At 35.4% G+C, this 126,276-nt stretch overlaps 3 protein-coding genes across 5 annotated transcripts; 1 reads left to right on the top strand and 2 right to left on the bottom strand.

The window, feature by feature from the left end:
• Positions 1–8,137: 8,137 nt before the first annotated feature.
• Positions 8,138–72,763, bottom strand: LOC149550218 (Leucine-rich repeat (LRR) family protein). 3 transcript variants are annotated; one of them, XM_089793316.1, is made up of 7 exons: positions 72,488–72,763; positions 66,234–66,449; positions 65,816–65,970; positions 52,685–52,902; positions 9,423–10,035; positions 8,763–9,305; positions 8,138–8,643 (listed from the first exon to the last, which is right to left on the bottom strand). In XM_089793316.1, exons 1-7 carry the CDS (start codon positions 72,574–72,576, stop codon positions 8,528–8,530), a joined length of 1,950 nt encoding a protein of 649 aa, XP_089649442.1. In that variant the 5' UTR covers positions 72,577–72,763; the 3' UTR covers positions 8,138–8,527. The 3 variants fall into 3 exon arrangements, with proteins under 3 accessions (XP_089649442.1, XP_089649443.1, XP_089649444.1); XM_089793317.1 differs by having other exon boundaries at positions 66,234–66,446; positions 72,488–72,718; XM_089793318.1 differs by lacking the exon at positions 66,234–66,449 and having other exon boundaries at positions 72,488–72,718.
• LOC149550219 (uncharacterized) lies at positions 24,940–50,012 on the top strand. The gene is made up of 5 exons (XM_089793683.1): positions 24,940–25,072; positions 25,188–25,340; positions 41,709–41,788; positions 42,134–42,184; positions 49,959–50,012. Exons 1-5 carry the CDS (start codon positions 24,940–24,942, stop codon positions 50,010–50,012), a joined length of 471 nt encoding a protein of 156 aa, XP_089649809.1.
• An 8,295-nt stretch (positions 72,764–81,058) lies between the features above and the next one.
• LOC149550217 (auxin-responsive protein SAUR15-like) lies at positions 81,059–81,553 on the bottom strand. The gene is made up of 2 exons (XM_089794447.1): positions 81,450–81,553; positions 81,059–81,362 (listed from the first exon to the last, which is right to left on the bottom strand). The coding sequence occupies exons 1-2, from the start codon at positions 81,551–81,553 to the stop codon at positions 81,059–81,061; spliced, it is 408 nt and encodes a 135-aa protein (XP_089650573.1).
• Between the last annotated feature and the right edge of the window lie 44,723 nt (positions 81,554–126,276).

Here is a 126,276-nt window from a genome sequence, read left to right as displayed (position 1 = left end):
ATAAAGTATAATGCTTGCAATTGTAAACCTTGGCCAAAGTGGCACTTTGCAATGGCATAGCAAGCATCACGTGAAGTTGGAGCACACGTTTAGTTACGAGAGGTCACTCTCATAGGTGTGGATGTCTATAGGTTGTGACTAACAAAGGTGGTTTTAGGTATTAAATTCCAAAGGCTCGTATAGCAATGATAAGACCCATAATCTATTTTTGCACCTCTAGTGTAAGATCACACCACTTTTGACAAGTTGTGCAAGAGACCAAATTGTCAACAAATGAGACATAAAGCCTTGAATGATGCTCTCCCTCTCACTAGATGACATCAAGATCAATATCAAAAAAGGAACAAAGATCAGAGATTGTCATCTTATGGGTTAATGTGATTTCATGCACTTGGTTAGTTAATCCAATTATAAAGTTACTTTCCTTTTTAGATTAAACAACATTTAAATTTGATAGTTAGTCGAACATAATGTTAATGTAGTTATTTTAATATTGTATTTTCCTTGATATTGAAGTTGGTGAAATTAGTCCTTAGAAGTATTATATTCATGTGAATAAGAGGTTGTTACTTCATGTTAATTGAAAAATTCATTTCATGATAATTGTTTGGTCTTGTTCCTTAATTAATTAATTGATCCTTTGATTCTTAACCTGATGAATATTTATTCTAATTCAAAATTCCCACCAAGTTCTCATGTTTACAAACACGTGACATGTGACATTCACTTTCTCACTTCCAAGTCGCCATCAAATATTGCATTTAGTGTTCCCATCTATGAGATGACCATTCCCCATGTGCCACCCATACTTTCCTCTTTCTAACATTTGTCATGTTTCCATTCTCACATATCTTCCATTTTGCTACTTGTGTTTCCACTTTCATCTCCCATTCTTCCCAATAGGTACTCACACATGTATGAGCACACCTTACTCTTTTCCCCTAACAAGTATCTCTTTCCTATGTCCTTGTGACAATTGTTTATTTCCTATGCCCCACCTTGTTCTCTTCCCATGACAAGTGTCCCTTTCCTAACAATTAATCCAACTCATCTCCTCTCATGAAGTCAATCCTAAACTTGATGTCACTTTAAATACTAGCCCTCCATTCCTCCATTACAAACTCTACAAAACTGAGCCTTCTCCCTTTATCCCTAACAACTTGTAATCATACTTTCATTATGCTAAAATCTCTTTGAGTTCCTTATTATTATGTTGCTTGAAAAGTAATCCACATATCTACCATCAAAGGAGTAGAAATCAAGTGAGAAAGATGCATCACACTAGCTCAATCAAGGAGGAGAAGAGAATTAAGGTTTTATGTTTCAAATTTATGTGTTTTCATCTTTTCAAACTTGTATTCGTCTCATCCATAAGAAGGTAAGAAAGTTTTAGGTAAGGTGCAAAAGGTTTCCCAATACATCTTTGAATGCTTTGTCGATGCCAAGACTATTGATGCAAATGCCCAAATGTACATTAAAACGGCATTCAAATGCATAAGCACTAGTGGCAAATGTGATTATGTAAACCAACAGATCCATTTGAGGTCTGTAAGCAAACTCAAACGTGAACATGAAATTTTCGACAGGTGATTTTCGGTCTTCCACTAGCTGAAATTTCCAAGGTTCTCTCTTTTGATTATCTTATGCTTATTTGTGGACGCACAAAAAATTACAGTATGGAGGCAAAGCAGGCATTAAGAAGCGACAAGGAATCAGAATTTTTTGTTCCAATATACCTATTTGGTGATGTAAAACTTGTAAAATCTTTATATTGTATCATGAGACAAGAGATTGTATTCTTCCCAGAGTTATTATTTCGTTTCAAGGGATCTCCATGGCTAAACTTGACGCCATGTCTAATTTTCTTGGATGTTCTCCATAGCTCTATCAATTCTATTTCGTTTTCAATAGCATGGTAATTATTTTTAGTGGATAGAACTAGTTTGAATTAAAAGTATGAATTACAATTGAATGTTTGCAACTTTAATAGCTAGATATCAGTATGAATTACAATTGAATGTTTGCAACGTTAATAGCTAGATATCAGTGATTGGGTATTGGACTCCACACGTAGCTTCAAAACTTCAAATCTTTATGGATTAAGTCCTCTTGGATCCCTACCTCTTCAACGTAAATTTACCTAACAGCAAAATGATTTAAAATCGATACCAATGACTGCTTGTTGGCACTGAATAGTAAAATTTATTGGCAACAAAAATAATTATACAAAAGTTTCTATGTTGAATTCTGTAAGCAACTTTGGGTACCAGAATCTTTCTTTTTGAAGCATTTCTCTGGCTAAATTCGATGTCTCTATATTTTCCTGTATGCACACCATGGCTCTATTAATTCTGTATCATATTTTATGGCTATGGTAATAACTATTAGTGAACAGAACTCGTTTAATAAATAGTTTGAATTGCTAATGAATGTTCAAATTGGGAAGAGCTAGATCTCTGTACTTGTAATGTCCCCACTTTAGCAGTTGTCCAGTTGTGTGATCGTTAGTCTTTTCTTTTTTTTCTTTTTTTTTATTTATCCCACATTGCTTGTGAAAAGTGGTCGACCCTATGAAGTAGGAAACAAATGAGAGCTTGTGGCTATTGTTGGGAAGGTTGGATATGAGAAGAGAATAGATGTGTGAGTTACAGATCTGTTTTAGACATTACAGGACGTCTATCCTCTCTTGTGACATTCTAGACATCATATGCTTAGGGTTTGGCCTTTCATTGCTATCAATTTCATTAACAGACACCATGAGCACATTTTCAGCTACAGGGAGATTGGGTGTTCGCTCATATCATTCACTCCTTGTCTGATACTTATGCCATTGTGGAGGGATGATTTTATGAGGGTATTGGACTGATTGAAGGCAATTTTTACTGTAGCAGCACTGTGGCACAGCACTATTCATATTACTATAGCAGCAAGATGGGAAGTCATTACTGGAATATCATGTTATAATGTTCGAATAATTAGTGAGTTTGCTATGGATTTAATTTTATTAGTTGGAAAACTAATATTATTTCAGCAGTAGTTCAATCTTCAGTTTGCATAAATTTCTTCTTGTTCATGTTATGTGATTTCAACTCTATGCAAAAACATTAAAATCTTTATTAGCAGTTGGTTCAGTTCTTGGGCATTTCAAGGGTTCTCATTACAATGGTATCAGAGTCATAAGTCCTACTATCCTCTGGAGGTCTTATAGGGAATTTGGAACAACCGGATAGAGTAAAAAGTGTTTGACAAAATGTCAAAACACTAAAATTAGAAATTAAAGGACTAAGCATTTATGTTTGAGCATGTCATAGGGGCTTTATAATTTTCGCAATACCAGAGCAAGACAAAGTAGGAGTTCAGACTTGCGAAGCGAACAATCTAGTTCATCTGTGTAGAGAGACATACAATCCAATCATACAAACATAGAGGAGATATTATTTGAACAAGATAGCAATATGGGTGACCGAGATGGCAGGAATACTAGTGCAAATCAGGAGGTAATGTTCAGACAGTTACTAGGTACGTTAGAGGAGGGGTAGCATATGCAACAAGAGCAGAATAGGCGAATGGATATGATGTTGCAGCTTATGGCTAGACAAATGGGAGTCAATATTAATTTAGGTAATGCCAACAATAACAATGGGGGAAATGATAACAATAGGGGCAATGATAATAATGGAGGCTGAGGCAACAACGATGGTCCTGAGAATAACATTAATGGTAATAATAGACATGGCAACAATGGGAATGAGGTTGATAACTTTAGACATGTTGCACGCCTAGCTTGAACAGTGAGCTTGAGACCTCTTCTACCCACCTTCCCACCCAGAGATCCGGTTCAACTAGTAAATGAACTGTAAATTACCGAGTTACAGGATCAATTCAAGAGGGACTGGGAGGTTAGTGGACTGGAATTTTAGGTGGACATTTCCCTTAGAGATTATATAGACTTAAGGATGAGACACATGCCTAAAGCAAGAGGGAGAAATCAAAACTTTGAGTTGAGGAAGAAAGTTGGAAAACTTTCTTTACCTTATTATGACGCTTCAGGGAAGATGACTACACGAGCTTGGGTGCAGAAGGTTACTTGCAGTTGAATCATATGCCTAAAGAGGAGGCTATAAAGTATGGGGCTATTCATTTGGATGGACAAGCACATGAGTGGTGGAATCATGGCATGGTGACCTTGGGACATAATCATATCACATCTTATAAGGAGTTCACTGAGAAGCTCATAAAGAGATTTGATACTAGGGATCTCGAGTTATAGTTTAAGGAGTTGGCACAACTCAAGCAGTGGGGATCAGTTGAGACATATATTAGTGAATTTTAGAGGCTAGCTGTGTTGGTCACAGATATTTCAGAGAGGAGGTTAGTAATGTTGTTTATGGACAGACTCTTAGATCCCTTGAGGGGTTGGGTCAAGGGGCATGACTTAGCTACATTATAGGAGGCCACTAAAAAAGCTCATGACTTAACACCTTCTTTTAGGAGCAAATTTCAGCACAAGGATTCATAAATGAAAAAGGACAAGGAGAAGGACAAAAAATCTTTTCACAAGGATGCTCAGCCAAAAAGGGATAATAAGTTGGATAATGACACCCTGAATGAGTTGAGGAAGAAGAAGCTATGTTTTCATTGCAAAGAGCCTTGAGACTTATCTCATAAGTGTCATCTCAAAGCTAAGGCAAATCAAATGGAGTATTTCTCAGCAAAGGAGTCACAGTCAAAGAGGGAGGATCAGTACTCTGATTCAAACGAGGATAGCACTACAAAGGAGAGCAACATTCCTGAGGATGAGAAGTCATTGGCACGATTAACAAAGGCTCAGAAGGCAATCACATTTAAGGTTAAGGATACTATCCAGAAGTAAAAAGTGATCACTTATTAACATTGGCATTACACATATTTTCATAGACGCACAATTGGTAGCCAAGAGAGGTTTACAGACCAAGGAGAATGTTGGGTTTAGAGTCATGGTAGCTAATGGTGACAAATTATTATGCACTCGGAAGATATCTAATCTTCACATCAGGTTTGGAGATGGCTATGAGTTGGAGGATGAGTTCTATATAATAGACATGGGAGACTATGATGTCATCCTAGGCATGACATGGATGGCCTCGCTAGTCGAGTTCACACTCAACCTAGCAAAATTGGAGATGAGGTTTCAACATGAAGACAAAACTATTGTACTTGGAGGAATTTCAAATGGGAGCTGTAGAGTAATCTCCTTGAGGAGAATGTAGAGACTGTTTCGGCATGATGATGTAGAGTGGGCGACAAAATGTTTCACTATACCAGCCTCACAAGAACCATAGGAGATACTTGATAGGCATGCTAAAGTTTTTGGCGAGATTATGCATGGAGTTCCCCCGACAAAGGGATGGAGGATGTTATTGAACTCAGGGAGGGAGCCAAACCAATTATAATTACTCCCTATCATCACCCTAAGAAACACAAGGATGAGATAGAAAAGGCGATTAAGGATTTATTGGAGATGGGGCATATCAGGCCTACTAAGAGCCCCTTTGCTTCAACAGTAGTGTTGGTAAAGAAGAAGGATGGGACGATACGCATGTGCATCGATTATAGGGCATAAAATAATAAAACCATTAAGAATAGATATCACATCCCACGGATAGATGAGTTTATTGATGAGTTGCATGGTGCATGTTTTTTTATGAAGATTAATTTATGGTCAGGGTATCATCAAATCAGAATGAGGGAGGACGTTGAGAAGACAGCTTTTCGATGTCACTATGGTCACTTCAAGCTTTTAGTTATGCCATTTGGGCTAACCAATGCCCCTACTACGTTCCAAAGTTGCATAAATCAGGTATTCAGGGGGCAACTTAAGAGATTTGTCCTAATTTTCTTTGATGACATTTTGGTCTTCAGTAAGACTTGGGAGGAGCATTGACAACATCTTGAGATGGTGTTGTCCATTTTGGAGAAAAATTCACTATATGCCAAGGAATCTAAGTGCGAGTTTGGGTTGACTGAGTTACTATACCTTGGGCATATCATCAACGCAGATGGAGTTCAGGTAGATCCTGAAAAGATTAAGGCTATTGTTGATTGGCCTAATCCTATGAACCTTACACAACTTAAGGGGTTCTTTGGTCTCTGCGAGTTTTATAGGAGATTTGTGAAGGGATTTTCACAGACCGTTGCACCCTTGACAGACCTTACCAAGAAAGGGGCCTTCGCATGGACAGGGGCAGCTCAGAGATGCTTTGATCATTTCAAGAAGGTGATGTCATCATGTCCAATATTAGCTCTACCGAACTTCACGAAGCCATTTAAGCTCCATTGTGATGCATCAAGTGATGGGATTGGGGCAGTCTTGATGCAAGAGAAGCATCCCATTGCTTTTGAGAGTAGAAAGCTCAGTGGAGTGGAGAGAAGCTATTCCATCTATGATTGGGAGATGTTGGCTATTATGCATGCATTGTTCAAGTTTCGGTCCTACCTAGTTGGGGGGAAGTTTGTTATCAAAACTGATCACAACAACATCAAATACTTCATGAGCCAACGTTATTTGAATGATAGACAACTGAAGTGGATCAAAGCTACAAGCCTATGACTTTGACATTGAGTTTGTCATAGGAAAGAAGAATTTGGTGGCAGATGCTTTATCCCAGAGACCTCATATTTGTGCTCTGGTTGAGATTGCTAGAGATTGGAGAAATAGGATTACTGCAGAGTATGCAAGGGACACCTGGGATTCTAAAGTGATTGTAGGCACCATACAGGATGATCATTATGTTGTGGTGGATGGATTGATCAAGTTCCAAGGTAGGATATATTTGATTCCTTCATCACAATTTAGTGGGTAATGCTGAAGGCATTTCGCAATGCACCTTCAGCTGGACATCCAAGGGTATTTGGGCAAGAGAATTCAGAAATAGCTTCAGCTCTTTATGGACCAAGTTCACTTAGATCCCTATCTCCTTAGTTAATGAATTGTCGCTTCGATCTCCTCTGTTAATGAATCGTCGCTTCGATCTCCTTTGTTAATGAATTGTAGCTTCAATTGTATTATTCCTATTGATGAAATCAAACGCATGACCTATCAGCCTTGAGCATTTGATTACTATCCTTAATCTGTATACTGTTATGATTATGATTATCAATCATGTGTGTATTATTAAATATACATATATACTTGATTGAGTGCGATAAAACAATTATTATTCATGTTGATAACAATTAATAATCTATTAGTTAGTGATCAGTCATGAGCCACGTCCCTTTGAGAGACATGTCTCCACGCTATTATGTATATAATGATCAATCTAATCTTTTATGTACAGAAATTAATAATTGCAAAGCAAGATATAACAGCAAAATATCATATAGAATCTGCATATACATCTGAAGAACAGTGATTAAACTTTTAAATTCCTGCAACCTATAATCTGATCAAAAATAACATCCTTAACAGAAAAGAAGATTCCAAACTGATACCCAAGTCTACTTGTTGGCATTGCATAGTAAAAATGATCAGCAATTTCAATCTGATGTCAAAGACTGCTCTATTAATTATATATCATATTCCAGAGCATGGTAATTACTATTGATGAAATGAACTTGTATAGTAAATTGTTTAAATTGCTAATGAATGTTAGAAATGAGAAGACCTAGATATCCATGCTTGGCTCGGAGACTTCAGAAATAGCTTCAGCTCTTTATGAATTAGACCCCCTTAGATCCTCCCCTCTCCTACATAGATTTGGCTAACAGCAAAAGAGATTCCAAACTGATACCCAAGACCACTTCTTGGCATTGCATTGTAAAATTCATCAGCAATAGAAATAATTATACAACTTTGGAGGCCACAACCAACTGATGGCATGAAAAGACTTGCATCCATATCTCCAGAGTTCCGTAGGTCTATGATTGTCCCCAGGCAGTAATGGGAGCTGCCATTGGTTAACTTATTCCAGTGGCTTTTGCATGTTTGTTAACTGAGATCGTGTGCTTATGCTTTTAAATGAATCTAAGTCTAGACCAATTTACTCAAACAACTTCTACAATGAAATCATTCAATAAAACAGATACTTTTTGACACATGCAACACACAGAGGCCCAACATACACAGGCCAAACGTCACAAAAAACTGAGATCTAAGTTCTAAACAAAAATGCCCATTAAGGCCTTTAATTATTTACTGCAAATATATGACTCGGGTGTAATTGGTTTAATCCCACATTGATAAAAATTGAGTCAATTGTGACTTGTAAGGCATCAGATGTTCCAAAGGCTTTGCCAATGGATGAAGAAACTAGGTGATTAGCACAAACCAGGAGATCGTATTCACCATTCCTCACCCTATTAACAAATGTTTTAATGCCTTTAAGATGTGTGTGGCTAAGTAGATCCCTTTGCCTTGTGATGTTTAGCAACATGCATAAAGAAAATAAATTATATTAGGGTAATGATTACTCCTAGAGGTCAAATGCCACAAAATTAAAAAATGTTGTGGAAACTTTCAATTATAAACTAAGTTTCCATTTGCTGATCATTTCTTCTTTAAAGTCTCTGGTAGAGAAATATTCAATTTGGACAGGGACAAAAAAAAATGGGGGGATGCTTGAAGCTGCAACAATTCCGATTTGCTATACTTGATTCGTTCATCTGTAAAACAAATGACAGAAACACAGTCACAAAAAAATAAGCTGCAACAAACGGAAGATGAAATGCAGGCATCCAACACTAATGATAAATAAGATTAACAGGCCAGACAAAAGACTGACCTACAAATCTCCTTTGGGTCTGATTAGCATGTGCTGAAGGCGAGGAAATTCTGCTGGCATGTTTTCTTCCCCATTTCACTTTAGCTGCATCCAAAGACTCACTTGAAAACAACTTGCCATGACCATGGAAGGTTTTCTCCTCAGAAATTGTAACAAGTGATTCATGTCTTAATTCCAGTTGAGGATAACTTCTAGAAAACTTTAAAATTCCTTCTTTTGTTAAAAGCCAGCAGTCTCTCAGATCCAGTACTCGAAGAAATGGAGGTGGAACAAATGTACAGAGACCTGGATTTGTGACAACAGCCCCTTGAAGACTAAGATAATTAAGCTGAGGAAGAGAAGACACTGTGAGAAGAGAAATGTCCGAGAGAAAGTCACTCCGAAGAGATAGACATCGCAACTCCTTCAAGAAAGTAAGGGGCTGACAGGCCAAGTCAGAAACGTGAGTATTTTCTAAGTCCAGAGTTTCTAAATGATCAAGCTGTTGCAGGAAAGCAAGTGAAAATATTGGACTAGACCCATTCTCTCCACCATGAATAAAACCTGACGGCAAGAAGAAAATATTAATAGCATTAAATATTATTCTTAATTATGCTTACAACACATTCCAGAGTTAATCCCTTGCAAACCAATATAGTCTAAACAGAGTTGGATTAATACCTTTGATATTTGTGTGGCTCAAGCTTATCCTACACAGGGCAGACATGAGGCCCAAATATGCAAAAGCATCATCATCCACAGCGGTAGAAGATAATGAAATAAATTCAAGCTTTGGAACATTTCCAGCTAAAATGGATAAAGCTTCAGAACTAACTTTTGTAGAGCTTAGATTAAGTTGTTTTAAATTTGATCCTATATCTGCCACAAAAGTCATAGATGAAGTCATTACTGCAGTGCCACTGAGATCCAGGCACTCAAGCTTATCCATACCAGCAAGAAAAAAAGCATCATCCACAGAAGATGAAGACAGATCTAGCAAAGACACATTTTTAGTTCCAAGAGAAGAAAAAACTTGGGAGACGTCAAAAAAAATCGTCCCAGAGAAACGTAATGACAATAGCGACATTTGAGGTTCTTCTATTCCATCAAGAATGGAATCTAAGCTACAGTTGCTCATGTTCAAGGACTTCAGAGAAAACAACGCTGGAATTTGAGTGGCATTTGTCCAAGCCAAATTCAGGAAATTCAAGTTGGGAAAAGCTTTGAGAAGAGCAACTCCTCTGTTAGAAATCTGGCTACCCCACATATCCAGTTGTTGCAACTGAGTTAATACCTGCATACACAGGAACATCAAAATCCTTGAGAGCTTGTACACTCTTCTTGCAGAAAAATATTTAAATTGACAGTAGCAATGTACACTTAACACGTTTTAACTCAATAACCTGTGAGCAAACATAAAACAACCATGCTATTATCTTCAAACAAATGTATTACATATTTGCAGTTTAAAGTACTGAAAAACTCTTCTGAATTTAATACAAGATGTATAAAAAAGGGAAGCACGCTTACACTAATACTGATAGATGGAAGAAACTATTCATGGGGTCTAGGATCCACCTACACTAATTTTAGGAAAAACAATAGATGGCTTTGGCAGTTGGCTGTGTTTATGTTTCCTGATTTGCAATGATACACAGATACATCAATGCATATATAATTAGATGTGAAATAGTATTCTGGTTTCAATGGACAAGTAGGAGATTTAGTTTTGTTTTTTATTTATAAATGCCCTCTTTTTACACCAAATATTTGTTTTTATATTATATATTCGTCTGTTGTTGAATCAATTCTTTGTAAGCCCACACCTCTCTTTGTAATCAAGGATACTTCATGCCACTAGAGTACCCTTTCCACTCATTAGTGAATCTTATGATCACTTCACTCTTATTCTTTTGCTTTCTCCTTTGACATTCTTTCAACTTATTTACTGATTAGCCACACAAGAGACAAATAAATCACTCTAATTAGATGAGCAAAAATAGAAACATTTTTGGTAATCTTTTTGAAAAAGAAATGCCTCTTTCTTTGACAGGTAATTTGTCAGGTTGGTGCCTTTCATCTTTTTTAACTCAATCTTCATGCTTTTTGGCAAATTTAGAGTAGTCAGTTATTCTAATTGGTCAAAGAAGCGGCTAGAATTTGTTGGAAATATCTTACACTAATTGTTTACAATAGGATGCTTACTTTTCCATTAAAACAGAGATATTTGTTCATAAAACATAAAAATTACAAGCAGCTACAATTGCCACAAGATCCAATGCTAACTAATAATGTTTGAATTATGTCCCTGTTTAATTCTTTTACAAGTCTTTTTATCATTATGGTTAAGATTTCAGTACATGATAAACAGAAACTGCAGTGTAGGGTTTCATAAAACTAACTGTTAATCAAACCTGCAATTCTGAGAGTACTGACCTGCATAAATAACTTCTAAAATACAAAACAGTTATGAATAAAAACTGAAATCAGAATATGAAAATTGCTCTCTATATTTTTATTATTGTGAGTTTTTGGTTCTGCAGTTCTCTGTTACAAAATAGCGAGCACCCAAGGTCATAAAAAGGACTTCAGCAATCAAATAAAGAAAAAACTAATTTTAGATGCTTCATGTTAAGGTCATTTTAATCTAAAACCCTAGCTCGTTTTTTCATCCAAAGGATGGATCATAAAGTGCCATCCAAAGTGTTGATCCAAAATCTTCCCTATCACCCCATTGCAAATGGAGACCCCCTCTTTTGCCTCATAGTTGTAAGGTTTTCGTAGTTGAGATGGCAATTCAGAGCTTGGAAGTAAAGGAGTGGTTAAGTGATTAAATTGTCAGGATTGTAAGTGCAGATGTAAGTGTCAAGGGTAAGTTATCACTGGATTATGTTGCAATGGTTTGAGGTAAAATTTCTATGTGCATGAATATTTTGGCTAGTCAAATAGTCTGAAATACACTATATGGCATATTTTATACACAAGGGTTTTTTATCCGTATAAAAATTGATTTTCCATATACAAAATTGAAAACCCTTATGAAAATCAAAATTTCCTTATAAAATGCTCAAAATTCCAAAGGAAATAGAATTTTCACTTGAAAAATCATGAAAATCCCTATAGTGGTTGTTTTTCTGCTCATGAGGAGATATTTGTGACAAGTGTCGGACCAATTAGTCCTTGTAGGGGTCAATTTTCCCCTCCTATAAGGAACAAGGACAATTAGTGAAGAGTCCCTAAGCATGTCAATTTTACACTAGTCCCATTCTTCGGAGATTTTTTAACATGAAGTGGGAGAAGTCCTTGTTGTTAATGAATCCCCATTTTGTCTCTATGCATATAGAATTTCCATTAGTTCCTGAGAGGGTCATTTTTCCCCATTAGGACCTTTCGTGAGTGAATGTAAGCATGAGTCTTGGATTGTATTTGTCCCTGTGAGGAATGATTTTACCTTTGAGATACAAGAAAACAAGTGAGATATGAGTCCTTGTGGGGATTGAATTTCCCTTGGGAATGAATCAAGGGAACAATACAAATTTTAAGGATTTCAATTATCCCCATGATGATTGATTTTCCCTTTATAGGGTTAATATGGATTAAAATGACAAGTGAATGGTAAATGGTGACAAACCCCAAGATGAGATACAATAAAATTATATGGGGAAATTAGATAAATTACCACTAAACAGGTTTCGAGGTAATATTTTTGTCATCCCACGTTGGCTGCATGGGTGTGATCTCAACCAAAATCCACTTGAAAAGAGTTTCCAACAGCCATTGAAAAATACGAAGCAAGTGGTGAATTGTCTTCAAAGGTCAAAGGTGGTTAATGAGTGAATCAATAACAAATCATCCAAGGATAGAAGAGGCTGATTTTCGAACCATCCAAGGAGGAAAATATCAAAGATGCTCAAAAAAATAGAGGTTTGATAATTCCTTTGTTGTAATTCATGCAAATTGAATATAAGTGAATTGATGCAAAGTTGCAATTGATGCAAGGAAGGTCAGAGTAGAACTGAAAGTAGATCACATGCTTTGATAGAGGTATGAGTGAAATCTATGATTATTCCTTATGTACTTCAATGGAACTATAAAAGCTTTTTAAGTTGTCATCAGTCAGTTCATGTTCTAGTTAGTAAGTCCATGAAGGTGTCTTTAACATTCTCCTTTTGGACAGTGAGTCCTTAAAGATGGCTTTAACCTTTTCCTTTGAGCAATGTGCTTAGGCACTGAACCTTTTGTTCTCATCAAATCCTAGCAAGGTTGAAGGACCACTTAACAAGGTTTATGTCCTTTAACACAGACTTATGTGCTAGATGTATTGTGTCAACTCCTAATAGGGTCAGGTCTCCTAAAAGGGACATTTTTATACTAGTACATATGATCTTTTGGGTATCACCCCCGCCGAGATTTTTCCCTTAACAAAGTTTTCCTCGAGAACAAAAATCTTGTGTGTTACGGTGTCGATTTATGCCTTGTTCATCTTGTTTTGCACTGCTATATCCTTAATTGGTGATTTGGTGAAAAGTATAAAGTTTATTGCTATAAGACACAACTAATCGACCCCCTCCTCTTAGTTGTGTTGTGAGAATTTGTTGTCCTCAATTTTGGCTTCACAAAATTGGGGCAACCCTACACAATTTTCTTATGGATTTGTAGGCACGTCCTCTTTTTTTTAATCAGTGTTACACAGGGACTCACACTCCTCTCCCAAACCTCGGAGTACTCGTCCCCCAAATGTCTCTGCACCAGGTACTCGCCTACCCAAGTACCCCCACCTCTGCTAGTCTGCAACCATGTTGCCGCTTGAATGTGGACTTGGATTTCTATTTGAGTTTTGATTTTTTAATGTTACTATTGGGTATGTAATATGTTACTATGTTAAATATTCAACGGTTCTAGTTTAGATTGCAATTTTGCTATGTTCAAGAATTTTAAGTTGGTATGTTCTACTGAAACATCATTCTAACAAGCATTTCAAGTTCTATATGTATACTATACAACACCCCTCCCTGCCTCCTCCTCCCTTTGCCGCTGTCCCTTGGCCGTCCCCCCGCCGTCCCAAAAATTAGGCCAATTCCCACCTCCCAAAAACTCGTCCCGATGTACCCCAATATTGGGGTTACATTGGTTTTAATGTGTCGATAAGGTGTCATGGAACAATTCGTTATCCCTGAATTGTACTCTATGTGATCATATCTCTGCATTTTTTTTGAAGGTTTTTGTCGAGTTAAATCCCAAATTGTTTGTTAGTAAGAGTTTTTCTTCTCTGATCGCAAACACTCAATTTTTGGCAAACTTTTGCATCTTTTCTTTGTTTTATTCTGTGTTGTAAATAGTTTTAAGTCTTCTTTTATCCTTAGGTGAATAGCCATTGGAATTTCGCTCGTTCCAAACTAACTTAGGTCGAAATCGGAGTAGTCTAGCTCAAATTATGAGAAAAAAAAGGGGGTTTTTCAAGTCAACTGCATATTTTTATTTAAAAACCTCGTAAAATTTGGCTTTTTATTGGCAATTGCATGATATAAAATTATATTGAATATCTAAAGTGGATTTTAATGTCCATTTTAAATTTGACCATAGTTTTTTATGATTTATAAAAATAGTTTATTTCAAGCCTATTTTTCATGTTACTTTATTAAAAACTATAGTTGAATATAAAATATAAATACATGAGATAACTTAAATACATAAAGTGGGATTTTTATAACCCGTTGCATACATCCCATGCAAAATACTTCATGAAAATCCACTCCTAATAAATCCCAGCATCATTAGAAGTGTGCTTTTTAAATGCGAGTACATATGTTACTGTATTAGTTCATTTTTAATAATTAATACATATGTATTTTTAAATGACCATTTAAGTGGGCTTTTGAAATACATTTGCATGTCATTATAACATGTAAATGTAAATCTAAAATGAGTTATTTGCCAACATCAAGCTATAGTTGCAATTTTGGACTCGAATGCATATGTAGTTGAGTAAAGAATAACTTGTTCCCACTAACTTAATGCAAAGTGCCAATTTTGGGCCTTATTACTGTTGTGAGGTTTTCACACCATCGCCCCAAAATTTTGGGGACCCCCCTTTTTTTTGATCGCCTTGGCAAATTTTTGGATTGTCCAACAATTTTGAAAATTTTGAGCTTTGGACACTTTCGGGCCAATGGGAGAAGGTTAGATTTATTTTCACCCAGTTTCAACTTGATTTTCCAGAGCCACCAATTCTATCCTTAGGCCGAACAAATTTCAAAGTTGATTCCAAGTTGGCAGGATAAAATTGTACATTTTGCACTTAGGCATTTTCTTTTGAAAATTTGGATAATTTTCAAAAAATGAAATTTTTGTTAAATTTGGTCTTTTGGAAAATTTTAGTTTTTTTTTTTGGTGAAGAAAATTAATTTTTGCGATGGTGAAATAAAATTGCAAAATCGATTTTTGGCTCTAGAAGAAATTTTATTTTATTTTTGTCAAAAAAAAAATTTATTGGCATAGCTAAATCAATTTGGATAAAAATTGCAAAAAAATGGCTTTAATAGATTAAAGTTGCCTTGAAAACTTTTTGCCTTTAATGAAATTGGTAATTTAATATTGAAAAAATGGCTTTTGGTTAGCCAAAATCCAAATTTAATGACGTATTAATTACTAAACCCCCATTAAATAGAAATATTTAACACCCTCAAGGCATTATTTAATTTCTTTTTGCAATTTAGAACTAATTGGCAATTTAGAAAGTTAATTTTCATCATGGCAAAATTAATTTTGGTTAAGTATTTAATTTTGGGCCATAATTTTGCATTAATTATTTGTTTTTCTTTCTCCCAGGGTCCAAGAAGAAAGTTGTGTATAAAAGAAGGCCTCTCTCCCATTTCTTTCTCACTTCTCACTTCTCCTTCTCAAGGTGTTGGTGATTTTGCAAAAGTAGATCTGCACTCTTCTTGCTTGGCAAATTTTGTGGAGGGCGAAATTTGTGGGAGCCGAAATTTGTGGGGGCCGAATTTTGTGGAAGGCGAATTTTGTGGGGGCCGAAATTTGTGGGAGCTGAATTTTGTGGGAGCCAAAATTTGTGGAAGATAAAGTTCTGATTTTTTCAAGAGGCTGCGATTTTTGCCCTAGGTTGGGTAATTTTATTTGGAGGTGAATTGCATGATAAATTTCTTATTTGCAAGGGATTTGAAGTTCTTAAGGTCTTGTCCTAGGTTCCGAAAAGTCGCTGTAAGATTATTGGTTAAGGTGAATTTTCATCATCTAGAGTTGCAAGGGGTCCTTAAGCTGACATCCTTCTTCCGTTCTAGTCTAAGGATTGCTCCTCTTGGTTCTTCTTGCCTTCTAGTCCACCACTATACCATCCCATAATAGGGCAACAAGCATGGAGGATGTTAGTGCAAGTAAGAATCTCAAGCGAGCAAACACTAAAAAAGACAAAGAGGATATGATGTCCAAAACTCCCTTCTTCTCGAAAATGAAGAGAATAACCGACACCAATATCGCTACAGTGGACATGATATGGATGAAGGACAGACTAAAGGAAGGACAATCCCCCTTGGCTATAGGTAGAGGTAATTTCAAATCATCTAGAGTTGCAAGGGGTCCTTAAGCTGACATCCTTCTTTCATTCTAGTCTAAGGATTGCTCCTCTTGGTTCTTCTTGCCTTTTGGTCCACCACTCTACCATCCCATAATAGGGCGACGAGCATGGAGGATGTTAGTGCAAGTAAGAATCCCAAGCAGGCAAACACTAAGAAAGACAAAGAGGATATGATGTCCAAAACTCCCTTCTTCTCAAAAAATGAGGCAAATAACCAATACCAATGGCGGTACCATAAAAGGATATACAAAAGGCAGTTGCACATCACAACCCAAGCATCGACACTTCCATTTCAACCATAATGAACAACGTTGAGGTGGCAATTGATTTTGAGGATATCAGAGAAGAGGATGTCAATGAAACAGATTTTGGATCGATGTTGGATGAGTTGGGGAAGGTTGTTATCAAGAAGAAGCATTTGGGCACCCTTTTCTCTCTCAATGCTTTTATTGGATTTGAGAAAGAATATGAGATGGATCACGAAAGGATACTACAAGTAGCAAGTGGCGTAGCGAAGTCAGCAGAACTCAGGGCGAAGCACACACCTTGTCCTCCTATGGAAGAAGTTAACAAAAGGCTAGCTAAGTTCATTGCCTTAGCTAAGAAGATGAAAGAAAAGGGAAGATTTATATTAAAAGATCATTTGATGTAAGCCCAAGTGGCAATTTCCCTTTCTTCTAGAATAGGACAAGTGTCTATTTCTGATTGGCCACCATTTTGGTGCCTTCTCATTGGTTGCCACTTTTTGCACTTTTTTCATTGGTCCATTGATGAGATGGCGGCTTCTCATTGGCCGATGGGGTGGCAACCCTAATTAGGGTTTTGAGGATCCAATCTGGATCGTTGATCTTGTTTTGATCTCTGTCGTCCTTTGTATTTTTGGCCCCTATAAAAGGCCATTTGCTCTCATTTGTAAAAGAGTTGGAAAAATTGTTGCGAAGATAATACCAAAATCGCTCTCTTTTTCATTGTTGCGATTTGCATGTTGATTAAGAACATTGGGTATTATTCCATGTTTTCTACTCCCACTTAGTTAGATTTCCTTTCAAGTTGTTAAAGTTGGTTTCATTTCAAGTTGCTAAGTAGGAGTGAAGTAGATGGATAGTTGTATGGTAGCATTGGTAAATGTTTGATAGGGATCAATGCTAGACCACTAGCATCCTAGCGGCTGGTTGGGAAGCTTTGTGTGGTAAGCTAGTTTATTATTCCTTTGAATCATTGCCCCTGTGGAAGTGAGGCCGTTGGTCAGCTCTCATTAGGTTCGATCCCCGTCCATTTGCTAACCTTCCATTCATAGGAGTAGGAGTAAATTAGTAAGTAGCTGGGTAGTCGAAGCTTAGAGAAGCAAATTAGAGGAGTAAGTTAAGCATTAGAGCACATCCATTCACCTCCCATAACCATCGCTTTCCCATCAACATCATCCCCGGCAGACACATCCTTCATCACCACCACCACCAACATTATCTGCCACTCGCATATTTCACAAACCCATCATCATCTCCATCATTCCACCAAGTCCAAGTCATCCTCGAATGAATAGCATAAGGCCGCCTACGTGATTACAAGCAAATCACATTGATAAAACTGAGCGAGTATCCAACGGTGTAAGGAACATTGGAGCTATTGCTTATGTCTTCATGAGTAATAACTTTTCAAGAGAGGAGTTGCATATTTGATATCCCATATTGAATATTCAAATCCTAATATGTTATGTAAGTGATACAAAACTCGCATCAACAATTACATGTTTAAATAAACTTGTTTTAAAAGTCCAAATGTTGGTTCATTAAAAGTGGAGATTTTTGTAGCTATTGCATGTATTTCAAAAACATGGAAAGGGTTTCAAATTCCCCATTTTTAATAACTTAGCTTCTTTATTTAAGTTGGTGGTGATTTTCCAAAAGATTGCATATATCAAAGACATGAGAAAAAATAAGTTATGAACTTGAGCAAGTTTATGGTGGTGATTTTTGGTGATATTACATGTTAAGAATACATGGGTTTGACCATTAAAAATGTGTTCTTCTTTATCAAGAGCAATAGTGGCAATTTTCCAAGGAAATGCATACATTTCCAAACATGTTTTGGCTTAAAATGCCCTATTCAATCTAGGCAGCGATTTTTACCAAGAATGCATGTGTTTTGTAACATGTTGATGCTCTTCCAAAGGGCGTTTGAAGGCTACGAATTTCCACTAAGTCAAGGGTGGCCATTTTTGGAGGTTTTGCATATGTTTCCAAAATGTGTTTTGACGAAAACAGCCCGTTTAGAGCATGATCTTCATCAAAAACGTTTCATTCCAAGGCGTTTTTGGCCTTGAATCCCTTCAAGAAGTATCCTAGGGTAAGTATTTCGATTTTTAACTCATCTTTCATCATTTTGCAAGTAAATTTCTTGCCCTACATGTCGCTTTTACATGATCTTGCATATGGATTTTCTAGGTCAAAGCTTGTTCCACTTTTTGGGCATTGTATCTCTCTAACTATCTCCACATGTCCAAATTCGAACCATGATGTTTGGATTTTGAAATCTATTAAGTCTTTGGCTTTGGACAAATCTAAAATACTAAATCTCTTGGATTTATTTCAGATTTGCTCAAGATTTGGATAAAGACTTATTTTCTCATTTTTGGTGGAGTTGAAGTAAAATTCTTTTTGTTAATGTTTGGTAGCTTCTGTCGGATAACTCTATGGTTATTCATATAATTATATATGAGATATAATATTATGTGAGATATAAGCTTATTATTTGATATATACATATAACATAATTAAGTTTGTATTATTAATTATTTGATTATTGAATAGACATGTCTATTCAATAACCTATGCTCAATATAAATGAGAGGATGTTGCATATGGAAAACATATACCAATACAGGCAATGCAAGTACATTTGCAGTGATCCAAGAAACATCAACATGGTATCAGAGCCAGGTTGCAAATGTAGAAGTGCAAATAATATGGAAAGGGCAATTAATATAAGAGTTTATAATGTCATCAGATTCAATACATATCACAAAACATATGGCTGTATAATAATTATAATATGATGTCAATTGATCCCCTCAATGTTATGATGCTATGATATATCGGTTGAGTGGCCACGCCAATATTACAGACAAACCCGCCACACGATAAGGAAGATGGAAATATATTTCATAGATTATAATATGGTTATAATGTTTCTAGTTGTATTGAGAAGTTATGATAGCATGAGTTATGTCAACTAATTTGGAAACCATATTATCGATTTACTTATTTAGAAAACTTTACCGCCAATGCAAGATGGAAGAAACCGTTCGACCAATATAGAAACTTTACATGGTAAACCAGAGATGCATGAAGCCAAAGGAGATGATGTGGATGCCAAGACAATTCAAAAAGGATGCTTTGATTCTTTCCCACTGGATATGTGTGGGCGGTGGTCTGCAGTATGTACAAATAGATCCACGTGCATTGTGCAACAAGGATTTGACTGCACTGGAACAAGATGAGAACCTGCACATTCTTTTCCTCTCACCACATGGTAACTGATGGCTTCATTCTTTTTTGTTGTTGGGATGATAGTAGGTTGGATTTATGAGCTCATGACATCAAGATGTCATATAGTGACTGCATAGTGATATTGGGGCAGTCTTAGAGGAAGTCATATCCATGGTTACAAGGGTTCAAGACTACAGCATTGACTGGATAAAGAAAACTGATGATGGGAGCAAATTAACTTGGGAGCACAGCGACCGACCCCAATGATACACAAGCTCAAGCCAGTTTATACAAAGAAATAGAGATCCCTTAATGAGGGCAATGACACTAGGAAACAAAACCAAAGGAGGCACTTAAAATTAAGATTCGATATCATAATTAGCAACTATATTCTAGAAAGATTATTGATTTGAAGTTCCAATATGTGTTAGGAATGTAGAACCGCCATTTTAGATGTGCACACAATTCCATATCTCTAAATCACATGAGATTCCGGTACGCCCCAGGAAATGACATGAAATATCGCAAGTAATGAAGGACTTGCCAAGTTATCTACAGGTATCAATCTGTAAGTATGTTTTATTTAGTTGAATGATTATCAATTCACAAGGTTATGCTAATATTTATTATAATATTATTATGAGAGAAATTCCTAATATTATTATTAGGATTATAAAAAGGAATAAAATTCATAATAATATTGATTATAAATAAGAATGTTATTTTAAATAATAAGAAAAGGATAATAATATTATTTTGAGAATAGAGATGATATAATTTGTTAATATCATTCATAGAAAAGCTAAATATTATTATTATCCTAGAGTATTATAGTAGGCTCTCTCTTATTTTTATTATCAATACATTCTAGATCTATTTTCCTTGATCTCTTCCTCCGAGATTGTTATTGCAAGAAGAGGAAGATTGAAAAAGAGGGAGCAAATAGAGGATGTAACTCAGTCAATCTTTGGTGATCTCAAACATATTGATTCAGAGGGAGTAAACCATGCTGAGATGGTTTCTATAATGATCTATAAAGTTGTCACAGTCAAGAGGACTGTAACCATGTGACTTTTATATGGGCCTATCCCTGTGTATATCAATGAGGAAGTGACGACTTCCAAAAGATCATCACTTGTATTTGGGAGAAGTTGTAAGGTGACATTCTTACAATCAACTTCTATTATGAGATTAAATAAATTGAGTAAATGGTGAATGTCTTGTATCTCAACATTATGGGAGGCCATTACTCTTAGAGTACTTGGTGAATATCTTTGATATTCTGGGAGGCCAATACTCTTGATATCAAATGTGATATCTAAATCTTTTGAGTAAGTGGTGAATATCATTGATATTCTGGGAGACCAATACTCTTGATATCAAATGTGATATCTAAATGTTTTGAGTGAGTGGTGAATATCATTGACATTCTAGGAGGCCAATACTCTTGATATCAAATGTGATATGAAATCTTGTTTTCAAGTACTTGATGAATATCGGATATCGATATTCTGGGAGATCAAGACTCTTGATATCAAATGTGATATCTTACCGTAAGTTTGAGTTATTGATGAATATCATATGTCGATATTTTGGAAATCAATACTCTTGATATCATATGCGATATTAATGATGGAAAACTTCTGAGATATTACCAATGGTGTAATATTTGTCTTGTGTTTATCCTCCTTTGCTAAGAGGGAGTGTTAATGTTTGGTAGCTTCTGTCGGATAACTCTATGGTTATTCATATAATTATATATGAGATATAATATTATGTGAGATATAAGCTTATTATTTGATATATATATAAAAAATAATTAAGTTTGTATTATTAATTATTTGATTATTGAATAGACATGTCTATTCAATAACCTATGCTCAATATAAATGAGAGGATGTTGCATATGGAAAACATATACCAATACAGGCAATGCAAGTATATTTGCAGCGATCCAAGAAACATCAACACCTTTGTTATTCTTCTCAAGGCATTTGTGTATATATTTGCTTTGCTTGTTCTTGCAAATCTTTGTTATTTCCATTTTCAGATTTGCATCTCTTTTTAGGTACATGAAGTTATTCCTTCCATCTTTCGTCTTCTTCTCCAAGTTGCATGTGCAAGGTCCCATTTATTGGCATATGCAGTCGGGATAAAATCTCGTTCTAATATGATCGCAAATCCCTTTTAGTTTTTTTCCCTCGTGAGAATGCAAGTGTAATTCCCACCAATATGCATTCCATGAACCTCCATATGGCTGCCCTATAGTTGAAAAAAAAAAATTCACATGCTTGTCAGATACATAGCATGACTTATGTCTATTAAAGTATGTTATGTCTCCATTTCATTACACTTTACTCCTCATCTGCACATTTTAAAGCTCGCTATCAGCATATGCCACCCACTCCAAAAAACCCATTTTTGGCTATTCTAGCCATATTTTAGCTATTTTGAGCTTGACCCATTTGCTCCTTCGCTCTCTGCAATCATCTCATACACTTTCCCTATTCATACTTTGCCCAAATCTATGTTTTTACACAGAAAAAGATTGCTATGGACTCTTCATATGATGATGTTCTTATACTATGAAACTTTCATATAACAGTTGCACAGGTACATCACTCTGCAATGTCAAAAGAGCTTGCATCAACAAAAGGCAAAGATAAGAAAAAGATGAAGTACCAATATGACCAATACTACTACTCTATCCCACCATCACAAGTAACTTCCGACAGTGATGAGGTTCAAGATAGGGATGTAGCGCACATGAATATAGAAGATTTTCTGTGATGATCTCAATAAGATCATTCTAATAAATAATAAAAATATCTTATCAGATTTTATGTATATCTTGTATATTCTTCTTCTATATCTCTAGAAATACTTTTGATATTCTTTATTTACTTGTTATGTTCGAATGGATGTGTCTCTATAATGTTCTAATTTTAATTATGATTTAGTATCATTCCAATTAATCATTTTTTATAATTATTTAATTATTTTATATTATAATATAATATCATGTTGATATTTGGATTGTACTATATTATATAATATTAGATCATACTTAATTAAATAATATTATATATTCATTTATCATTATATTAATAATTACTAGTAATGTTCAATTTATTATTAATTTAATAATAATAGTTTATATTTGATTTTCTTATTATAGGTTATTTAATATTTATAGATTAAAATTAATGTTTAATACTGTATTTATTAATTAACGATTATAATAAGCTCTTTAAATAGAGCATATGTATTTAAAGTATACTTTAATTGTACACACTTTTTTTAGGCTCATGACATTTTCTCATAAGAGTCAATGATAAAACCACTAAGAATATGACTTGGATCAAACAAAGTCATATTCATTTGCTATCTACCTTAACCTGTGGTGACTCATGAACCCGATTTCATCCTTGCATGCACCAAACATTTTGATGCAACTTCTAGAACTATCAGGGACTAAGACAGCAATACCCTCATCGATCTTGATCCAGAAACTATTGATCGTATTTTCATGTTCCACAAACTCCATTTGTTACAAGAATCACTAGACAAAAAGGCTTGGATTCATAGTTCCAAAAATCGCCTTGAAATCGCCAAAATTGCCGATTTGGCGATAAGATTCATGACTCCCGATTTTTTTGGGATCGGAAATCGCTGAAGGCGATTTTTTCTTGTGAATCGCCTGAATCGCCCAAATCGGCGATTCATGGCAAAAATCGCCAAAATCGCCATCGGGTATCTCCAAAAATCGGCCATGCTAGCAAGCATAAAAAGTTGGATTTAAAAAAAAAACACATGTTTTAGTTGCTTTTTAATTTGTCTTTCCTCTTTATTATAACCCTAAAGAGCCTTCTATTTGCTTAGCATGAGTAGAAGAGAGGAAGAGTGAGAGAGAAGAAGAGAAAAGAAAATCCATAGGTTTCCAACCGGCAATAAGGAAGAGCACCAAAGAGATCAGAAGTCCATCTGGGGAGGCCATAAATTGCATTGGGAGCATTAAGGAGTCAATATCAACACTCCTCAACTCATTTGCAAGAGGTAAGTGCTGGTTTTTTTTTTGCATGTTAATGTATTATGCATTTTTTGTTAAATTTTTTAGTGTTCATTTGCAAATCTTTAATTTTTTTTATTTCTACTAAATTGCAAACTAGGGTTTTTTGTTTTGTAGTTTTTGTTTATTAGTTGCAAACTTTGATATTTTACATGAATTTTTTTATTGCAGCAGCCCTTTGCTTTCATTTTCCAATTTCCACAATGGGTAAAAAAGATGAATGCTGGAAATATAACGAAGAGTTTCCCGAGACAACCAAATATCAAACAAAATGTATATTTTGCAAAGAAAAAATAAATTTGGGAGGTATCTATAGATTGAAATACCACATTGCTGGCATACCTGGCCATGATGTCACAGTTTGCACTCATCAAACTGCTGAGGCAAAATGCACTTGTTTAGTGGCATTAGAAAAAATTGAACAAGACAAGTTGAATAGGAAAATGCAACTTGAAGGGTTAAGAGGTATTGGCTCCCGTGCTCGCACATCCGCAACTGCATCTACATCTGCATCTGCATCAGCTTCCGCATCCATAGGTTGTGTTGGAGAGGGTTCTTCCAAGCCTCCTTTTGATCCTAGTGCTAGTGCTCATGCGAGTGTTAGTGCTAGTGGTAGTCAGTCTTATAATGAGACAGAGTCCAACACCAACCTATTGCTGCCTAGAGTGCGGAAAAATAGAATGGATAGTTACTTTGTGCCCCGCACTACTCCTGGCTCCCAACCCACCCTTGAGGGCATGGGTTTGAACAAGGAGATTCATGATGCTGCTAGAAAAGAGATTTGCAAATTCTGGTACTTTTGCAACATTCCATTTATTGCAGCCAGGTAATTGATTCTTTTTTCTTTGTTATCTTTAAAGTAAAAGTAAAACTTTAATTATATCTACTTGTTTTATGATTTAAGTTTTTGACATCTAAATTTCTAATCAATATCATTATCTATTTGTGACAGGGCTCTTTATTGGCAAGAACATGATAGATGCAGTTGCCATTTGTGGTCCGGGGTTTAAAGCCCCAATTGAGGCTGAATTGAGTGGATACCTCCTGGATGAAATGGTTGAGGATATGAGGCATGAGCTTGAGGACAACCGAAAGGAGTGGATCGAAAAGGGTTGCACCATCATGACTGATGGTTGGACAGATAAGAGGGGAAGAACACTCCTCAATTTTCTTGTATCCTGTGGAGGTGATTGATCATTCTACTTTCCTACATACATAATTTTGAATCGTGATTGACTATTTCAAATTTTGATTTGTTGATTGCTAATAGTAATTATAATTCGTTGTTTTGTTACTTGTAGGATATACCATGTTCCTCAAATCCATTGATGCTTCTGCTCATGTAAAAAACGCCACATACTTATGTGAGGTTATTGAGGAAGTTATAGCAGAGGTGGGGGAACAACATGTGGTGCAAGTGGTGACAGATAATGCAGCAAGTTATGTTGCTGCAGGTAAACTTTAAACTTTTCAAGTTTTGAAAATAAATTTATTTGAATTTTGAACTTTTTCTAATTCTAACTTAGAATTTCTAAGTTTCCCAAGTTCTAAAATGTTTGAAATTTGAATTTCTAATTAACTTAAAATTGTTGTAAGTAAACTTTTGATGGAGAGGCACCCCACCATATTTTGGTCCCCTTGTGCGGCACACTGCATTGACCTCATGTTGGCGGAAATTGGCAAACTTGAGTGGATCAAGTCATGTGTGGAAAGGGCAAAAAACATATGCAAGTTTATTTATAATCATTCATTTGTCCTTAGCACAATGAGGAAGTACACAAGAGACAAAGAGTTAGCTCGTTCAGGGATCACGAGGTTTGCCTCGAATTTCATCACCTTGCAGTCCTTGTTGACATCAAGGGATGATTTGAAGAACATGTTTGTTGGGCGGGAGTGGATTTCATCTTCTTATGCTACTACCACTGCAGGGATAGATGTGGTGGATTGCATATTTGATGATGATGGTTTTTGGAAACCTGCTAGAGAAATCCTTAAGGTAAATTTATTGCAATTTAACATTTAATATTTTACAGTTTACTATGCTAATTGTTTAATGATTTAGTTTTACCTTAAGTTATATTATTGAATTATTCTATATTTAAGTTTTGACTCAAATTTTTGTTTTACTTTATATGTAGGCCACTGAGCCCCTTGTATCTCTCCTACGAACTGCTGATGGGGAGAAGACCTCTATGGGCTACATATATGAGGGCATGGATAGGGCCAAGGAGGCCATTAGAGCTTAGTATGCAGGAGTGCAGGAGAAGTATGCCTTTATTTGGGACATCATTGATAGGAAATGGCAGAATCAGCTCCACGGACCCATCCATGTAGCAGCTTACTTTTTGAATCCGGCATTTTGTTTCCGTCCTAACTTCAAGGCGGATGAGGAGGTTCTCATCGGATTATATACAGTGGTCCAGAGGTTGAGTACTAATGAGGATAGCAGTGCTGCAATTATTGAGCTTGATAAGTTCAATAATAAAGAAGGGCCACTTTTCTCTAGCAGGATGGCCATAGATGCTTGGGAAACAATACAACTAGGTAAAAATTAAATAATATATTCAATATTCATGAATCTAGATTCTAAACTTAAAGTTGATTATGTAATTTTAGAGTTAACTTGTAATTTGTAATTTGTAAATGAGACTAATTGTTTTTATTTTCCCTTATTTCAGATAGATGGTGGCAAATGTTTGGGGCTACAACCTCAAAACTTCAAAAAATTGCCATCCGTATTCTGAGTCAGCCAAGCAGTGCCTCTGGATGTGAGCGCAGTTGGTCCATGTTCGAGCACATCCACTCGAAGAGGAGAAACAGGTTGACAATGCAAAGGTTGAATGATCTTGTCTTTGTTCATTACAACCTCCGTCTTAGGATCAGACAGATTTTGGGCACTAACTCCTCTCCGATCATTCTGGAGGAAATTGATCCAGAATCAGAGTGGCTCACAGAGGTTGTGGATCCAGTCTTCACTGAGGAGGACCGTGTGTGGATTGACCAGGTGGATATAGAGGCTGAGGCATCTAGAGCACGTTCTTCAGGCATTGGTAGACGCACACGTGCACACACAGACACAGGCCCTAGCGACATTCGTGAGCCCATCTTACATGCGGGAGATATGGCTCGGCAGTCCGCTAGGACCTACATTAGACGCCTTGCTACTAGGCAGACTGGATACTCAGAGGTTGAGGCTGAGGCTGCAGCCGAGCTTGAGGATGGTGTTGAGGATGATGATGACTATGAGCCTGAGGCTTGAGCTGGAGCCTTGCTTTTATATTTTGTTTACAGATATTGATACTGAATCATTGATAGACATGTTTCAAACTTTCATGGATCTTCATCTTAGATTCTTACACACATTTATGATTTGATGTCTTATGGATCATCTTACATACATTCTATGATTTAAATCATTATGATCATTTGATTTCTATTTACTTCAGCTAGCCTAAAATTTACATTTTAGATAACATAGTTACGTATGTGATGGATTTTATGTTCCATGTTTATGTATGTTAAGTTTTAACTTCTATTTGATGATGTTATAGTGTGTTTAAGTTATATTCAATAAAGGGTGCATGAAATAAGTTTTAAATTGTTAAAATCTTTAAATTTAAAGGGTTTTTTCAAATTTGCCGATTCACGATTCAATTCGGCTTTGCCGATTCCGATCTGATTCCGATTCACGTTACTTTGCTTGGAGTAGTGGAGCGAAGATAGTTCTTATGACATCAAGTTCATTAATGACAACTAGCTGATTCAAAGGAGGCCCAATCTTTCCCTAAAGGCATGCAGAGGTCAAAATTTGAGATCAATGATCTTATCACATTGTTTAGCCACCTAATTGGGCTCAAGGATTCAAATTTTCCATATCCTTAAAGCAAATAGCAGTAGGAAGATTACATATAAAGAGCGATTATGTTGTAAGCACAGGATGACATGCCCCTGTACAATCAGCTCATGTAGTCAAGTTTCAATCACATTAGGCATGCAACTTTGAATAAGTCAAATAAGTTAGTTAGAAGTTTGTTAGAGAATAAGTCAAGGTGGTTGAGGACTTCCCCTTTATCCTTCACCTTTCTCTCTCCTATTTTCCTATATAAAGAAGGGAGCTCATTGTAAATAATAATCTTATGGAAGGCAAGAATTTTGTCAATTTATATGTGCAAGACTTTGTGCTTGGATGTAAATTGCTATCAATAAAAGAGGCAACTTGCTTTCAAACTTTGTGTTGATTCAAAGTGTTATGTGGCAACATTTTATGGATATGGATTGTGAGTTTTGGAGCTTTGATCAAGCGGGATTTGAATTTAATCGTTCAGACTTTAAATTGTCTATTGCATTCTGAGCCAATTTGAACAATTGAAGACTTTGTGTTGCAAACGGACAAATTATAATAGATAGTAATGGTTGTAATCACTTAGAGTTGACGCCTTTGGGCTTCAATTGTAAGTGTTTTTTATTGAATTTGAGAGTATCCAGTAAGAGACTTTGTGCCTTACTGGTTATTTTTCTTAAGTCTTCATTCGAGACAAATGCAGGAGACTTTGGGTTTCTATTTTTATTTCACAAAATATGAAAAGTAAACTGATGCCCTTGGTGTTGTTCTTACATCAATTCCCGGGTCACTAGTATTATCGTAGCAATAAGGCACTTTTTGTTAAGTTGAAAAGTTATAGTTGTATGCAAATCATTCCTGAAATAAGAGGAATTGATTAAGAGAACTATCTTTTTTATAATTTCAGTTAAGTTCCTATTGAAGCCACCTACGGTAAGAAGGAAGGCTCCCCTATTGCTGAGAGGAGAGAGAGATCTCATGAAATGTTGCCTAAAGTCACAATTTTGTAAGTTGTAGTCAGTGACGAACAAAAATTTTAACCAACTGAATTGTTATTCCTAATAGACTGATCAAATCAATAATTCTCATGCAAAGTGTTAAGGAACCAATGGCAACTAATGATCAGTACATCAGAGAAGGAGAAGTGAATTCAAAACCAAAATGTGGTCACTCTTTGGGACCTTTGAGTATCCCACAAACTTGCACGAAAGGAATAACCCAAATTGAAGCAATTTCCTTCGAAGAAGTATAAGTTAGCATAGTGATGGGAAATCGGTATTCTGCACCTGGTTATTTTGTCAAGCTCCTCTAAAGCATTTGCCACATATAGATAAAAGTTATCATTTATAGACAACTAAGGCTTGTATTCCTATTTTAAAAAATTCTTTCATAAACTTTGGAGATCAACAATGTACCCCTAGATGTCCTAGCATCTATATTTTGATATTAATAATATATATGCTTCAATTGGAGCAGCAAGAGGAAAATGGGCTAGAAAGTTGACAATTTCAATTTATCCTGTGGTAATGGCCATGGGAGGATAAAATACATGCCATGACTATTTCAAGAAACTACATGAACTTGTAGAGACTTTATTATATAGGGAATTGTAACATATAATGGTAGAAAGTAAGAGACATCTAAACTCCCTCAACCCATATCACTTGATGATTACTTTTTAAGGTAAACACAGGAAATGGGCTTGAACCCGTTAAAACATAGTTAGAGCAAATATTAGAATTATTTTAGTATCTTAGGTTCTTGCTATACTGAGCTCATTCTTCTATAACCTTAGTTTAATGGTCATTTAGGCTTTATTTTTTGTTTTCTTTGTTTAATCTATTTTAGACAATGCTAGAGTTTACTTCTAAAATCAGAGCGGTTAATTTTGGACAAATTTTTTGAGTGCTGAAAATTCGGAATTTATATTTCTCCATATCTTGCAGTCAGCCCTCAAATCCATATGGGGTTTTATTGCTAATCAGTGGGCACCGTTTTTTTCTTCAAATTTTGTCCACATAAAAAACATGGGCCTCTAAAGGTCCATGCATGTCAAAAATCATGGGTCAGCAACAGAAATTGCACGGGAGTTCTGTTACTTTAGGGTGTTTTTTTTGGCAGTAACTGCAAACAAATTAGTCATTGTTTTAACATGACCTGATATTTTTGGCCCTCAATTGTGATTTTTCAGAACTGTGAGTTATGCACTTTTTTTGGCCTCTTAAACCCACGACCTGCATCACATCTTTCACCTTTTATACACAATTTCATCCATTCACATGGCTTGATCCTATAGACTGCAATTATTTGGCAACTGCGATTACTTGCAGTCTGATTTTTATATTTTTGTCTCTCCAGCGTGTTCTGTCTGCCTCAATTTCCATGTCTTCACTAGGTGACCAGAAACCTCCATTTCAGTGATGGCATCTCTGACCAACATTATGTTGGAAGGGAATCAGTGGTTTAATGGCCACAACTACAACACTTGGAAGCAGCGCATGATGACAGTTTTTTAATACTATCGTCTTAATAAGCTTGTTTTGGGTATGAAACCACGTCTTACTCAAGATCAAACAGATCAAGATGAATTGGGAGAACGTAATCGGGAAGTTGTAATGCTGCTCAAATTTTTCAGATACAGATGATCAGCTCTTGCTAGTGCCTTTTGAAAAAATGGCTGAGGAAATCCGGGACATCTTAGAGGATATTTATGAGACATTTATTAAAAAACAGCACTTCCTTTCTAAACAATATGTTGTTTTTTATCATGATGAATGAGAAGACATCTCTCCAAGCATATCTTACAAAAATTTAAGCACCTATGTGGCTAGTTAGAAGCCGTTGGTCACAAGATCGAGGAAGAAGATATGGTAGTGATCATCCTAAAACATCTTCCCCTATTCTATGAAAATTTCATAGAGACGCTCAATATCACTTCTACTAGTGTTTACCTTACATTCACCGATCTTTGTAACATGATAGATGGAAGCAACAGTTTGAAAGTTATCCCATTTCCTCTTTTGCATAGAAGGCCTTCCCAGCGCAAGTCTTAGACAAGAAAAAGGTACCTCTCAATTCTGTCAGCAAAAAGGATCATGTGTACCTTTGCTATCTTCAACGAATAAGAGTGTTTAGTGCAATTATTGTCACAAGCATAGTTGGCATAATCGCCAAGCAATCTAAGAGTTCCTACTAGTCACCAAGTTTTTGCAAATGGCGAGTTTTTGCCGGAAAAATTGCAACTCAGCTGCCTAAAAAATCGCCAAGTTTTTGGTGATTAATAGCTGAGTTTTTTGCAAAAACTCCACGAGTTTTTCAGAAGAACTCTTTTTTTTTTTTTACTTTTTAAATTTCTTTTTGTTAAAAACAAAAGGCAAAAAGCCTCTATATATTATATAAATAGAGAATTACAGTATGCTAGTAGAGCTGGGAAGAGGAAGATGTAATTGAAATGATGTATTTACTTCTAGTTTGATACAAACTATTTACTATTTTGCTTCCTCCCATCAACATTCCGCATGAGAATGTGATTTTGTACCCACTATGCACTTATATAGATCTAAACTCTGTTTATTTCTTTTGTGTTCTCTTTAATTAACTCATTAGATACATCTTCTCTTTGAATTTTACAAAAAACATGTTATTTCTATGTAACTTCAATAACATATTAATCTGAACAGCAAATTGTACATGATCAGATAAAACATGGACATCCTCATGTACGATTTGCCTATTTATAATCCTTTATGAATTACCTTATCGGTGTCTCATTTAGGAGCATTAAATAATCTTTATTTTGCATAGTTGTTAAACTTTGTTTGCTATCTAATTTGATCTTCTAATAGACACCAATCTTGGAGGATAGTTATGTGTTTATTATAAGGGCCGACCTAGAAGAGTCATGTCCTTTGTAAGGACATGCCTCTTGGGTTCAATATAAATATAGGGTAAGTATGAGGATAGAGAACACACAATACAAAATAAAGTCTGCTCCTCTACATTACTGCCTTATTCTTATTCGAATTATTGCAAAGTAATAACATTTCGAGAATAGTATTTATACTATTGATAAACACTTCAAGTCTAAACTAAAGAAGATCATCTTCAGCAAAGCAAAATAAAGAAAGTATTATCTCAGTCTGATTTACAGCAGAATTTGCAGAAACTTTACATGGTATTAGAGCTCTGGTATTCGAACCTAGGCTCTGCAAATTAAACGATCAGCTTTATATATCTAGCAACATCCTTCTATCTTTAATGGCAAGCACAATCAGACCCAATGACAGGTTTGATGGGAAAGAACACTTCGTTGCTTGGAAATTCAGAATTATGATGATTCTTGAAGACAATGATGTGAAGCAGTTTGTTGATTCAGCATCCAAGCAACCTGCTGTTGGACCTAATAAAACTATCTGGAGTAAAGGAAATAGGAAAGCCATGCAGATCATATTAGATGGAGCGAAAAATGAAATAGTACCTATGCTAATGAAACGTCAAATAGCATTTCATATGATGAATGCATTATTAAATGCATATGAAGTTAACAATGTGACTAGAACCCTTGCACTAGAAAGGCAACTAAATCATATATAGATAAAGAAGGAAGAATCTATGAACTCTTACTTCCTAAGGGTGGCTAGTCTAAGAGACGAACTTGCAAGGATAGGGACCATAATTGAAGACAAGGAACTAACACTTATGGCTATAGATGGGTTACCAAATTCATGGGAAACATTCTCACAATGAGTAAGTGCTAGAGACAATCTTCCAGACTTTAATAGACTTAAAAGAGATTGCCTGCAAGAAGAATCTAGGAAACTTAAGAAAGGAGGAAGATTGAAAATTGAAGATGAAGAACTTCATATTCTCAGTACAAATTCCTGTAAAAGTAAGAAGAAGCACTTCAAGAAGAAGGGTAATCAAAGAAATGACAAACCTAAGAAAGATCTATCCAAAATAAAATGCTTCAAATGTGAAAAATTTGGACTCTATAGATCTAATTGCCCTGAGAGTACAAAGCAACAAATAAACTATACAAACATTACTAGGAAAGAAAATAACTATGATACTGAGAATCGTGTATTATATTCTGCACTATCAAATGAAGTATCAAGCAAAGTATGGGTAATTGATAGCGGATCATCTCAACACATTACAGGATACAAAGAAGCACTGGACTCTATATCTGAAGAAGTTGATGGTAAAGTTACCATCAGTGATAATTCCGCTCATTTAGTCAAAGGAATTGGGAATTGCACCTTGAAACTAAAGTCGAGTAGTTCTCTACATCTCAAAGGAGTACTCTATGTACCAAGAATAAAAAGGAATCTAATCTCGGTTACAACACTTGAAGATGATGGACATAATGTTGCATTCATGGATGGTAAATTAATTACCTAGTCTAAGAACTCTCCATTTAAGAAATCAAAGTTGATTGGTCAAAGAAAGGGATATTTGTATGAATTAAATACAGAACCTTGTCAACCTATTCAAGCCTTAATTCATGAAGTTGATGATATAAACGAAATATGGCACCTAAGGTTAGGACATCTAAATTTCAAAACCTTATCAACTATGGAGAAGATGGTAACTGGTTTACCTAAGTTGAATAATGATCACTCAAGCATATGCAAAGGATGCACTCCGAGTAAGAACACCAAAAGTCCATTTCATGATAGCACTAGAAAAACTAACAATGTTTTGGAGTTAATCCACTCAGATTTATGTGGACCTATGTCTATTCCTTCTCTTGGAGGATTTTGGTACTATATACTTTTTAAAGATGACTTCTCTAGGAAAACTTGGATTTACTTCTTAAAGTGTAAAGAATCAGAAGAAATCCTTAAGAGATTTAAAGAATTCAAAATCTTAATTGAAAACTTATCAAGAGACAAAATTAAAAATCTTAGGACTGGTAATGGAGGGGAATATACTTCAGATTTGTTTAAAGAGTTTTGTAAAGAAACAAGAATTAAGAGGGAATATACCGTTCCTTATAACCCACAAAAAAACGAAATAGTAGAAAGGAAGAATAGAACAATTATTGAAGCAGCAAGAGCTATGATATTTGATGAAAATTTAGAATATTATCTTTGGGCAGAAGCCTCTTGTACTACTTTCTATATTCAAAATAGGAGTCCTCACTCCTACCTTAAAGATAAAACTCTTGAAGAAGTCTTTACTACGGATAAACCTAATATAAGCCATCTTAGAATTTTTGGGTACCTAGTATATATACATGTTCCAAAAGAAAAGAGAACTAAGAACCCTCTAGGAGGAAAGGTATTTTTGTCGGGTATAGTGAAACATCTAAAGCATATAGGATATTCATACCTGGTCAAAAAAACATTGAACTTAGTAGGGATGTAATATTTGAAGAAGATTTAGCATTCAAAAGAGCCCTAAGTTCTGGAGAACCCTCTCTCTTACCTAGTTTTAAGAAAATACTGAATCTAAGTTTCAAAAGGAGAACATTGAAGAAATTGAAGATGAAATTCAAAATCTTAATCTTAAGGAAACTCAAAATCCAAAGAAAAGACCATTTTGGGCCATTAAGATAGTAGAGGAAGCACAAAACATCGTTGCACCATCTGGAACCTTCAGAGAAAGCAAAAGACCCAAAAGATTTTCTAGTTATGCAGCAAACATGAGTGATTTATCTAAATCAGAACCAACCAATGTTTCAGATGCTATTAAACATACACCTTGGAAGGATGCTATGACGGGAGAATACCAATCCATTATTCATAATGATGTTTGGGAAATTGTTCCAAGACATGAAGGAAAATCTGTTGTTTCTTTTAAGTGGATATTTAAAATCAAGCATGCTGCTGACGGTAGCATTGAAAAATATAAAGGCAGATTTGTGGCTAGGGGATTCTCTCAGAAAGAGAGAATTGATTATGAAGAAACCTTTGCTCCTGTTGCCAAATACACCTCTCTAAGAGTAGTCCTAGCTATTGCAACATCAAAAGGATGGAAAGTACATCAGATGGATGTAAAAATAGCATTTCTAAATAGAAAGATTACAGAAGAGGTATACTTGGAGCAACCTGAAGGGTTTAAAACTCATAACCCTAAAGTTTTAGTTTGCAGGCTCAAAAAAGCTCTCTATTGGCTTAAACAAGCTCCAAGGGCATAGTATGAAAGAATTGATAAGTATCTCACCAGCTTAAGATTCTCCAAGAATGAAGTTGATCTAAATCTATATTATAAAAGGGATAAAGATGATATGGTAATTTTGATACTGTATGTTGATGATTTACTAATAATAGGTGATGATCATCTTATAGATTAATGCAAGAAATATTTAATCAGAGAATTTGAGATGAAAGATTTAGGACTCCTTCATTACTTCCTAGGACCGGAAGTATGGAAAAATTCTGACAGTATCATACCTAATCAAGGAAAGTATACATTAGACATCTTGAAAAGATTTGGAATGTGAAAATGCAGGCCTATGTCTTCTCCAATGGAGACTAATCTACATAAACTTAAGGAAGCAGCAACAGAATCACCTTACATAGATTCTACTCTTTATAGACAGATGATTGGATCTCTTATGTACTTGGTAAATACAAGACCTGATATTTTCTATGTTGTTAATGCCTTAAGTCAGTTTATGTGTGAGCCAAAGGAGATTCACCTAGTTGCAATCAAACACATCTTGAGATACTTACAAGGCACTCTTAATCTTGGGCTCAAGTATGAGAAAGTTGACTTGGATTTACATGGGTACACAGACTCAGATTAGGCTAGAAGTGTTACTGATAGGAAAAACACTTCAGGATGTTGTTTCAATTTAGGCTCAGCAGTGATATCTTGGATATGCAGAAAGCAAGCATCAGTAGCACAGAGTTCCACAGAAGCTGAATACATTGCCGCAACAATGGCCTCTCGGGAAGCAGTTTGGCTCAGAAAATTACTCGTGGGATTATTTGGTCAACCCATGAATCCTACTACTATTCATTGTGATAATCAAAGTTCCATCAAGCTTTCCGTGAATCCAATTTTTCATGACAGGTCCAAGCATATTGAAATTCCTTACCATTATGTAAGAGATATGGTAGATAGAAATACTGTAAAATTAGAATACATTTGCACTGTAGATTAGACAGCAGATATTCTTACCAAACCTCTCTCTCAAGTGAAGATAGATCACTTCAGGAAAAGACTTGGTATGGTTGAATTGTAATATATTTGTATTCTTTAATTATTAATAATTTTTAATTAAAATTATTATTGTCAGGCTATTGACTGTTATGGGCTTCACCATCTGAGATAATGAACACTTGTGTAAAAGACATTATAAGCATAGTTACACTGCCCTGGGAGACGGGGGGACAGGGGGACGGGGGGACAAGTTTCCGAGACGGGGGGACAGAGGGGCCTTGATTTGGGGACGGCAGGGGGACGGCGGGGGGACGGCGGCGGGGGATGGGGGGGTGGCAGAAGGAGTAGTGGTGTATATACTATACATATGGTATAGCATATACCATATCAACTAGAATATCATGCTTCATGATCAAATGACAAACAAACAATGAACATTAAACATTGAACATCAGCAAATAACAAATATTAGTCTAAACTCTATATATCAGCCTTCAAATCAATAGTATGAGTATCTAAATTCTACTATCTAATAGTAATCAATGATCATATGAGTCATGACATAAAGATGATTACAATAAGTATCATGTGCCATGAATCATGATATCAAAATAAGTATATAATGCAAACAAAACCTACAAGTCTCCAAGAGTCCAAATCAAAATATCAAATCAATGGAGACTCCTTGGCATCCCACCACAATGAAGGAGACTTCTTGGCGTCCCCCTTCAATGAAGGAGACTCCTTGGCGTCCCCCCGCACCCACACACTCGGAGACCTCTAGCCGTCTAGGAGACGTCTCCCCCGTCTCGGAGACCTCTAGCCGTCTCGGAGACGTCTCGCCGTCTCCAGCAGCGGTGGCACCACCCGAAACGCCGAGACGTCGTCCCCCCTTCCCGAAACGGCCTAGTTTGGGGGGGGGGGACGCATCCCCATGTTACACTGATTATAAGAGATGACAATCTCTTAGACAATGCGTTGAATAGTAGAGAACTACTGTCAGATCTAGATGAGTTCAAGATCATTTTGTGATGTAGACATTTCTATGCCTATGAGTCACAACTTGGATAAAGGAAGAATTTAATCATTCTCCGGATTTTATCCTGTGTTTTGGTGGATCTTAACTCAGATCATGTTGTGATATAGGATTGCCAATACCTATGAGTCACAACTTGGATAAATGAAGAATTTAATCATTCTTCGGATTTTATCCTATATGTTGCATTCCATGCAATACTGTTATCACTAGTATGAGTGATAAGTCATATCACAAGATGGTAATATGACATAGTATCATGTGTTCTATGATACCACATGCTTAGAAGATTCAGATAAATATAGAGTATCAATCTATGCTTATTCATCTTGATTGATGTTGCTAGATATGTTATCTCTTAGTCTGATTATCAAGTTAAGAGGGAGTGTTAATTCTATGTAACTTCAATAACATACTAATCTAAACAACAGATCGTACATGATCAGATAAAGCATGGGCATCCTCATGTAGGATTTGCCTATTTATAACCCTTTATGAATTACCTTATCGACGTCTCATTTAGGAGCATTAAATAATGTTTAGTTTGCATAGTTGTTAAACTTTGTTTGCTATCTAATTTGATCTTCTAATAGATGCTGATATTGGAGGATAATTATGTGTTTATTATAAGGGCCAACCTAGAAGAGTCATGTCCTTTGTAAGGACATGCCTCTTGGGTCCAATATAAATATAGGGTAAATATGAGGATAGAGAGCACACAATACAAAATAAAGCATACTCCTCTACATTACTGCCTTATTTGAATTATTGCAGAGTAAGAACATTTCCAGAATAGTATTTATACTATTGATAAACACTTCAAGTCTGAACTAAAGAAGATCATCTTCAGCAAAGCAAAATAAAGAAGGTATTATCTCAGTCTGATTTATAGCAGAATTTGCAGAAACTTTACAAAACATGTATTTTTAATTAAATTTAAGCGGTTTTTTAGGTTCCCAAGTTTTTTGAAATATTGGTCGAGTTTTTCCTAAATAAACTTGTTGGGCCTTGGCGAGTTGTTGCCGAGTGAAAGCTTTCCAACTATGGTCACAAGTTTGGTCCCATAAATAAAGATTGCAAGAAATGGTTGGCAGCAATGCAGTGTTCACAAGAAGGGTCTCGACACTCAATAGAAGGCCCCACTTGTTCTGCATTTCAGATGAGTAGTTTGCCTCTTGTGCCTTCTAATCAAGTCCCTTTATGGAAGGGTTTTAATAATTTTTTCCTCAAAAAATATCTAGAGTATTTTCATAATTTTTTCCCTTAAAAAATCAGTTGGGTTTTACCATTTTCCTCAAAAACGGAGTTTTGTATCCTCTAATCCATTTCTCTATTTTTGTTTGATTTTGATTGATTTTTTGCCTCAAAAATCATGTTTGGTTTTGGTCTTTTTTTGCCTCAAAAGATGTTTTAGTTTTTTTTTAATATGCAAAGTTCACATGGGATGCTATTTCAAGATTTTTATTATTTGTTTCCAAAAAAAGCAACAATGCTTTGTGCTCTTCAAATCATGTATTTTGCAATCAGTTTTGGAGCATCTTGCTCATCTGCAAAGTTTGGAGGGTTTGGCAGTTAGTGTGTCTACAAAAGAAGGGCAGCTCAGTTATCCAACATCAAGTTGGATGTTTTTGTGATGATTTATAGTCTATGGTTTTGCAGATGCTGGGAAGGTCAATGGAAGATTTTGAGGCAGGCTCTACTTTCTTATTGTGAGCCGTTTTGAAGAAGGGAACACCTTCTTTGTTATCTGGCTACTCTTGGTCATTAACATTTTTCAGATCCGGGGAGGGTATCAGCAGCAGTGGATTGTTCTGAAGTATTTGTAACCATACATGTATTGTCTTCTGCAAGGTAGTTGATAGAATGACCATTAAGGGAGGGTATTACAATTATTTTAATATCTTAGATTCTTGAGATATTTAGCTTCTTCTAGAACCTTAATTTAATGGTTTAGGCTTTATTTTTAGTTTTCTTAATTTAGTTTATTTTTAGACTACACTTTTATTAGAGCTTGCAAAAAGTCTATTTAAGAGTCAATTGTTAATACAATAATCATTTTGGTTTTTAACAATTTCAAAAAAGATACAATGAATGTCACCAGAAGTGAGACAAGAAAAAACAACAAAGCAAGTTTTGAGAAGACAGATAGGAGCCAACTACAACGAAGGGGACAACCAAGAACAGCAATGTTTTTGACCAGAGCATGGAACCAGAAAATTACTTTATCATTGTTATAGAGCAACAATTCCTATTTGCTTCATATACTCCACAATTTCTGGGCAGAAATCAAGGAATTGTACTAGAGTTAATGTGTTCATAAATAATGGAAATTGAATAACCACATGCAGAATACCCCATAGAGAAGGCATACTTTTTGTGATAAATCATAAAAGATATTAAAAACCATGTTGATCATAAAGTAAGGGCCAGTTAAACTGAACAGTGGCACATATAGCATCAAGGAAATATAAGGCCATGTAAAAGTCACTCCCTTGTTGAGCTTCCCCGAACTGGCAATATGAAGTTTGCGGTAATTAGCTCCTCATAGTTTGTGATTTGTTCCCTTTTCAATGATGGTGAATGGAAGAGGGAACCAATCTGATCAATGTATTCAATGACCATCGCTCCATATCTAATAAAAGAAATACACTGATTATTACCTACCCCTTTGAAGGAATCAACAATAATAGGTCTGATGGTGCCATTGACCCATCGGCCAAAATATAAACTTACAACCTTCAATGGGTTGTTAATATAGTGGTTTTACACTGATTCTTGCACCCAAGACAATGTCGAATTTATTTTAGAGGCCAAGAATCTTTAGACTAAGTAGAACACTCCTCTAATGGAGCTGATGATTGTTATTTACACTCAGTGTTATCACCTTCCCTTCTCTATTGTGATGTCCCATCTTTGGCAGGGTTTGGAAGCATGGTTACGTTAGCTCATTATTGCAACCCTAATGAGCTAACAATTTGGTTTGAGGGTCTCTGGTGGTCAGGGCTAGTTTCCATTTTTAGTAGTGCACATGGGCGATGCTTTTGGTTGGGCTATTTCTAAATTAGGATTCCTGAGCTAAGAGTATAATGAAATTTATTGATTAACTTATAAGCCTAAGTCAAGCTATCATTCAAAGTACTTGGTCCAATTAATTATTAAAAAATACTTCATTTATACAGCCAAATACAAAGTTGGTTTTAAAAGAAAAGTGTGTGGGTGAAGCTACTAGCCATTCATGTGATGAGGAAGATTTTGATTTAAAATGTTATAAAAACAAGACCCAAGACATGATCGATCATTCCAATTGCATTTTGATTATTGATGAGCTGTGTTGATGAGGGTTTGAGGCTGTGTCTGATAGAATTCTAAATTCTAATCAGAAATGTGCACTTTGAGTTGGTGAATTACTGGCCAATGAACTGTGCCAATTTATCTGCTGCAAGTTGAGGAGTTGGTATGTAATTTTACTCGGATCAATTGTGCAAGGGCTGGCATTTGATTGTGTTTCTGAATCGCTGCTATACCTAGAGGCAGCGTTGGGTACTTATTCACACATTTGAAGGTCTGAAAGTTACGTTGGGAGTGTTAAGCACAAGCTGCGATGAACATAGAGGCCCAGCATTTGAAACTCGTAGAGCTGCAATCACAATTAACAGGCAGTGTTTGAGTTTTATAAGGAAGCAATCACTTAATAGAGCCATCTAGACTGCTGGGAAGCCACGATTTGGATTGGCGTTGATTGGCGAAGCTGCAAGCTTCTGTAGACATCTGTGCTGGAAACCAACAATTGCCAGCTTCTGATTCTTACTGAAGAAATTAAATGTATGTTGCAATCCGCTAATGTAATGTGAACATTGCATAGCTGAAAATAAAGTTAGTACTTTGTGCATTTGAAATTTCATTGCATTGTTGTTTCATAAATTCTGAAAATTGCTAAAAAAAAAAAAAACGAAAGAAACTTTAAAAAACAAAAAAACATATCGGAATCTCTTCAGCATAAGAGCAAGGTTCTCTACAATATACAATACGATGTCTCAAGATGTATCATTATCTTAATTAATTAAAGATACGGGAATTCATTGGATTTTTCCATGAAATTATACAATTGTAACTGCCTTACGTATGTCAGTTGATCTATTATGAGAAGTCCTAATCTTTGTTTCATTTTATCTTGTCAAGTTTATCAAAATACTGATACAGTTTATTGATGTTCTAGGGAAAATCACAAGGGTTTTAGAGAGAACCACAGTGTTAAGGTTGTAGCTTCAGTCAGATTAAATTGACCTGAAGATAAATCTTTTATGGTTATTGGTAAATCATCATTTAGAAAAATACTCTTATATCTACTTATAATATATATAATACTCTCTCTCTCTCTCTCTCTCTCTATATATATATATATTTGTTATTGTTAATATAATATTTAATGATGATTAACCATAAAGATGTCTCTTCATGAGACATGTCTCCTCATATTTATGTCATTCAGATCTGTATTTGGAACATATTAATACAGTGGCAATTTTATTACTTTTGCAGAAGCAATCCTTGTTTCTCAAGATGGTATCAGAGCCAAGTCACAAATGTAATAAAGCAAGAGACTTGGATTTTTGCGAGCATCACCATTGCCTTTCTATTTTTGAGATCCATTGTTCCTTTCTTTGCGACTGATGCTTAATTCACACTCATGGAATGAAATCTCTCTAATTAGGAAAGATTATTTCCAATTCATATAGCTTATGAAGACTATCAATAATTTTAGAATAAGATGCGAAATATACTACAAAGAAACCAATGTTTCTTAAAACTGGGCACAGATAGGAATATGAACAGAGGAACAGGGAGTCGACTATAAGAAAATACAGTCCAAGGAAGATAAAGAGGATTTGAATAATATAAAGAACACAGAACAGGTAACCAATTCGCAGGAAAGGAAAACAAAGTCATCAAAAATACCAAGCAGAATTGAATGTAAGGAGATCAGAGAAATTGACAAGAACATAACCAAACATAAATTGGTGGCTTAAGAAAAAGCATACCCGATCATAGAAGAGTAGCGACAAGACGCTGCAGAAACAATGATAAGGGGAATGATATAACCATCGCATGTTAGCATTCAATTACAAGAGAATCAGCGTAAGAGTAAAAGAAGTTCATTGAGACAATGATAAGATATTAAAAACATGCATGCTTAATGAGGGCGTATGTCTAGATCCAAACTATATTCAGAATTTTCCATTTTGTTGAATACAATCCAGGTCATTGGTAGGAAAAGAGATAAGGCATCAGACATATTTCATCGATCTGAGGTAAGTTTTATAGCAGATCAAGTGCAGAAAGAGGTTAATTATCATCAATGAAGAAATTCAGATATACTCAACAATATCACTGAATAGTCTATATTATAAAATTATGAACCATATTCGATCTCCATCAACTGTTTAACTAGTTTTGTCAAGATTCCCGTAATTGTCTGAGAATCAGATCAATTGCCAGTGGTAGGGTCAACACAATACATACAAAGAACAAAGAAAAACTCTGGGTGGAGTGGTACAAATATAGTCACCTGTAAACAAGTTACACTTGATTCACAACAATAGCTTCCTTGGGTTCAAACATTACTTTGGATTAAAGAATCATTAACAGCTCATCAAATGAAGACTACATTCAAGGGCACATGCTGGCTCTAGAGCATATCTGACACTACATCAAAATACAAGAAGCATGATCAATGAATTATGATGAGTAACCGCATTCAATGATCTACAATAGTGAAAAGTGTTTCTGCACATCCCAAAGCAATCACATCTCCTAAGAAGATCCATTGCTGCTTAGTATCTCTAAAGTTTGTACTAATATTCTATGTTCTCTCCATTCCTTAATTCTTAATGTTTTGAGTAAAGAGAGTGATTCATACCCCATACTTATCAAGTTTAACTTTCTACAGGAATGTTCCTCTTATCATCAGACATAATCCTTAAGAACAAAATCCAATTTGAACATTGAAAGTATTCTTATAAATGTTTTCATTTGCGCTTTTGTTCACTTTGTGACATCAGATTGTGGTGTTCCATTGGGTATTGATGGATTGGAATTGAAGGAAAACACAGATAAATGTGAGATATTTAGGCTTCAAATGACACAAGGTGACAGAGGGTGGCAATATCTGAATCAAGTGGTAACTCTTTGGTTAACAACAGTCTTCATCTTCAATGAGGAGTGGTCCGCTAATAATAATCGGAAAACAACATTATTGTTTAACCAAACACTGAGCAGTCTGAGTGCAACCAGCACAAGAATTGGGTATCATCATCGCTGAAAATTAGAAAGAAACAAGCCACCATAAGCAAGGGAGTACTGTTGACCTGATTCAGCCATGTGAATTTGCAGATCCTCTGTGAGTATGGGTGTTGTTGGCCGGCTAGGAGATACAGAGTACTGAATATATTTATCGACTGCTCAGAGTTAGAGCACTCGAGTTTCATACATGCATGGCAGAAGGATTTTGGAGTCTTTGGTGTATAAAAGTTATTTTTAGTATTGAAACTTTTGGAGAAACAAGATTATCATGTCCTGAGTAAGGAGTACCAGAGTAAATAAAATCCAGAGAGAGTTTTGTTGGACACTTTTCACAGAATCTTTAGTTGTAATTTTGCAAATTGTTTCTGTTGCGAATTCCATACTCATGCAGTGAGAAAGACTACACATGATCACTATTCATATCAGTTGGTAAGAGAACTTGGGCCGTGTTGTTGACAAATTGTTGCAGAAGGAATTCTAATGCTGCTATCTATCGTGGTTGAATCTCCATATTCCTATGATGAGGGGGTAATCAATTGTAAGCTTATGAACAAGTGGAAAGTGTAATCCTGAGCAATGATGAGACACAAGACTGAAGTGGATCTTATAGGTGAACCATATAAGAATGGGAATTTTACATTTTGGGGGGGAATAATAATCAATGTTTCATTCTTACTTGAACCATATTTAGAGGGGAGATGTTCCATTCTCAAATAATCTAAGAAGGAAATTTCTGATTTAATGTCTATGGACCCTAATGTGAAGATAAGTATTCTCCTCTTTTACATTTATCTACTCGTTGTAGTTTCTCTCTTATTTGTAATTCTATACATAAGAGTTATTTGCCTTGATCTTTTCCTTTATGTTTGAGGATGTTCTTGCAGGAAAAGAAGGTTGGTACTTTACCAATATTGTGCAGACTCAATCGTATGGCAGCAGCTCTAAAGAAGTTGTGATTTAGAATTCATTAGTCATCTAGGAGTGAATATTCTTGATGATTGAGATTATGAGTATTCTTCCATTAAGAGGGAGTCTGACACTTCTTCAAAAGAAATGTAGTATTTCAAAAGATTGATATTCAGAGGGCATCTAAAAATACAAATGTGTGACTACATGATTTTGATGGGCCTGCCCCTATATACATCATGAGGAAGTAATGACTTGTCACCTGAAAGTTGAAAGATTAATATCAGATTCAGAGGGAGTCCAACAGGCATGATTTGGCGAAGAGAGCCTCTAAGGGAGTAACTAGAGGACCTGACTTCCTAGGATCTTTTGTTCAAAGGGAGAATTACAAGATACAATTCCTTGTTATTGAGTTCTCTACAAAAAGAAAGTTTGAAGTGAAATTCCTTGAGAGAGAAGTTTGAGGTGAAAACCCTTGTTCCACCCTCTAGGAGCAGCTATGGTGGGTCTACCCTCCAACTTGGTTCATGGTGGATATCATGCGAGTTACTACATGATGTTGCTGTGATTTATGTCATGAAAGGTGATGATCTTTCATTTGATATATGTGTGAGGTCGCTATTGTAATGTGATGATCTTAACAATAGTTTGATCATGTTATCATGATAGACTTCATTAAGTTGTTGTCCTAGAATGTGTCCTTAATCATGTTTAAAAAATGGATCATGATTGACTACATTAAATCGTTGTCCCGGAATGAGCCAAAAATCATGATACTGTGGTTGTTGTGATGTATTCTTGATCCATTGTCATGATAGACTACATTAACTTGATGTCTCGGAGTGTCCGAAAGTCATGACAATAAGTAAATCATGATAGTCTTGGATTGAGCCGGAAATCATGTGATCAAGACTAACTATCTAATCGACTATGTTTGTGTCTCGGGATGTGCCAGAATACAAATTGTATATACATTCTTAAAGGGATATAGTTGTGTATAAGCATTTTTTGATGCAAATATGAGATTATCGAGATTAAGAAATTGATCATATCCTCCCTCGCCAAGGAGTGTTAAAGTAATAACTTCGATTGGATCTGATATCAGTATATGGAACATACATATACGTATGTATATGTATATACATGCATATGTAAATACATATACATACATATATGTATATGTTCGATTTACTTCACATACTGATATCTCATGCTATTCAATACTTTATGATCATGCTTTGATCGGGTTGCATATATTAATATATATGCTGCGATAGTTCCTTTGTTCGATTCATGGCATTAACAATAATAAACATATCATGATAGACTACATTAAGTTGATGTCCTAGAGTGTGTCAGAGATCGCGATACTTGTCATGATGGACTACATTAAGTGATTGTCTTTGAGATCATGACTATTATCTGATAGACTACATTCAGTTGTTGTCCCGTAGTGCCGAAGATCAAATAACACATTTTTCCAAGATATAACATATTCTTTTGATAGGCATCTAGGATTTGATGCCAGTGCACATACCAAAAGAATATAAGTAATATGAATAGTATATGATTGATATTTCTTGTTGAATCATACTTCGGATTATATTAAAAGATAACATCTGAGTTGATGGATATATGTTGATATCCTTATTTATGCCATTCCAGGAATATCATACTGAGATGATATCTCTTCATATACTTGATAGCATAATGTGTTCTATAACAATCCTCCCTGGCTAAGAGGGAGTGTTAAGGTTGTAGCTTCAGTCGGATTGAATTGACCTGAAGATAAATCTTTTATGATTATTGGTAAATCATCATTTAGAAAATACTCTTATGTCTACTTTTATATATATATATATATATATATATATATATATATATATATATATATATATATATATATATATATATATATATATATATATATATATATATATCTGTGTGTGTTTTATTGTTAAATAATTATTTAATGATGATTAACCATGAGGCATGTCTCCTCTCATATATATAAGTCATTCAGATCTGCATTTGGAACATATCAATACGATGGCAATGGTATTACATTTGCAGAAGTGATCCTTGTTTCTCAACACACAGAAGCTTGGCACTCTAGAAGAGGACCCTTCACTTGGGTGCCATAAAACCACATTTCTGAAAAATCAGATATCTGAATGAAAGCACTGTTCTAAAACATAATCATGCTGAAGTTGTGTATTTCTTCATGAATATGCATAACCTTTGAACAGCATAAGAAAACAATCTAGGTATAAGGGTTTCCAAATGTGAAGGAACACAGTTTTTAACAAGTATTTAAATGGCAGAAATGGGTAGTTTAGCTTTATTCCCTTCCACCCTCGTCAGCAATTATTCACACAACTAACTTCACGCATCTATCTAATGAACTTACATGCACCTGTCGTGTTCTAACTACATAGTTTCTAAATACAATGTACAACGCCATGACAAGTACAACAACAATTTCAAGACTATAATTTCCATGGCCTCTCATAGTTGTTATTGGAATCAAGTTTATAGATGTCTTTGCAAGTAATAAAATGGCAAGGATTACAAACTGGCTATTGTTAAAAAAATTGAAAAACGTGACTTGTAAAAAAATATATATTGTTTTGTATCTTTTGAACATAAGCAAATGATTAGTACAGCCTATTGGCTAAAAAATCCTGTTAGAAATCATAACCTTAGATTACTAATCATTATAATTAAATATTAAACTATAATATAAATAAAATGAGAATTACATAAAACACAAATTAAACACATTAAGCAATTTATATATAAGAAAAACTGTTCTAGGCTAAAAACTCTATAAAGAATCATTCCATGAATCTATTATAGAGCACTTAAAAAATTGTTGGAAAATATAGACAAAACCTAAGTGTATCACTTCTCATTTCTTCATGGTCAATAATACCTCTTGGGCATAGTGACAGAGTTCACTATAGCTCTCCAAATCTGCTTACCTCTCAAAGAGAGAGAAGCTCCTTCAGTATAGGAGTCATAAAATACTTGAAGAGGCATTAGTGACACCTATTCGTGAATCACAACCATTTATTAAAAATTAATAATCTAATAATTAATTGGATTGTTTATTATTTAACACATTGTTTATTAACAATTAGAAGAACTAAAAGTCAAGAATGGGAGATTGAGGGATAAACTCAAGTATTGACACAGTTAAAAGGTTAGCTAAGTTCACATGTAGTTTTGATTGCTTCCTAACTTCTAAAGGAAGAGTTTCCAATTCTCCACTAGCTAGTAGAAATGCTGTACCCCTTCACTTTCACTTCCAAACAAAGGGCTTTTAAGTACATGGGGTCATTTATGCCCTCATATATTAGAAGTGTTCCATAATTCAAGCCAATGTAATTAGAGCCAAGACAATGAAAGAAGATATTTTCAAGGCGTATAGAGGGAACGCTTAAGGCTGAATGTAAGCGAATAATTTGTGCAGAGGTAGAGTGGCAGAAGAGATTGTTTTGGGTTTTATTTTCCAACAAGTTTATGTCGACAAGTTGAAATGGGGGAAATTTCTATCAAACAAGATGTAAAATAGATAGATTGCAGGCATGTGAAAGGCATTGTCCATTGAGTATTTGAGAAACAGCTAAGAATTGAGTCCCTTCCAACACATTTTTCCTGCACACATACAAAACCTAAATATAATGCAAATGTACAATCTCAACTCTCCCTGCCTATATTCCCGATTGGTCTCATTTATTATTGACATAAGCGTATCCTTACATCCTAGCAATGTCTGAGCTTTTCCCTTGCCTTAAGTATCATTCTTCACCAGAATAAACCCAACACTAAATCACACTTGCTAGGTGACAATGCCCTTAACTGACTTGCAGCTCTCATAACTAGTGACAATCATTATGTGAGTTTCTCCTACATTCTCTAATTATATCTGAATTTAGGACTGTTTGGAATCATTCTATTTACAATATCCCATAGGCTGTTGCTCGCTAGGTGGCAACACCCTTGTTAATGATTGTAGCATCAATCAGATAATTCCAATCAATGAAATCAAATGTTTGAATGACCTATTGGTTTCAAACATTTGATATCTATCCTTAACGATTATTATCATAGAGCATTAGTATTATTGATACTAAAGTGTATATATGTGTGTGTGTGTGTGTGTGTGTGTGTGTGTGTGTGTGTGTGTGTGTGTGTACTTTAGTATCAATAATACTAATGCTCTATGATAATAATCGTGAAGGATAGATATCAAATGTTTGAAACCAATAGGTCATTCAAACATTTGATTTCATTGATTGGATTATCCGATTGATGCTACAATCATTAACAAAGGTGTTGCCACCTAGCGAGCAACAGCCTATGGGATATTGTAAATAGAATGATTCCAAACAGTCCTAAATTCAGATATAATTAGAGAATGTAGGAGAAACTCACATAATGATTGTCTATTGCTTTGTCATTGCTTTATCTTGTACTAACACTTCTAGGATTTTTACATGTCCTTCAAGTTACCTTCTCAATGCATACGTATATGATACTAAGAGGCATGTCTCCTTAGACATGTCTATTTAATTCTCATTAATTATCAATAACATTTGATATTTCATACTTAAACATGTGATAATAACTTTATATATATACATACATATATATATGTATGTATATATATATATATGTGTGTGTGTGTGTGTGTGTATTTATATATAGATATGTATATATGTATGTATGTATATATAGATATTTATATATGTATATATATATATATATGTATGTATGTATATATATATATATATGTGTGTGTGTATGTATGTATGTATATATATACATACATACACACACACATATATATATACATATATATACACATATATATATACATACATATATATACATATATATATAAAGTTATTATCACATGTTTAAGTATGAAATATCAAATGTTATTGATAACTAATGAGAATTAAAGAGACATGTCTAAGGAGACATGCCTCTTAGTATCATATACGTATGCATTGAGAAGGTAACTTGAAGGACACGTAAAAATCCTAGAAGTGTTAGTACAAGATAAAGCAATGACAAAGCCATAGACAATTCAACATGGTATCAAAGCAGGCCCTCCTCCCTAACCTGTGAGACTGCAGAAATAAAGTAGAATTCATTCATGAAGTTTCATATTGACCAGTAGTTGGAATATCACAGCGAAGTCTTATTTGAAGCAATAATATAATCAAACAACACTGAGAAGCCCCTGAAATTGAGACGAAATGTCTATGGTCTGAGAGCGACTAATGCAGGAGAGGAGTTGTGGGTCGAGTTGCAACCAATACACCAGCTGTTATTAAACATGGAGATGAAGGTTGTTCTTGAAAGCTTGTGAGACTTTGAAGCAATTCAAAATAAAAAAGAGTATGCAGGCCACGGAAGACTCCGGAGGTCGTGCTAGCTCTCAAACTGGGCTAATGGTTGTGTAGAGCTTTTGCTATCCCTCATTGCTCATTGCATGAGACATTGGAGTCATTTTGTGAGCATAAAGGTGTAGCTTCATATTTAAGTGAAACTCTTGTTGGAATCTTCTAGTAGAGGGATGAGTTCCTTCCCTGCCTCAGTTGCTGCAAATCATGGCATGACTATTTTATAAATGTGTGGTTTGACTTTTCTTATTTTGGTGTTAAATTTCAAAGCTTTATTTCTAGTTTGATAGATTGCCTGGAGATTAGCACGTAGTGGTAGAAGATTGGCTTATTGGCCTTGAAGTGCTGGCAATCCCTCATTATGCTTGGTGCAAGATATTTTCGCTGGTGTAGACTTCATTCCTTAGCAGGCATTTCTCTTTCAAGGACATTTTGGTGAGTTCTTTTCAATGAATCACAGGTGACTTGTGCTGGGCACCAGAAAATTAACACAGATATTCTTGGTAAAAATTGAGACCTTGGACGTGTAGACTTTAGAAGGGGCACGAGAATTCAATCTTCATTCTAGAGGGTTCTTTCCTACCTATGTGGAACTTGAACTTTGGGCATAGGCTTTAATCTACCTCTATCACCATAGGAGTCGCTTGCAGCAAGGAGCCTTCTCCTGCGAATGCATAGATTATTTCTCAGCTTCATGACTCATGTTTTGGCATCATCTTATGAGGGACATGGCGAACTATTGTATTGTGCCTGCGGTTTGAGGATCAGAGTCCAATATTAACATTATGATTAAAGTACTAAAGTTTGCAACAAGAATACGGTAATCAACTTTATTTATTATTAAATTCAGGGATCAAAGGCAACGCTTATATGCAGTGATGGAAACCTGAATATATGTAGCACTATTATGAAGAACAAGTGCTCGAACATTTGGAGAGCAGTGAATTGCAACTATATGGGATGTTAATCAATACTTGGTAAAAGTTGATGTGGCAGCTACATCAGATTTAGTTTATGCAAAAAGAATCATGCAATGTGCTTGAAGTTATAAAAGCAGTGAACAAACATCGATGAACATTGCAAATGGAATTGCAATGAGTACAAATATACATCACATACAATGTACTTATTTAAAATAAGAGAGTTAGAGGAAGCCCATGTGTATCATGATATTGTCTATGATTGGGAGGGAAAATCATAGCCATTGACTAAATGAACACTAAAATCAACATGGAAATAATAACCAATGTTCCATTCCCATTATTTGACAAATGCCTATATGAGACATTTTCAAATATGATGCATATAGACCTTCAATGGATCAACTTGTATCAAGGATACACAGATAAGTATTCATTATCTTTAAGTATTACATTTATCTACTCACTATAGTCTCTCTCTTATTTGTAATTCTATACATACTATAAGAGTTATTTGCCTTGATCTTTTATTCCTTTGTCTCTGGAGATGTTCTTGCATAAAAAGAAGGTTGGTACTTTATCTTATGATAGTAGGTCCAAAAAAGTTTTCATCTAGAATTCATTAGTCATCTAACGTTCATGTTGGATATAGTGACGCTCTTGAAGCAAATATCCTTGATGATTGAGATTATGAGCATCCTTCTATATCATGAGGGAGCATGACAGTTCATTAGAGGCAACCTTGGACAAAGAGACGAAGCAGATAGAGGATATGTTTCAGTTAACCTAAGGGATTTTAACATCTGAAACTTTATCACAGGTAACTTTGAATGAGGAGCTCAAAGATTGATATCAGATTCAGAGGGAGTTTGACACCTCATTAGAAGTAACCTAGATGAGGATGTCAAAAGATTGGTGTTTCTTCGTGAAGGAGAAGTTCCAAGTGAAATCCCTCGTAATACATTCCTCTATGAGAGACAAGTTTGAGTGAAAACCTTATTCTTTGATATGGTTCATGGTGGATGTCATGACAGATGCCACATGACTATATCTATGGTGACTTCATGTAAACTTTTGATGTCATGTGTGTGACTGCATGATTTTAATGGGCCTGCCCCTTGTGTACATTATAAGAAAGTGACAACTTTCGAATGATCAGCACTTGTATTTGCAGGAGTTATTAGAAGGTAGCAATCTTACAATAACTTAAGTCATGATATATATTTTATATTGAAACAAATCATGATGGATTATATCTTGTAAATCAACAACTAAGTGTTAGATGTCACTAAATTGACAATCTATGAGTTGTTTGTATAGATATATCATAGGTATTTGGTGAATGTCATGTAGCGTGATATTCAGGACGCCATTACCTCATTGAGTACTTGGTGAATATTATATGTTGATATTTTGTAGGCCATTACTCAGAGTATTTGGTGAATATCATGTGCTGATATTCAAGAGGCATTCATGATATCAAAATTGATGTCAAAAAATGGTGGAGATCTTCTAATCAAATATGTCCTTAAAAATTGTCATTCTTAATATTACCATTGGTGTAGTATCCAATCATGTGTTTATCTTCCCTAGCTAAGAAGGAGTGGTAATGATTGTAGCATCGATCAGATAATTCCAATCAATGAAATCAAATGTATATCGGTTTCAAACATTTGATATCTATCCTACACGATTATTATCATAGAGCATTAGTATTATTGATAATAAAGTAGAAATATATAGTATATAATAAATATGTATAAAAGTTATTATCACATGTTTAAATATGATAATAAGCACATGTTATTGATAACTAATGAGAATTAAAGAGACGTGTCTCCATGGAGACATGCCTCTTAGTATCATATACATATGCATTGAGAAAGTCACTTGAAGGACACATAAAAATCTTCAAGCGTTAGTACAAGTTACAACAATGACAAAGCAATAGAAAATTCAACAGCCCTTACCAATCTATTTCCTCTCCTCTTGCTTTCAGTTACTGCTTGAAATAATTATATAACTTGCCCCAAGACAAACAATGGATAAAAAATTCTTACTCCTTAAAATGTGTGAATAAGCTTTACGTGAAGCAGTTGGAACAATTTAGAAATATTAAGAGTAGAGATCAAACTACAATTTACTCCAACAAATTCCTTTAAATGTGATGATCAAGTGCATTCATCTAATCTCAAAGAATACCACTTTTTGCTAGGAATCAAAGTGGTTAACACAACTTGCTGTTAGGTGAATTTTCAGAACATACTTGCAATGATGAAATTACTGAGTCTGTGACAGGTAAACCCCCCATGTCTAATGAGGTGAGAGATGTCAGAATAGAGAGTCGAGCAGCTCCCCTTGCTTTTATTCCAGTCTCTGAAATACTTAATTTCTTCAAGCTCAAAAGGGAAAGAAGATGCTCTACACCTGCATCAGTAATCTTTGGGCACCTTGACACATCCAGTTCCTCCAAGGTTGTCATTCCTGAGATCAATAGCAAATTCATTTGTAAGTAGAAGATGACATTGACCACCCAATGTATACTACTAAACAGAATAGGTAATCCTCATGAACCTTTTGAGAGGGTAATTACTCATTCAAAGTTAATTTCATTGTTCATGACCTAATGTTGAGTTTTCTGTTAAAAGTGTTATGTTCTAGTTCAACAGCCACACATCTCATAAGCTGGTATTTGGTAGGTAAAAAATCAGCATAGTAGCTTCACTTAGGTTGTTAATAATACTCTATGAACAGTGGCGCATCTTTCCAAAATAAAAGCAAGCAATTTTCACATAAGATTCAGTGCATGGGGACATGCAGAGAACTTCTAAAGAAAAACAAGACACACACTGAGATTTTCAGAGACAAACAATGGATTTGTCAAAATATTCAACATATTACTTGCATATACAAATTCTAGTTTTACTTGCTATTATCAGTAATGGATTCCTGATTAGATAAAAAATAAAGTATGCGTTTACTTTATGCAAAAGTCATGAAATTTTCTTCTTTAAATTATTTGTGCAGACCAGCTTTTCTGTTACAACCCTCTTTTTCTATGTTATCTTGCTATCCTATTTAACTTTGCAGCTACACAACAGTTTTGAGTTGCAATGATGAACAAGAGGTTCTTTAGGATATACTGCATTAATGTGGAAATGACGACTTTAACATTGGTCAGATGAACAAGACTCAAGACTTATATATGTCTTAATAAGAATGTGTGCACTTTATAATTTTGAACATGTTTATTTATATGCTCCAAATTTATAAGATGACAGATGACTAAATTTTTTTGTATGCAAGTGGATGCTGGAGCCTATTGTCCTCCAAATAGGGAGGGGGAGTATCATCAGGTAGAAGGTGTGACATCTGAATAAAGGATCGAACTGCCATTCAAATCACTAGGTAAGTGCCACATCTAGGACTTTTAACCAGATTTTCTAGAACCCCTAATGAGTTCCACGTATAGGATTTAAACCTAGTTTTCCAGCCAAGAACTAGGTCATTATTTGTGTCACCTAGAGGGTTAGGTGGACCATTAGGGTTATTCTCTTTCCTTCTACAAATTATTTAGATCAGGATAACTTATTTTTAATTAAGTTTTAATAAGGGAACTGAATAATTACAAAATGTACTTGCATCATTTAAAACTGAGCTGATTTTCTATTTAAAATAATTTGACGATGTGATGCATACATAATTATGTATATAAGCGAATTAAGAAATTTTTGTGTGTACCCATGCAAAATAAGACGGAAGTAAATGGGTACATATAAGCATACAGAAGTATATAAACATATATATATATATAAGGGAATTTGAATAATGCAAATTTATAAATGTATTCACTTTACTAATCCAAAGTAAATGTAATGTCATTTATTTCACAAATTAATACTTCCTGAGATAGCCAAACCCTTATTATTATAACATATAAACATAATTTTTTATCGGTTTAGACATTTATAAATAACCACAATGGTTTGAATGAAGTGAAGATAATTATTTTTCGTCAGGCACAACGGCAGGAGAAAATTCAGAAAATGATACATATAATTGAAATACGAAATGGGAATATTAACGCCACTTCATTTGCATAACTACTTAATGAAATCATTTAAAACACAAGGGAATTAAAAAATAGAAATGAAACGGTTTAAAGGAGCTCATCCGCGTGTTTCTACAGGATTATTATAGAAGGAAAGCAATATGAAGGGGGAAAATGGTAGAGTCAAAGGTTTTCACTTGTCAGCACTGGTAACCAGCTTCAGAAGTCAGAGCTAGAGAATTTACAGGCGTGAATGGATCTTTTTAACTCCATTTCTGTTTGCATTAATTTTTTATCGGTTTAGACATTTATAAATAACCACAATGGTTTGAATGAAGTGAAGATAATTATTTTTCATCAGGCACAACGGCAGGAGAAAATTCAAAAAATGATACATATAATTGAAATACGAAATGTGCATAACTGCTTAATGAAATCATTTAAAACACAAGGGAATTAAAAAATAGAAATGAAACGGTTTAAAGGAGCTCATCCGCGTGTTTCTACAGGATTATTATAGAAGGAAAGCAATATGAAGGGGGGAAATGGTAGAGTCAAAGGTTTTCACTTGTCAGCACTGGTAACCAGCTTCAGAAGTCAGAGCTAGAGAATTTACAGGCGTGAATGGATCTTTTTAACTCCATTTCTGTTTGCATTATTTGCTCTTCCTGTGAACAGCAAGTTTGTGATTCCTTTGTTATGAAAGCATCAAAGTGTGTGTATTAACGTTGGATATTTGTTCATATCATTTTTCAAAGACTAATTCCTGGAACCTAAACGATGGCTGGCATACACTGTACCAGTTATAAATATTGAGGATTATCATTATGGAACTGTTAAATTGTATAACATATCTGTATCCAAAAACAGCTTTAATTTGGCTGGTATGTGAAGGCCTTGTGTAAAACTCTCTTGCTAAGCTCGAAAGCTAAAGTGAACAGATATTATTCACATAGAGATCTGTATGTGGTATTGCCATAAAGCGTATGAACTCATCCCCTTGAACAAGCAATTGAATATGTATACTTTCACAGATGACGATAAGAAAGGTGTTATGCCAAAGGTTTAAATCAAAATTAACTATTGTAACCATAAATAACACAGGGAACCATTTAAATGTGACTCTCCATGGCTAGACCTTCTGTACAACCAAAGCTTACTTCTGGTTATAATTAATATATTCAACATTGTTCACTTATCAGAACTACATAACCTGGGGTTACTGTGGAAAACTCAATTCCTATTGTTGAGATTTATTACCTCACTCGGATTAAAATAAAGATGAAGAACATATATTCATTTGTATTAATTATGAATTTTATGAATATATATATAACTTCCTGTACACCGATGGCATATATTTAAACGTAGCATTTAAATAATGTTAAATATTACTAAACTGTGCTTAGTGAGTGGTATTATTAAAGCTGCGGTGAAGTGGCATATCATTGTTATAAAGCGGTGTATTTGTGGTGTGGGGCACGCACCATGGGTGACTTGCCTACCACATGGAGGGTCACATCCACTCATGGTTCATGCCCCCACCCTTTTATCCTATATATATATATATATCCGCCTATTTTTTGGATCATCGAACACTTTGAGTTACCAGTCTTCTACGTCTTGGTTACTAATCGACAGCCTTCATTCATAATATAAAATTGCAAATATATTTTATATTATGCAGCCTCCCTTCACTGGCAAAGACAGAATTTGAAGCAGTCCTTGGTCAGTATTTAAATTGACAGTATAAGACATATATTATATGTGGAATAAATCTACTGTCATATTGATGTTAGAGCGCACATCATATTCAAGCCTTTGAGTTGTTAACTCAGGTCATTGATACATCTTCTGCTGTCAAGTACAGTACATTGTTTATATTAGAAATTATATTATAAATCAGAGATGAGTCACAAGTTGGCTTAGGGTAAGAAATTGATTATATTATCATATATATTGGTAGCAAGAATATATATAAAATCAAAGGGCTTAAGAATCCTAGTTTGAAATTTAGTGAAGTTAATTGAATTAATCTGATCATCAAATTTAACAGCTATTAACAGCCGAACTACCAGTAGGAACTGGGAACCTAATTTAAACAAAATCAAAATCAGAGAACATAATCACTTGGCTTGGATAAGCCTAAACTGCTTTCAGTTTGTCGAGGGTTAGAAAACAAAATGTTGTAAACAGGACATCGTGAAAGCAATGATAGCTCCAAAGAATGAATGCAAAAATATACAGAGCTAGCTTTAAACAATATTAAAAATTGAAATAACTAAATGACCATATGGATTAACAACTTATATAGGATGATAAATTCCCAATTAGATGTGTAAATCCTACTTTGGCAAAACTCAAAACTGCATTTAGAACCTTTGTCTATATCATAGATGCTATGGGTACTAAATATAATGACAGTTGCCATAACTCAGTAAAGCTTGTATCTAGACCAGCAGAGTCAAAAGAAATTCAAATTTGAGTGGAGTGGTGAACTAGAACTGCACATGTGATATACCTATTTAAAGAATCCTGGCCAAAGTGGCATGTCACTTACCGAGCGTATGTCCATTCATAAGACCCAGCTACGCCTCTTAGTCAGTGAAGTCATAGGAGATAGAAGTTAACCTAGTGCATTACCAACTAGATTAGTGTAAAACCTAAACACTATAGAAGTTGTGAAAACCAACTTCACAGATCGCTAAGACCACCTGCATGCAAATAACCTGCTGAAAAGAAACCAAAGAAGGAAAGGTAGGGCTTAGAGAATCTCAACAAAGTGAGAGAAAATATATTCCAACAATGAAAAATGAAATTGCTGTACAAAAATACACTAGGAGAGTTTGTTTATAAAGGCCTCTAGGAAGCTTCTAGAATGGACTAGAAAGCACTAGGAGATAAGCATGACAACTAAGCATATATCCACAAAAGGTGGATTATCCTCCACGTAGGCGAGAGGATAAGTATGACAAGGTAGGTGCAAACTCCCGTGTTGTCAACAAGTCAACACGTAAAAGTATGCTAACTCCTAAGTATGAAACTAATAAATAATGCATTTATCTAAGTAAACTTAAGTAAATTGTAAATAATAATAATTTACACTAACACCCCCCTTAATTGCAACTTAGGGGAATGCTCTTAAGCTCACAAAACCTAAGATGAAATGCAGAATGGGCCCCGGCAACTAGGCCAAGAAAGGTACCCATGTACAAATGCAAAGAAAATGCAACCTCTGAAAATGGGGAAAGAGGGAAAACCTCATGGGAAAAACCCTCCCCCAAAAAAAGGTAAGTACAAACATGCTGAAAAAACATGAAGGAAGGAAGACCTCAACAAGACCCCCCAAGGACAACTTCCGTAACCCCAAGCATAGACCACAACTGAAGATAGCGTGGCGATGCAAAAGGTTTGGTGAAGATGTCAACAACCTACACGTCAGTGGGAATGTACTCCAAAGAGATAACACCATCCTAGATCAGCTGACGAATAAAGTGCATATGTAGCTCAATGTGTTTAGTGCGTTGATGCTCCACCGGATTGCAGGTAATGTGAATAGCACTTTGATTATCACACCACATAACAGTAAGACGATCAGGAGGAAAACCAAACTCAGTCATCAATTGCCAAAGCCATAAAATCTCCTAACTAGCAAGCACTGCTGCTAGATACTCAGCCTCTATAGATGAAAGTGCGCAAGCATGCTGCTTCTTGCACGACCATGTGATAGGACCAGAGCCAAGACAAAAAACAAAGCCAGAAGTAGACTTCCGATCATCGACATCACCGGCCCAATCTGAGTCAGTGTAGCCAACAATGTGAGGAGTCCCTAACGTGTAATGAATGTCATACATAAGTGTGCCCTAGATGTATCTCAAAATGCGCTTGGCAGCTTCCCAATGACTCTCATGAGGCTCCTGGGAAAACCAAGAGACAAGACCAACTACAAAGGAGAGATCAGGATGAGTGTGCATCAAGTACAACAAGTTGCCAACCAACTGCCGGTACAAAGTCGCATCCACTGAAAGCGAAGAGCAGGAGGTAGACAAGGTGAAACCCAATTGAAAAGGTGTTGGAGCCGGCTTGCAACCAAGCATGTCAAAGCGGCAAAGCATGTCAAGAGCATACTTCTGCTGATAAACAAAAATCCCAGTAGAGGATTGAACAATCTGGAGACCAAGAAAATAATGTAACAGGCCAAGATCAGTCATCTCAAACTGGTCCATCAATGCACGCTGAACATCTTGAAGCATAGAGGATGAGCTACCCGTGAGGATAAGATCATCAACATATAGGACAAGGATCAAAACCTCAGCTCCAAGACGCTGCATTACATTGTAGGATCGGAATGGCAATAGGTGAAGCCTGTTGAAAGCAAAAAGGAGTTCATCTTCTCATACCAAGCCCAAGGGGCCTGTTTGAGACCATACAATGAGTGTCAAAGTTTGCAAACCAAGGAGGAATCTTGCACAAATCTCGAAGGCTGCTCCATGTAAATTTCCTCTGTGAGATCACTGTGCAGGAAGGCACTCTTCACATCCATCTGAAAAATAGGTCATCCCTGTGAAGCTGCGAGAGATAAGACAAGGCAAATAGAGTTCATCTTGGCGACAGGGGCAAATGTCTTGGTGTAGTCAATACCCTCGACCTGCAAAAAACCCTTCGCAACAAGACGAGCCTTGTGCTTCTCAATCAAACCATCAGCAACAAACTTAGTACGATATATCCATTTGCATCGCACTAGCTTTCTTCCCTTAGGAAGAGTACAAAAATCCCGAGTATGATTCTTCATCAAAGAAAAATACTCCTCCATGGCACGATCCCACTCTAAATGTCCTATTGCTGCTGCAAATGTCTGAGGATCATCACAAATAGCATGACTGAGAAGACTAGAACCCATAGTGTGAGATCGAGTGTGACAAGAAGTGGAAGGGTCACCAACTAGAGATCCTGCAACCTCAACTGTAGCCCAAGCCCATTTAGGCATCTGCGGAGGATCCTATGGCGGAGGTGAATGGGGATCACCAAGATCATCATCCTCATCATCTGAAAAAGAGACTGGAAGAGATGAGGGAGTAGTGGTAAGTGAAGGAGGCAGGGTATGGACTGCAGGAAGGCTCTCATCAAACTGGACATCCCATCGAAATAAGACCTCTCTAGAATCAAGATCAAACAACCTATAAGCCTTAACATCCCCATAGTAGCCAAAAAAAATGAGGGGTGGGCTCTTCTACTCCATTGCTTTCCTCTGAGCATCAGGTACAAATGCCCACACTGCACTATCAAAAACTCAGAATGAAGATACATTAGGCTTGACATGAGACCAAGCCTCCTCAGGAGTCATATGTCGAACTGCCTTGTGAGGCATCCAATTCTGAATATAGTTGGCACAATTGACTACCTCTACCCAAAAACACGAATCCATGGACCTAGACTGAATCATACAATTAGCCATCTCCCGAAGTGTTCTGTTCTTTCACTCGGCCACACCATTCTGCTGAGGGGTGTAGGGCATTGAAAACTGATGTTGAAGACCATGTTCAGAGCAAAAATCCCTGAAAGCTTGGTTCACGTACTCCCCCTCATTATCTATGTGAATCCGCCAAATAGAAAGACCAGACTGCTTCTCCACAAATGTCTTGAAGACTCGAAATGAATCAAAGACATCGAACTTGTACTTCAAAAAGTACACCCATGTGCATCTGGAGAAGTCATCAATGAATGTAAGCACATATCTGGCACCCGAAAAAGGAGTGGGAAATGACATGAGGTCACTATTAATCAACTCCAAAGGCGCCAAAGCACGAGTGGATCGTCCATATGGAAAAAAAATCCTTATGTTGCTTGCTAAGTGCACAACCCTAAAAAACACCATCTATATAGGAAATCTGAGGAAGCCCAAGAACAAGTGCCTGTGTGCTCATCTGCTGAAGATATCTATAATTGACATGGCCCAAACGCTCATGCCAAAGTCTACTTACTGAATCTACATGTGCAACAAGACATGAACCTGTGTCATCAAAAGACTCAAATCCATCAAATCTATAGAGGTGAGATGCAGAGTCAACACTCCCAGTAGCCACAATCATCTCAGAATCATGTAAGTCCCAGATAACCACATCATGTGGTGAGAACTCAACTGTCTTACCAAAGCCAGAGTGGCAAATCTAATAAATGGACAATAGGTTCGTCGAAATGTCAAGGACAAAAAGAACATCCTATAGAGAACCCCCAGCTAATGCAACGGAACCAGAACCCATAACGGAAAGATGTGATGAGTTCCCAACTGCAATCTGTGGACTAGCACAAGGAGCAAGTGAGGTGACCAGCTTCAAAGTGTTTGTCATATGGCGAGTGGCGCTGGAATCAAGAATCCAGGTAGGCCCAGAAGTTATAGCTCGAGCACTAAGAGCGTGAACTTTCCCTACAGGGGGGAATGTTGACTTAGGAGCTGAAATGTGATGCTCCTACATGGCTTCCTCTAAAGCCTCCAAACGCTTCCAACACCTACAAATGGGATGTCCATCCTTGCCACAAAAACTGGAGGTCTCACTTGATTCTTCTTGGTCTTGGAGGTAGACTCAGTAGACTTCGAAGAATCTTTACCCTTGGAAGGGTTAGTTGGAATTGTAGAATCAGTTTTCGGTGTATCTTTCTTCGATTTGGCTTTCTTTTTTTATTTCCCCTTAGAAGACTGAGCAACCAATGCTTGGCTGGAAGAGCCATAGGCATCCACCTGTTGGATCTTTGCCTATTCCCGTGTCAACCAATCACAAAATGTCTCAAAAGAAGGCATCTGATGTCTGTTACCTAAGGCATCTATAGTGGAGTAGAAAGTAGACGAGAAGATCTGATACTATCCTCGCAACTTTGAGAGTATCAAAAAGATACACTCATCATCTGTTTTGTTTTTCCCACATCCTTGCAAAACTGTACGCAGAGATTTAAACTTCATCAAGAAGTCCTCAATGGTGGGAAAGCTGGTAGGTGTCAAAGAAGTCAACTCTGCATCAAGTTGGAGTGCCTGGAATTCATTCACTGTGCCAAACAAGTTGCGAAAATTGGTACAGATAGCCCAAGGAGTGGTCAAACCATCCAGGTAAAACAAGAGACTATCTGAGATGTTCAGTGCAATCAATCCCATGGCTTCATCCATTTTGTTTTTGTGCTGAAGAACCTCAAAAGGGCACTACAGAATAGGTTGGTACTCATCTAGACATGACCATAAGCCTCGTGACATGAGAAGCCTAGTCATTTGTGCTTTCCAGGTGTGATAGTTGTGTAGCGCTAGCTGGGTCACAGAAGGATCTAACATTGAGAGAAGAAGACAGAAGCAGAAGGGTCTATTCTGAAGTAAATTACAGAAAAGAAAATACTCCCCCTACAATGTCTAAAGATATCCCTCAAATACCAAAGAAACAACTATAGAAAGTACAAAAATTGAAAAAAGAACTTGGATTCCAAATGCAGAGAGGGAGGAAACAGAAGCCTCTACTTCAACGCCAAAAATGGGAGCTCAAATAGACTTGAAACGAAATGAAACTAGCATCATCATCTCTGTCTCAGAACCAACTTTCTGGCGCTTCTTTCGGATCGAAAAAAGAACTCCGTCTGCTCAAGTTATGGCCAAAAAACCAATTGCTACTCCAAAATCAAGCTCTCTAGAAAATTAGTCACTGGAAAAAATTTGATGCTCGTACGACCGTCAATTGACTGTCGCCTAAAAAAAATCCGACTACCAGAATGCTGACATCAATAGCCGGAAAGTCGAAAGATGACATCAACAGGGGGCCGGGAAGATGACGTAAGTAGGACTGAAAATGGCGTCACTACACGGAAAAGTGACATCAGCACCGGTTTGATGACATAAGCAGTGCAGTTTGTGATGTCAGCACAGGCAAGTGTGGTGGGGTGGCTGGTTGCAGTGGCGGTGGCAGATCTAGGTGGCGCCACTGCTGTCAGCGGCGGCCGGGCCAGGCGGACGTGGCCGGAGGGCGGTGGTAGGGAGCGGGTTGCGCCATGGCTGCATGGCCAGTGTTGGTTGAGCACGGGCTGTGCTCCAACGGCGTTGGGGTGGTTGGTGGGTGACCGCCAGGCGGAGCAGCCTGTGCAGCCGGTTTTTTGAATTTTTTGAATTTTTTTGTAAAATCTCGTTCATACAGCCCTCCGAGAGGCCCAAAAAAATTTCTCTGAAGCTACAGTGTCCAAAATTTGAAAATTTTATATGAATTCTGACTGTACCAGGTCTTCTGAGTGCAATGGCAACATTCGTTTTGAAAATTTTATAGGAATTCTAACTGTATCAGATCTTTTGAGTGCAATGGCAATGTCCGTTTTAGCCCAAAGTGCCCCCAAAAATGCACTTCCTCCCGATTGAAGAAAAAACCTTGAACAAGCTAGGGTTTGTATCTCTGAATCGCGGCTTCAAAAATCTTCAAATCAGGAAGCAGCAAGGATGCTTTGATACCATGTAGAAGTTGTGAAAACCAACTTCACAGATCGCCAAGACCACCTGCATGCAAATAACCTGCTGAAGAGAAACCAAAGAAGGAGAGGTAGGGCTTGGAGAATCTCAACGAAGTGAGAGAAAATATATTCCAACAATGAAAAATGAAATTGCTATACAAAAATACACTAGGAGAGCCTGTTTATAAAGGCCTCTAAGAAGCTTTTAGAAAGCGCTAGGAGATAAGCATGACAACCAAGCATACATCCACAAAAGGTGGATTATCCTCCACGTAGACGAGAGGATATGTATGACAAGGTAGGTGCAAACTCCTGTGTTGTCAACAAGTCAACACATAAAAGTATGCTAACTCCTAGGTATGAAACTAATAAATAATGCATTTATTTATGTAAACTTAAGTAAAGTGTAAATAATAATAATTTACACTAACAAACACCAGAGCTTAGATTGCAATAGATCCATCAGGAGTTACACCCTAGAGCAGGGCAAGGCCATTCTCCAATTGGAGATGTACAAGGAATCATTTGGTTCGTGTTTAGAGGTAAAGTGCCTCAATGATGCTCCTCCTCTCTTGCAGATGGTCAGACAGATTTGGAAACATATCAACATGTTTCAAAACTGTAACAGGTTTCTTATCCTTCCTTCGGTACTTGTTTTGCTTTTAGCTATCAAAAGTGTTAAGTTAAAAGTAGGTTTCAATTTTTAATTTCTTATAAGTTACTTGCTACAATATGAAATGTTGTACATTAGAAGTCGATCAGTTCTTGTACTTACTCTCTTTTCTAAAAAACAAATTGCTATCTATGTAGATTTGATCTACATCATGTGCTGTTGGGTGTTCCTACTCTTCCCTCATAGAAATCCACAATCATGATTGGTGAAGGGAGCTATAAACATTGGAGTCCATTTGAATACTAGTGAAGAAGATATAAAAAAATTATTTCCAACTCCACCAACCATATCTAGTGAACCTGAGATTGTTCATTACTATGCTGAAACTGATGACTTCAATGCACGAATCAAAAAACAAATTAAAGAAATTGTTGACGATGTAAACAAAATAGATGACTCTCATTTGATCTTTGACAGGAGACTCACAATTAGTGCCTACCATTTTGAAATTGCTGAAGATGCCTGCGTAAGTAGTTAATCAAAAATGAATAATCATGTTATAACAACATTTTTTGAGTAGACAATCTCAATTCCTCAAGGCACAGGAGGTTAGGAAGAAAGAACTAGATGACTTAAAAGCCACAAAGAAACAATATATGGTAGATAAAATGGTAGTACATATTGTGGCACAAGAACTGGAGCAAGAAAAAAATAAAAAGGAGATAGTGTGCATAAAAAAGAGAAGGTGAAGGTTGCAAAGTAGAGGTAAAGATTTTTTTTCAAACAGAGTAAGAAGATGTACAAAAGAAAAAGGAGAGGAAGGAGAAAGAAGTGAAGAGGGCCTAACAAGCTCTACAATGAGAAAGACACTTTAGCTCTCCACTCAACGCATTAATTGATAATCATGCATTATTACAGGAAATGCTCAATATAAATATTCCCAGATTCTCTACTGTATTGAATTCTTCTCCAGTCAACCAGTCCCAAGTTACATGCACTTAAGTTTTCTAGTTCCATCTCTATATCTAACCCCAACAGCTCCACTACCAGAGAATGTCCCACTCATTGCTGCCCCTTCTAGCACTACAACATCAGCTATGGCTCATTGACACAATCCTTTCCAGTTTGGCATGATTGACAGAGATGATCACTTTCCAATATATTTTTTTGATAGTTGCAACTCCTATACAATTCGGTAATACATAAGAGAGGTAGGTTGTTTTTTGGTTTGGTAGATTCTATGGAATTTAAAGGCAATAAAGAGTATGTAATTAATATAGAGAAGTTATATATCTCTGATCAAAGAGTATCTATTAAACAAAACACTCCTGATTCTTTACAAATTAAGAATTAATTAATAATTCTATTGGTATGTTGTACGTTAAATAATAAAAGTTGATCAGTTATTGTACATACTCTCTTTTCAAAACAAAAAGTATTGTAAAAGATTATTGTTGCTATCTATGTAGATTTGGTTTACATCAAGTAATGTTGGGTATTTGTTCTCGCAGAGTGGGTGCATTTTACATTTTCGTTGTCTAAGAAAGAGTTTTTTCACTTTTTTTCTTAATGGGGTGAATGCTTTTGACCCGGAGCTGTGACATTTTTACTTGGGACTACTACAGAGATATTTGACCTAGCTTTTGTTCAACCATAAGTACTCCATTCCACAACCAACAAGGTTTCTTTTGTACTCTACAGACAACTTTTTAAACTGGTTTTTGGCAGCATATCTGAGCCTGAACGTAGACTATATTATAAGTTCTCATATAATATTACATATATTTTTGTTTCAGCAATCTCTTCTATTGACAAGCAAATTTTGGATTGTATTATGTATCGGATGTCTCATAAGTGGCTCTTAATCTCCTCTAATGAGAACATTTAATGTTTATAATTTATTCTTAAAAGGTATACACAGCTAATGTTTTGTATAGGCAGATTGTAATTACCAAATTATTTTACAATTTCAAACCTTTATGATCTGGTTTCTATGTCGGATGATTAAATAAAAATTAGCTTTTACATATTTGTGCTCTGCTGGACATCTCTTGAGGGCTTGAAGACAAGTTGGTAGCATGCCCCAAGTTGGAAACTATATTCCTAGCATGTCTCTTGTTTGAGGTAGTCCAGGAGCATTCAGGGCCCATCATAAATTCTGAAGATGGACATAGAAAAAACATACCAGATTCCAGGAATAAACTCCCTATCAAACTCACAAAGAAAACCAAAAAATAAGAATGAAAATGGCTGCTTTGGAAGCTTACCAGAAAGATGCCAGAGAGCAGAATCATTCATAGCCTTGCAATCTGCTAAGTTTGCAACACGCAAATGACGATAAGCTCCCAAATATGCCATCCATTCTGCGTCAACAAAGGTTTCTCCCTTCAAGTTTACCTCCTCTATGCTCTGTTGAAAAGCCCTGCAAAGAAAGACAATGAAGCATAAAAACATTAAGTCAATTTTTAAAAAATAATCAGAAAATTGCATTGACTCTAAACTTCAATAAAATCAGTGTATTGAAATAATTGTACTGAAATGATCACTTGCATATATTATAGACAATAATAAAAGCAACATATTAAATCTATTTTACATAAATGAAAACCTACTGGTCACTAACTTAATGTCGCCTTTCAAAAATACTGAAAAGAAAAAATACAGAAAGCCATAAAAAATGCCTACTCAAGAAGAGATGGCGTAAGCAAGCGCTTCTTTAATAGACAGTGGAAAAGGGGGCCTGCTAGATGATGTGACATTCTTTCCAAAGTCCGCCTCTGTCGCCGCCATACCTCCACCGTTCCCTTACTCTTAGAGGCTTCAGCAATACACATCTGCACTAATCGGCCATGGCCTCTATTTTCATCATATTCGATCCCTTCAGTTATTTCCATTTTCCTGCTAATGTTCACAATATCACAAAACCAAATTAGCAACAAGCACACAATTTATCACTCATTAAATACTGTAGACTCCATTAACTGATCTAATCGATCACTCAATCTAAAACCCTGAATATTTAATATTTGTACAATTCAGCGGTGCTAATGAGTGATAATTCAGCGGTGCTAATGAGTGATAAATCAGCTGCTTAAGTTGCTTCCAATTATTGTTCTCTAACTAAACCCAAAAAACCAACTTAGACAACACACTCCAAATAAATGTCACATTAAATATTGAACATAATTGACGAATATCATTACATCTGCATCCTCATTATTGAATCCTTGACCAGGAATTGAAATTTCAAAATCGTCTATCAAAAAACCTGCACATGTTTTACGCCTTTTACTGTTATTTTTTCAGGCAGGCAAATAACAAATACTCAAACCACACATATACCTGCAGACCTAGTACTTATCCGTATTAAATAAATAGATCTCAGTACTAGCCTTGTTAAGGTGCCTTTTTGTAAATTAACTAAGAATGCAAAAAAAAATACAGAACAGCAAGACGCATAAACACAGTAGTTTATCGTGGTTCACCACAAATCGTGGCTACATCCACACTGAGAGCAGAGGAATTATATTGATGAGAAACAAATAAGTTTACAATACATGCCATCAGCATTTATAGATCACAAATGATCAGCTGAAGAGACAAAATAAAAAGGAGGGAAAAACACACGTGTCTGTTGGCCTTCACTATTCAACAATCTCCCACCTGAAGACAACAGATACACTAGCTGATCATCCATTCCCCTGCTCTACATGCTGACCTACTTCTTTTTAACAAGGCCAAGAGAAGTCTTGGCACATTCGACCTTCTCCTTGGCAACAACCTTCGTCAACATGTCCGCCGGATTGATCTTGGTATCAATTTTGGCAACCTTTAGTTTTCCTTCTTCTACCACATAGCGAACATAGTGAGCATGCTTGTCAATATGTTTGAAGCATCACTGAGAGGAATGATTGTGAGCCATAAAAATTGCACTCTGACTATCTGAAAATAAAACATAATCATCTTGTTGCCAATGTAGATCACTGAATAAGCGTTGCAACCAAATCATCTCTCTAGCCCCTTCGAAAAGAGCCAAGTATTCGGCTTCAGCAAAAGAAAGTGCAACACAATGTTGCAGTCTTGAGGCCCAACTAATGGCAGCCCCGGCAAATATGAAAGCATAACCAGTAGTTGACCTGCATTTTTCTCGATCTCCGGCAAGATCCGAATCACTAAATCCTTGCAGTTGAACATGATTTCTACCAAAACACAACACAATATCCACTTCACTGAGGCTTCCCGAGATTGCTCATGAATCTGCTAACTACTCCCATTGCATGAGCAATGTCAGGACGTGTAGAAACCATAGTGTACATTAAGCTACCTTCCACTGATTTGTAAAGAACATTATGCATAAAATCCTTCTCATCTTGTATTTTGGGACACAAATCAGAACTTAGGCGGAAATGAGGAGCAAGAGGAATAGGAACGTGTTTAGCTTCAGCTATGCCAAACCGCTCTACAACTTTGTCAATGTATGATTTTTGTGACAAAGTCAGCACCTTTTTCTATCTATCTCTAGTGATAGTCATCCCAAGAATCTTTTTGGCCGCCCCTAAATCTTTCATGGCAAACCGAGAAGTTAACTATTTCTTTAGCTTGTTGATTATTTGAGGAGAAGTACCAGCAACTAAAATGTCATCAACATAAAGTAAAAGAATAAAAAACTCACCACTAGGAAGTCTTTTATAGTAGACGCACGGATCTGATTCACATTGGGTGGAGTTGTGTTTAGCCATGAACCGATCAAACTTAATGTACCACTGTCTTGGAGCTTGCTTGAGCCCATACAAACTCCGCTTCAACCGACAATAGAGATGTTCTTTCCCCTTTTGAACAAAGCCTTCAGGTTGTTCCATGTACAATTACTCATTGATGTCGCCATGTAGAAAAGCCGTCTTGACATCAAGTTGTTCAAGCTCAAGATCCCAAATGGCTACCAATCCCAAAACTGCCGGATTGTGGTCATTTGTACAACAGGTGAGAAAATCTCTTCAAAATCTAGGTCCTTTTTTTGGGCATACCCTTGACAACTAGCCGAGCACGGTACCTCTTTCTGCCACCATCTTCTTCTTTCACCTTATATACCCAACAGTTTTTCAGAGCTTTCCGGTTGGGTGGAAGCGGAACTAAGTCCCATGTTTTATTGGTTTTAAGAGAGTTTATCTCTTCTTCCATCACAGTCATCCACTGATTTTTATCAGTACTTCTGCAAGCATCTTGAAAATTAGTCGGCTCTACTTGATCAGAGATTAAAATCTCAGGCTTTGCCTCCTCGGAATAAAGTAGCTCGTAATCTGAATACTTCGCAAGCATCCGTCTCTACCTTGTTGATCGCCTTAAGTCTGGATTGTGTTGCTCATTCTGAGAATTACTTCTTAGCAATTCATAATCACTGCCCTTTGAAGATGTTCCCATCCTCTGTTGAATTCGATGACCAGACTTATCCATCGAATTACCAGGGTAAGATGGAGTTGGGTTTGATTCTTCAACTCCAAAATCATGATTTTCCATTGGTTTGTCATTGTTTTTCCTGTGTTCTGCTTGATGACATTGATCAAAAAACAAATCATTTTCACTACCAATCCTAGGCGTGAGTGCAGCAGATACATGTTGGAGCCCACGGGTTTGTCTTTGTCCCTGCTAGTCATTATAACCAAAGCTAGGAGCATCGACCCTTTGAGCGGCACTCTGCTTATCCCTGGCTGATTGACATATGCCGTGAGCTAAAGCTTTGAAACCACCGTTGACTGTTTGGGGATACCTAAACATCCTGCACATTGGAATCTTGAAACCAATGTAGTTCATGCTCTGTAGGAACTACTTTATCTCTGGTTTGTGAGGTATGTTCAAATAGTTCTTCATTAGGCTGCCCATGATTAACATGATAAAAATCCATGCTCGAAATAGAGGATGAGGACAAAGCAGGATTTGGTGCTAGAACAAAGGTAGAAGTGGAAATGATGGGTTGAGACTGTGACTGTGAGTTTAATGAAGAATTATTCTCATTAAATAAAGGCATAGGAATGAAATTTTCAACAACTCTTTCTTGTGGCGCTGATTGAAGAGCTGAAAACTTCATCTCATTAAAGACCACATCTCTACTTTGTACAATCTTCTTTGCAACAGGATCCCATAATCGAAATTCATACTGATCTTCACCATAGGCCATGAAGATACACTCCTGTGATTTTGAATCCAGCTTGCTCCTTTTTTCTTTAGGAACATGAACAAATGCTTGACACTCGTACACTCGAAGATGTGAGTAGGAAATCCTTCTACCCAGCCATTCCTCTTCCAGAATTCCAAAGTCCAAACGAGATGAAGGACTTCGATTAATCAAGTATAATGTTGTATTGCAGGCCTCCACCCAAAATTCTTTGCCTAAACCGGCATTAGATTGCACGCATCGAACTTTCTCAAGTATAGTTCGATTTAGTCTTTCCACTGCCCCGTTTTCTTGAGTGAAGGGCACAACTTTCACCCGTCGAATACCATGATCTGCACAAAAGTTATCAAACTCCAATGAATAGAATTCACCTCCATTATCTAATTTTAAACATTTGATTTTGTGCCCGCTCTGATTTTCAACAAAAGCTTTAAAAAATTTAAATTTTGAGAAAACTTCAGACTTTCTAGACATCATATAAACCCAAACCTTTCTAGTACAATCATCAAAAACGAAACAAAGAAATTTGCACCTCCATGAGAGGTTACCTCTGTTGGACCGAAGACATCCGAGTGTCCTAACTCCAATGGTGTTGTCTTCTTGTCATGACCATGCATCAAAAAGCTGACACGTTTTTGTTTCACATGAAGAAAATGCTCGCAAAATTCTAAATCTGCTGATTGGAGACCCGGAAGTTGCTCTCGATTAAGCATAACCTCTAACCCCTTCTTGCTTATTTGGCCTAATCTTTGATGCCAAAGTGCGGCATCGCTGTCCGCAACAGTCATCGCAGCTCCCACCTCATTATTAGTTTCTACAACATATAGATTGCCAACTTTATCCCCTGTGGCAATAATCATGGAACCCTAGGTAATTTTCCATGTGTCTGTGAGGAGTGTAAGAAAACCTTGAGCATATAACTAACTGACGGAAATCAAATTTCTTTTTAATTTGGGAACATGCCTAACATCTTGAAGCAATAATTGAGTGCCTCCTTCTATTGATAACAAAATATCACCCTTTTCTACGATTTCACAAGCCTTGTTATCACCCAAATAAACATTCCCAAATTTACCTTGTAGTTTGTGAAGGCTTCGCTGCAAGAAGATGCATGAAATGAAGCCCCAGAGTCAATTACCCCTGAATTCGAAGTTGTGTCACTTGTCGCAAGAACCAAAACACCATCACCGGGATCGTGAATGATGTTTGCTCCGCTGTCCAAAACTTTTTCTTGAGTTCTTTTATATTTTCTGCAGTCCTTTTTAACGTGACCAACCTTTCCACAAAACCAACAACCGTTTTGTCTACCTCGGGACTGCGATCTTCTAGCTGATTGTGACCTTCGGTGGTTGTTATTTCTGCCTCTATGTTGAATTCTTCCTCTATTTTCTGTACTAACCATCCTTAGCGCATCGCCGGATGAAGATTCTTTATTCGTTCTCCTCATGTCTTCATTAAGCAACGTAGAAGCCACCTCATCGTAGACCAGCTTGTTTTTGCCGATTACGGAAGTGCTAATTGCTGTTACCACACCATCCCAGCTGTCCGGTAAGGAACATAATAAGATGACCACCTTATTTTTGTCATCTTGAGGCATACCAATGGAGTGAGCTTGACATAAAAGAGTATTCAACTCATTTATGTGATTCGACATCGTTGTTCCGTCCTTCATCTTCAACTTGTAAAGCTTCTTCATGATAAAAAAAAATTTTGCAGCAGATGCCGTTTGATACATACTATGAAGTTTGTCCCATACATCCTTTGTTGATGTTTCATTGTTCACATTGAACAACACATTCGGAGATAGTGAAAGAAAAATCTCTGTCATTGCCTTCTCATCAGTTTTAGTCCAATCTTCATCTGACATGGCGGTAGGCTTCTTTGCTTTACCTTCAATTGCTATTGCAAGATCGTGCTTGACCAAAAGTGATCGCATCTGTACCTTCCACAAACTGAAATTCTTCCCCGAGAATTTCTGCACTCTTGTTTCCTCCATGACATCAGAATTTGATCACCGAAAATTGATCGCAAGCTCTGATACCAATTATAAATTAACTAAGAATACAAAAAAAAAAAATAAAGAACAACAAGATGCATAAACACAGTAGTTTATCGTGGTTCACCACAAATCGTGGCTACGTCCACACTGAGAGTAGAGGAATTATATTGATAAAAAAAGAACAAGTTTACAATACATGCCATCAACATTTATAGAGCACAAACGATCAGCTGAAGAGACAAAATAAAAAGGAGGAAAAAACAGACGTGGCCGTTGGCCTAAACCATACGAAATTGGGCAGATGATAGAGCAAACCACATTGACTAACATTACCACTAACTTCATTGAATCTCAAATATCACTACGATGATGCAGAGTTTGGCCGAGAACTACAAATCATTTCCTTAAGGACCTGCATGTTTTTATTTTTATTTGATTTCCTTCTATATTAAGTGAGGTAATCTTCCTTTACACACACCTGCAGCCCAAGCATGTAGATGTCACGCAAGGCTACAAGCCTTGTTTATGTTTGTCTCATTATCCAAATCCTAATTAATAAAATGAGAACCCTAATCAAGTTTCCCAGTATTCAGTGTTTTCAGAGAGAAGAAAAAGCTTTCATCCATGCCTCTCTGATTGTAACATGGCTACAGATCTTTCATGAAATGAAATACCTTCTGAAAATAAAACAGAGTATGATGCTCTTGAAAACCCAAAACCGATCAAATTCAGTAAAATGAACGTGTGGGCAATGAGCATTGGTGTACTTACTTTGCTTGCTTCTGGTTATGTTTCACGAAGGCCTCTGATCTCATTTCCCTGAGAAGTTGCATCTGTATCTGGGCTTTCAATGAAGCCATCGCGCTGACAAGTGAATTACCGCAAATTACGAAACTATAAATAGTATAATCTCATAAAACTGTTCAAACCAGTAAAGGGTTCCTTCTCTACTTGGTCCCCAAGTATTCCCCTTGAGATCGTCAACAAGTTCTTCTATCTGAATTTTTTTTATTTTTCTGTTTCGATCCCAGCATTATAAATTAGATTAAAGTGTTATTGTTAATATTATTATTTACTTGTAATCGGAAATTGTCTCGCACCGTTAAACCGCTGCTAATTCCGATTATCTCACGCCGTTAAACCGCTGCTAATTCCGATTATCGCACACCGTTAAACCGTTATCAGAAAATGGTTTTCATATACTGATGAATGATTTGATTTCATTTTGGATTTCCCGGTCAGACGACCCATTGTAATTCATTGGCTGTGTAGTACTACTGCCCCTCACTATAATCTGGAGAATGTGAATTAAGTGGGTGGAAAACTTAGGATGGGTATAGGCCAAGTGGTGGTGTTTGCAAAATTTTCCTTATTGTTACCATATTACTTTTGTGCATATTAGAGATACGGAGGCTGTCAATTTTCAGAATAATTTCTTGAATTGGTTTGCACAATTGTTCTTGTATACTTTTTATTTTTATCTATCAATTGATATATAGAGATTGGCAATGTTCAGAATATTATCTTGAATTGGTTTGCACAATTATTCTATGTCATTTATATAAGAGGAAAAATAAGAAAGCACTAATGACTTTCATATGTTAATTATTTTAGTTTTTTAAATTAAATATATGTAAAACAAGTGCCACGTAGTGGCTAGTATTTGCCGTAAGTTAAATAGTTTAACTAAGTAGAATAAAAAGATCAAAATAATTATTGTATAATAGATAAAATTAGTAAATAAATGTGAAAGCTTTAGAAATACTAAATTAATAAAAAAATGGTTACTAATATTTTATTCAAATTATTATTTTTATTAAGCCGATAGGCTTTATGTGGGAGCTTTGCTCCTCAAAAAATTACATTTCAACGGAAAAGTTGTCAGCCCAATCGGTTTTCTATTTCACGGTAGCTTTTTGATAAACATCATTTTTTTAAAAATTTCTATAACCAATAGTTTTTTTTTTTTCTTTCAAATAAATATCCTTTTTATATAAACTTTCTATTTTTTTGTTATGTTGCTAATTCTCTACTTTCTACTTTTATTTTAAGTTGTTTATTCTTTGATGTCTTTTGTGAATTGCTATAAATGTTTATCACCGTCTAATCTTGGCAGCCATTTGTATAAACTGGTCACCTTTAGTTTTTGTCCTGACAACTAGATTCTTTGTAGGGGCTACGCCCCAACTAGATGATATTTTATTAAAGTGACAGAAGAGGTAGGTACATTAAAAAAACTGTCATTTTGCAATTATTTGACTGTAAATTAAGGTTATAATTAGGTTCAACGATCATGAATTTTTTTACGAATTATATGTTGAAGATACAAATTGGAAAAGTATGTGCATCTGATTTAGATTTGAGTTATCCCTATTTATTCTTTGAAATTTACTTATTATTATTATTGATTGGTAATGCCAGATGAATCAAAAGATACACTGAAATGTTAGAATTGTCGCATGTAACGCTATTGGTATCCGAACTACAGGGTATTGAATCCTCTAGCTACGTCGAGAGAAATGCCCTGTAGTTGATAAGTGTACCTTAAAAGTATGCAATTACATATGGCAGACTTTTTTTTCCTATTGAAAGCTATCTACAGACATTATGTCTAATGCTAAAATGAGTAGCTTCTTCTAAAACTCATGGATAAGAAATGTAAATGTTATTTCTTTCAAGATTATAGATTTCCATTACACAAAATAATTTTCTTAGATTAAATACTAAAAATTTATGCCTTACTTTGATGCCTGGTAAGGGCTTTTACAAATTGGTTTTTTCCCTTTTCACTGATAATTTTTAGGTTTTACAAGACTATATTCATAGCTCATTGATTCAAAGATGATGTTTTCCTAAACAGACTTGAATTTTCTCTACAGATTTAATTGGCCTTTCACATGTCATGCCTTTGCTAATAATTCATTGCTAGATTTGGTGACTAATTAACCAATCATACATCAGTTTGGCAATGTATGATTGGTCATTCAGATCACCTAAATCAAACGTGGGCATCTCTACACCATGGAAATAATGTTTGTATTATCACGGAGAAGATTTATGCTCTACATACATGCATACCATGTAAACATTTTTACTATGCATTTGTAATTCTTTTTCTATGGATTTGGAACTTGTTTTATTGTTTTTTTCTATTTGTAGATTGCATTATGAATTGTAAAAATGTAGATAAGTTCTTTGAGTTTTATATCCATAATAATAACCTTTCTAAGTGCGATTTTTTCTTTCTACAAAAAGTTTATTGAATATGGTGTTTAAATGTTATATATTTTCCCTTATTTATAAACATGTGAGTTGCACAAAAGAATGTGACTATTGGTTTATATTTAAGTGGTTCAATTTATATGATTGATTATAGAACTAGCTTATATATACCTCTATATATATTACGCCGAGAGTAATCGTTCTCGAGGCGCCTATTTTCATTTTCATAAATTCCAACTGTGATTAAAATAACCTTGGGATTAAATGAAAATAGGCGCCTCGAGAACGATTACTCTCGGCGTAATATATATAAAGGTATATATAAGCTAGTGGCAGTCGCGGCGCAATAAGAAAAATATTTACTTTTTATTTTTTATTTTGATAAGGTTACTATAAAATTGTTAATTAATTTTTAATTAGAGTTGTATGAAGTTACTATAAAATTATGCTTCAAAATATTTTTTAAAATTTAATATGAGGAGTTTAATATAGATTAAAAATATATTTTTTATTTTTGGGATATTGCAATGTAAAATGTTATAGACATACATAGATATATGGTTAGGGACAAAGTTACCATTATAGTTAATGTTAACCTCAGGGATAGAATTAGGGTTAGGGTTAGCATTAGGGTTAGGGTTGGAGTTAGGGTTAGGGTTTGAGCTATGGTTAAGGTTAGGGATAGAGTTATGGTTATGGTTATTGTTAGAGTTATGGTTAAGGTTTAGATTAGAGTTATGTTTATGGTTAAGGTTAGGGTTAGAGTTATGGTTATGGTTATGATTAGGGCTAGTGTTAGGGTTATAGTAAGGCTAAGGTTAGGGTTAGGGTTAAGGTTTGAGTCAAGGTTAAGGTTAGAGTTTAAAGGGTCGGGGTTTGAGTTAGGATCAAAATTAAGGTTAGGGTTAAGGTTAGAGTCCAATTATGGTAGAGTCAAATCCAAAGTTAGAGTTATGCTCATGGTTAAGGCTAGGGTTAGACTTATGCTTATAGTTAGGGTTAGGGATAGGGTTAGAATCCAATTATGGTAGAGTTAGAATTAGGGTTAGAGTTAGGGGTAGAGTTATGCTTATGGTTAATGTTAGGTTTAGAGTAATGCTCATGTTTAAGGTTAGGGTTAGAGTCATCATTATGGTTATGGTTAGGGTTATAGTGGGGATAGGGTTAGGGTTAGGGTTTGAGTCAAATATATCTTTTAATTTAATATAAGGAATTTAATTTAGATAATTTTTTTTTTTTTTGGGATATTGTAATGTAAAATGTTATAGTCATACGTAGATATATGGTTAGGGACAAAGTTAGGGTAAGGGTTTGAGCTAGGGTTAAGGTTAGGGTTAGGGTTCGATTCTAATTATGGTAGAGTTAGATTTATGGTTAGAGTTAGGGGTAGGGTTAAGGTTAAGGTTAGTGTTAGGATTAGAATTAGGGTTAAGATGAGGATTAGAGTTAAGTTTAGGGTTAGAGTTATAGATAGGGTTAGGGTAAGGTTTTGGGTTAGGGTTAGGGCTAGGGTCAGGTTTAGGGTTAGAGTATGAGTTAGGGTTAGAGTTTGAGTTAGGGTTAGGGTTATAGTTTGAGTTAGGGGTAGACAGAGCATTATAATTTGGGTTAGGATTAGGGTTAGGTTTAGGGTTTGAGTTTGAGTTATGGTTAGAGTTAGGGTTAGAGCTAGAGCTAGAGTTAGAGTTAGGATTAGAATTAGGGTTAGGTTTAGGGTTTGAGTTACCAATAGAGTTAATTTTACAGTTGGGTTAATGTTAGAGTTAGGGTTAGGGTTAGAGTTTTGAGTTAGGGTTAAGGTTAGAGTTAGGGTTAGGGTTAAAATTAAAATCCAATTATGGTAGAGTTAGATTTACAGTTAGAGTTATGGGTAGGGGTAGGGTTACGGCTTGAGTTAGATTTAGGGTTAGGGTTAGGGTTAGGGTTAGGTTTATATTTAGAGTTAGGGTTATATATAGAGAGAGAGTTATATTAATGTTAAGGTTAGGGTAAGGGGATTGAGTCAAGGTTAAGGTTAGAGTTAGGGTTAGGGTTAGGGTTTTAGTCAGGATTAAAGTTAGGGTTAGGGTTAGAGTCTAATTATGGTAGAGTTAGATTTACAACAAGAGTTAGATTTAGGGTTAGAGTTAGGGGTAGGGTTAGGGTTAGGGTTAGGGTTAGAGATAGGGGTAGACAAAGGGTTAGGCTTAGGCTTAGGGTTAGGGTTAGAGTCAAGGTTAGGGTTAGGTTTAGGGTTAGAATATGAGTTAGGGTTAGAGTTTGAGTTATAGTTAGGGCTATAGTTTGAGTTAGGGGTAGACAGAGTATTAGAATTCTAGCTAGGATTAGGGTTAGGTTTCGAGTTATGGTTATGGTTACAGTTAAGGTTAGAGTTAGGTTTAGGGTTACAGTTATAGTTAGGGTTAAAGTCCAATTATGGTACAGTTAGATTCAGGGTTACAGTTAGTGGTAGGGATAGGGTTACGATTATAGTTAGGGTTAGGATTAGGGTTAGAGTTAGAGGAAGGGTTATATTTAGGAGTTTTCTTATGGTCACAGTTATAGTTAGGAGGGGAGTAAGGGTTGGGATTTTAGATTATATTTATTATTATATAAGATGCCCTATATAATAATATGTATATTCTCACGCTCATGGATAAGGTTAGGGAAAGAAGTAGGACCATGGTTATTAGTGTTACATTTAGAATTTCATTTAGGAGGGCATTGTTGGCTATTTTTTCCCCCTATTCAACCCATCACTGATGTCTGATCTGAGAGACCTTAAATGGGATAGGTTCTTTGCAGAGGTTTAACATTACTAAAGTTGGCGGCTAACATTTTGTGTTGGCTCGATTTCTTCATTGACCAAGTTGGATCATTTTTTCTTGGTCAGGTTGATTCATGCTGCGAGATTCGACAACTCTTGTTTCTTTGCGAGCTATCTTCCCATCTTCCCAAAAGTGCAAGATGTTGCCATACATTCCCATTCTAACGTTTCTTTATACGCTAGTTTCTTCGAAACACTCTAAAGCTTAGAATTGCACAAGATGTTGCCATGCATCTCCATTATGATGCATCGTCATGCTACCTTGTTTCTTCAATTCTCTGAAGCCCAGAATTGCATCATGCTACCACGCATTGCCTTTCCAACATTTCCTCACTCCACAATGCTTTCATGAGTCTCTAAGACCCAAAATTGTGCCACATGGAGGGAGTTCGCACCTTTTGTGCTATCTGCTTCGTTCATTGGGAGGAATCTTTTCAGTACATCTTAGTCATCCATTGCAAATAAAGCCAATCTTGATCGACGAATGTGACTTAATCCTTCATTGGGAGGAGTTTCCTCGTTGCATCTCAGTCATCCTTTTTGAGGGGAGAATCTACATCGACAGTTGTGACTTAATCCTTCATTGGTGAGGATTCACGATGCATCTATGCCGTCTATTTCGAGAGGAAGACCTTCATCGATGACCATCATCCATTTTTGGGGAAACCAAATTCTCCCCTATGGTCAACCTTGCATTTTTTGTGGGAGGTTAACGCATCATGTTATCCCTTTTCGCAGTTTTTTGCCAGCGACATGAAAGTCTTTCCTCTTCTTTCCACGCGTCTCCATTCTAGCGCCTCCTTACGCTGCATTGTTTCTTCAATGCTCTAAAGCCCAGAATTGTGTCATGCTACCACATGTCACCTTTCTGACATTTCCTCACTCTGTAGTGCTTTCGCGAGGCTCCAAGACCTAGAATTGTGCCACGTAGCGGGGGTCCCCACCTTTCGTGCTATGGTTACAATTTAGATTTTAGGGTTATGGTTAGAATCAAGGTCAATTCTAGAGTTTATAGAATATTTAGAGTTAAGATTAGGGATTAAATATACATGAGGGTTAGCATTGGGTTGTATGATAGTTACAGTTAGGATTATAGTTAGATATATCATTTAGATTAGGTTTTAGTCAGGGTTTAATTAGACTTAAGATTAGGGTGAGGATCAAGGTGAAGTCTATATTAGGGTTCATATCATGGTAGGATTGAAACTAATGTTAGGGTTAACATTGAAATTATAATTAGGGGTAAGGTGAAGATTTATATTTGGTCATGATTGTGGTTTGTGCTAGGATTAGGGTTTAAGCTATGATTAATTTTATGATTGTACCTTTAGGGTTAGGGTTTTGTTTAAGTTTATGATTATGGTTACAACTATGGTTTATGGTTCAAGTTTAAAGTTAGGAATGTGATTAGGATAAGGGATTAGTAAATTTTTTAAGAGTTTGGTTATAGGTTTACACCATGGTTAGGACCTTGGGACTGGATTTAGAGTTTAATATCATGGTTATCCCTATAGTTAGGTTTAGGATTTTGATCAATATTTTGGAGTTTGTTTTTACATTATGGTTAAGGGTTAGATTTTAGGGTTAGGACTATAACCAATATTAGTGTGTAGGTTTTTGGTTTGGATTATGGTTTGGGCTGAGATTTTCATTATGATTAGAGTTTAGAATATCAATAGGGATATGTTTTAGTGTTATAATTATAGTTTAACGTTGGATTATAGTTAGATTGTACATCATTGTTGGGGCTAGGGCTAAGGTAGGGGTTGTTGTTAGGGTTAACTAAGGATGACAATTAGGATGGTTTATGTTTTCAAGTAGAAAAAAAAACTCATATTGATTGAAAAACAAAGAAATTATACTTTGAAAATATTTTTCTATGTCATAATAGATTCATTTATTTTAATTATTCTATTAGTTAATTAGTTGTTTGATGTTTCAAAGTAAACATGGCTTATTTTATTTAAATTTAAATAATATTATTGTTTTGAACTGAATTTAACTTAATTATTAATGATCATATTTATATTTCTAATATTAACTCCAATTTGATCAAAGACCAAATATATTTTTGGTATTTTTGTAAACGAACTTGCATAAGACTTCCCTATTTCAAAGTTAATAAAATATCATTTCTATTGTCTTAGATTTGAGAGTAAGTATATTAAATAAGTAATAATAAATGAACATTATGATTAATATATTCCTAAAATAAAAATATATTACTTAAAAACTTGTTTACTTTAAATGAATAAAGTACTCATTTACTTGTAAATTTAAAAAATAGAAATTAATCTACATATATATAAAATATTTATTCTTTTTCCTATTTGTATACAAATTAATTAAAATCTAAACTTTAAACTACATAAATATTTTTAAAATATATATCCATCAATAATTAGTTTAGAATAAAGTAAAATCTAAAAATTAGACACATATAGAATCTTTTTAATTTCTAGATACATGTTTTTCTAATTTATTTCTACAAACATGCAACTGATATTTCTATTATCCATCTTTTTCCATTCTAAAAAAATCTAGATGTAAATAGAATTTTTTTAGATGCATGCAATCTTTCTAATTTTTTCTACATACATATATTAACATTTTTATTTTATATTTTGTTTTTACATTATGGTTATTTCAATCAAAATAGCTAGATGTAAATAGAATTCTTTTCAAAAAATCTAGATGTATATAGAATTCTTTTAATTTTTTACATACATAAAATCTTTCTAATTTTTTTCTACATACATAAAAGAATATTTTCTATTTTCTATTTTTTATTTTCTATTTTAAAAAAAAAGCTATCTTAAAGATTGATAAAAAAATTCATTGCATATGCATTCTTTATTTTGTGCACTAAATGCATTAATTTTTTTCATTTATCTAATGGTTTTGAACGAACTTTGTCTCATCTTGGCATTGCATCTTCCAAAGATGAGCAAGCAATATCAAGATATAAAATATCAAAGTTGAAAATATTAAAATGAATGACTAAAATATCAAATGCTCAAGATGCAAGGCAAAAATAAACTGTGTTGAAGTGTATTTCATTGATTAAATGATGACTTTTATATTGAATTACTAAATTACCAAATCTACCCAACCCATTGTAAAACTTAATTGCTCTGTTTCAAACGTGATTAAATTAAAAATAGAAAATCTACACAACATAGATCTGTTTTGCATAATGTAGATTTTAAAACTATGTAAAAGATTTGTTGTTCTGCATAATACTATAATACATGATCAGGAGGACAAGATCATCCTCATCGCAACATCAGATTGTTATTGCTGAAATAAGACTTTCAATTGAAAGCACATCCATACGATGAAGATTTCACAAGAATGCCGCTTGAAAATTTGAATCTATTAATAATCTCCTCAAAATATTTCGGATCGCAGGGAATTGTGAGAATTCTGGTAACATAATCAAAGCCGAACTCTTCCTTTGCCATGCGCAGTAGATCTTTAAACACAGGCTGCTTCAAATAATCCACCGGAATAACAAACTGCCTCCCCTCACAATCCTCCTTTGTAGCATAAATCGCCAGGTGACCTCGCGGAACAGAATTTTTCGACCGCCGTTTCCACTGGAGATCCTCTTTCACGGTGTAATCCGCCATGAGAGCTCGCGGAACAGAACTTTTAGATCTGTGCCTTTCAATCTGCTTCTCCTCCTCCTCCTCGTGGTCGAATGAGCAGCGGTGCAGCTTAAATGAAAGCGCATTCTTGAGGCTTCCAAGCTTCTGTAACTTCTTTGTGATTTGCTTGATCTTCTCAAGGCTTTGGCTTCTCTCCATCGCTGATCTACAAAGCTCTCAGAATATTTGTGATCTACGAGGGTTTCTGTGATGGAGGAAAGGAGGAGTTAAAAAGGGGTATGAGGAGCCTTGTTTTATAACTTCTGAGAGGCTCCTCATATCCCCCCACAGACGTCTCTTCACATTCCACAAATTTGTTTCAAATTCTCCCACTCCCCACAAAAAATAAGTATGAATGTGCATGCAAAATTATATATAACCAAAAAAAAAATCATATTGAAATTTTTTCGCCCCTACTTTTTCGGGCCCTATTATTTCGGGCCTATTATTTCAGCCTCCATTTGGCTTCTTATTATTTCGGCCAGCTATTATTTCGAGAATTCTTTTTTAATATTTAATTTGGAAGTTTGTAACCGCTCCCAATTCTTTTTTATTGACGGAGAATCTTTTTTTGGCATATTCTCGTGCTGTGATTGTATAGAACGCCTCTCAACGTAATGACGTCACATGATGAAATAGATAAGACATACAAATCTTTAACACATATATGGACAAAAAGAAGATAGTGAAAATGTCAAACATTAATATTTATACCTTCCATTTCAAAATATCAAATTATCATATCCTTCGTACAATTTGACTCTTTATTAAAGTAATATATTACATTTTTATTTAAAACTAATTTAATTTTCGTAGCTAAATATATTAGATATCATTTTCCTGATACATGTACTTTTTAAAGTGGGACTACTCTATTTCTATTGTTTGTCATTAGGCCAAAATATTTGAATATTTGTAGCAAACTTTATAATAGACAAAAACACATTTTTAAGCAGCTTTGTACTTTTTCAATAAAAAATAGGGTAATTTTAGTCTATAAATGAAAAATATAAAGAATGGTAGGATGCAAAATGCCGTAAAAACTTGGCCCTCTTGATTTTTGGATTGATTTTCTGACATGAGTTTAAAACTCATTTTAAAATATTTCTAAAAATAAATTATTCTTTTATGATACTTTCCTTTTAACATTGTAATTTATCTCATTTTAAAAACTTTCTTAAATTTCAAATAGAATAGATATTGTTGTAGATTTTTCTAAAAACATTATAAGAGAGGAACTCTATTAAAAAATAATTTTTGAAGAGACATAACACAAAATATATATGAGATATAAAATATGTAAATTTTTTCTTTATCTTATTAATATTATTTTTTGAAAAAAATTAAATATAAAAATTAGATTTAACATATAACATGATAGAGTTATTTAAATGTAATAAGGAATAAATCATATAATTCAAATTTTTATGTTATGCAACTTTATTTATTTTTATAATAATTATATATTTAAAAAAATTATGCTTTTCAATGAATTTAGTTCTAATTTTTTTTTTCTTAGAATGAATTTGATTACTTTTTGAGAAACTTTGAATATAAAAGTTTAATATTAAAATTAGATTTAACATATAATATGATAGAGTTATTTAAATATAATAAGGACTAAATCATATAATTCAAATATTGATGTATATGCGATTTTATTTATTTAAAAAAAAAATTATGTTAATTTTCAATGAATTTAGTTCTAATTTTTTATTTTTCTTAAAATAAATGTGTTACATATGTAAATATATATGAGATATAAAAAATGTAACAATCTTATTAATTTTATTAATATTATATTTTGAGAAATTTTAAATATAAACTTTTAATATTAAAAATTTGATTTGACATTAAACATGATAGAGTTATTTAAATGTAATATGGAACAAATAATATAATTAAAATTTTGTAAATGTTAATTTATTTGTTTTCATAATAATTATATATATAAAAAAATTATGCTCATTTTCAATTAGTTTAATTATGAAATTTGATTTTCCTTAAAATGAATTTGTTACACACTTCAATTTTAAGTAATTTTGATTGCTTTATAGAATGACATATTTTTAATAACCAATTTTTTTATATAAATTTATTAAAGACAATAATCTTTAAGAGTTCTATGATATTTTTTCTAAAATATTTTTCATAATTTATTTTACATGCCACAACCTATCGGCTCATCATTGCACGTACATAAACGTGCAACTGCTAGTTTATTTTCTATTTTATTTTTTTCTAAATTAAGCATATAATAATCATTTGTAATTAAATCTAAACATATAACTTTAATTCAATTAAATTGTTGTATTATTAATAAAAAAATTTATACAATCAAATTCCAAAACATTTCAAACTGTACAACTATTTTATAAAAGGATACTAGAGAGGGACAGAGATGAGAGAACAATAGCATAAAAATGAAATTAAATAAGAATCCATTATAGGAATGAAACTGTGAAAATAGTACATTCTATACACACTCACCTGGATGTGGCCACGGTGTTGATCTTGTAGCAAATGCTCATATTTGGTCTCCAGTGGTGGATAGGATGCCTCCTTGCACCTCTGCATCCGCTCAGCCTCTTTCAATCTCATGAAAAAGAGAAAAAAAAAATCAACAAAATGAAACCCTAAGGGTTTGAGAACTAGATTTTTTATGGGTTGCAGTAGGGTATCCTTCTTCTGCAAAAAATTGTCAGTGGTGGTGGTCGAACAACATTTTTGTCCAAAAATAAAACTGCATAACAGACTGCTATAGGTTTTTTCATTGTCGAACTACCACTAATGTTGTTGTTGTTACTGCTGCCCCGCTGATGGGTTGTTTCAAGTGAGACATTAATGCAATATTAGAATTGTAAAATGTCAATTCTAAAGGTTTTTTTTTATTCAAGGTTGTTCTTCAGATTTTGCAAGTGGAAGAAGAGTCATTTCCTTGCAATTATAACCGCTTGCAGAGAGACAAAGCCCTTCTTATATTATTTTCACGTTTGTTATTATTATAATTATAATATAATAATAACTTTTTGGTGTTAAATTTAATATTAAATTAATTTTTATTAATTTTGGTTGATTTAAATTGAGTTTGCGTTCAAAACTACTTCATTCCCCATAGCTATTTTATTTTCTATATGTTAAACAAAAGTTATTGATGAAGAATTATGAAATTAACTATAGTTTTATGGGATAGGTGTAGGTTTATGTTTACTTTATGTTAATTAAATAGTTGGAGGAAATGATTAATAAATATTGTATAAGATTAAAAGTAATTAACTTACGAAAATTTAGCCGAAAAAAATGTAATGTGGAGGAGCATCCGAGAAAAGGGCTCCTATAACACAAATTGAATTGAACCAATTATATTTGAGATAAATACATTGTTTAATAGATTTAATTAATAAGTAAATATGAAAACTTTAGAAATATTAAATTAATCAAAAAATTATTATGAATGATTGGTCTACAACAATACAATTATTGCATTCGTTGTAAGAATTGAATGCAATAGTATATTGCCTATGACAAATACAATAAAGGAAACTTTCTTTATATTCTTATTGTAACAAATTCATGTTCTCCACACAAAATTAGTATGTTTATTAATTTAATTGTTTCATAAGACAATTTAAAAAGATTCAAATTAAAAAAATAAAAAATAAAAAAATTTCCTATTTTCTAGTGAAGGAAAATCACATTGTAATTTATAGATGATTTTATTATCACTATTAAACTATTTTCTAATATCACATGTGTGTATCTTTTTAAATTGCCTTATCAAATAATTAAATTAATAAACATACTAATTTTTTTTGAAGAATATAAATTTGTTATAGTAAAAATATAAAGAAAGTTTTCTCTATTTTACTTTTACTTAGTTTGGAAAACTAAAATAATTAACATAAGAAAGTCATTATCGCTTTCTTATTTTCCCTCCTATATAAATGGAGGTTGAAGTTTATTCTTTCTTTCCTATTTTAGCTCCTATTAAAATGGAGATGATAAGCATTGAAAAAATATAGAAGTGAAGGTATGTTTATTTTAATGTATTGAAATGTACAAAATAATATTTATTTAAGATTTTAAAAATAGAAATTTTCAACCTCCAATCATGTAATCTAAATTTAAGGAGATTTGTGTTGTATGTTTTTTTTGAAATGGACAATTCAAGAAGTAAATGTTCTCATCAATTTAATTTTTGTGGGTCCACTTTCATTAAGAAATACTAGCTAAAATAATTTACAATTACAAGAAAAATAACTACCATTTAAGAATATCAATTTTGTTACTGGTTGTCTTCTTTGAATTTAACATTTTATTTTATTTTTTTGGTGTTGATTGATCACCAACAACTTATCTAGATAATAAATATCTAAAGTAGTACATAGTCTATCAAATGAAAGGGGTATCCTAAAACTGAAATCCAAAATCCTGCAAATTGTACTTCTTTGAGTTTTAAACTTTTTGAACAATTGAAAGTGACAAGTGTTTGTGCATGTGATGTTAAAGATTTTGAGATCATCAAAGAGGAAGAAACTTTGGATAAACTTGATACATCTCAACTATTTTAGCTATTGCAGTTACCTAAGGGAGATTCATGTTGGCAAGTATTATAAAGAAGGAAATGCACCAACAATTTGTCATACATTTCAAGACTATCTTAATCATTAATAAAACGTGATTCACTTGTGTGGCATCAAATATTGTTTATCAGTCTACCTTGTTTGAGAACTCTTGAAAAATAGAGGTTTTTGAAACTTTTCCTACTCTTCTAATGAGCAAATCAGTCTTATGTTTTGAAAAAATCAAACCTATCTATGCATCACACAAAAATGCAAAAATACTATGGCATGATTTTAATATAGTTGTAAAATTGCAAACAATATTTATATAAGAAGGTGATGATGGACAATTCAAGTACAATTCTTCCAAGCACTACAAAACACGCATAATGTAGAACCAATGCTACATGATTGAGAATTGTTAATGACTCGCACAAAGAACAACCTCACACCAAATGAATAGATTGATTTTGACAAACCATGACAAAGCAACACATTTCTTTGCTAGAAATGTAAAAGTATCACCACAACAACAAAATGTTAAAAGAACTAAATGTCCCAATTGCACTTTGTATTGTGATAAATTCACATCATAGGGTTGAGTAATTTGTTGATGATGACCAACTACCCAGAGAGGTTTTATTATGTAAACTTCAATGTGTTATGCTTACAACAAACCTTTGGATCACAACTAGTCTTGTTAATGTATCTCTTGGGGAGGTCAAAGATATAGTGTATCCAATAGGCTATAAACCTCCTTTGTTGCCTTCATATGTTAAAGTAGAGTTCAATAGCTACACTGGTCCACCATGGGATCTTAAAAACCCAAAAACCATTCGAATCCAACCCATATCTTGAGGAAATCATGCACAATTGTTGCTCACCATAGACTAGTCAATCATTGTACACAAATCACAAGGCCTTACCCTAGATAGAGCTACAATTTATATATGCAAAATTGAAAGACAAGGCCTCTCCTTCACAAGAATCTCCAAAGTCAAATCCAACTAAGGACTTCATATAGAGTCTTCCTTCTATTTTGAACACTTTTGCCAAATGCAAAAAAACCCATACAATATTATTAGAAAGAAAGAAGAAGCGGATTTGCACTAGATCTTGCATGCCACCCACATTTATGAAGCTACTTCTACAAAAAAGATAATGTTTGACATTCTAATACTATTCATATTTCATTGATTACTTTCTTTTTTTGCTTTCTAAGTAATCCATTACTCTTTTTTGTAGATTGATATTTGTTGAATTCAAAAAAGTGTTCACAAAAAAACAAAAAAGTAGATAAACTAAATAGATTGATTTTGACAAAGCATGACAAAGCAACACATTTCTTTGTTAGAAATGTAAAAGTATCACCACAACAACAAAATGTTAAAAGAACTAAATGTACCAATTGCACTTTGTATTGCGATAAATTCACATCATAGGCTTGAGTAATTCGTTGATGATGACCAACTACCCAGAGAGGTTTTATTATGTAAACTTCAATGTGTTATGCTTACAATAAACCTTTGGATCACAACTAGTCTTGTTAATGTATCTCTTGGGGAGTTAAAAGATATAATGTTTCCAATATGCTCTAAACCTCCTTTGTTGCCTTCATATGTTAAAGTAGAGCTCAATAGCTACACTGGTCCACCTTGGGATCTTAGAAACCCAAAAACCATTCGAATCCAACCCATATCTTGAGGAAATCATGCACAACTGTTGCTCACCACAGACTAGTCTATCACCATACACAAATCACAAGGCCTTACCCTAGACAAAGCTACAATTTATATATGCAAAATTGAAAGACAAGGCCTCTCCTTCACAAGAATCTTCAAAGTCAAATCCAACTAAGGACTTCATATAGAGTCTTCCTTCTATTTTGAACACTTTTGTAAGATGCAAAAAAACCCATACAATATTATTAGAAAGAAAAAGAAGTGGATTCGCACTAGATCTCACATACCAACCACATTTATGAAGCTACTTCTACAAAAAAGATAATGTTTGACATTCTAATACTATTCATATTTCATTTATTACTTTCTTTTTTTGCTTTCTAAGTAATCCATTACTCTTTTCTATAGATTGACATTTGTTGAATTCAAAAAAGTGTTCACACAAAAAAAATAAACCAGATAAACTCAAGTATGTCCAGTGACCTTTTTGATGCTTTTAAAATTGACACCTAGTTCTAAACTTTACACCATTTACTCATATGCACTTCCTCTTATCAATTAATATCATTTCCTTTTACTTGCAAATTTTTCTTGTTGACCATGAATAGGACTTAAATTATGTTTTTATTTATACACAATAGAATATATTTCAAAAATTGTACTATTCAAACCAACTCTTCAATTGGGATGTTGTACATTAAGTAAAGTTTTAAGTTGTACAAATCTTTGAATCTCCATAGAGGGTATTAGTGTGTCTATGACTCAATTCTATGTAACAACTAAATTATATGCTATCAATTTTAAATCTTTCCTTTAATTTTACATCTCTTTTATTTTGATTTTAGAGAAAAACCTATCGGCATACCCCTTGCACCTCTTTTTGGTGCAAGTGCTAGTTTATCATAGATATCAATCATGATGTCATTTGTGTATTAAATTAAAATATCATAGGCGCTATCAATATTATTTTTGCGAGCATGGAAGAGATGTGCCCAGTGGAGCCGAAGAAGTAAGGGTCAGTGCATTTGTGTTTTGGATGTACGTCTATGATAGTGAGAGTGGCAAATATGAATGTAGTGAATATATCATTTTTAAAGATTCAATTTTTACAATACAAGTGACTTGATCTTGAAAATGAAATTTAAAAAAAAAAAATTAAAATGGATGTATACAATTTAATTTTGATTGAAAGGTATGTGTTAATTCAAAAAAAAAAAAGTTTCCACTTGGTAATAGCCTTTTGAGAGTTAATTCTCATCTCAATTATTTTATTGTCTTGGTTTATGTTTGAACATAGATGGACCAATATCAACTCGACAGGGCCTCCAAAGGGAACATGGGCCCCTCAAGCATTAGAGCAATGGCTAGATCACATGAAGGTAGCATTCTAGCTTTTAGTGTAAAAAGAGTAACAGATGGAATGAACAACCAAGCTAAATGTCTAGCAGCCATTAAAGCAGTGTTGATGGGGTGAAACTCGATGTTTGAAAGTTATATCTTAAGGGATACTCTCAGATTGTTGTGAACAAAATTGTGAAAGGAAGTATGGAGACTTGGTAAATACATCAAACAAATTAGAACGATGTTGGAGTAATTGATGAATTTAAAATCTCCCTTGTCATCAGAAAGGCTAATTCCCTAGTAGACAAACTTTAAAATGTTCGAGTGAAAAACCCTTTACATTTTGAATTGTGTGAAGACTTTAGCCTAATACTTTCCATGAACTTGGAGTAAGGTGGTATTCACAAATGACCATGTCTGATTAGCGGAAGTGATTACTCAGCTTGTGCAATACAGATCAAGCAAGTGACCATGATGGTGAGTTCACTTATGCATCCTCTCAATGGTATTGCATCATAAATTCCCCTACTTTGAAATGATGGTGGTAAGTTTGGTGGAATCATTTCCTCCCATACTGAAAAGATTGGAAGGTGATGTAGTGAAAGATATTTGGGTTGCTCACTCATGAACATGACAACCATCACATCCTTCCTTATGTAGTACTCATCCTTTATTTGGATGGAGACTAAAGTGATGACAATAATCTCAGATTCTGAGCTAATTGCATGTTTTTGAGAGATTAATTCCATGCAATAATGGTAATATTCTTAGGTTCTCAATCCTTCTCGAGACTTTTATATATATATTTTAGAAGGCTTGATCGCTACCACCATTACTTCATCGATGTATAGAGAAATCGACACCTTGTAGTATTGAGAAATGGAAGCTAATTTCTCCTTATCAACGAATAGGAAAATCTCATAATTCAAGGGTTTTATCTCAATCACGAGGCTAAGAAACATGTTCAAGCTTGATGACGAGTTATTTTGGGAAGCACCAAGGTTGATCTTTAGGGAGAACTACTTGGAGACAAATAGGAGCCAAGGTCCAACTTGGAAATCTCCTCATTATTTTGGGTGTTGGCATTGATGGTGGAAAACTCAAACCGAAAGCGTTGTTTGTGGCAAGAGAATGTGTGAAATTGAAGTAGCAAGTGGTATTGATGGCATTGCTCATAAGGTCATGCTCGGTGTTGGCATCCACATGGAATAATGTCTATGGAGCACGATTGGGGATGGGCATGGCAAGTTGCAACCATTGTTAGTATGGTCGACTGATGCTCCTCTGAAGGTGCATCTCCATGTTGTTAGATTGGTTGGCACAAACTGATGATTTTTCTCCGCATGTTGGACTTGGAATAGGAATTGGCATGTGTGTGTGGTTAGAAAGTGTAAAGTCATCCCAATGAAATCCATTGTGCTTGGGTGTGAAGATGGTAGCCTAATGATTCATAGGTAGATTCTTGAGCGGTAGGGTAAACGAGCTCCCAAGGTGTTTGTAGCTTGTGTTGTGGGTGGTGTGGGTAAGGATGTAGATGGAATTTATTCTAGTGGGCTAGGGTTGGGACATGGTAGTGGTATGGTGGCAAGCCCTTCATCTTGGTTTTCCCTTATGTCTTAGAATGAACAAAGTGTCTTGCGTGTCTTAAGATTGTGTTGTTTAGCACATCTTTGAGTTATGTTTTATTTCTTGCAAAAATAGAACCATTTAAATACATGGCACATATACCAAAAATTGTTTGCAAGATCACCCACAACAACCTAAGAGTGCTTCTAGCGAGTTCATCATCCTCTGGGAAGTGTGTTCCCTTTGGATAGAAGCTCAAACTAGTAAAATCCTTTGGCCGATATATAAATGAGAAGAAAGGTAAACTTTTTTTCTATCAGGAAAGTTCAAGCGGTGCATTTTTAGGGTTAGCCCGAGGTGGGAAAACTTTCCCATGATTTTAGCATGTCCGAAATAGATTCCTAAGTGAATCACATATGTAACAGCTGTTTGGCTAACTCCACATACCTAATTATGAACCAACTTAGTAGCTACCCTTTTATGCTTGGTATTTTATTTGTGGTGCAAGGGAAACAACATCCCTCAAGATTACTCACCATCGTGCTCTCTTGGTAGAGGCATAAGGCTACTTGGGTTTCATCTCCAAGAGTTGTTGTCCCCACAGAATGGGACTTCTATTTGCCATGCCTTGAAGATTCTTTGATGTGTATCATTTGTCAATTGACTCTTGTATCGACTCACCTCTTCGATTAGAGGGACATATTGCACTAGAATTAGGAGATATCAAGTTATGGGCCATACAATAATTTATTGAAGCCAAATTGACCTTAGGGGTAAAAGTGTACTTGGATTGTCTTATTTGTGAAAAGACCTTGTGAGAAACATTTGTAAAATATACACATTGGTTACTATCAAAGCCTTTTGCTAAAAGAGATCACTAGTTTATTTCTCTCAAAGTTGCTTTGTCCTTTGAGAGATTGTTTTCTCACAATACACCATGTCCATTTTCAAAAGAGTCTTATCCTTGTTATTTCAAAATGGTTGTTAGCAATTCTATTTGCAAAAAACTTAAGTCTAGTTTTTTTCACTTCACCTCTTACTAAAGCCATTATATCATCCTTTGATAAACACCATTTCTTACGTACTTAGACCCATTTACTATATGCAAGACTCATGTTGTCCAACCTAAGTCAAAGGTATACTTAGCATAGTCATTGCCTTAACCCACAATTGAGATGAACCTAGTGGAACATTATGTTAGACCAACCAAAACCTAAGTTTTAAAAAGTCAAACTTCAATAGCCAAGAGTCTATAGAGAGATAGAAGTAGAATACAAGAAAAACACACCTAATCCAAGACTTGTTGAACTAGATCAAATTGAGAAAGAAGGTATTGAGGTTGCCCTACAAATTGAGTGGGACCAAAAGATTAAAAAAAAAACCTTAAGACATGGAGTCAATCAAAGCCTCATCAACTATAATAGCTACACCCACTTTGATTAGGTTCCTCTTCTTTCACACACATTTTGCACTTATCACATCATAAATTTGTCATTTAGGGTTATCACATAGCTTCTTATTCTCCTTAAGCATTTTGTAGATTCATTATCCTTAGATCATGCTTTAGATATCCATCCCCATCTAAATCTAAATCATAGATCAAATCCCTCTATCATCTCCATCATACTTGAGCATTTGGTGTCACTTTTTTTAGAGTTGTCTATCCTACATCCTACATCCATCACACTATCATGGTTATCCCTTTAAAATTAAACTTTGTCTAGGGTATTCTATCTTTATCATTTGTGTCCCTAATCACCTTGAGCTAAAGGTTGGACTCCACACTTGATCATCATTTGTCTTCCAAAGGGTCATTAGTCTATCCTAGAGTTGACATCACCATCACATCTTGAGCTTGCATATAGGGAAAGCATCTCCTTTTTTTACTTTGACATCACATCACTCATCATTTGGGCCTCCTAGGTATCATATCATTAGAAGTAAGATCCTCCCTGCACATCCATCATACATCTTTACACCTTAGAAAATCCCTGTGTCGTAGTTGTCATATCCTTGGAAAGTTTAACAAAACCATCCACCCACATATACTTGCATCCATTATCATACCAACTTACATCTCATCATTATGAAGCATTATCATTTTGTGTCACCTACCACATGTTTAGGAAAAAACAAAAGGAAGAAGAAGGACATGGATCCTAGTATTAGTAGTGGCTCGACTAGCACGTAGCTAGAACTAGCAATCTTTATGACCACATATGACCCACCACAAAAAAAATCCAGATGATTTGGCTCCCTCACTTGACATAGAAGCCTTTATGAATCAACCAAGGCATGCAACCATTGTCAATGCTATCATAGATAGAAATAGAGAAACAATCATGGAAAACTTTCTAAGAGACAATGTTGGTGCCTTTACCTTTGGATGACCACCACCTTTGGATATATCAGATCTCACCCATCCCTTATTTGGAAGACTACCACCACCCATTGGTCAATTTGATCCTAATAACCCATTTTTCATACTGGAAAGAGGACATCAACTGGTACAACTAGAACTCATGGATCCAAAAATACCATCAACCCCACTCGGTGCTCCCATCCCACAAAGTAATCAACCAACCATGGCACAATCATTCTTCCACACAACATCCCAATATACCAGTACTACACTGTCTAAGTCTAGAAACACCACTACCATCACTACTCCAATTTCACAATCTACTTCTTTCCCACTTAGTAGTGTTATACCCTCCCTCCCTCAATTTTCCACTTCCACCTCATATGCATCCACTAGCACTACAATCAATCCCTTTTAGCAGCATGTCCAATCAACATTTCATTATACCATAGGTATGCCATCATTAGGGTCTAGCAATCCACCTTTTATCTCACCCAATATCAATATCAACCCATTTGCTACCAATAAAAACACCACCACCTCATTTCCACTAGGTCCTTGGAATTTTCCATAGTCACAAGGGCCAATTGTAAATATTTTCACCAACAATCCATTCATGTCCAATTTCTAACCACCACCACCATCCCCCATCAACCCCATACCTACCATCATGAATTATTTTTCCATGCCACCTCTAGGAAGCAACCAAACAATACCACACCAATCAATGTCAACAATAGGCACATTTCCTTACACTAACTATTTGGATCCATACAATTCCTTGTTGCCACCTTAGCCAAGCACACAATCCCAAAATGTAGCACAACTATATCCACCACCACCACCACCCTTCCAACAAATCCCACTACTCGTCACATGTACAAACCTCTATACAAAATCATTTGACTAAACAACAGTCTCACATCTACCCTCCACCGCAACAACCATCTTATCAAAACTACATCTAGCAAGCACAACAATATGTCCAACTGCCATTCCAACAACCCATAAATCGCATCCTAGTAGTAGCATAATCTGCAATCCATCCACCATAGTATACAAACCAAAGCCATCCATATTTACCTGCGACATCCGATACATACCCCTCATCGAGGGCACTGAGATTGGGGGCACCATAAATAACACTTGTCAACCCTGAGTGGGAAGACATGAACAATGCCCTAAAAGCACTCAAAGTTGAAATTGAATCCAAGACCTTCAAGTTTGAAAATGATTGTCCATATCCATTTGACAAGACTATAAAATGACACCCTTTCCTAAATACCTTGAAATCCCATCCAATCATGCATATCAAAGAGTTTCATATGCACTGCCAAGAAGTGGCTTATAATGACATATTCCTCATGTGTCTTTTCCCTAAAAGTCTGGGAGGCTTCACTCTTGAATGGTTCTGTCGCATAACCCAGGGCACAGTTAGTACCTTTGTTGATCTTTTAGAAGCCTTTATGGCCCAATATACTCACCTAGTTGAAACTGAGTTATCTATAGTAGATCTAGTCTACACCAAACAAAAGGGAGGGTAAAGGCTCGTTGATTACTTACGATGATGGAATATTCTCACAACTTGGATCCCATGCACTATACCTAAACGCCACCTTGTCAAGATGTTCATTAACAATGCACATCCTAGTCTTGTACACCACAGGCTTATGAATTTCTTACAAACATATAAAGACACCAAGGAAAAGGGAATGGGCCTCAAGCAAGGACTCATTAAAGATGGAGTCATCAAAATTTAAAAGGAAAACACCCGAGAGCAAGGAAAATACAATGAAAAACCATGACACTATAACAAAAATAAGAATACCATCATAGATGGGGCCACCGACATGTCCAAGTGGTCGGCACAACACCTAGCACATCAAACACTCTTATCAATTAACACATCAACAACAACAATCATCATACCCATAGAACACCTACTATCAAGAACTTTCACCACAACAATATCAACCCACCACTCAAACACCTGGTCACCAAACACTTGCAAATAAAACCAATGCTATTACTATTGCAGCTGGACCAAAATTGCGGTTCCAAAGACAACCTCGAGTATACACACCATTGGGAGAGCCATTCAATGTTATTTTTGACAAATTGGCCAAAGAAAATCTTATTCGCCACCCACAAACATAGCCACTAGATCACAATCAACCTAAGGCAACATGGTACAGAGAAAATGAGTTTTACAAATTTCATCATGTCAAAGGACACCTCACCCTCAAATGCAGGAAACTCAAGGATTATGTACAAGATCTCATTGACCAAAATGAGATCATAGTAGGAGCAGAAGACTCTCCCAACATAGGACTATTGATCTATCAAAATGTCTTTCCACCAAACAAGAATAAAAAATATAGACAAAGTGCTTGTGCAAAAAAACAATACCAACAACACCAACCAAGCTAACAATACCCAGACCAAATAGGGTTACAAAAATGATAGATCACATGATTATACTCATGTTTACCTAGACTATGGTAGCTTGATTAGGTGCATATCCTAGGTGGAATCTCATGTTAATGTGATCAATGTCAAAGGACCTGATAATCAATGTATCATCACTACACAAAGAACCCAACTCAACATCGTCAGGCCATATGTGCCTAACCCATCAAGACCACAACACAATATCTAGGAACACATTGAGAACATGCTAGCCCAAATCTCTATCCTAGATCTCTTGCGCACTAGTCCACTTTACAAAGAAATCCTTGATATTGCACTTCATGAGTTTCGTGTCCCTACTAATATCAAATGCTACAAAATTTTGAAACTTGGTAGGCCATCTCTCTACATCATGCACATTGTCCTACAAAACTTCTGACATCCTAGCCATTGAGCCAGATCATATCCTTCCACTCCGCATGGTTGTTATGGTTTTTTAATTTGTCATCAAAAGGGTCATGATAGATAATGGACCAGCCTTAAAACTATGTACATTGAAATTAATCAAATAAGCATGTTACACTTAGGTAGATATCATAAATGAAGTCATCACTATCAAGGCCTATGACAACTTGGAGCAAACTGCTAAAGAAACCATCTTGCTACCTATTAGAGTTGGCCTTGCCACTCAAGAAATAGTCTGTCATGTAGTTGATCTTAACCTAGCCTTCAACGTACTCCTCATTTGACCACGGTTTCATGTGTTTACCATACTGGGTAAAGAAAACAATGCATACAAATAATAGACAGAATAGCATAATTCCTTAGATTATTCACATATGCCAGAACATTACATTATGCTTCATAAGATGAATGATTATTGATGATTTACAATGATCCTAGACAAGATATAAATACTATCTGTCGAACCTTCCTGAAGGAGTCAGTTGGCCACAAACATTATGTCTGCTACAAACTATTTACCCATCAGCTATAGAATACAGAAACATCGACGACAATCACCCTGTCGGCTATAGAAATACCGATGATAATCATTTCATCGACTACAGAAACATCGACGATAATCCAATCGGCTGACATCATGCTATGAAGGTCATCCCCTCCACTTATCATCAATGCATCAAATTTCCACATCATGGCACCAAGATAGCCATCCATGCTGATCCTGAACCCTTTTCATATTGTAATGTGGTAGAAGCATCCTATTATAACCATTGCCCTAGAATTGAGATTGGTACCACCATGGCTAGCTCCTCCAGTACTTTCCATGATCCCAACACCATCTTAGCCTCCACACTCTCCATGGTTAAGATCAACTACGAAGGTTATGGTGAATAGAATCTCTCAGATGCCTTGCCTATCAGGGGTCAAAGCCAGACACAAATCCTCAACTCAAAAAACTTGGTCCCCCCACATTTGTTGCCAATTGCATCCTCAATGGAGAAGAAACAACTCCTGACATCAATACATAGTTATACAAAGAACCACCTCCTAAAGGTAAAGAACTCCTTGACTACTTCAAACATAATATCCACACTCACACTGCCTTGCTATCGAACATTAGGATTATCAAGGAGGTGGCCTAGGATGTGAAGAGTCAGGCATCAGACAACTAGTAGAAGTGTACAAAGAGGATAAGAAGAGAGATCTAGGCTATGGAATCCCCATAACTGGGGGCACTACTAAAGATGGGCATGCCTTTTAAATATCCAAAGCAATATTGTAGAAGTCAAAGACATCCCTAAGGAAGTTAAAAATAAATCCTATGACGATATTTTCCTTGACTAACTCATCTTTGGAGCCTTTATGCTCTATGAACTATCCATCAACCTCATAGACCTTCCCCTCACTCATCCTAAACTCATTGATTGGGGCAAACCAAGTGTTATCCATGTTGATGAGTTTTCTATTGAGCATACACTCCTCAGATTTATTGGAACCAAAATACCATACAAAAAGCCACCGCCACAATCACTTTATGTTTACGAATGGACCCAAAGGGGTACTTTGGGGAGGATACAATCTCTAGTTGCAAAAATGATAACATTAAAGAAAATAAAAAGGAAAAAAGGAAAGCAAAGGTATCATCTATTGAAAATTCTTTTGGAGCACCATCAGATCATTCTAAAAAGGAAATTAAAATAAAGGACATATATAATGGTGAAAACCTCTCTAAGGAGCCCAAGGATGCAAATTTCATCCTTCCCCCACAAGATCATAGGCTTGCACTTTCATCAATCCTGACCGAGGATACCAGACCAGTCAACATCAGTCTAATAAAGACACTAAGGATCATTGCTACATCCCAAATTTTGACCTAATTTTAAATTTGCTCATAGCCATTGGATTTAATAGGTTTTTCTTTCATAATCATGTGAAATAGATAGTTATTTATATCTGTTGTATTAACTGTTAATGAAGATGGTTGTTAACCATTATTTTTTATATGATGTTTAGTAGTTGCTTGATTTTGGAATTATGGTTAATAATTTAAAGTCTTTTAAATGTTTATATAAAAATTATTATTTAGCTATTATTATGGTGGAAGTGTTTCATGGGTGATTGCAGGAGAAGATGAAGGGTGGAAGCATTGCTAAATGAGATCAATGGAATGGGGCACTTGCTTAGTATAGTCAACAGGATTGACAGGTATAACCTTAAACTTCTTTGGTAAGGACCTAACAACTTGAACTTAGGATACATCTGTAGGACTTGCATGAGCTATTCAATGAATAATTTAAGAAATAGAAAATAATTTAATTAAAATATAATATGTACCTCAAAGGATTTTAAATGATCTTTGACCATATTATTATAATGTATATCTATTTACATACACATAGATATAAAAATGAAGTGACACCATCATATTATTTTCTTATAATAAAATGATGCCACCTCACCAATATATTTACATGTGCATATATAAATATAAATCATAATAATTTTTGTATTATAACCTTCCAACTCTTTTTCCATCTTTTATTTTTTTTCCTTGTTTGAAACCAATTGAACACTTAGTGTTTTTAATTGCCAAATATTCTTTAAGTTACGAAAGCCAAAGAGTCTTTTTTAAAACCATTTTATATCATGAGTCGGGAGAGACAAAAGACAGAAGAGCACACATTCCCATTTTCTTTTTATTATCACATTTTTCCTTGCTTATTTTGGCTTCCTCCACAACTGATACTCCACTATAAATCCATTGAATTTATGCAAGACCATTTGAAGACCTTTTTCATTTCATAGCAATGCCATTCTATTACTATCTACCACATATGCTTATTCATTACTAAGGATTTAAGTAATTATTTATATACCATGGTTACATCTACAAGCAACTAAAGAAGAGCTGATTACCAATCATTTAGCAAGACTCTAGACAATTCCAGATTTATATCAAGTCATGTGATAATTGTTTCCAATTAATGTTATTCCAATGTTTTTACAATTCAATTTCCATAGCTACAAGCTATAGATTATCCTCATTCATAACTAAATAACTCTAGGGAGTTGCTTACCAATAAGCATAGTAAGGTGTCTATCACATGAAATCATAAGTTATTTTTGCCAATAGACATTGGAATAAGATGATAGTTATTTTTGCAATTATTCTTTTAAAGAATATAATCATGTAAATCACAGATTGTGAAATGATGGAAGTATATAATCTTCATGAATCAATAAAAGTTGTTTGCTCTAAAATTTTGAACACCTAGGACTCATTGGTTGTTTAGCCATGGAAAAGGTGAAGAGGGGAGATGGAATCTGCAAAGATAAAGAAAGTGAAATCAGACTTGATACATTAAATCTAATTAAATAATCTTACTTAATAGCTCATGCTCGTCCCTAATAATGTTTCTTGTTGTCAAGTCAAGTAGTGGTGATCGAGTCATTGAACCTATCAAAAAACCTTGGCCAAGGTAGTTTAAAGGCATGCTTTCCATCTATTGATCACTTGATGTCGATAGTGCCAATAATACAGCCATGTCCATCCATAAATGTGCAGACATTCTAAACACTAGAATACTCAGGTGGCTAGAATAAGAATATCCCAAGCCTGATCCCAAGGTAGGAAGGGTCTTTCTAATTCAATAGATTGTGTGGGGATAAGTATGGTTTGAGGTTGGGAGATTAAGCCTAAGTCAATGCTTCTCCTCTTACCAAAATTTGAGGCTTGCACAACCAACTAAAGACCCACCGGATGATACTTGTATGTCTCTTTCTTCTTTCCATGATAAGCATTTACTTACTTGTAGGTAGAAAATATAGTTAATTGTTAATCTAGTTATTTCAGTTGATCGTAGATATAGTTATTTTCATTTAATCATTAATCTAGTTATTTCATTTGATCATGGATATAATTATTTTTAGTTAATCATTAATTTAGTTATTTCATTTGATCATGGATACAGTTATTTTTAGCTAATTGTTAAATTAATTATTTCAGGTGTTCATTGATATGGTTATCTTAGTTGAACATGGTTATATTAGTAATCATTGATAGTTAAAATAGTTAATGTCATATGAAAAGGAATACAATTATCTATTCAATGAATGTTGGGAAAATCTCTTTATAAACTATCTCTATTTTTGTTAAGAAAAACCATTTGTTACATATGGTATTAGAGTGTTGGGTTCAACATTAAACCTACGGCACACTACCTTCCATGTAAACCTAAAAAATTCTTAGAATAATTGTATAGGATGCAAGTATATAAAACACCTTGCAAGAAGGCTCAATATCCCATCTTCTCATATTAAATTAAAAACATGCCAAAATTTGACTACACTTGCTACTCCATGCCCCAATATAATGAAACCCTGAACCAAGCCTTACAACAAATGAAGAAGGAAAGAGTCAAGTGGACTCATGTTAGTAAAGCAACATATAGGAAAAAACTAATTCAAAACTAGAACACTTGTCAGGACGACTCTCTTCTGTATTTCCACAGATCCTAGATGGTGTGGGATATGTACAAATTTGAATTAGAACTAAATGCTAAGAAGTAAAACTAGAATCTATAATGTAAATATCCTCAATAATGGATTTTTTTGTAAATAATGTTGCCATGAATGCAGTAACAAAGTATTTAAGTTAATTAAATAAAATGGTTTATTCATGTGTTATATGCACTCGCAAAACTCTTTTAATTTGTTGTAGGTACACTAAAAAAATATGTATATAATAAATTGACATAAATTTTGTAAATTCATAGGTTAAAACTATAAAAAAATAGAATGAACAGCAATGAGAACATTGCAGATCATGACATGGTCCATGAAAACACACAATCATCCACTGATTTGTTCCTTTAGATTTTGCAAGAAACACAACTAAAGTTGGATAATATGGAAAAAGAGAATGAATGAGATGGCAACCCAGATGTGGCATAACCATGAGGACATGCAATCATCACCTCCTCTTAGAATAGAGATAGAAGTCTTTGGATATAATAAGAAAACCTCTTCACCCACTCAAACTATAAAAAAAAAAAGAAACAAAAAATAGTGACTGATCTGTCAGCAGATATTAAGAAAATCAAACCACCCACATTTGTTAGTTCTAAATCCAAAGAGGATGTAGAGGCTTGGTTAATTGAAATGCATCAGTATTTTAAAATTAGGAACTTTTCAAAAATCTCAAAGGTGGTTTGGGGAATATACCACTTTACTAGAGAAGCTACTACATGGTGGGGAAACACTAAAGTTGAGCAAAACATTAAAACCACTAAAATTACCTGGGAAAATTTTGTAACCATTTTTAGTAATCTTTGGTTACCTAAAACCTTTTATGACCAAAAATTACTGGATTTCCAAAACTTGAAGCAAGGAGACATGACTGTACATAAGTACTGGGAGAAATTTACCCAACCACTGAACTATGTACCACTATATCAGCAAGATAGAAATTTGAAGGTGAGGAAATTCTTTCCGAGTCTCAATAATAGAATAGGAGGAGAAATTGATGTTCTCACTCCTCAAACTATGGAAGAAGCTTTAGATAAGGCTATCTGACAGGAATAGAAAATCAAGAGAGATGACTCCATTCAGGAAAATAAAAGGAAAACAAATTGGAATATGAAAGGTGCAGATACTGGACCTCAGAAAAAAATAGTTTAAGGATTTCAAGTATAGCAAGCCAGAATCAAAAGAAAATGTAATCAAGGATTTTAAAAGTAATTTTAGTACAAGTAAAAATAATAAGAGCAATGAAAAGAAGGCACCACCTTCAGGTTGTTACGATTGTGGGGGAGATCATTATGCTAGTAAATGCCCTATCAAACCCAACACCAATCAGTTGCACTGATCACCTCTTCCACAACTACAACATGTTTACCAGCAAAGAATCCATGCAACCCTGGACAATAGACAAGTAGAACAACATATAGGCTAGATTGAAACTCCAGGTAAGATCTATGGGAACCCTGTCTCTATTTTAATTGATACTGGAGCTTCTAAATGTTTTATATTGCCTAAACTATTAAGTAGATTTCCAAAGAGATCTATTTTTATGGAAAAACCATGGGTAGTCAAGTATGCAAACTAGTCAAGGGCTAAGGTAGAGCAGTGTCTGTTTAAGGCTCAGGTTGAGTTTCCAAATTTCTCCACAAAATTAAATTTGTATGTAGAACCTCTTGTGTCTTACGACATTATTATAGGCGTTAATTGGCTCAGTGAGCATAAGGCAAGGGTGGATTGTCTTACCAAAATCATAGATTTTTTGGATGACCAGGGAAAACCTACAAGCATTATAGGGATTAAACATGAAATTAAATCAAAACAGATATCTACCATGCAACTTAAGAAATATGGAAGAAAGGGTTGTGAGATTTTTGCACTAAGAGTTGAAGACATGAGAGATCCTATAAACACCACTTATGGAGATGACTATATTTCTGAAGATGAGGAAATCAAAGAAAAGTTAAAGGAATCTTTCAAAGAAAAATATCCCTATCTAAAGAATTATCAGGATGTGTTTCTCGAAGAACTCCCTGGTCTACCACCATCTCGAGTCTTTGATTTTACCATAGATTTGATACCAGGAGGAGAACCCATTTCTCAAGCACCATATCAAATGACTACCATAAAATTAATGGAGTTGCAAATACAATTACAAGATATGTTAAACAAGAAACTGATTTAGCCCAATGTATCACCATGGGGAGCCCCAGTATTGTTTGTTAGAGAGAAGGACAAATCCATGAGATTATGCATAGATTACAAAATGCTCATAAGGTTACCATCAAGAACTAATATCCAATTCCTAGAATTGATGATCTCTTTGATCAAATGAGAGGTGCAATAGTATTTTAAAAAAATGATTTGAGGTCAAGATATCACCAGCTTCGTATTAAGGACGAACATATTCACAAAACTACATTTAGAACTAGGTATGGGCATTATGAAGTCATAGTGCTACCTTTTAGGTTGACCAATTCTCTAGCATCTTTAATGAACTTGTTGGGACTCAAAACTAAAGCCATGATTTTGAGTACCATCTTAAAAATCAAGCCCTATAAGCATTTTTTTTAATGCATTCATACCCAGCTGTCCTTTTGATGCCTAAGAGGTGTTTAATATTTCTAACACCTTGCATTTAGTATATCCACTCACCCCATAAAGATAGATTGTCATTCCGAGTCATTTTGTGAAGTTCTACTTTGAGCAATGTCTAGATTTGTGTTTTTTCCTAAGTGTCAAATAGTGACAAGAGGCATTGTTTGCGATTGAATATCTTGCACCTTGTTACGTTTAATGAATTGAAACTATGGGAATATTTAGCATCCATAATAGGGAACCTATGTTTCAAATTTTGAGTTTTTTCGATATATTTTGACTAGGTTTTGAATCCCTCAAAGTTGGTCATTTATTGTTGTCATACTGACACAAATTGTTCAAGATTCTGGGAGGCCTTATTTGACTTGTGGTAACTTTGCCTTATTTGACTTGTGGTAACTTTGACCCAGTTGACTAAAATGAGAAAATTTCTTTTGCATTGCATTCTAGAGGTCAGAGACTTGTTATGTTTTAATTTTGAGCTTATGATGAACCCATTTGATTAGATTTCAAACACGATTCCAAAAGCAATTTGCAAAGTTTTACTGGTGTCATAAAGTGCAGATTGGTTGGTACCCTTGTTTCTAATGTTATATCTCTAAATCTATGATAGATGAGATCAAATGGATTCTATCATTGCATTCTACTCTAAAAATTCTTTAAGTGTACCAATTTGTAAGCCTTGACAAATCTGTCTACACACTTTCCTAGGTCCATTCTATTTGTAAAAACCACTTTTATGCTAGTATTTCCATTTCTGCAAATCTAAGTAGCCCACTTTGACTACTCACCATTCTCGCCATGTTATTCATCATGAGCCCTAATCACAGTTTCATATTGTCCTCATTATAGTGAACCAATGCCCTAGTTTTCATTTCCCCAAGTTTCAGTTTGACCTATTTTCAAAGCCAAATTCAAATGTGATTTATGGTTTTCTGACATGTTTGCTTGCAGGTAGTTCTGAGAAGGTAACTTTGATAGTCAATATCTTTTGACTGAGAATTCATCATGAGATGAGATTTGGCAGGATGCAAGAATGTGGAATAGAGAATCAGTTTGCCTAATTTTAGAGCCCGGTCAGATGTTTTGGTCAATTTTTAAGGCTAGTCAAAGGACCTCTTGGCACGAAGTTGGTAATTTAGAGAAAGATAATGAGTTTTAAAATTGTTTCTAGTGGACGAATTTTTTTCAAATTAGTATCAATGACTAATGGATAAATTTGATAGTTCAAGTGTTTGGATTTATTTATTTTTTTAGCCAGACCCACTTTGAGGGCTCGACTAAATTCATCAAATGAACAAGTCACCAGGGATCGAAAATGTTCAACATAGGTGATTGTGATAATTTGAACAATTACAATGTTTCCAAATGGACATATCGTCATGGGAAGATTAAAGGTAGAGTATAAGGCTATGATACAACTATGACATAATTTTCTATGACTCTTTTCGTATGAGAGCCGATCAAAACTATGCTAGGTAAGGGAACGAGCAAACATATATATACTCTCCAACGAGTTAGAAATGTGTGAATGGCTCAACTCCCTCTCTCCAGCTGTAATGAATACAATTTATTTTTAGAAAAAGGCACTACAAGAAATATTATTCTTTAATAATAAAGAAATGATAAAAAAAGGGGCACATGGAGCAGGTTGACACTTTCACCACATCTTCCATGGGTAGCCAAGGAGGCATTTTCTTACCATTGGATGGAGTGTATTTGTTAGTTCCAAAAAACTCATAGTAGGGGACACATTCATCTTTCTAGGGGGCACAAAGGAGAACTACAAATCTAGATATTGCACATTGTGAATGCCTACAAAAGATTGCAAGTTCTAGATGCACCACTTTCACATTATTTCTCCTCTCAACATTACGCAGGTCTCCAGTGGCAGGGGGATTAGAAATGTTTGAAATATTTTTGGTAATGCAAAATGGATTGATTAAGTTTGGGATGGTTGTCAATATAACTCTTTATCCAACACCCTGCACTTTGGAAGATGACATCTTGTTGTGATTTCCCAATAGTTTAATGCAAACACCTTTCTTTATAAATGCACAATTCGATCAAGGGATTAGCTATTGCTAGCTTCAATACCCCATTCTATTCAGATCATTGAATGATGCCAAACGTCAATTGCAGAAGGAAAAGAACACCCATGCCAAATGAAGAAAGGAGTCATTCACGTTAAAGAGGAAGAAGAAGTGGGGCTCTAGAGAAGATCAAATGGGAATTGTATCATCCCTTATGCATTTTGGATTGGAGCTGCCTATAGCCCAAGGCTTGCTAGAGGGTGCCTAAGGAAGAAGCTGACATCTACTGAAGGAGTAGTAGAGATTTAGTTCTCACTTAAAACTATGGCAACCAATTACTCTTCGATCTTAATGGGAAGTTTCCAACAGCCTAAGTTTTCCATTTCACAAATCCCAAGCTTATGGCATCCCCATCTCCATTGATAGCCAACACCCTAGGAAAGCAACAATGATGTAGGTCTTAAATTGGAAGGAGATCCATGCAATAACGATAGAATTGGGAAGATTGTAGGTATCTCCAAGGTGAAATAGTTATATTGCAACAAGGTTTACGGTATTCTATTGGTCTGCTAGATGGATCCTCACAAGGGTATGTTGTAGAGGTTTTGGCAGCCATTTCCAACTTTTATAGTTGATCTAATTAGTGAAACTCTAATTCACTAACGTGGCATGGGGGACACATATTGCAAAGGCAGATACTTGCATGCATAGTCATCAGACTACTGACTATAATGTGGTAATGTGTCGAGCTGACATGTGGCAGTGGGCCCTAGTCAGCAATGACATGGCAGTACAGTTAGCAGGTGATGCAGTAGTGACAGGGTGGTATGAAGAGCCAATAAGAAGCTAACACATGGAAATGATGTGTTAGCTAGTTGGAGGGTGCCACGTGGTGACCAGATGGATGATGATGTAGCAGGTGTCGACCAATGGCATGCTACCATGTGGAAAAAAAGAAGTCAAACTCAGTTGATTCAGATGCATGGGTAAGGAGAAAAATTAGAAATGATTGAAAATATGAATTTTAAAATATTTTTCTTAAAATTCTCGTGCAGAGCATTTAAATTCAAAAAAGATATACTTTAAAGTTTCAACTTTAGAATTTTTTAAATCTTTGAAAAATAAAGTGCAGACCAAAGACCTTTAACAGGGGCATATTTTTCAAAATGGGATTACGAGTGTTTCTGATAAGCTAATATAGAGATATTATATATCACCAGAACCAGGAGAGAGTGAACTTTCCATTTCTAGAGTTTTTTTTTTTTTTGCACAGGAAGCCATCTTCTCAAGTTATACAAGGTTTTGTCCCAAATTCTCAGTTTGCAACCACATTTTGGTATTAAAGTTCAAATGTGATTTCTAGCAAGGTGATAAACTAAGTGAATGTAAAAGGCGGTAAAAATGTAGTTATGGGCAAAATTGGTTACATCCAAATTAGTTGAATCTAGATATTATTAGCATTTCATGATGCATTTTAGATACTTGGTGACACAAGGGTTTTCATCATTCATAAGAGATATTTCCAAGTTTGTTACAAGGTAATGATCATAATCAAATTAGATCTCAATGGTAGAAAGAGGAGAGGGGTTTTACAATTGCAAAAGATGGAGATTCAAGTAGACACATGTCACTTCCAAATCATATTCAGGATTCCATTCTTCTTCTATATCTTTCTCTTTCTCATCCATTGTAGGAGTTGACGATTTTTCACTGTGAAACTAGTAGTTGGTTCTAGTTTTGGAGAAAATTATTGACTGTTGTGATACCATGTGTGTTCCAATCTTGAGTTTTCACAGATTTGTGAGACCAAGGTTCTAGTTTTGATGTGTTTTCATTACTATGACACCACATTCTTCAGCATATTTCTCTTTTATGAATAGTATTAGTGAAGATAACATAGCTAGTTCTGATCTATTTAGTGATTTTATGAGTTGTTTTACATGCATCTGAATGTATAGTTTCAAAGAACTGAATGCAAATGAGCAAGAATCTCTTAGTTTCATTTTGATCCTCATCTCCTACCTTTGTAATTTGCAATCTTATGTGGTTTAGGGACAATGAACTAAGACCTATTTACATCCCATTAAGGTTGTATGTCTAATATGTTTTGTTGTTGGAACAAATGGCCAGGTAAATGATTGATGTATTTGACAGGATTGCTGGTTATTTGAGAAGGATATTTCATGAGAATGAGGTATTTATGAATGTAGATATCTAATTCACAAAGTGATAAGATAGATCTGATATCATGATTTATGGAATGTGTCATTGGTATCACAAGTGTATGTGATTCATTTGTGGAATTGCTCAATAGATAAGACACTGATCAAGTACAAGATCAACTTGTTCTTACTACTGGATATTTGGGGCTTTGCTAAAATCAACATCATTAATCAAATATCTTTCCCTTTAATGTTGAAAGAACTAAAATGTGATACCCTCACTTAGATTAGAAATTTATTTGGCCATGTTATTAGCTATTCCATGTATTAGATCTCTACATAAGTGTTAGAAGATTAAGGGTTTTATCTACTTTGTTTAGATTAAGTGTATGCTTTTGACAACTGGTACCATATGAAGAATCTATAGGTCCACCTACCTAGGTTTTGTAGAGCCTGAAGTGGAAGAAGGGTCCAGCCTTATAGTTGGTCCAGTGTCTAAAAGGGTATGTTAAAGATGGGAAATAACTACCCCTAGATGTATCTTGTTCCCGTTAGGGTAATTTAAAATTGTGATGTTTCAAAACACCAACAAAACTTAATGAATGACATATTCCAAGATTGCCTAGATAAGTTTGTGTTGGTCTTTATAGATGATATTCTAATCTATTCAAAGAATGAGGAAGAACATCAAGAACACCTAGAAAAAGTTTTACAATGGTTAAGAGAACATAAATTAGATGGAAAATTGTCTAAGTGAAATTTAGTATTTAGGACACATTATATCAACTCAGGGAATAGTTGTAGATCCATCAAAAATCAAAGCAACTAAAGAATGGCCTATACCTAAAAATGTGACAAAAGTTAGAAGTTTCATGGGATTGGCAGGGTTCTATAGAAAGTTTGTTAGGAATTTCTCCAAAATAGGTTACCCGATTACATCCCTTTAGAGAAAGGGAAGGGAATTTGTATGGACAGAAAAATGTCAATCAACTTTTGAATACTTGAAGGAAAAGTTAATCACAACACCCATACTAAGAGTACCTGACCCACAAAAAAAATTCATTGTTATAATTGATGCATCAAGAGAAGGATTAGGAGGTGTGCTAATGCAAGATGAGCAGGTAATTACATACAAATCTAGGAAATTGAAGAATTATGAGCAAAATTATGCTCCTCATGATCTAGAATTAGCAGCTATTGTTCATGTTCTCCAAATGTGGAGACATTACTTGATTGGAAAACCTTTTGATCTATGATCCCACTATCATGACCTAAAATATATTTTCACTCAACCAAATCTAAATGCTAGATAAAGAAGATGGCTAGAATTTTTAGCAAACTATGAATTTGACATAAGTTATATTAAGGGCAAGGAAAACAAAGTGATAGATACCTTAAGTAGGAGGAGACACATTTCTGCAATGGCTACTATAAATTTTAGATTAAAGGACCAGATTTTATGCCATCTAAATCATGATGAATTTTATGCAGAGAACAACCTAGCTTTCATCAGGGATCCACAGGATCCCAAATATTAAAAATTTAGGCTAGAAGAGGATGGATTGTTAAGATATCAGAATTGGATTAATTCAGCTCCATATTCAGGACACCCTAGAGTAACTAAAATGTTATCAAATATAAAACCTCTATATTTTTGGAAAGGAATGAAAAGGGAGATAACAAAATTTGTGGCAGGATGCTTAGAATGCTAAAGATTAAAAGTAGAACATCGATACCCAACCAATCTTTTGCACCCAAATGAGGTACTAGAATGGAAATGGTAGATAATTTCCATGGATTTTGTATAAGGATTACCTATGATATGAATTTGACACAATACCATTCTGGTAGTAGTAGATAGACTGACAAAATTTGCTCATTTTATACCAGGAAATCTAACTGATGTAGCACCAGAAATTGCTCATAAATTCATAAAAGAAAATTTCAAATTGCATGGAGTTCCAGAGAAAATTATTTTAGATAGGGATGCTAAGATAACTTCAAGATTTTGGCAAACATTATTCTTAACACTAGGTACTAAACTAAACATCAGTTCAACTTATCATCCTGAGACAGATGGTCAAATAAAAAGAGTAAACCAGGTATTAGAAGATCTTTTGAGAGTTTACTGTATGGATTGGCAATATCAGTGGGATAAATATTTACCTTTGGTAGAATTTTCTTATAACAATTCCTACCAATCCACCATTAAAATGGCCCCCTTTGAGGCTCTATATGGCCACAAATGTAGAACTCCTGTGAGTTGGAATTGATTAGAAGATATAATTATTGTTGGAACTAAAATGCTTAAGGAAATGGAAGAACAAATAATCCAAATTCATCAAAGATTGAAGGAAGCTAATGATAGATAGAAAATTTATGTAGATGCAAAAAGAACACCTGGGGAATTTTCAATGGGATAAAAGATGTTATTAAGAGTAAAACCACATAAGAGTACTATCAAGTTTGGTAAGAATGCCAAGTTAGCCCCAAGGAATGTGGGGCCTTTTGAAATATTAGAAGTTGTGAACCTAGTTTCCTACAAAATTGCCTTACCACCAGCCTTTGCAAGGATGCATGACATCTTCCATGTGTCATACCTTAAGAAATACATTACTCATCATGATCATATAATTGATTGGAACCTATTACAGGTGTGAGAACCAGGGGTGGTGGAAATAGAACCACTCAAAATACTTGAGCTGCGTAAGCTACGCTTACAAAATTAAGAGGTGACTCAATGCAAGGTCTAGTGGGATCAATATGCAAAGGATAATCCCACCTGGGAAGATTATCATGAAATCTTTCAAAAATACCCTCATCTTTTCTCTATGGCTAGAACCTAAACATTTCTTTTCTTGAAATAATCTAAATAGTAAAGTTTTGTTGTGATATTCATCGGGGATGATGAAAAATTTAAGGGGAAGGGTATGTTACATCCCAAATTTTGACCTAATTTTAAATTCACTCATAGCTGTTAAATTTAGTAGGCTTTTCTTTCATAATCATCTGAAGTAGGTAGTTATTTATATCCATTGTATTAACTATTAATGAAGATGGTCGTTAACCATTATGTGTTATATGATGTTTTGTAGTTGCTTGATTTTGGAAATATGGTTAATAATTTAAAGTCTTTAAGATGTTTATATGAAAATTATTATGGAACTGTTATTATGGTGGAAGTGTTTCATGGGTGATTGTAGGAGAAGATGATGGGGGGAAGCATTTCTAAATGGGATCAATAGAATGGGATACTTTCTTAGTCTAGTCAATAGGATTGACATGTATGACCTTAAACTTCTTTGGTAAGGACCTAATGACTTGAACTCAGGATACATTTGTAGGATCCGCATGAGCTATTCAATAAATAATTTAAGAAACATAAAGTAATTTAATTAAAATATAATATGTACCTCAAAGGATTTTAAATGATCTTTGACCATATTATTATAATATATATCTATGTACGTACACATAGATATAAAAATGAAGTGACATTGTCATATTATTTTCTTATAATAAAATAATGCCACCTCACCAATATACTTACATGTACATATATAAATATTATTCATAATAACCTTTGTATTATAACCTTCCAATTCTTTTTCCATCTTTTATTTTTCTTCCTTGTTTCAAACCGATTGAACAGTTGGCATTTTTAATTGCCAAATATTTTTTAAGTTATTGAAGCCAAAGAGTCTTTTTAAAACCTTTTTATATCATGACTCAGGAGGGACAAAAGATGCAAGAGAACACATTCTATTTTATTTTTATTATCGCATTTTCCTTGCTTATCTTGGCTTCCTCCACAATCGATACTCTACTATAAATCCATTGAATTTCTGTAAGACCATTTGAAGACCTTTTTCATTTCATAGTAGTGTCATTCTATTATAGTCTATCATATATGTTTTTTCCTTACTAAGGATTTAAGTAATTATTTATACACTATGGTTATGTCTACAAGTAACCAAATAAGAGATGATTACCAATAGTTTAGCAAGACTCCAGACAGTTCCAAGTTTATATTAGGTCATGTGATAATCATTTCCAATTAATGTTATTCCAATGTTTTTACAATTTGATTTCCCTAGCTGCAAGCTATAGATTATCCTCATTCATAACTAAATAACTCTAGGGAGTTGCTTAACAATAAGCATAGTAAAGTGTCTATAACATGGAATCATAAGTTTTTTTAAAAAAAAATTAGGCATAGAATTTCTTGAGGTGAATGATGTTAGTGGGATCATTCATGACTTCGTCTTCAAGTGTGGATAAATAATAGGCCTCTAAGCCAAAAGATGTTGTGATCACGTAAGGACCAAGCCATGTGGGCTCAAACTTGCCTTTCCTTTATCAGTTAGCTTGGACTATCATGTCTACTTTGAGGACCGCATCTCCTTCTTGAAATTGGTGTGGATGGACTTTCTTGTTGATGTTGCGCTTGAGGTGATTCTGGTAGACGATGAGGTGGTCATAGCCCTGTTGCCTTTTTTCATCAAGTAAATCTAGTTGGGTGAGTCTAGCCACTCTATAATCCTCATCTGATATCTAGCCTTGCAAAGAAATGTGCAAGGATGGGAGTTTGACCTCAATAGGTAATACTGCTTTAGCACCATAAACCAGGGAGTATTGGGTTGTGGCTATGGATGTATGGAATGAGGTACGGTAGGTCCATAAGGTGGGGTTGATTTGTAAATGCCAGTCATGGCTAGAATCATTGAAAACTTTCTTTAAGATTTTGAGTAGGGTTTTAGTAGTTGCCTCTGCCTGACCATTACCTTGTGGGAAGTATGGGCTATAAAAATGGCGATGGATATGAAGGGAAGTGCACAATTCCTCCATATTTAGGTTTTTAAAATTACCTCCATGGTAAGTGAAAATGGTAGCTAGGATGCCGAAGCGACATATGATATGATATAGGATAAACTTGGACACTTGAACTCCCGTAGTAGTGACAAGGGGAATTGCTTCGACCCACTTAGTGAAGTAATCAGTGGTGGTGATTATCCATTTGTGCCCTTTGGAAGAAAGTGGTGCAATAAGATTGACAAGATCAAACCCCCAATAGGCAAAAGGCCATGGTGGTGCAATGGGTTGCAAGTCCTAAGCTAGAGCTTGGATTAGATTAGCATGTTGTTGACAATGTAAACATCATTTCACAAACTCACATGCATCATGTTCTAGAGTAGGCCAATAATACCCAGCATGAAGGATTTTCTTTGCTAGCACTATCTCACTCATGTGAGGACCACAAAGTCTAGCATGTACCTCCTTGAGAGCCATTGCAGTCTCATTTTGATCTAAACATCGAGAGAGAGTATCATGATAACCACAATGATATAGGGTTTGGGTGATGATAGTGTAGCGAGAAGCTCTGTGAATAAGGTTTTGGCATTGGGTTCATGTGAGGTGAGGAGATATGATTTAGTAGGTAAGTGTGAATTTTGGTGGTACCATGGGGATTGGGGACCAACCAAGATGCAGACCCATGTTGATTCATCATTCTCATATGTGGATTTGTGCAGCTGCTCGACCAAGAATTCATATTGCATAGCTTTGCACGGTATTTCCAAGAGAGAACCAATAGTAGCCATGACATCTGCTGCTTTATTTTGGAGTCTAGGCACCTGTATGAACTGGAATTGAGTAAAATGCTCCTTTAATTGATCAACCAATTCCTTGTAAGGTAGTAGCTTGTCATCCTTGGTTTGATATTCATTTAAGGAATGCTTGATGATAAGCTAAGAATCACCGTAGACTTGTAGCTATGGGATATTCCATTCAATGGCAATTTTGAGCCCTGCAACAAGGGCTTCATACTCTGTGATGTTATTGGTAAACTAAAATTGTAGCTTGAAAGATTTAGGAATATAATTACCTTGAGGTGTGACCAAGAGTATGCCCACACTGGAGCCATGAGATGTATATGATCCATCAAAATATAGCTTCCAGGATGGTTGTTCTTATATCAAACAGAGGTGTTCATCTGGGAACTCCATAATGAGTGGGTGGTCTACAACCAAGGCTGCATCTGCCAAGTGATCTACAATAGCCTAGCCTTTGATGGCCTTTCTGTTAATATATTGGATGTCAAACTCATTGAGAAGCATAACCCATTTTTCTAGGCATCCTGTGAGTACTGTGCGAGAAAGCACATATTTTAATGGATCAATTTTTGAGATTAGCTAAATAGTATGACTCAACATGTAATGGCATAGATTTTGGGTGGCAAATACCACTGCTAAGAAAGCCTTCTCCATTGGCATTTAGTTGAGCTCATATACCACTAGTGTTTAGCTGATGTAATAAATAGCCCTTTCCTTCCCTGTATCATCAAGTTGCGCTAGAAGAGCAGCTAATGCTATGGGAGTAGCTGTGATGTACAATATGAGTGGATGCCCTGCAATTGGAGGAACCAAAATAGGCAGATTAGCTAAGTATTCCTTGATGAGCTTGAAATTATTTTGGCAAGTAGGGTCCCATCTAAAGTTTTGATCCTTCTTGAGCAGGTGTGTGAATGGTTGACATTTATTAGCAAGTTGGGAAATGAACCGTCTAATTGATTCGAGTTTGCCCTATAGAGAATGAAGGTGTCCGAGTGTCCTAGGAGGAGCCATTTCTATGATAGCTTTGACCTCTTTAGGGTCAATCTTGATATCATTCTATGACACAATGAATTCTAGGAGCTTTCCTAAGGTGACACTGAAGACACATTTCTTTGGATTTAGCATGAGATAGTATTTTGTCAATCGATTAAACACTTCCTCGAGGTGAAATAAGTGATCAAGAGCATTGATATACTTTACTAAAATATCATCCACATAATCCTCAAGAATCTTATGGATTAGGTCATGGAAGATGACCATCATGGCGTGCTAATAGGTTGCCCCGACATTCTTTAGCCCAAATGGCATCATGTTGTAGCAGAATGTGCCATGAGGTGTAGTGAACGCTATCTTATGTTGATCTTCTTCTACTATATGAATCTGATTATATCTAGAGAAACCATCCATTAGTGACAAGAGTTCATGACCTATGGTGAGATCCACAATAATGTTGATATTTGTTAATGGAAAGTCATCCTTCGGACAAGCTTTATTAAGATCCCTAAAATTGATGTAGATTCTGATATCACCAGAAGGCTTAGGTATCATGTTAGAAATCCATTCAGAATAATCTATTGGGTGAATGATTTTGGCCTCCAGCAATTTTTCTAACTCCGCTTTAACCAATAGAGAAACTTTGGGGTGCATCTTACAGAGCTTTTTCTTAACAGGTTTGGCCTTTGAATCCATGGCCAAATGGTGTACCACTAGCTTGGGGTCAAACCCTAACATGTCTTGATATGCCCATGCAAAAAGACCCACATTCTCACGGAGGACCTCAATGAGAAGATCAATCTACTTAGGTGGTAGAGAAGCTGCAATGTATGTGATATGTGGTGTCTTTGTCAAACTGATATTTATTGGCCGAGTTTCCTCTGTCAAAATTTAAGATATATGAGGCCTATGCTCTTGCAGGGGAAGGATGAAATCTCCATCTTTAGGCACCTTAGAGAGGTTTTCACCATCAGATACATCCTTTATTTTTATTTCATTTTTTGAGTCATCCAATGGTGCTCCAGAGGAGTTTTCACCAGAGGACATTTTTCCTTTGATTTTTTGCTTTTTTGTTTCCTTTTTTATTTTTGTTTTGTGACTAGAGATTTCCTCCTCCCCAAAGTAACCTGCGGGATCCAGCTTGTAGACATATGCTGATGGTGGTGGTGCCGTTTATGTGGCATTTCTACCCCCATGAATTTAAGGAGCACATGCTCGGTAGAGAATTCGTCAACATGAATGACACTTGGTTGGTCCCAATCTATGAGTTTAGGGTGAGCAAGGGGTAGGTCTATGAGATTTAGGGATAGTTGGCAGAGCATAGAGGCTCCTAGGATTATTTTGTCAAGGAATATATCATCGCAGGCTTTCTTTTCTACTTCCTCAGGAATGTCTTCGACCTCAACAAGGCTATTTTGGATGTTTGTGAAGGCATGGCCTTCCTTCGTAGTGCCCCCAGTTGCAAGGAGTCCATAGCCTAAGCCTTTGGTTTTCTATCCCTGGTGTGCCTCTATAGGATTTCTCATACCTAATTCCAAATGGCCTAAACCACCTCCTTGATAATCCCATTGCTCCGTGGCCAGGTGATGTGACCAGGGATATTTTTGTTTAAAGTGATCAAGAAGTGCTTCACTTTTAGGAGGTGGCTCCTTGTATAGCCATGTGTTAATGTCTGGTGCATTCTCCTCTCCATCAAGAATACCCTTGGTAATAAATGTGGTAGGGCCCACTTGTTGGAGTCGAGAGGTGGATTCTAATCTAGGCCCTTGATATGTCAGGCATCCTTGAGTATGGGGATCAAGTGGTAGAGCACCGACAACAAAAACATTTGTAAGACTATACTCACCACAACCTTGGTAGTTGATCTTAACCGTGGAAAGAGTGGAGGCTAAAATGGTGTTTGGATTATGGTAGGTGCTAGAGGAATTGGTCATGGTGTGGCCAACTTCGATCCCAGGACAATGATTGGTGTATGAAGCTTCAATTGCATTACAATAAGCAAAGGGTTCAGGATCTGCATGGATGGTTATCTCAGCCCCATTATGTGGAAATTTGATACACTGATGATATGTGGATGGAATGACCTTCATGGTATGAATCCATGGGCGATCGAGGCAGATGTTGTATGGAAGGTTAAGATCAACTACATGGCAAACTGTTGCTTAAGTGGCTGGGCTGACTCTAATAGGGAGCAAGATGGTTCCTTCAGTGGTGCACTCCAAATTGTCATATGCCTTGATGGTGATTACTTCATTAATGATATCTGCCTTAGTGTATCCTACTTGTTTGATGAACTTTAGAGTACATAGATTTAAAGCCGATCCATTATCTATCATGACCCATTTAATAGCAAAGTTGGAAACCATGATGGCTATGTGGAGTGGAAGGATATGATCTAGTTCGACTATTGGGATATCAATGGTTTTGAAGGATAAGGCACATGATGTCAAAAGATGGCCAACCAAGTTGTGAAACTCAGTGGCATTTATGTCTTAGGGGACACATGACTTGTGTAGAGTACTATTGAGGATCTCTTGATAAAGTGGGCTTGTTCATAAGAGATCCAAAATGGAGATCTGGCTTGGCATGTTTCCAAGGTGTTCCAAGATGCTACATTGTGGCCCTAATGAGGATGATTTTGATGGAGATTCTCTAGATGGAGGTGGTCTTGATGGTGCAAAAATAGGTGGGCCAGCTATATTGAGTCGAGTTTGGTGAGTAGCAACTGCACATTGGGTATCTGGGCCCTTAATGTTAATGACGTTGATGGATGGCTCAACTTGTGATATGCAACCGATAAGGCTTCCATAGTCTAAATATGCTAAGGTATAGTTTTGAGACTTGTCTCAGTTATCTCCTTGTTTTCCTTGAGTATTTTTTGATTTGTTGACAAGAGGGTTTGCAAGTGCTTTTCCTAGGTTTGTGTTATGAGGAGGGAAACCATTTTGATGCATCATTAATCCTGCATTAGGTGAAGTTTGTGCCCTCACTGTGATTTCCTTCTGATCAATTAGGTCTTGGACATAGTCCTTGAGTTGCATGCATTTGAGAGTGGTATGTTCTTTGACATGATGGAATTTGCGAAACTCATTATCTTTATACCGAGATGCCCTAGATTGGTTTGGTTCCAAGGGTTGTGGTGGTGGATGTCGAATAAGATTATCCTTAGCTAGTTTTTCAAAGATTGCATCAAGAGGTTCCCCCAATGGGGTGTATACACGAGGTTGTCTCTGAACACGAGGTTTAGTACTTGCCAAAAGTGTGATAGCATTGATTTGATTATGATGTGTAGATATTTGTTGATTGTTCTGTATGGGTGGTGGGTGATACATAGGGGGGTGCTACTGATAGGGTTGTTGCTGACAAAACATGGCAAGAACATTGGTAGCTACCCCAATGATATTAACTTGTCGGGTGTCGGTGGCACCATCTGTCACCATGTTTTTGTTTTTGTTCCAATATCGGATTTCGTCATTGTTTGGTCCTTGGTCTTGGGTGGTTTCCTTATAAAGTCTAATAACACCATCCTTAATGAGGCCTTGTTCAAGTACCATCCCCTTTTCCTTAATGTCTTTGTACGTTTGTAAATAGTTAATAACCATATGATGGGTGAGACTAGGGTGTGCATTGTTTATGAACATTTTGACAAGATGACACTCAGGGATGGTACAAGAAATCCTGGTTGTGAGTATTTGCCAATGTTGCAAGTATTCTATAAGGCTTTCTCCCCCTTTTTGCTTAGTATGAATTAGGTCCACGACAGATAATTTAGTTTCAATGAGATGGGTGTATTGAGCCACAAAGGCTTCAGAAAGATTAACAAAAGTTTTAATAGTGCCTTGAGGGATACAACGAAACCATTCTAAGGATGGGCCTCCTAAACTTTTGTGAAAGAGCCACATGAGGAACACATCATTATAGGCTACCTCCTAAAAATGCATACAGAATTCCTTAACATGTGTCATTAGATCACTTTTCCCCCTAAATTTTTCATACTTGGGGATCTCAAAATCTTTAGGAAATGGTGTCATCGTGATGGTTTTGTCAAATGGGTATGGGAAATCATTCTCAAACTTGAAAGTTTTGGAGTCTGTCCCATCTTTGAGGGCTTTGAGAGCATTTTTCATCTCTTCCCATTTAGAGTTTATAGGTGGGGGAGCGAGTGCCCCCAATGTAGGATACATGCCAAGATCTGAAGATTGATACAGAAAACCCTAGTTTCCATATGGCATTTGTGGAAAAATAGGTTGCACAACTGGTGGGATGGATGTTATGGGTTGTTGGAATGTGTTTTGGGTATACTACTGCATTTGATGAGAAGTTTGTTGGTGGGGAAGATAAGTATGAGGCTACTGCCCTATGAGATATCTCTGTGTGGGTACTTGAGCATACTACTGGTGTGAAGACTGTGACTGAAAGGGTGGTAAGGTGGGTAATGCCTATCCCATGCTTTGGGAATACATACCATGTCCAATATATGTGGGTTGTGCTCCTGCTTGAGACTATGACTAATTATGAATAGGCACAAGGTAATTAATTTGTGGTAGAATATTCATCATAGGGAATTGCAATGGTGGGGTGGTTTGGCTAATTTCCAAAGGTGGCATGGAGAAATAGTTGGTAAGGGGTGGTAGTGAATAACAATGTGAAGCAGTGGATGAAAGTGCTTGAGGGGTGGACATGGTTGTAGTGCTAGGGGGAAGACTAGTGATAGGCCCTTGTACTATAGCAACATTCCAAGGTCCCAAAGGAAATGAGGCTGAAGAGCTTTGGCTAGCTACAAAGGGGTTGATAGTGATGTTGGGTGAGATGGAAGATAAGGTATTTGACCCTAGTGGTGGCATTTGAGTAGTAAATGGACTAGGTGTATTGTGAGGTGGAAGTGAAAAGGTAGTGTTGCTAGATGTAAATGGAGGATTTTGTGGAGTAGGGAAATGAGTGGTTGAAGTAGAGGTAGATGATACACATGAGGTTGGTTGGGATGTAGTATGCACTAAGGGTTGAGTGAGGATGGGATGGGTGTTTTGTGGAATGAGAGTAGGCACCTGGGTTGAGGGTATATTTGGGTTTGCAGGTTTCGTCTGAGGTGGTTGATATCCTTTGTTGAGTGAAGAGAAAGGATTAGTAAGGATAGATGACTCTGCAACTAGTGGTTGCCACCCAAATAGAGGGTGTGTAGGATTTGAAATGTCGATAGGTGGTGGAGGCCCAAATTCAAAGGAACCAACACTATCCCTTAAGAAATTTGCCATGACAGTTTCCTTGTTTCGATCTATGATGGCATTAACAATGGTGGCATGACTAGGTTGGTTCATGAAAGCATCGATGTCTATGGAGGAACCTATTTCTTTAAGGATTTTTGGTGGTGGATTTGGTGGCATCATAGAAACTATGAGGTGTGGCTGAGTTTGAGATGTGTTATTACTATGACTAGGATCCATGTCTTTTTTCCATGTGTTCTTACCAAAATGAGTGGTGGGTGGCATGAAAGGATGATTTTTGTAATGATGAAAATGCAAAGAGGGATGATGCTAAGTGTATATGATACTTTTAGGAATCTAGATGATATGATGCTACGTGGAGGAGATTGTGTTTCCCTTAAGTGTGAACTTGAATATGTGGTGGTGATATCAAACCCTAAGGTAGCCTTGTGACCATTGGGAAGAAAAATGGGATCAAGTGTGTAGCCCAACCTTTTTCTTAAGGTGATGTGGGACACAAGCGACAGTTTATCCTAAACAATGCTTAGTTTAAGGACAACTATGATGGTGAGATGGATGGAGATTTCTTTAGGGAGACAAAGCTTAATGAGGTGATGCAAAAATGTTTCTAAGTGTGGAGAAACTAATGGAGGATTCTAGGGTTTAATGATGCTTTATTTGGAGGATTTCTAAGAGGCTAAGGTTGATGACAAAAAGTGGAGGAGATGATTCTACCAAATGTTTAGATGGGATGAAGAATTAATAGAGAGTTTAAACCTACAAGGAGACAAGTGCATAAGTGTGTGTGGAAAAAGATGGACATAATCAAAGTAGTTAACATGAGAGTTATTGATAAGGCTATGGTTGACACCTCATTGAAGAGTTAAGTTTTGAATCTTGTGATCCCATTTGATTTGTAATGCAATGTCTACTCTGTCTTTCTCAATTTGGTCTAGCTTGGAAATCCTTGGGTTGGGGGTATGTTTTTGATGTTCTACTTCTATCTCTATGTAAACTAGTTTTTGTGGAAGTTTAGCCTTTTTGAACTTAGCCTTAGGTTGGCTTGACATGAGATAACCCTAAGAGATTTGATTGCAATTGTGGGGTTTTGATGGGCAGTGACTATGCTAAGTATACCTTTTTTCCTTAGATTGGGATCATAAACTAATTGAGGGATAGCTAAGTTTCTAGAAATGGTAAAATTTGAGTGAAGTGGGACAAACAAGACTTTAGGATTTTTTTGTGAATGAACTTGCTAACAATCTTTTAGTCAAGAGTAAAAGTGTTGTTTCTAGTCAAGTAGGGTAAGTAACAAGGATATTTTGAAAAAAGGACAAAACTTTAGACCAAGGAAAAAGGATTAGTAACTAGGACTTGCTTAGTGATTTTATTGTTTTTGAGGGAATAAGTATAACTTTTTTGGAAAAGAGAAAATCTAGACCAACAAGAGAAACAGTTGTTGTGAATGGACTTGCTAACAATTGCCTTTTGAGATAATAAAGGTGGAATTTTGTTTCTCTGATATGAGGGGTTTTTATGAATAAATAGTTTCTCAAAGGACAAAGCAACTTTGAGAAATGAAAATAGATGATCTCTTTAGCAAAAGGATTTTCGATAATAACCATAAAATTGTGCATATTTTACAAATGTTTTTCACGGGTCTTGAGCACAAATAAGACAATTCAAACACACTCTTTATCCCTAAAGTCAAATTTTGGCTGCAACATGCTATTCAACAGCCCACAACTTGATGTCTCTTGATTCTAGTGCAATATGTCCCTCTCATCGAAGAGGTGAGTCAATACAAGAGTCGATTGACAAATGATACACATCAAAGAATCTTCAAGGCATGGCAAATAGAAGTTCCCCTTCTACGAGAACAACGACCCTTGGAGATGAAACCCAAGTGGCCTTATGCCTCTACCAGGGGAGCACAATGGTGAGTAATCTTGAGGGATGTTTTTTCCCTTGTGCCACAAATAGCATGCCAAGGATAAAACAGTGGCTACTAAGTTGGTTTGTAATTAGGTCTGTGGTGTCATCCAAATGGTTGTTATGTATGTGATCCACTTAAGAATCTATTTTGGACATGCTGAAATCATGGGAAAGTTTTCCCACCTTAGGCTACCCCCAAAAACACACTTCTCAAACTTGCCTAATGGAGCAAGAAAGTTTACCCTTCTCCTCATTTATATATCGGCCAAATTATTTACCAGTTTGAGCTTCTCACCAAAGGGGATGCGCTTCCCAGAGGTGGATGAACTCGCTAAAAGCACTCCTAGGTTGTTGTGAATGGTCTTGCTAACAACTTTGGTACATGTGTCATGTATTTAAATGGTTTTACTTTGCAAGAAATAGAGAAGTCAAAGATGTGCTAAAAGGCACAATCTCAATACATGCAAAACACTTGATTCATTCTATTTGTGAAATTTTTAGATTCTCTATCATACAACTTGAAGACACATGTGATTAGCATTCAGATGTTCATTCCAACTTGACAATGTCACCAACAAAAGTAAAATCGAGTCAACAAAAGTAAATCATGCACGTGAAAGCTTTTAAAAAGGAGGGAATAAGAACATTTTCACTTTAGAGCATTCAAGATTGAATGAAGTTCATTTTAAGCACCAAATTTGAAGTGTGTTGATTTGCAATGTTCTTTAATACCCAAAATCAAATGTTCACCGCATTCATTCTTTTTAACTTTTAGCATCCAAGATTGTGTTGATCATGCATTCCAATGAAAATGTTATATTTTAATCCATGGCACTCAAGATTTGATTTTAGCAACATGCATTCAAAGACAAGTGTTTAAACATTCAAGTTCATTTTCCAAGAACATTAAACCATGTAAGGAAAACCTACAAGAAACATGGTTAGTGGTTTCATGATCCAGAGGATATTTTCACCAAAATTGAAGTATCTTCAAAACTCCAATATTCAGTACCATATTAAAGTTCTCAAAATTCTGGACGCAACACAATTTGAACGGGCAAGAAAGGAGTTCGTATACAAAAGTTACAGCCAGTCAAAGGTTGGTCAAATTTAGGTACAAAGGCTGTTAGAAAGGCCAAAAATCAAACTCTCCAAATTTGGTTATAGTCGGCATCAAATCGAAGGTCTCATCAAGAGCTCTCTGACGACGTTCGTTTCATTAAAAACGAAGATTGTATGTGAAAATGGCGCTCGATTGAAATCTGAGGTGGTGTGGCATTTAAAAAAAAAATGAAAAAAAAAAATGCCATGCAAACATAAAATTGATAGCCGGCGGGGTCAAACCCGTGACCTCTTGGCACTAAGACTCCGTCGATGACCATTGGAGCATTTGTTGCTTTTGAAATATATGAGGCACAGTTTATATATAACCCCTTCTCACCGGAAATTAGAGAGAAAGGAAGCTGTCGGCGGGGTTGGAACCCCCAATCGGCGCCTCTTCTAAAATACTTAACTGCCAATGAGCTATTTTGGCGCTTTAAGATATTTTTAGTGCAGTTTTAATTTATCCTTCAAACCGTCGGGCTAACCTTAGTAAAATAAGGTTATTATCTATTTTGACCCCAAAATTAACATAAGCCAAATCTTTCAAAAATGGCTAAAGGTTAATTTGAAGGGAGGAATTAATTGAGGGGTCTACTATTATATCATTTTGTTATAGCCTTGTTTTGGCTAATTTTTTGTATAAAAAGGGGGTTAGGAGACTCTCAGGGGGCATTCAGAAAAAGGAGAGAATGTCCAAGTGCTGAGTATAAGGGAGATTTTTGAAGTGCTCATTCCTGTACTTTGAAACAACGTAATGCTGTTGTACTTCAAAGGAGTGATTTTGTAAACATTTGTACCTAATTTTGGAGATAATCGGATTGGTCCCCCTATTGGAGCAGGACCCGAAGACATAGTCCATATGGATGAACTCCGAGATCAAATTGTTTGTGTCTTCTTTCTCCCAATTTCTCTTTTGATAGCTTAATCTTGTTGTTCTCTTATTTCAATTACGTTAATTTGATTATTAAAGGTTTAAATTAACTTTATGTAATCATTTAGCATTTCTCTGTAATAGTCCTAGATCCTAGAAATTAGATCATTTCATAGAAGTCTTCAACCGACAAGGTATGAATTAGCAAATATCCCTGCAAAATCACAAGTTAGGGTACCAAAATAAAAAGTGAAATAAACCTGCAATGAAAATATTAATAACAATGCTTGGTTGTTTATAGCAAAAACATGTATCTAAAATGCTGCAAAATATGGTAAAACCAACACCATCATGATGAGCTTGGAACCAACTTTCTGATGATGTTTTATTTTCTGAAAACGGAGTTCAGATGCTCAAGTTATGAGTAAAACATCGAATGTTGCTTCTTAAGGCTTAGAAAGGTATGTAGAAATGATGTCATGCTAACATCACCAAAGTGCAAGTTTAAATTTGATGGCCAATGGCTTATTATAGGCAAAAAAATGACCTGTTGACATGGCATATCCAATGGGCCTTGACTATGCACGATTAGGCAGTGACTTAATATGATGATGTTTTGACTAAAATGGCTAGGACCCAATGGATGGGTGCAAGTAGGAGTTTCAGTGGTAGCGGCGATCTTTAAAGGCCATAGGCTGTGAGGAGGTCATAGGAGGTGTTGGAGGCTGCAAGGAGGTCATAGGTAGTAAGTCTTAGGTGTTGGAGTCCAAAAAGACAGGCACACATTTTACACTTTTTTGAATTTTTTTCTTTTTAAAAAAATACATATATATGAATATGCATATTTTTACCAAATTTTCACTAAAAAAAGTGTTACACAAAAAAAAAAAAAAAAAAAAAAAAATTTAAATTTTTTTTTAATATAAAAATATTAAAGAATATTTGAGGAAGAGAGAAGGTGAGATTTTTTTTATTTTTTATTTTTAATTTTTTTTAATTAAAAAAAAAAAAATTTCACCTTGTGATTGTGGGTGGTCCCACCAGGCATGCCAAAATGTAAAGTTGTAAAACTAGTGCTTTAAGGAATATAATGAAGAATCAAAACATTCAAAACAATAGATTTAACTCACATATATGATTAGACAAAAGAGAATTAAAGTACCAAAGTAGCCTAAGAATGTGCAAACCTCTTAAACCAAGCAATCTTCCCTTTGATGCGTGGATGTGTCTGTAAGATGTGATGTGTGCTCAATGACGTTGCTCAATCTTCAATGGAGGATATGATTCAAAATGGATTTGTGGATGGATTTTGCCATTATGATGGTATTTTGATAGTCGTTAGTTTCTCAAAATAGCATTATAACATTACCATAGAAGTGGATGATATTTGTGAAGGGAGAGGGTTTCATTTATAGGCCAAGGGGTAGTGAGATGGAGGGTTAGGATGCAAGGAAGGGGAATTGGTTAAGGAGGGCTCAGATGCAAGGAGAAGAGAGCACATGGATTGTGCTTCTTCAAAGCTCTAGCCTCGTGATAAGTGTCACAAAGGGATTGGATAGGGTAGATGGTCAAGAGAGGTGGTTAGAGAAAGTTATGAGGAAAGAAAAGTGGGGGATGAGTGTGGAAAATAGGTGTGAAAAGTCTTTAAAGAGCCTTTAAGTCATATAAGAGCCTTTAAGCCTCTAGGAATGCAAGACTTTAAGGATGGAACTTTGACTTTGGTTTGGTTTAAGACTTTCTTAACCCTTGGTTAAAGTTGTACACATGCTTAAGGAAGGGATTAGGCTTGGCTTAGGATGAGATTAAGAGGCAATTGGTTTGGGATTTAATGAGGTAGGTTAAGTCTTTATTTGAATATATTAAAAGAGGATGTTAAGTCTTTGTTTGAATATTAAAATGGAGGATAAAGGCTTTGTTTGAATATTAAAATGGTTGGTGGGTGGAAGTTTTGACTTTAAAATGGAGGATGAAGTCTTTGTTTTGAATATTAAAATGGGAGGCGGGTGGTAGTCTTGACTTTGGCTTGGGTTAGGAATTCTTAATCTAGGATTAAGGTTGTGCACATGGTTAGAGTGAGGATTAGGCTTGGATTAGAGGGGGATTAGAGGGCAAGTGGCTTAGATTTGATGGGATGGGTTAGTTAGGTGGCTAAGTGAGGTTAGTATGTGTAAATGGATTGGATTAGGGGTTAGGATAGGGTTTAGGGAGGCTTTTAGGATTTTAGATATTTTATTAAATAATTTATTTAATAAAATGGGAATATGGAGTTAAATTGAATAGATTTGAGGATTTATTCAATTTAATAGAGGAATAGGGATTTAATTGATAAATTGATTTTGGTGATCATTTGATTTTATCAATTGGACTATAGTTAATTAAATTAACTAATTAACTAGGGGATGTCAATAAATTAATTAAATATTAAATACTTAATTAATGATGCCTTAGGAGATGACTAAATAGGATTACTTAAGTGATGTAATTAGATTTAGGTGTCTACAATTTTTGCCAATAGACATTAGAATTAGATGATAGTTATTTCTGTAATTATTCTTTTAAAGAATATAATCATGTAAATCAAAGATTGTGAAATTCTAGAAGTATATAATCTTTATGAATCAATAAGAGCCATTTGCTCTAAAATCCTGAACACCTAGGACTCACTGGCTGTTTAGCCATGGAAAGGGTGTTCAGAGTTGAGGTGGAATATGCAAGGATAAAGAAAATGAAATCAGACTTGATATGTTAAATCTAATTCAATAATCTTACTAAATAGCTCATGCTCATCCCTAATAATGTTTCTTGTTGTCAAGTCGAGTAGTGGTGATCAGGTCATTGAACCCATCAGAAAGCCTTGGCCAAGGTAGTTTAAAGGCATGTTTGCTATCTATTGATTACTTGATGTCAATGGTGCCAGTTATGCAAACATGTCTGTCCATAACTGTGTGGATGTTCTAAACACCAGAATGCTCATGTGGCTGGACTAAGAATATCCCAAGCCCGATCCTGGAGTAGGGAGGGTCTTTCTAATTCAATAAATTGTGTGGGGATAAGTATGGTCCAAGGTTGGGAGGTTAATCCTAAGTCAATTCTTCTCCTCTTACCAAAACCTAAGGCTTGCACAACCAACTAAAGACCCACCAGATGATACTTGTTTGTTTCTTTCTTCTTTCCATGATAAACATTTACTTACTTGTATGTAGAAAAGATAATTAATTCTTAATCTAGTTATTTCAATTGATCATAGGTAAAATTATTTTCAGTTAATCTTTAAATTAGTTATTTCAATTGTTCATTTATATGGTTATCTCAGTTGAACATGGTTATATATTAGTAATCATTGATAGTTAAAACAATTAATGTTATATGAAAAGGAATACAATTATCTATTCAATGAATTTTGGGAAAATCTCTTTATAAACTGTCTCTATTTTTGTTAAGAAAAAACATTTGTTACAACCACATATA

The sequence above is a fragment of the Cupressus sempervirens genome, chromosome 7 (genome assembly GCF_028749045.1).
Source record: "Cupressus sempervirens isolate cs-2001-9-10 chromosome 7, ASM2874904v1, whole genome shotgun sequence".
NCBI classification, from domain to species: domain Eukaryota; kingdom Viridiplantae; phylum Streptophyta; class Pinopsida; order Cupressales; family Cupressaceae; genus Cupressus; species Cupressus sempervirens.
The sequence above is the reverse complement of the archived record's forward strand: the minus strand, read 5'-3'. Positions and strand labels throughout refer to the sequence as shown.

Excerpts from the sequence above, each read along its gene's own strand:
- LOC149550219 (XM_089793683.1), top strand. The coding sequence starts at position 24,940 with ATGGTTGAGGATATGAGGCATGAGCTTGAGGACAACCGAAAGGAGTGG. Across the intron at positions 25,341-41,708 it reads AGCAAGTTATGTTGCTGCAG|AGGAACAGGGAGTCGACTAT; the intron begins GTAAACTTTAAA and ends GAATATGAACAG. Across the intron at positions 42,185-49,958 it reads ACATATTTCATCGATCTGAG|GTGACTTGTGCTGGGCACCA; the intron begins GTAAGTTTTATA and ends AATGAATCACAG.
- LOC149550217 (XM_089794447.1), bottom strand. The coding sequence starts at position 81,553 with ATGGAGAGAAGCCAAAGCCTTGAGAAGATCAAGCAAATCACAAAGAAG. Across the intron at positions 81,363-81,449 it reads TTTAAGCTGCACCGCTGCTC|CGTGAAAGAGGATCTCCAGT; the intron begins ATTCGACCACGA and ends GGCGGATTACAC.
- LOC149550218 (XM_089793316.1), bottom strand. The coding sequence starts at position 72,576 with ATGGCTTCATTGAAAGCCCAGATACAGATGCAACTTCTCAGGGAAATG. Across the intron at positions 65,971-66,233 it reads CTTACGCCATCTCTTCTTGA|GGCTTTTCAACAGAGCATAG; the intron begins GTAGGCATTTTT and ends CTTTCTTTGCAG. Across the intron at positions 9,306-9,422 it reads GAGCCACACAAATATCAAAG|GTTTTATTCATGGTGGAGAG; the intron begins GTATTAATCCAA and ends TCTTGCCGTCAG.